The sequence below is a fragment of the Elephantulus edwardii genome, unplaced genomic scaffold, assembly GCF_000299155.1.
Source record: "Elephantulus edwardii isolate Elephantulus edwardi_28Jun2011 unplaced genomic scaffold, EleEdw1.0 scaffold00048, whole genome shotgun sequence".
Classification (NCBI taxonomy): Eukaryota; Metazoa; Chordata; class Mammalia; order Macroscelidea; family Macroscelididae; genus Elephantulus; species Elephantulus edwardii.
Genome location: NW_006399798.1, coordinates 17,680,045 through 17,795,035, shown reverse-complemented (window position 1 = coordinate 17,795,035; position 114,991 = coordinate 17,680,045). Strand labels below are relative to the sequence as shown.

The following is a 114,991-nucleotide window of genomic DNA, read 5'->3' as shown; positions in this document are numbered from 1 at the left end:
CCATCATCCCCTGAAAGGGAAGCTTGGCCACATGTCTTTAGAAGCAGAAGTGCTCTTGAGCACACACAGGAGAGGCAGTCATAAGAAGAGATGAGAATGAGTGGAAGCCCAAAATCTCTGTAAATGTTTATGAAAATTAATAAAATATAATTATAGAAAAAAAAATTAAAAAAAAATGTCAGACCCCCCCCAAGATCATCCCTACAGGGACACCAAGGCCTAGGGACCTTCCGTACTCTCCTTAACCGACAGAAGTTTGTGAATCTGTGTCACTTAGATCCTTGTTGACAAGGAACCAGATTCCTTGGTCATTTGTCTGGACTTCAGTCTCAACTCTTTGATTAGGAGCCAACTGGACAGATGGGGGCGAGGAACAGGGGCGAGGGGCAGAAGCTGCCCAGTGAGCCCAGTGAACCCAGGAGGTCCTGCACAGAGGCGCCACCTCGTGGTCAGGGAGTGCCGGGTCCTGACTCGAACCCTCATTCTCAATGCCCTTGAGTAAGAAGCTCACCCTCCAGGGAGCTTCTGAGGCTGTGGATCCCGGGGAAGAGATCTTCCTCCAAAGGAGCAGCTGGTAAATCCAAACCACTAGAGAGGCGTGACCTCAGGTTAGCAGCGCATTCTACAGACTAAACACAGGATCTCAAGCTGCAGGCTGGCTGGTCCCTTTATAGCTACAAGTAGTTTGCAACACAGTAGAAGCCTGAGAGAACGGATTTTTTGTTTGTTTTCAGGTTAAAAAAAGTGTTTATTGATGTAAACAAACATTAAAGATACATTGCTCTGATGATCAAAATTATAATCAAGTTGTAATTTGGTTTGTTAGTAGTCTTTACTTTACAGTTGTTCATTACACTGGGAGTCAAAAATAAGAGAACGGCCTCAGAGGGTCCTTAGGATATTTTCTCTTGCAGCAGGACATGGAAAATTCTGTAACTTTGAAGTAGTGATTCTGATGCCAGAATTACAGTCGTGAAAGCAATAGGAGTTGCTTCTCTTCGTATTCCTCAACAACTTAAATTTAGTAGCTAACCATCACTCTCTTTTGAACACATTGGTTGTCATTTGGGATAACAGAAAATAAGCAGAAATTCTCAACTATCTAGAAAAAATAATAACTAACCCTAGTTTTCAACAACAGTGCATTTTTTAATTTTTCAAAAATTATTATTAATTTTAATGAAAATTTACAGAGAATTTTTGTTTCCATTCATTGTTGCACTCTTCTCCCTGCCCACCCCTCCCCTCCAGTTCGCTCTTCTCTTTGAAAAGTAAAAGAAAAAATTCTTTCATTATTGTACTGTCCCTCTGCCCAAGACCACTCCACTATGCTGCCTTCATTCTGGACTCCTGTCATGCTAATAATACTTAATCATCTATCCCTTTTAAACAGTTTTCTCCCTTATCTGTCTCAATGCAGTATACATAATTTATCTCATCTTTCTCCTAACCCCGATGTCAGTCCTGTTTTAAAACAGTGGCATTATGCAGTATTTGTCCTTTTGTGACTGAGATATTTCATTCAGTATAATGTCCTCCAGGGTAGCCCATTTTGAATAATATTTCATGAGTTCCTTGTTTTTCAATGCAGAATAGTATTCCATTGTGTGACTATACCACAGCTTCTCTATCCATTCGTTTGTTGATGGGCACTTGGGTTGTTTCTGACTCTTTCCTATTGTGAACAAAGCCGTGATAAATATGGGTGTGCGTATATCTGCTTGGGTGGCGGTTATGGTTTCTTTGGGGTATATTCCCAGTAGTGGGATTGCTGGGTGAGAATGTTTTTAAGGAGGAGGATGATCTACGGAGATTCAGCAAATTAATTAAGAAATGAGAGGTTAAGAGAGTCTTTCTATAGAAGGGAGGGTGCCTTCTTTCCAGAAACAAGTAGAAGGATTTCCGAGGCACTCATCCCTTAGAACAATCATCAGCATCATTTACACAGGGATAAAGGTTAGACAGCAGGAATTGGTAGGACAGAAGGATTAATGAAAACAAGAATCACAGGGAGGAAGTTGGAAGAGTGCAATTAACATTGTATGTATTGTTATCAATGCCATCAGACAAAATGTTACATTTGAATATAAATGGTTGTGTAGAAAAGCAACTGACTTTGTAAACTTTCTCTCAAATCACAATTTAGAAAAATAAGGTGCAACAATGAATGAATGAAAATCCAAAGTCTCTGTAAGTGTTCATTAAAATTAATAAAATAAAATAAAAAAAATAATGTGCACACACAAAGACAAGGCATTTGGGAGGGAGAAAAATCCAAAGAAATGAAAAAAAAAAAAAAGGCTTCATAGCATTGGAAACCCGTCATACATTCCTCCTCTGCTCTGTAGGGTCATTATGGGTTGGGGTCCACTTGACAGCAAAGAATTTGGTTTTTGGTTCCCTGGACAAAGAGTAAGGATGACGTAAGAAGAACTGATGCATTTAACTGCGGTGTTGGAGAAGAACACTGGATAGCCCAAGAACTGACATGTCAGGGTGCAGTCAGAGCGCTCCTTGGAGGCAAGCATGGAGAAGCTTCATCTCACGTACTTTGGGCATGTTGCTAGGAGACGTTATTCCTTGGAGAAGAACATCACGCTTAGAAAGGTGAAGGGACGGCGAAATAGAGGAAGACCTTCAACCAAATAGATGGACACAGGGACTCCAGCAATGGGCCGGAGTGTGGTAGAGACTATGAAGATGGCACAGGAAAGGACAGAGTTCCGATCTGGTGTTCCTGGGTCACTATGACTCATACTGGAGCGCACCTTAGAAACAACGAGAACTCAGGAAAATGAGTCAACTGTTTCCGTGGGAAAATGTCAAAAGCAGCTTCTTGGCTTGTTAAAAAGAGCAAAGGCAAAACCCGAGAGGTGTTGTTAGGTACCGCTGACTTCGACTCATAAGTGAGCCTCTGAACAAAAGTCAGAACTTTACCGTCCTCAGTCTCCACCAGGCTCAAGTTCATTGTTGCAGTTGCTGTGTCAGTCCACTTCAGGGAGGGTTTTCCCCTCCCACACCGACTTCCTGCTTTTCCAAGAGTGGTGTCTTTCTCCAAAGACTGGTCCTTCCAGACCACACACCCGCAGGATGGGGGACATTTCATCATGCTTGCCTCTCTGGAGCACCCTGGCTACACCTACCCCAAGAAAGTCGTGCTTGTTCTTTTAGGCAGGCCCTGGGATATTCAAGATCTTTCTGCCAACACCACTACTCAAAAGCATCGATTCTTCTTCTGTCTTCCTCCTTCATTGCCCAACTTTCATATGCATAAGGAGCAACTCAAAAGACTATGGCTTGAATCGGGCACACTTTAGTCTTTAAACGGACATCCTTGTACATTAAAGCACTAGAGAAAGCCATTAGTTACCTGCTTTCTGTTCTTTGACTGTATCACTTGTCCTTATGGGCATGGATATTACTGTTGTGTGCTGTCGCGTTGGAGCCGACCCCTAACTGACCGTCCAGCGGGTTTTTAGAGGCGGTCCATCAGACGGGAGGAGATTGCCCATCCTTCTCCCACATGGCAGCTGGCAGAACTCTTTGTTCTTTTATGGTGAAACTTGTCATCCTTAAGAGCATGGATGTTTACAAAGGAGGGGACAAAGCACAGATAACAGATTAAGAAATATTTTAGTCTCGTTCAAATCTACCAGTGGCTTCAAAGGATGGACATTCTCCTTCCATGCCATTTACAGCCCTGGAAAACCAGTGGAAGGCCAGCTATGACATATCTTTAAGAACTGAAGATTACTTTTAAAAAATCAATCGCAACAACAAGAATTATACTTTTTAAAAACAAAACAAAACACACAACACCCAACTAATTGTGTATCTAGTTGTGTCCTGAATAGTAATCAAGACTGAAGGACGACAAATTAAGAAACCTTTAATATGCAGATGACACACCCATGCTTTGAAAAATATCCTCACCACTGGGGCCAATAAATAAATACATGAGAAAAGCAGACGAACTTGAAGCTGTTAATGAGTTCCTTCTCCTTGGATCCCAGTCAGGTGTCCCTGGAAGCAGCAGACACAGGCAGGGGGCGTGACTGTGCGGCTGGCCTGACTGTAACCTCTATGGAAGTGGATTGCCAGATTCTTGTGCACAGCCAGACGGGGCCATGCTCGAGTTTTAAATCTGTTCATTTCCGTATCCCCTGTTGTGAATCTGCATTTCTACCCCAGAAACAACACTGAATCACCAAGGGATCTTGTTAAAATACAGATTCTGACTTACTGTTTCTAGGGTCAAAATGCAAATTCTCATTAGAAGACCTAACCAGGAGCCCTAGTTTTTAAATTCAACCCACTAATCTTTAGATTCAAACCAAAGAACCAAACCCACTGCTGTTGGGTCAGCTGTGACTCATGGTGATGGCCCATCTTCCAAGGAACCACTGGTGAGTTTGAACTGCTGACCTTTCTGTTTGCACCTGGGAACCTTAGCCACTAAGCCATCAAGATTCCAGCTATTAGAAGTTGTCTAATGAGCTCTGGGGTGGGCTGCTCACAGAAAGGTTAACAGTTCAAACCCACCCAGGGGCTCTATGAGAGACAAGCGTTCATAAATATCAAGAAAACTTTACGGAGTGGTTCCACTCACGTCATGTGCGGGTGCTATGATTCAACAACTGAGTCAAGGACACCCAGTGACGTTAGAGGCTGCCGGCATCCCTCGGCTCATGACGCCCTGATGCTCCATCAGCACACCAACCACCTCTCTGACCCTGACTCCCCTGCCTCCCTTTTAGGGAGACCTTTGAGGTTACATGAATACTTCAGGTTAATCTCTCCATCTTTCAAACCTAACTGCAAAATCCCTTTTGTTTTGTAATATTTCACAGATTTCAGGGGTTAGGATGGGGTTATTATTCTGTCTCCCACATCTTTTTTTTTCCTTCCTTTCCCTCCATCTTTGCTTTTCTGTGAATTCTGGGAGGCATTTCCCACTTGGACTTCCAGATCCCGATTCCTTCTTCAGCTGTGTCTACCCTATACTCCTCTCCAAGTGTCCTGATTGTAATACTTTTATTTTTCAGCTCCAAAAATAGCGGCTTTGTTCTTTTTTTGTTGTTTCATGAATGTGACACTCTCTCTTCTCCTAGAAGGCTTTAATTCTACTTATGAGGTCCCATTTCCTTGTATCAGTGCTTTCGTGAGGTCTCCTTGGAGTTGGCTCTTCTCATCCGCATGGAGATGACCTGGGCTCCTGGTTGCGGTCTCTGCCTGTCAGCTCCCTGCGTGAGGTAACCACCTGGATGTGGGGAGTAGGAGTTGCTGTGGGGGCCACGCTCCACAGCTGTTCAGAAAGAACAGGAGGCGGTGGGCTGTGTGAACTGCGAGGTACCCGGGTGTGGGGAGCACTTGCTCAGAAAGAACGGTAGGAGGTGGGATGTGCGCCCTGCCAGGTACCCGAGTGCCTATGCTTCTTGCTTTCTGTGCAGGGTCTCATATCTCTCTGGCTCCCAAGCTTCCACATGTCCCTTACAACCCCCCCTCAAAAAAACCCCTAACAACAAGGAAACCCCCAAACCCAGACCACACACACTGCCATTGAGTTGATCCTGAGTCATGGCAACCCTGTGTACCACAGGGTAGAGGGGCTCCACAGGGTTTTATCAGGAGCAATCTTAATGGACTGCTAGGAGAACAAACAGGTTAGTCCTGGAGAAGGTGAAGCCGGAATGTTCCCTGGAGTCAAGGATTCTGAAGCTTCGTCTGACATACTTTGGGCATGTTGCAAGGAGGGACTGGCCCTTGGAGAGGGACATCATGTTTGGCAGAGTGGAGGGGCGGTGAAGGAGAGGAAGACCTTCGATGAGATGGATCAATTCTGTGACTGGAATGGTGGGAATGAGTGCATTTGAGATGGGTAGGTTGGCACAGTATAGAATCGTGTTTAGGGCTCTTGTACATAGGGTCGCTATGAGTCACAAGCAACTCGATGGCACATAACAACAACAACAATCTTAGTAGAAGGAGATCACTGCTGCTCTTGCATGGTGTGGCTGGATGGATTCAAACCACCAACCTTGAGGTTATTAGTGTACATTGTGCCATGCAGGGACTCACCTAGGCAGCCTCACGGGCAGGAGAGGAGGATGTCCTGGGAAACACCGCGAGCTTTCTCCACTTCTGCAGTCAGAGGGGGGCAGGACTCCAACTTCTGCTTCCAGGGCTTTGCACCTGCACCACCACCACCATAGCCCCTCTGCAATCTGATCACATCTGCTTGGACTTTTTCAGAAATTCTTCCTTTTTCTGCCCCAAACCACCCCCCTACCCCCCGCCCCCCGCTGACAGTGTAGAACAGGGTAACGTCACCCTGCTTGGTCCCCAAGGCTCTAAATCTTGAAAGGGCTCTGGTGACCTAGTGGCAAGAAGCTGCACTGCAATCCCAGAGGTATGTGGTTTGAATCCATCAGATGCTCTGTTGGAGAAGGAGGGACAATCTCCTTCTGTACAAGTCAGATCTGATTTGATGGTGGTTGTTGTTGTTAAGTGCCGTCGAGTCGCAGGCGACTCATAGAGACCCTATGAAGGAGAGTCCTTAACGCCTGGGTGCCTTTCATTCTCTCTCCAGGTTCATAGGGTTTCCGGAGGCAAGCTATTATGGAAGTGGATGCCACTCCTCCTTCCACGCTTGTTTAATCAGGGAGCTCCACCCCACTCTCAGTCCGCATTGGGTAGCCAACCATTAACGCATTTGACACATCCGTGTCACAGTGTTCAGCCTCACAGCAACCACAAGTGATTTGATGGTACACACAGTAAAAGAAAATACTTAAAAAAAAAGAGAAAAAAAAAGACTGTAAATCTTTACAGCAGATTGTCTTCCCACAGAGCGTGGGTTTGAACCACCCTTAACTGTGGCCCCATGAGAGCTCCTCTGGTCCACACGGATCCTTCTTGCCGTTGCATGCAGCTACACAGAAAGTCTCGCCTCTGACTTGGTGTGGGCGAGGGGACGGCAGACTGAGGCTGGGAGCCATATTGCAGTGTTGAGCGTTTTAGGAAGAGCGTCTTGGTCCGGGGCTTGGGGTTTTCCAGGCCATGTTCTCAGCCAGCAAGCCTTCCCTTCCCTTCCACTGAGCGTGCTTTCTCCTCAGGCCACGACCCAGGAGAACAGCAGGAAGGAGGGCTGGGCCGCGGTGATCCTGGGCCAACGTGGGATTCTGGACCTGGTTCTCTCACCTTGTTCGCATCCTTCACCCCCTCATCCCGGGGGATCCTGGAAGCACAGCCCCATTTGCCCTCCCTGGGGTGCCGCCTCTGCCCACAGCTCCCTGTGCGCTGTGCTGGCAGTTAGCTCAGGTAGGAAGCTGCTCTCATTCAGAGACCTTCCTCCAACCTCACTCGGGGAGAATCTTTGCCCGCTCATTCAGTGTGAGGCCTATGGGTCAGGCCCATCCCGTGCAGGACTCCTCCTGAGACCTAGAACGCACTGCCTCTCACAGGCTCCTCCTATCTGCTGGGGAGCTCCCATGACCCCCCAAATGCCTCTTACCTCATTTAAATCTAGAAAAGGGGGGAGAAATGGTGGCTTACTGGTAAGGAGTTCTGCTGTCAATCTGCAGGCACAGGGTTCGAATCTACCAGCTGCTCTACGGGGTGGGGGGGGGGAAGAAAAGATAATCTCCTCCCGTGGGACTTATTGCCTCTGAAAGCCTGCTAGAGGGTCAGCTGAGTGGGTTCCGACTTGATGGAACACAACAGAACAAAACCGAACACCAACTCTTCACCCTCATGGCGGATGGCAGAGGATTCAGACCCTCTCTTCGAAACGTCTGCTAGTGTTAAAGTGAGTCCTTCACATGTCTCTCTGGAGCACAGACTCCCACTTCCTGCACACAGGCCCTCGGGCCCCCTAGTGCCAATTAAAGGGTCATTGTGGGTCAGTGGGAAACACCCTCACCCTCCTGCCTGACCTTTTCTTTCAAACCCTCCCCAAATCCTTTGGGTTATGACTCAGCATTCCAGTTTCTAGGATATTAATTTGGTCATTGCTCACATTAATGATCAGTATTTCCAGCTTTGTCAACTCTAAACTCAACGAGCACAGGTCTGTGGCCTCACCCCACTTCTTGAACCAAGCTAGGAATGGGCCAGTGGAGCCGGGCAGTATCAGGTGGGGCTGGGCAGGGTGGAGAGGCAGCCAGGAAGGGCCAGACAGGTGGTGCTGCCAAGGGTCAGGTGGGGCTGAGAAGGGTTAGCTGGCACTGGGCAGGGCCAGGCGGGGGGGGGGGCGCTACAGAGGCAGAGAGACTGGAAGATGAAGAGTCCGCACTCTCCTCTCAGAGGCCAGGTAGTCACTGTCCGGCGGCCGAGCCCTTTCCCATGCTCACTGGCTCTCACATAGCGTCCCAGGTGCTGACACTGAGGCCCCTGCTCTCCCGCCACTTTGCTGAGTCCTATAATGGTCTCCCTTCCCTCCTCTCCTGGACCAGTGACCAGGTGCATTGAGTTGACACTGGTTTATGCAACTCCCTGGGACAGTGTAGACTTGGCTCCCTGTGGCTTGCAACAGGTGACCTTCCAGAGTACATCACCAGGCCTTTCTTCTGAAGTGCTTCTCGGTGGACTTGAACCTCCATCCTTTCAGTTAGCAAACAAGCATCTCACTCATCTGAAAGGCCAGAGGCTTCATTTGTAGCACAGACGCCCTGAGGGGCTGGAGACGAACCCTGTCACGTCAGCAGTCTGTCCTGACCTGGCCACCTTACCTTCCAGAACTTCTTCAGTGTTTCAGACAACTTTTCCCGAGAAGCCCCTGCCCCTGGACAGGCCAGTGCCAAGCCTGCACTTTCACTTTCACCAGCTGAGCCAACAACTCAGACTTCGCCCTTCAGGATCCCGATCCAGGAGGACAGCTGAGGACCCCTGGTGGGAAAGCCCTGTCCACGTCTGTAAGAGGAGGAAACGGACTCCAAATCTAAAACTACCTTTATTTGTGATTGGCTCAACATGACGTCATCATCAATCAACAAAATTATAAAACTGTACAGGAGTACAAAAATATGTCATTTCACAACCCTCACATCATCCAGCTTGAAAAATACACATAAAAGTTATACAATCTGGCAGTTTATAAAATATAAAGCTAAAAAGAGGATTTCTGGCTCCACGGAGAGGATTGTACTACACAATTGACACATACAAAGTCAACAATCAACCGTCCACAGAGAAGACACAATGGCACAGGATTATTAAAAAATAAAGTCACTTAAAAATAATTAACACGGGCCTCGACCAAATGATTCCCCTTTGATGACGAGACTGCTGCGGGGCGCCCCCCTGTGGAAGGAGGCAGTACAGCTTTTCCTTTTCCAGCTTTCAGATGGTCGGTGTGTTTTACACAAGGACACTTGTCAGTGGAGACACTTCAGAGTCAGAATTAAATAAGTATAAATAGGTTCAATAAATAGGGCATTGCAGAAGGGACATGACACACAGTTTGCTCTGCGAATGCTGTGCAGTCGGTGGGTAATGCTTTCTAGGTTGGCGGGGGCTCCCCATCACAGCTTTTGGGACACTGGACAGGAATACGTATCCAGCAAATGTCAAGAGCACGCGCCGAGGGACGGGGTGGGACTTTGGCCGCAAGTGTGGGTTAAGGCTCCTCCAGGTGAGGCTCAAAGCGGGGGTTTCCACTGGACAGAGAGGGCTTCAGTGCCCAGTCAAGCTGCACAGCCAACGGCCGTGGGGGTAAGTCACTGTTTCTTCAAAAACAGAGAGGGAACAGGCAAAACTTTGGTTTAAATGACAAGGGTTCAACCTTGGGAGGCAGGACACCTGGTGCAGGTCAGCCTGGGAAAGGACTGAGCAGAGAGGAGGGAGCCGGGCCCAGAAACCTCGAGAAGAGCAGAGGGAGGGAGAGTGAGTGGAGCAGCTGACCAGTGTGCGGTGCTGCCTCTGGCCGGTGTCCACTACACACCACAACCTTCCGACCAGTGTCCACTACACACCACGACCTTCTGGCCGGTGTCCACGGCACACCATGACCTCCAGGACAGTGTACAGTGGTGCCTCTGGCCAGTGTCCACTACACAGCACGACCTCCTGGCCAGTGTTCACTACACACCAGGATCTCCTGGCCAGTGTCCACTACACACCAGGACCTCACAGGCAGAGTGCAGCGCTGCCTCCAGCCAGTGTCCACTACACACCATGACCTCCCGGCCTGTGTCCACTACAAAGCACAACCTCCCGGACAGTGTGCAGCACTTCCTCCAGGCTGGTGTCCAATATACACCACACTGGCTCCCAGCTGGTGTCCAGTCAATCCCGCTGGCTCCCAGCCGGTGTCCAGTTCACCCCCTGGCTCCCAGCTGGTGTGCACTGCTGCCGCCTGGCCAGTGCAGAGGAAGGCCTGCCCAGGCAATGCAGCCAGGCACATGGTATCCACCAGAGGAGCTGCTAGCTGCTCCTGAATCTGCCACTTGCAGCTCTTCCAAGACCATGTGTGACCACGGCAGCAAAGCACCCTTGACCACTGCTGACTACAGACCGAGGGAAACACTTCTGCTCTTGGGACTTTAGGGAGGAATACTGAGACTCTCAAGATGCAGCTGCATCCCGAGGGACTGAGACAAGGGGCTGGGCTCCTACATCCATGGACGAAAGCTGGACAGGAGACATGAATGGGATCATCTCATCTCCTCTCCCCCTCATTTCATTCTGTCTGCTGACCAGGGGCTGGGCTCCTACAGGCACGGACGGAAGCTGGACAGGAGACGGCTTGCCCAGGCGATGCTGGGGTCTAGTTTAAAGGCAGAAGTGAGGCAAACTCGACTGCATGCCCTACCCCCTCATCCTTCATTTTCTTCGCTGTGTGGCTATTTTACTGTTGGCTCTCTTATCACGCTCTTAGGGAGGCGGAGACGTTGCCTACTATGCCCCCAGGAACGTGCTAAATAAATGAGTTTGAGAAGTTTAGGTGTGTGGAACTAAGATGAGCAGAAAGGGCATTGGAGGGAAGCTGTCCCAAAGGGAGCTGACCAAACGGGGAGACTACAAACACTGAGCAGCTCGGATGCACCAGGAAGCGCCTGAGGGAAGCTTGGCAGTGAGGAGGCAGGTCTCCATGATGGGACAGAGTCCCCCTGATGGGACAGAGCCCCCCTGATGGGAGAGCTGGAGTGGGGACCAAAGACTGCCTGGCCGTGTCCTGAAGAACTAACTTAACTGACCGTGTGACAGAAGCAGCCCATTCTCCCGGGTCCCAAGGTCTAACTGAGGTGCTTCGTGAGGCTTGAACATGTGGGAGAAGATTAAGGGTGGGAAGTCATTTTTCGCATTCTGAAAGGAAAAAACTCTACAAAAGCCAGAAGTAAGGCTGATCCAACCACATGCCTTCCTCCCTCAGAAGAGCTTTTGAGTAAGCGCCCACATGAACACACGCAGGGGAACATCTGAGAAGAAACAGCGATTTCTGTCTGTCTGAGGAAACCTGACAGTGTCACCATCACCACTGAATGAGGCCTGAGGTCGAGGCCGGTGTCCAGCTGGGCCAGTGCATGGCAAGGGCGTGGCCCTGTTGTAATTTAACCTTTAAGGCTCTCGGTAGAGAAAAGAGAGGAATTTTTGACTGAAATGAGTCACAAATTAAACTAATTTTAGAAAAACCACCTGGCATCGACACAATTTAGAAAACAGTCCTCTAAAATGGTTGAATATCTCTCTATAGTGTTGCTGTTTCACTCTTCCAGCATTAGAGAATGTTCTAGATAGCACTCTTTCTTAAGGGAAGCAGGGATTTGTGGTATTTTAATCACGCAAAATAGAAGATGTATTACATCTCGCATCTCTTCTTCACCAGTAAGCTGGAAGTGAAGTTTAGCTTACTTACAGCTAAAGCTGTACTCGACATCTCGAACAAAGTATAAAGTTATTAAAATCTGCCAAGAAAACCATAAAACCCTAAGTGTGCAGTGACCATGACTCGCTGTGCATCCCTTTCCTGCTGGCTGCAGGAGCCCTCGCTGCAAAGCTGCTACCTCAAGGCTCCTGGGTGACCGTGAGGGTTCCACTCAGCCTGTCCCCTCCAGACCCAAAGGCCTGTCCCTGCCTGGCCGTGGCTTCCCTTCTCGATGGCCAGGGAGGGATCAGCACAAGCCTCCAGATGCCCCCGACGGAGCAAAGGACAGGCCCACCGAAGGTCACGCTTGTCAGCCAGAAGCTGTCACACTGGCCAGCATTCCACTGCCTCCAGAAGAGGGCATCCTCTTTGTGTCCAAGAGAAACCTACAGATGTGACCTCACCTTCTGGAACCTATCACCAAGGTGCCCCTATCATCGTGCATCCCTACACCAGACTGACTGCCTTTGAGAAACAGGCTCCAGGGGCCAGGCTCGTCTGTAATCGCTGTGGCACTGCCCAGCTGTAGGGACAAGGCCCCAAGTATTATCTTCCTCGGCACCCGCATAAGCTCGCTGCTAGGAGAGGCAAGCATGCCAGGCGTTCTCGGCCTCACTGGTCCAGGAGAGATGCTCTGGTCAGCGTGTGGACAAAACTTCTCTCTCTTCCTGGAAAGTGCTCTTTTGGTCTGCAGGGCGACAGCAAACAGGAACTGCAGAAAGAAACATGGGTCTGAAGCTAGTTCATGCAGCAGGTCGAGGAGGGCTCCTTCGGCTGCCCTGGGGTGCCTCCGTTGTGATGTCCTGATGGTGAAGTTCTCTTGGTCAGCATCCTGCCAGATGGGGGTCCGGAGGGGTCCCCTCACCCTCTGCCTGGGGTCAGCAGGCTCTGCTGGCGGCACTGCAGCGCCTCAAGGCACTTGGTTGGGAAGCCTGTTCTCCCTGCTAAGCCAGCGGCCTCCTGCCCCGACTGTGGCGACCAGGCTCAGTCCTGGCTGGGCTGCCCGGAACGGAGGCGCTGCCGGCTCAGAGGGCGTCGGGAGGCGGCAGCGGCTGGGGACCTGGGGGCTCGTGGCAGTAGTAGGGCTGGAAGAGTCTCTCATGGCTGCACAGCTCCATGGCCTGGTAGGTGTGGGACAGGAGGTGGGGGAAGCGTGACGTGAAGTAGCGCACAAAGTCGTCGGGGAGGGAGCCCAGCGTCTCACGCACCTCTGTGGGCAGCTCCCGGTAATGGTGCTTCTGCAGATAGGATGGACACACAGACAGGGCTCAGCAGTGAGAATCCCCCATAAGTGCTGGCCAAAGAGCCCTTGCTAATGCAAGAAAGACAGAGCACTAGGGATTTCCATAAAAATGGACACGTCTGCAGGTCTGAGAGAGACTGGCGGAACCCGAGACCGAGACCTGGAAGTGAACTCACCCCAACGGCACAGCTTTCAGATCACTAAGGGGAGCGCTGACACCAGGGAAGACCTAGTCCGTGGAACATCAATCAGATACAATCAGAGAGAAGCCTCTGTCCAGGATAACATTCAGATGACAGAAAGTCAGAGGAGAAGGACAAACGGAAACAAGAGGCACAAGGAGGGACTGGGCCAAGTGCTGACAGCGTGAGGGTAAGAGATGGCATCAACAAATATGCATGCCTGGCTGAATGGGGTACCAATCTGCATTTAAACTCACTTAAATCTCAATAAAAAGTTAAAAAAAGTGGTTTTGGTTCTTTCTAAAGAAAAATAAAGGAGCTTTATGCAACTCCACATTCATCCCAATATCCTGGCCTGGGTGTCCTTTTTCAGGAAGGGCCACAAAGGGGCCTCAGAGCCTGGTCAGGGGTACAGTGCCCAGTCCCTCTGAGTGATCAGGCAGACAGCAGACAAGCTCTCTGGTGCTGACGGGATTGCCTGCAGCCTCGAGCTGCTCCAAATTGGAGTGTGTGTCCTTCAGGGCTTGGGGCCTCACCTGTGTTGGGGTGGGGCCATGTGAAGTTGTCAGGTGACAGCACAGGCTAGACAGTGGGGCCCCTGCCCTGCAGGTCCTCAACCCGGCTGTGCTTACGTGGTGGCCATAGTGGGCACGTAGTGCTGGTTACTGTCCTCACAATCTGGCTTATGGCGCCCCCACAGTGCAGAGTAGGACCCCCTGACAAGATTTCAAGGCTGTGATCTTGCAGAAGCAGGTCACCAGGCCTGTCTTTCGAGGTGCCAGGGGCAGTTCAAACTGCCAACCCTTCGGGCAGCAGTCAAGTGCTTCACTATCTTGTGCCACCTGGGTACAGGTGGAGGTGCCGTAACAGCCAGCAGAGAGGGACCATGAGGGACAGAGGGACCAGAGAGGGGGTTTCACAAGGCTTAATGCTGAACCTCAGCATCCTTAGAGAGCAAATCATCTCAAGAGAAGAAACAGCTGGTGTGTGTCAAGGCGGCTAAAGCCTCCGAGCCTCAGAGACTTGAGAAGACAGTGGGGACAGCAGAAGTGTGTCTAGCCATGGCCACCAGGGTTCCCACCAACTCTTTACCTTATTTCTCATGGCGCGGAGGAGATCCCTGACGGAGCCGCCCTTGTAGGTCCTGAATTTACGAAGATCTGGGGGGAATAGGTAAGAACCCAAGAGTTAACAAATGACAAATAACCAAGCCAACGTTGTAAAAGAAAACAAAGCCTATCGCTGATGCGGATTAAACAAGTGGACTGAAAGGCACCTGGATGTCACATGGGACCAGAGGGAAGCTAGGGGGCGGGTGCTACCCCAGATCCCACTTCTCAGCCTCACCTGGGGACAGCTATCCTCTAACCCCAACATGCCACCCCTTACGAGCCTGTCCCCTAAGAAACGAAGGTGAGATACATGAAGGGAGGCCCGGTCTGTATCCAGGGCCCTTGCTCCAAGATCAGCTCAAACCCTGCACGTGACACATGGCCCTGAGTGCCTGACTCCTCCTGGGAACCGATGCTGCTTTGAAACGAGTCTGCACTTGCTCCGAGTGTGGGGCTTCAGTGCGGGCACCTGTCTGGAGCGGGACGGTGATGTTCTCCCTCCAGTCCAGCTTCACCACGGCTCTCCCGCCTCTCTCCAACTGCTTCACGATTGGGCCATCCAGAGACTCCTTCTCGATGCGGTCACTCACGTCCTGTGTGGGGGACAAGGGTACACGTGGAGTTCCAGCAGGGCCAGGAGGTCATGGCACTTGGCAGCATGGGTCCCAGGTCCCTCTCCTCACCACTTCCCTGGGCAGCAGCCTGTGTGCATGGACCCTCACAGAAACAGAGGCCCTGTCACATACACACCAAAAGTGTCTGTCAGACTCAGAGCAACACTTGCAATCTTTGTCCGTTAGTGAACTGAAGTCACGAAACAGTGCAGCACTGACTGAGCTCTGAGCACTGACGGCGCTGAGCTCTGACTACTGGGAATATGTGCTCAACAATGCAGGTGCCAGGGAGTTGTCCCTCCTCACATGCACATCAGAGAAACCTGGGGAAGCTAAGTCTTCTTTTAGGAAAGGTGGGTGGTGGCATGAACATGGGCTCTGCAGACTCTGGCTTCACATTGTGCCCCCACTGTGTGCCCTGAGGACCGGACCTGCTAATGGCCCATCAGACGGCTGATCACTCAGTGACTCCAGACATGTTAATGCAAAGCAGCCTTTTCTGTCTTGGATAAAGCCAAAGCCGGACTAACTGACCCTCTAACTTGTAACCACTAGAGAAAGCCTCGGGCGTGCTGAGTGCCCTGGGGACAGACGGTTCTGAGCTGGAAAGCTATGACAATTAGTTGATCAGGGTGGAAGTCAGTTGTATCCACAGGACAGACTTGGCGATGCTTTGAATTTAAGGCCTAACCCAAGCTGTAGTGACGTTCCTTCTGTTTAAGTTTATTCCTGTTCTCTCTTTTGTCATCACTGCTATTTTCAGCAGTCTCCTGGAGACATCTAGACTTCAGAATTTGATGTTGTCTTATTTCCCAATTAATAATCTAATGTTGTACCAATTAGTCACCATGGAAACTAGCACTGAATCCTTTCCTCCTACTGTCACATTCTGGGGCTTTTGCTACAGCCAAGCCTCCGGTCTGACCTCAGGGCAGCGTGTCGGGCACGTGGTTCATGGTGCCCACCCTGCTCTGCTTGGGCACAGCCCCTTCTGGGGGAACACTGCCCCCTCCCTGCCCTACAGCCTGCATTTCCAAGCAGCAAGGACGGGCAGAGGGTGTCCTGGATGAGCCATGCCAGTTCAAGAAGCACAGTATCTTTCCACAAAGCCGCCTGATGATGCCACAAAGCCACCGCTGATCTTAGGATTATCTTCTCAGACTCAATATTAAGCATAAAGAGATCTGGTGAGTGGGAGGAGCCGGCTTTCTATGCAAATCTCAGTGGCGCACGCAAGCGAGGGGGCGTGACTTGCTAGCAAAACGAGGCCCGCCTTCCGGGCCAAGAGGGGGCGGGCTCTCCAGCTCGCCGCCTTCTTTTCGCGTGTCTCTGACGTCGCAGACGTCCCGTTTAAAAGCGGCCGCGCAGGCGCACTGAGGCGAAATGCGAACTTAGGCTGTTACACAACTGGCAGGGGTCTACTCTTAGCGCCCGCCCGCCCGGCAGACAGTCAGTCCGCGTCGCTGCCGCCGCCGCCGCCGCCGCTCCGCTCGTCCCTGGAGCCTCCTCGGGCCCGCCGCCGCCGCCGCTTTCCCCGCGCCTCCGCGAGCCTCCGGGAAGCCTCCCGCGAGGCGCCGACAGGCAGCCAAGCCCGGCCTGAACGTCCGCGTCTCCTCCGCCCGCCACGCTGGCTGCTCCCACCGACATGAGCGGGGACCATCTCCACAACGACTCCCAGATCGAGGTGGATTTCCGATTGAACGCTCCTTGCTCGAGCTGCCCAGAACCAGCTCGGGGCCCCGCGGGGCCGTGGACACCCCAAGCTCGCCTGCCAGTACCGCCTGCGAGTGGGGCGCCCCATCCTGACGATGATGAGGATTCTCACAAACACAAAGATAAACATCAAGACCGAGAACACCGGCACAGAGAACACAAGGAGGACAAGGAGAAAGACCGAGAGAAGTCCAAGCACAGCAACAGTGAACATAAAGATTCTGAAAAGAAACACAAAGATAAGGAGAAAACCAAACACAAGGATGGAAGCTCAGAAAGGCACAAAGACAAACATAAAGACAAGGAAAAACGAAAGGAGGAAAAGATTAAAGCTTCTGGGGATGCAAAAATAAAGAAGGAGAAGGAAAATGGGTTCTCCAGTCCACCACGAATTAAAGATGAGCCTGACGATGATGGGTTTTTTGCGCCTCCTAAAGAAGATATAAAGCCATTGAAGAGACCTCGAGAGGAGGACGATGCTGAGTATAAACCTAAGAAAATTAAAACAGAAGATAACAAGAAGGAGAAGAAACAAAAGCTAGAGGAAGAAGAGGATGGTAAATTGAAAAAACCCAAGGATAAAGATAAAGTTCCGGAATCAGATAAGAAAGGGGAATCAGATAAGAAAGGGAAGCCGAAGAAAGAAGAGGAGCAAAAGTGGAAATGGTGGGAAGAAGAGCGCTATCCTGAAGGCATTAAGTGGAAATTCCTGGAACATAAAGGTCCCGTATTTGCTCCACCATATGAGCCTCTTCCAGAAAATGTCAAATTTTACTATGATGGTAAAGTTGTGAAGCTGAGCCCCAAAGCAGAAGAAGTAGCAACATTCTTTGCAAAAATGCTAGACCATGAATATACAACTAAGGAAGTATTTAGGAAAAACTTCTTTAAAGACTGGAGAAAGGAAATGACCAATGAAGAAAAGAATACTATCACCAACCTAAGCAAATGTGATTTCACTCAGATGAGCCAGTATTTCAAAGCCCAGTCAGAAGCAAGAAAACAGATGAGCAAAGAAGAGAAATTGAAAATCAAAGAAGAGAATGAAAAATTACTGAAAGAATATGGCTTCTGTATTATGGATAATCATAAAGAGAGAATTGCCAACTTCAAAATAGAGCCGCCTGGGCTTTTCCGTGGCCGTGGCAATCACCCCAAGATGGGCATGCTGAAGAGACGGATCATGCCTGAGGACATAATCATCAACTGTAGCAAAGATGCCAAGGTTCCTTCTCCTCCTCCAGGACATAAATGGAAAGAAGTCCGACACGACAACAAGGTTACTTGGCTTGTCTCATGGACAGAGAACATTCAAGGTTCCATTAAATACATCATGCTGAACCCCAGTTCACGAATCAAAGGTGAAAAAGACTGGCAGAAATACGAAACTGCTCGGCGGCTGAAGAAGTGTGTAGATAAGATCCGGAACCAGTATCGAGAAGACTGGAAGTCCAAAGAGATGAAAGTGCGACAGAGAGCTGTAGCTCTTTACTTCATTGACAAGCTTGCTCTGAGAGCAGGAAACGAGAAGGAGGAAGGAGAGACGGCAGACACTGTAGGCTGCTGCTCGCTTCGCGTGGAGCACATCAACCTGCATCCAGAACTGGACGGCCAAGAGTATGTGGTAGAGTTTGACTTCCTTGGGAAGGACTCAATCAGATATTATAACAAGGTCCCTGTGGAAAAGCGAGTTTTTAAGAACCTACAGTTATTTATGGAGAACAAGCAGCCTGAGGATGATCTTTTTGATAGACTCAATACTGGTATTCTAAATAAGCATCTTCAGGATCTTATGGAGGGCTTGACAGCGAAGGTGTTCCGAACATACAATGCCTCCATCACGCTACAGCAGCAGTTAAAAGAACTCACGGCCCCGGATGAGAACATCCCCGCAAAGATCCTTTCTTACAACCGTGCCAATCGAGCTGTTGCTGTCCTTTGTAACCATCAGCGGGCACCACCAAAAACATTTGAGAAGTCTATGATGAATTTGCAGTCTAAGATTGATGCCAAGAACGATCAGCTAGCAGATGCCCGGAGAGATCTGAAGAGTGCCAAGGCTGATGCCAAGGTCATGAAGGATGCAAAGACCAAGAAGGTGGTAGAGTCAAAGAAAAAGGCTGTGCAGAGACTAGAGGAACAGTTGATGAAGTTAGAAGTTCAGGCTACAGACCGAGAGGAGAATAAACAAATTGCCTTGGGAACCTCTAAACTCAATTATCTGGACCCACGGATCTCAGTGGCTTGGTGCAAGAAGTGGGGAGTCCCGATTGAGAAAATTTACAACAAAACTCAGCGGGAGAAGTTTGCCTGGGCCATCGACATGGCTGATGAGAACTACGAGTTTTAGCCATTCTCAAGAGGCAGGGTTCTCTTACAAGGAACAGTGTGGTTTGGGGAAGATGGAAAAACTGTGAGCCTCATTTGCCCTCGCACATGAGGGAGAGAGGCAGCAAGTCTTAACAAACCAACATCTTTGCGAAAAAGATAAACCTGGAGATATTATTTTTTTTTCCTGCCTTAAGGATTTATTTGTACAAATAAACCTGGAGATATTATAAGGGAGAGCTGAGCCAGTTGTCCTATGGACAACTTATTTAAAAATATTTCAGATATCAAAATTAAAAAAAAAAGAGATCTGGTGAAAGATAACAGATAAGCCAGAGCTGGGTTAGTCATGGCTGATGCTGGCGAGGGGTACCTGCCAGTTCCTTAGGTTCTCTCTACTTCCGAAGGAGCTCTGGTGGTGCAATGGTTAAGTGCAAAGCTGCAGACGGAAAAGCTAGGGGGTTCAGCTCGGTGGCTCTACGCCAGAAACAGACTTGGCGATCTGCTTCCGGTCATGACTGTGGCCAAGGAAACCACAGGCAGTCAAACCGGGACACTGTAAGTTGGAATCAACTCAGTGACAAACTCCATTTTTACATATATGTGAAAATTCCTAAGATAGCAAGTTTTAAAAAGTCATGCCATATCCAAACGATAGAATGCTTGTGATTATGGAAATACAAAGGCTATGGGTTAAAATTCTGAAAACTTTTAACATAAAAAAGTTCTTAAAATATGTATAGTAAAATAAAGACTCAAAAGTGTATATATTGTTTAATCACAAATGCATTTTTTCTTTCTTGTTAAATCAAGCTATATTGATAAAATGGGATTCAGAATATTTTCCTAGGAACCTCGGGAGGTTCAGCCAATCATTAGAACGATCAAGTGTTCAGGGATTCCCATTCTTCTTAGAGTCAGCCACAGTTTGTTGTGATCCACACAGTCAAACGCCTTTGCATAGTCAACGAAACACAGACATTCCTTTGGTATTTCCTGCTTTCAGCTAAGATCCATCCAACATCAGCTACAATATCCCTAGTACCACGACCCCTTCTAAACCCAGCCTGGACTTCTGGCAGTTCTCTGCTGATGTGCTGTTCTAATCGTTTTTGGATAATCTTCAGTAGAATCTTGGTTGCATGTGAAATTGATGATATTGTTTTATAGTTTCCACACTCTGTTGGGTCACCTTTCTTTGGGATGGGAACAAATATATATCTCTTCCAGTCAGTTGGCCAGATTTCTTGGCACAACTTGGTGAGCACGTCCAGGGCAGCATCTTTTAGCTGAAATATGTCAATTGGTATACCATCTATTCCTGGGGCCTTATTTTTTGCCATTTCCTTCAAAGCAGCCTGAACTTCTTCTTTCATCACCACAGGCTCTTGCTCATATGATTATTATTAGTTTCCTTTAATAAAAATGGTGACGGTACAGAGAATGCAAAGTGTCCTTGTCCGTGGACCAGATTCCTGTGCAAGACAGAACAAGGCCGAGATGAGATCCAGCAGCGGCCCAGCGGCAGAGGTGGTGGACACCCAGCCACGGGTGTGAGACGGAACAGATCTGCTGCCCCACAGAGTCGGAGCGCAGTGTCTTGCCTAGCCTCCAGGCAGAGGGAGCCGGGGCTGGGCTGGACGGGGTGAGGACATAACTGACAGAACTAAAGAGCTGAGAGGCAGGCCTGGGACCACAAGGCTGAAGGTCAGAGGGAGGATGTGTGTGAACACAGCTGAGAAGAAGCTGTCCTCATGGAAGATTTGTATCCAGAGTGCTTCCAACCTTAACTATATAACCTTTACTTCCATAATAAACCCTGAATTGGGAGTACTGTCTGTGACTACAGTGGATTAGCAAACCTCATAGAACAATGAGAGAGCGGGGAGGCACAGTTGTTAGAAGTGACAGAGGGAGGTGAGGTGCAGGTCTGACCTCACAGGGACTGACTTTGGGCTGGTTTTGCTGTTGATGGGAATTCTGCCCCCTTGTGGAGTTAGGGAGGTAAGACTCGATTGCCCCCACACTGACCACAATGTTTTTACAAGGAAACGGGCATCTTTACCTGGAAGAACTGGAGCTGCTTTTCCAGGCCCCAGAAGAAGGGATGTTTGAGCACGTGTTTCGCTGAGGGGCGTTTCTGAGGGTCCATTGCAATCATCTTCTCTATTAACTCACGGGCAATGACGTCTTCTGTAAAGGAGGAGAATGAACAGGTAACCCATTATTAGCAACTGAATGTTACAATAAAATACCAAGTCCCTCAGAAATCCTACCGAGAGGCACTTGTCCACTAACAAGCTTACCAATGTGCCAAAACCCCGGCTACAAAGAGCAGCCCTAAACGCCGTGAAGAGGCCTGAAATGCCCCATCGTGGAGGCTCAGCTCAACACCTGGCTGCCCTCCCTCTCCTGACCGTGAGTCACTAAGAAGACATCTCGGCTGAAGTGTACAGACACTGAGGGTCAAATCAGTTAAAAGAGCCCCTTGTAAACCAGCGTTCTTCAATGCTGAGGTCTAGAAAAAGCTGTCCCGACAGATGCTTGGAGTATTAGCAGAGGCACCAACAATCATCGCTGCATAATGGGATTATGGGCCTTTCTGCTAATCTGGTTTCTTGCAAGAAATCAGGAAAGTAAACGGATTTTTTAGGAAGGCAAACAATATGTCAGGTTTGATTTTTCAGAAGGTGACAGTGGGATGTCATAACCCAGGAAGTCACAGCTGGGAAGACTGGCTTGTTGGCCCACCTTCACAGTGAGGCCCAATGTTTCTGCCCCCAGTCCAGGGCTACCTGCGCCATCTCTCACACCAGAGTCTGATTCATGGATAATGTGCCCTCCTCAAGGTCAGTGCAGGAAGAGACCTCAGATTATCTCACACTCAGGGCAAAGCTAGAAAATGGAAGTCCCCAAAGTCCCCTTCTCAGGTTATATGGGTATCTGAGTCACTACAGGGATCTGAGAGCTCCTACTGCCAGCTGGACACCTGGACTTAGGAAGTGAGCCCCAGTGACCGACCACCCTGCCCAACCCTCCGGCAGCTTGGAGGACGTGTGTCCTAAGACCATCAGAGTGTGTGCAGCAAGTTAAAGGTCCTACGCCCCAAGCCTGCAGGGGCTCCGGGGTAGGGAGAGAGGGTCCTCTACCTGAAGCCTGCAGGGGCTCCTGGGGCAGTGAGGCGTCTCCCTGGGCCCCAGCCTACGGCTCACCGTGCTTCTCCGGGTGTAAGTAGTCGAGGTTGTAGGCGCCCAGGAGGATGTTGGCTTGCCGTTGCAGGGACTTGCCGAAAGGGTGGCTGCCTTCAGATATCACATAGTAGAAGACACAGCCCGCAGAGAAGATGTCCACCGTGTAGGTCTGCAGACAAACACAGTGTGAGCGGCCCCGTCCTCCAGCAGCCAGGAGCACAGGGGAGCGCAGCTGCAGGTCTCGGGAGAATCCACGAACATGTCTAGAGAGCTCAGAGTGGGCTCAGAGATGGTGGTGGTCCCAGACATCCCCGGGGCCAGCCCCTCCCACCACAGTGCACTGAGGAAAAACGTGCTGTGGCCTCAGGGGTTGGTTGTGAAGGTGATGAATGAATGATGGATGAATACATGAAAATGGTCAGCTGAAACTGAGCTTGGTGCACAGCCATGCTCACCAGGACCAGAGCTCCAGGCTGCCTGACCCCTTGCCGGCAGGGAGCCCTGTGTTTGCGTCCCTGAGGGCTCCCCAGAGCTCACCCCAGCTGTGCCTGCACTGTCAGCATCAAACTTGGCTTAGATGAATAAGTAACATCGTGTCTGGTCCAAAAATAGCCACAGAAAAGAGTGATCTGACACGCTTCCAGAGGAGTTGTTTGGAGGACCTCTCTCTTACCCCTTAAAGCCATTCCGTGTCCCCGAATGAGTGCCCCTTAAAGATTATGTGCCCTCATTCACAGGATAAGGATTAGGGAGCAAAGCCTTGGGTAGACCCCAGTGCTAGTCTCCCCCTCAATGTTCCCTCAGACGCCAAGGACTTCTTGTCCTTCACCCTGGAGAAAACCCATCTTTAACAATGCCGGTTTTCCTATTAACCTTAAACCAACCATGAAGGGAAAGCTGGAAATGTCACCATCCTCAGAGGGCTGGAAAGGTTCAAGGGCATGTTCAAGGTCACTGCTGAAGTGACAAACCAGGACAAGACTCAAGTCATGCCCTCTATTAGAATTTTCTTTGGGGAGGTGACAGAATTGGGACAAGAGGAACACAGTGTCCATAGCTGAAGGTGAGACCCAAATGCCCCTGGTCACTCTAGACCCTTGTTTTTGGCAGCTGGTGCTTCCAGAGGGCACAGGTAGGGGGTGCTTTCCTCACCTGCCTGGGCCTCTCTGGCCCTGAGAGTTCAACTCTATGCTCAGCTGTGTTCTTACCCATTTCTTGGTTATTGATGCCATCTGTCCTTGTTATAAGGAGCCCTGGTGGTATAGTGTGTTACGCTAACTAACAGGTGTGTGATCTGAATCTACCAGTCAACTTTGCAGAACGAAGACGGGCACCATGCTCTCATAAAGATTCACAGCCTTGGAAATCTGATGGAGGGTCCCCTGAGTCAGAATTGCTCTGAGACCACCAGTGGCCCTGCGTCCTTGTTATGATGATGTTGTTGTGTGCCACCGGCCCATAGCTGATCCTCCAGCGGGTTATCAGAGGCAGTAAATCACACAGGAGGAGATGTCTCGCTCCCTGTTATTATAATACTATAACTTAAAGGAGCTCTGGTGGCCTGATGGTAAGAAGCTGTGCTGCAATCCAAAGGCATGCAGTTCGAATCCTCCAGCTGCTCTGTGGGAGAAGGATGGCAGTCTCCTCCTGAGTGATTCAGAGCCTCTGAAAGCCTGCTGAAGGGTCTGCCAGGAGTCACTTCTCACCGCCAGTACACTACAACCTAATAGTCGACAGGGTGGCAAAATCTGAGTGCCACAAAGCCTGTGAAAAGCTGAAGCTTTGGAAAAACGAAATAAAAAGCGTATCAGAAAAACTGCCGTGGAATCAAGCTTGGGAAACTGAACTGTCAGGTACTGGGAGAGAAAGAGTTAAATCTAAGGTTGGCCCAGTAAATGTTAGAAGACATCAAGGTGGTAAAGTGAGCAAGCTTTATGTGTCAGAGAAAGTGTACAAGCCCCATCAGGGTACTCCAGTGTGAAGAAAAGACTTTGACCTTACACCAAAAGAGTTCTATCACCTAAAGACTTCTATGACCAGCTTTAGCTTAGAGCTAAACGTTTAAAATGTGCTTTTTATTAGGATTCTCACTGCAGCTGACTTTTTTTTATGAAACTGACAGCTGATCCTCAATGAACAGATTGAGAGGGCCGTTAATGCACTCCCAGGTTTGAGGACGCGAGTCTGTTCAGGCCCGGATCAGGGCAAGTACTAAGTGAGCCTACAGCATCTCGTTCTAGAAAGCCAAGTTCAAACAGGAATGGGGCTCAGCCAAAGGATTTGCTCTCGAAAGGATTAGTAAATGTCCAGCAGCCTGGAGGAATGCCCACATTTAGAACAATCTGAGAATTGAAAAGACTAAGGAGAAGTACACTGTCTACAGCTTCTAATTGGTGCTAACACTGTTTTTCTATGCCCGATGGAATAGTAGGTTAGGTATCAGGCTTCTAATGGAAAGGTGGGCAGTATGAACTCACTAAACGACACAAAGGTAGGAAGGCTCCTCCTGCCAATGTTTCTGGCCCTGGAAACTAAAGGGTCATCATGCATCAGAACCAACTTGAAAGATGTGGGGGATGGGGTTTCTATGAGTCAACAGTGGTTTTAGAAAAAGGAAGAAAAAAAATACCAGGGTGAAAAAGAAAAACTCTAAAAAAAAAAAAAGAAAAAGAAAAACTCTTCTTTACAGAAAAATCTCCACTATTCAACAAAGACGCAATGCCCACTGAATTGATTTAGACAAGACCCACTGAGAGAAGGACAGTCACACTGTGCCCAAGTGCCCTCCACATACTACCACCCACCAAGAGAAAAGGCGCCTTTCCAGTGGAGAGACCTAGGGATCTCTCTGAGCCAGGCGAGCAGAGGTGGGGTCACCAGCCCTCGGAGGGCCGTGCCCAGTACTCACAGGGTTCTCCTTGCAGTCTTCACTTAGCATTTCAGGAGCAATCCAGCCCTCTGTGCCAGGAACCCCGGACCGGCGGCTGAAGCTGTGCCTGCCAACTGCCAACTTCTTACAGAGGCCAAAATCGGAGATCATGGCCTTGATCTTGCCATGTGCATTGGGCATGGAAAGGAGAATGTTGTGGGGCTTCAGGTCTCTGTGAACTAATACAAAACTCAAAATCAACTGGAAGTCCATCACGAGCCACACCCAGCCTCCTCTACAGCGGGCGTGCAACACCATCAGACGCCCACCACCTGCTGCCACCTCTGTCGTTGTTCTGTGTTGTTGAGTTGACTGCGCCTTATAGTGACCCTATTAATAACTGCCCTGAACCCTGCCCTATCATAAGCCAATCTCACTGTCTCTGACACACCTGCACCCATTGCCACAGTCACTGTGTCAATCCCTCTTATCCAGGGTCTTCCTCTCCTGCACTGATCTTTCAAGAATGATGTCCTTCTCCAAGGACTGGTCCCTCCTGGCAACACACCCAAAGTATGTGAGATGGAGTTTCAAAATCCTTGCCTCCAAGGGGCAACTGGTTTCACCCTCTCTAGGACAGACTGTTCTCTTGGTGGTCCGTGGTATGTTCAATACTTTTCCAGCAGGTCACTTCTAGGGGCCATTCTTCCTATGCACCATTCTTCCTACGATTCTATTACTCGTAAAAAGATCACCCTCAGCCCCACCTGCATTAGCAATGTAGCTGAGCATTTACATAGAGACAAGTTACGCCCAAGCCAGCCAGCCCCCTGCCCAGGCCCGCCAGGTGCCACGGGTCACTGCTCACCAATGTTGAGGGAGTGGAGGTGAGCCAGGCCCGAGGTGGTCTGCTGCAGCAAGGTGATGGGTTCTAGGCCCAGGTGGGCGAAGTCCCTCTGCTCCACATACTGCAAGAGACAGACAACGTGGTCACCACATGCAGCCCCTGGGCAGCCCTCAGGACCCGGCCCTTCAGCTCGTCTTCTCTTGTCACATTGTGAGAGAGACACGGGAAACCACTGGGACGTCTTCTCGACAACATTCTCTGCCTGATACCGTTTTCCAGCTAAGCGTCCCCTGCAGTCAGAGCTGACATGCAAACAGAGCTCCAACTCACTGATTTACCACGAGAAAGGGGGAAGGTAACCCTGAGCTGCCTCTTGTAAGTCAGGGTATTCAGAGGGTTTACGGCGAGTCAGGGTACCCAGGGGAAGGAGAGGCCTGCCTCCCCCAGCCTATGCCGGTCACGCCGGGCACGAAGAACACACCTGGCCTCCTGGAGGTCAGGAGGGAGACACCAATCTAACCAGAGACGACCCAGACATGCCGAGGGGACCACGCCGGAGGTGGCGACACTTCAGCAGGGAACTTTTGGGGTGACAAAAATGTCTAGTTTCTGACTGTATCTATGGTTACATGGATATATGTTTGTAAAAATGCAACAAATTATACTTTTAGAACGAATACCTCTTACTATATGTATAGTAAACATTAATACATAAATAAAATAAAAGTCAATAAACCAGCAGTCCCTAAAGCCCCGACCCCCGGCTGTCTGGAGAAGGCGGCTCTGGCAGCAGCAGCCCAGGCGTCAGGCCAGCCGGCGGAGCGCACCTCCTGCAGCGTGGCCGCGCACAGCTCGATGGCGATGTACTGGAACTGCCGGTCACGCTCTGTGCAGAAATAGCGGATCACGTTGGGGTGCTCGTCCGATTCTCGCAGCAGCTGGACCTCGCGGTCTGCGAAGCTGAAGCACTCAGGGAGGATCCTCTTCACGGCCACATCGCGGCTGTCGAACATGCCCCTGCCAAACACGGGGAGGAGGGTGGTGAGGGCAGCCCAGGCTGGGCCCCTGGGATGGGCTCTGGGGCTCGTGGGTCTCCCCCCGCTGCTGGGCAGTGGCTACCCTATAGCTTTGAGCCCCATAGTCCCCAGCCAAGCACCAGGCGGCCATAGGGTCCTCACTCCTCTCCACAGGGTAGCCATGGGCGCTGTGGAGGAGGGACTCCTGTCCTGGCCACTACTCTGTCCCCGCGGCTCCCCAGCCACTCACCGGTACACAATTGTGCCCTCAGCTCCATGGCCCAGTACGTCCTTGGGACAAAAGGAAATTTTCCCAACAAACACCATGCTGGTTTCCTCATCTGGAACAAAATGAGAAAAGGAAGAGGGTCTTTTACACAAACATCATCTAAAACACATCAAAGCTAACTGGTTACTGGCTTTCAGGCTTTAGATTAAGAGAAGGGACCAAGGAGGTTCTGTGCCCCACGTCCCCCGAGAGCCTGAGCTGGCTGGCTGCAGCCCCTACTCACACGCGGGGGGCGTGTGCTGCTATCAGAGGTGAGTCCCACAACCTTCCCCAAGACAGAGCACGTCTCCTGGCTCCCGGTGTTCTCTAGGGTTTATCCACTTCTAGTGTTCCATCCACTGAACTATCACGGAGCTCTGGTGGCGTCATCTGCAGGGAGCTGAGCTGCTAACTCAATCACTGGGTCTCTCGAGTGGTTCAAACCCAGCAGCTGCTCCTCAGGAGGAAGAGGAGCATCTCCTTCCACGCAATTTACAGCCTCAGAAACCGCCCCCCCCCCGGGGGTCAGCGATGAGCTGGTTCCGACTGAACAGCAATGAGTTGAGTTTCCACTTCTGTGGTGGCACAGTGGTTAAGCGCTCAGCTGCTATCAGAACAATCAGTGGTTCAGACGCCCCAGACACTGTGAGGGACAGAGATCCGCAGCACAAAGCTTACAGCACCGGACACTCCGCAGAAGTGCTAGTCTGTCCTACAGGGTCCCTCTCGGTCGGAATTTGGTTTCTGGTATTTATTTGCACACACACTCTGAACACGTTTGATTTTGGTTTTGCATCTCTCTACGCACACCGTCTTGGAGGAAGTGAAACCAAAGTGCTCCTTAGAGGCGAGGAGGGTGGAATACTGCCTCGTATGCTTTTGCATGTTGTCGGGAAAGGTTAGTCCTCGGGAAAAAGACATCATGCTGAGAAAGTCAGAGGATCAGAGAAAGAGGCGCAGTAAGATGGAGGACAGAGTGACCAGCACCATGGGCTTGGGCTTGACAGACGTGAGGACGGTGCGGGCCAGGGCGAGGTTCGGATCTGGTGCTCGTAGGGGGGCTGTGAGTCCTAGTCAGCTTGATGGCACCTAACATACACAGTACACAGTTATAACTAATTAGCAGGTGTCAACGACACAATTTCAGAGTGAAACATTTACACCCAGAGGCATCCAGGTAAGCAGGTGGATGTGAGAAATGATGAGACCAGCAGCCGAGGCCCTGGACCCTCGCACCCAGCTCACTTCCTCAGACTAGCCTGAGCCCATCTCTCCAAGAGGAAGGCCCAGCAGCAGCTACATGTCTCTGCTTGACTGCTGCCTGGCTTCAGAAGAATTCAGGCCAAGGTGGCCTGTGCACCTCTGGTCAGCAGATTCTCACTGTGCAAGATGAAGGGGGGTGGGAAGGGACGTCTGAAGACCCTCTGTAGAAGGTGGCAGAGAGGCCAAGAAATGGAGGGAGTGCGGGGAGGGCACAGAGAAGCTCTGGGAGTGAGGACCCATGCTTTGTGGTTCTCAGATGGAGTTCCAGAAAAGACAAACAAACAGTAGCAAATGCCACTGGCTTTACCCTCCTCATCCTGGTCCAGGAAGGCGCCTGTGCCGGCCCTGGACGCGGAGCCGCTGGAGTGCAGGGAGTGGTTGGAGGCTCTGGGGGACGTGCTGGGGCTGCTGGTGCCCGAGCTCTCCGAGTATGGGCCAGAGGTGTCCAGCATCTCCGAGTCTGGCGCTGTGTCCACAGTGGGGTGGAAGGGTACCTGCTGCTGCTGCAGGAGCTGGATTTTCTCCAGTTCTCTCTGGAACTGCTGGTGCTGGAGTTGCTGCTGCTGGTGCATGCTCTGGGGAGAGAGATGCCATCAGACCATGGCGGCTCCCTTCGCAGAGGGAAGATGTCATCAGACCAGGGCAGCCCACACCGAGGTGAAAGGCCCCAGCATGGCATGACCCCAGGGAACAGAGTGAGAACAGCAAGGACCTGGAGTCAGAATGGCTCCATGAATGGAGACCATCCTTTCCAGAACAGTCCACCTTCTACCACCCAGCAGCCTGCATGGCTCACTGCCACAAGCAAGAGCACCAGAGAGGAAGTCTGCCCCGGTGGACCATCGGGCCAGATGGAGGGCATCCCAGCCAACCCCAAAATTCTGATTTGGGTGGGAATTTGTGAGTTATTGCAAAAGTGAAATCAAACGGAGGTCAGCTGGCTGAGCACGCGGAGGACTCAGAGAAGTCCAGGCTTGCTGCCTGCATGGCTGTGTGCACAGGGGCTCAGGCCACTAGGACCTGGTGAGGCAGGTGAGGAAGCTGGGCTCAGACGCCACAGGTACCTGGCCTTGCCACACGGCCGGGAAGTGGCAGAGGTAGGCTGACAATGGGGTCAGGCTAGTGTCCTGCCTTCTCCATGTCACCATGCTGCCTCCCCACTCCCGGTCTACGTGGCTCTGACACTGAAGAGCTGATCAAATCACATCACCAACTGACATACCAGGATCTCTGATTATTACTACTGTGTACAAATGTGATTACAGGGACCCACTTGGAAGTGTCCTGGGGCTCTCCCTGACCTGGGCTTGAAGCCCTGAAATACCACCCTCCAGCCGATAACCCTGGGAATATCCTCCCAGAGCCTCCTTTTCTCATTTGTGGTGAGGGGACAAATAACGACTTCACAGGCCTGCTGTGTGGGGTTAAGGAAATGACGCAGCTGTGTACACTCTGACAGTACACTGCTGGATGGGGTGGGCCATTCCCATACAGAACACATACTTCCTGAGAGCTCCAGTTCCCAGGGGACAGCATTCCAGTGCTTTGAGCAGCCTGGGGAAGTAATTCCTATAGAGTATCTTCTCAATGCACTCCTATGGAATTCAGCTCACTCATTTCCAACCAGAAAGCTGAAGTGTCACCATTCTGTCTTTCTAAAACCAGTTGGTTATTTCTAGAAAGCAACTTCTAAGGAGGAAATTGGATTTTCAACTGATAGCCCTATTCTTTCTTTCATTTACATAAATAAGAAAATGCAGTACATTACTCTAGTTAGCTTATGTTAAGTTCCAAGTTACACGTCTATTTGCCAGGTTCTGTGTGGGAGTCTGGAGGCTTGGCCTGCAGTAAACGTGTCCAATGGGACGATGACAGACCCGTACTATGACCCCAAGTTCCTTTTTGGCTGTAGGCTATTTGCGTGGATAGCAAGATTGGAATAGAAAACACAGACACTGTTACCTGACACAGATGAAAACTAGGCACACTTCATCTAGTAGCCACTGATACCCTATCCTTAAAAGGAAAATATGGCTGACTGCTCAAGATGACTTTCAAACAAGGCTTATAGAAAAGAGCTTTTACCGAGATACAGATTTGTGCTTTCTGGAGAAGCTGCTGATTTTGGGTGCTGTTCAGGAGGCTCGATCACAGCGACCCAGGAGCAAGAGGCAAACCCTCACTGCCAGGTCCTGCCAGCCTCAGTCTGCCGTGCTTGCGCTCACCCGCGCAGCCACTGTCAATGCATCCTGTGGAGAGACTGCCTTTCTTTTGCTGAGCCTCTTTCAGGAGAGAGACAACTAGTGATTCGCAGTGTAGGAAGGCGCTGGTTTGCTTGCTTGCTGTCTCTGTGTGGCCCTCCGTGATGGCAAGCACAGATGTTCAGAAGCACGGGGAGGGCCGAGGGGAGAGCGGGGCTTACCATGGGGTAGGTGATGATGAAGGCCAGCCAGCCGATCAGCAGGAAGGTGCTCAGGATGATGGTGGCCATGTCCTTGAGCACGGAGTCCACGGGGGCCTCGGGCTTGGCGGGGGCATGCGAAAACTTCTCCTCTACGTCCTGAGTCACACGGCTGGGTGCGTTTTCTGAAGTCTGGTCAACCAGGTTGATGACCTGCGTGGGAGAGCTACATCACTGCACAACTCGTAAATCAGGGGAACTGTTTACAAAGCCCAGCCAGGCTGCAATGGTTTGGCTCCAGGGCGGTCTCCACAGAGCCCGTGAGGGTGGGCGCACCAAGGCTTTACCTCACCAGGCCTTACTTACGCTGCTCTCTTCTCTCCTCCTCCTGTCCCTCCAAACAAACACAAATCCCACTGCCACTGATTTCAACCTACGGCAACCCGTTAAGACAGAGCAGTAAAGCTTTATGGAAGCCGACTGCCACGTCTGTCTTTACTGAGCAGTTCTTACATTTTTAACTGCTGACCTTTTGCTTAGTAATCAGCACTTAACCCCTGTGTCACCAGGTTTCCTGCCTCTTCCCCCAGGACCCTCACATTTCTTCTCTGAGGCATACTTCCCCCCTTCCTCAGTCTTCCTGCTGTTCCCACAGCCCTGCCCCTCCCTCCTCCTGCATCCCCTCCGACTCTAACAGTTTCTGCGGTTGCTATGGATTCTCACACCCTCCTTGATGAGGCAGCGGGGCAGAGGTGCAGCTCCCCACCACCTGGCATACAAAGCCCCCGATTGGCCCTTCCCCCACTCACCTCCTCAAAGCTCTTCTTCTCAGAATCGGCAGGAATCACGTTTTCCCGATGTTTGGGCAGGTTGTTGGGAAACCTCTCCAGCATCTTGGTTGAGGCAGACAATGGCGTTTCGTGGTGTCCTAGAGAGGAAAGAAAAGACTTCAATGAGAAGTTTTCCCAATGGGTGGTCACATGCAGTACACTTAAGTCACTGCCTTCTGAAGTGTAAACCCTTACATGTATAAAATCGGAGGAAATTAGAGGTCACTTGGGGAACAATTACATTCGAACTGAAATTTTATTACTTGCTGGCATGGATATCGTATCCATGATCTCATAAAAAGGAACAAAGAAGTGTGTCTTTGTCACAAGAAGGACGAGTTCTTCAAGATGTTACATGCATGTAGCTAACTCTGAATTGTGGGTCATGAGCAATGTGATTCACTCAGCGTCCCAGTCACAACTGAAGCGCTTTAAAGCTTCGTGAACAGCTCCGGGCGTGCTCCCTCAGTGCTGACACTCACTACAAAGGCTACCAGGTTCCCACCCAGGCTCTAAACTGCATGGGTTGATTTCTAGTCCTCCTCGCATCTCAGTGCTCCACATGGGGGCCAAGGCTCCGGCCGGCTCTCCACATTCACTCACTCTCTCCCCCTGACCACTGCATGACGACCTAGTATTCGGTACACACTTACAAAGCATGGATTGTGTGTAAATTGTCACAAGAGAGACAGAGTTGCGTGAAACAAGGGACTGGCATGGTTAGCTCTAAATCAGGGTGACTCCTCCTGCTCCAGTCATCTGGGACACCTGCCAGGACACAGCTCCTCTCAGTTCTGTGTGGCTGTCACAGTCGCTGTCTTCTGTCCCCAGCACACACATGCCCAACCCTACTGCCTTGGTGTCATAACAATCTTATCTCTCCTGCTGACAGGGCCTCTACTTCAGACCCCACACCTACTTCAGGGCCAGCAAGGGCGAGAGCAACAACAGGAAGGGAGACAGGACAGGAATCTCTCACATCCCGCCCCAGACAATACTGCCTTGGCCTCTTCCCGGGCCCAGCCTCCCGCTCATCACCTCCCTCAATGTCTTTCTCCCAGGTTCCACCCTCTCCTCCCACAGTTGCTCCATCCTCAAGTCCAAGTGAAATCTGCCATGGCCATTTCCTGTTTCCTTATCTACAAAATGGAACTAGCAAGGGCACCTAGCTGCCATGGAGGGTATAAGGCAATTGCGAAATAAGGAAATTGTTTTCCCGGGTACTTGGGTTGCTCCTTGATTACACCAGATGCTCAGGGTATGTCACATCCAAGTACATTACATTACTTCACACTTGACTTTGAGGACATTAAGGGTTGAACAATTTTAAGAATTGGTAACAACAATCCTGCCTGTTTTCCCTAGCAGGTAACTGAGCACACTGCGTTCGGAGTTGGCTGACTCTAAATGCGCAGTGGTGGCCTTTGCCCACCAGGAGGCAGTGCGTGACCATCCACAGCTCAGAGCGTGCCGCTCTCATCTCTCTCCGTCACCACTTGCTGCAGAAGTCTAACTCACGTGCATCAGAGTAGAACTGTGCACACGGGTTTTCAATGGCGAATAGTTTCCCCAGGTCTAGATCGCCAGGCTCTTCTCCTGACGCACCCTGGGTGGCCTTGAACCGCTTACCTATCAGAAGCCAGTAATTCCTCAAGTAGTTGAGCTTATTCTTCCCTTTGAGTCCAGGGTCAAACTTGAGGTCCGTGCTGGGTGTGATCACACATTCCCCTTTGTCCCCAATGGTGACACCGTCAGTCTGGGGACCTTCCAGCAAAGGAAGAGTGCTGCCTCGGGGCTGTGAGGATGGAACTGGAGGTGAGGCCAGGGGAGCCTTGCTGGGGAGCAGGTCCCACCAGGATCCTCCCAGTGACTGTCCTGAGGTGCAAGGACCTGCCATCCTCCAGATGAGCAAGATGGCTAGAGTGGGGCTGGCGCCAGACAGGGTAAGGTGAGAGGGACCCTTCCCTAGAGTACAGTGCAAGGGCCCAACACTGTGGGAGACCCTTCCCTGAGGATGCAAGCCTGCTGTTGTGTCTCATGTCTGGGTACTGGGAACAGGAAGGAGAAGGGGGCATGTGTGGACGTGTGTGTGTGTTCTCAAGAAGACTGTGGGTGAAAAGGATGATGATACCACCCACCACAGTGGGTAAAGCGCTTGTCTGTTAACCTAAATGTCAGCAGTTTGAATCCACCAGCTACTCAACAGGCATTTTGTTCCTGTCAAAATTCCCACCTGAGGAACCCTATGGGCGGTTCTGCTCTGTCCTATAGTGGCACTAGGATTTGGCAAGGACTCAGTGGCAGGTTTGGACACTCCGTGAAGCTCATGTAAGCACCGGAGGACTGAGTGGGCACTGGCTAGTCCACGCCATATCCCAGAAGCGCAGACTGAAGCACTTCACAAGTGGCTCTGGCACTGCCGGGGCTATAACTGTGGCAGGGACTGCACTGTCCACGGGGCAGCCGACCAGCTCACTGGGAAGACAAGAGATGCCAGTCAGACAGCTCAAGCACCACACAGGTCAAAGTGGAGCCAGGATCCCAATGCTTCAGTCCTTCAGGCCGAGAGCTCCCAGCGGCCTGGGCAGATCAGGAAGGAAAGGACTCAAGCAGGAAACATGAAGCACATCTCGAGATAGAGGCTTCATTGGAACAAAGGCTCAGAAGTGAAGATGAATGGGGACCCTCTAGAAACTGGGGAGAAGACACATCTGGCTGCACAGTACACGTGCCACAGAGAAAGTAACAATGTGGCTGATGGCCCAGGAGGGACTGGGCTGAGGGCCTTGAACACCAGCCTGCTGGGTCAACTTTGAACATGGAAGCGAAGGGGAACAGCGGCCGGGGGTTCCGGGGCCTGAGGACGCTCTCTGTTGGCCTCTGTCCTCACAAAGTAGCATGTACTCAGTGCACAAGTTGGCTTTGAGGCTGAAAAATCTGGGCTTTATGTTTATCAACAAGTTGGTCACCTGCTGCTCGTGAGAGGCAATGTGGGTACAATGTGGAAGCACTCCCCACCCTGCATGTGGACTCACCACGACAGCGACACCCTCATGTACCATGGAGGGGGAGGCATACAGGCTGCTGGAGTATTTCCCAACATACAAGGTGGGCCTGTGAGGAAAACACAAACACACATTACAAAGTCATTTAATTTGCAGAACCCACAAAAGGCAGCTGTTTAGAGAAATCACTCCCAATGTCACCCACAGGCACAGCAAAATTAACCTGAGCTCTGGGCCCCACTGTCACTCACTGCCTGCTCACTGTAAGCTGTGGTGTCTTATCTGCAAGATGCCAGCTCTGGGTTGGACCATGCCTGGCGTGGGCTGCAGGAAGGGCTAGTGTGCTGGCCACATGAGAGAGAGAGACCACAGCCATGGCCGAGACCTTGAGGGTGACCCGGACCAGCACTATTAAACAGTCTAATACCAACATCACCATTTTGTCTTTTTTTAAGGGTTCTATATGTTCTATAAAGAGCCCTGATGGTGCCATGGTGTAAGCGCTGGACTGCTAAGTGAGTGGTTGATAGTTTGAATCCACCATCCTCTCTGTGGGAGAGAGAAAAGGCGGTCTGCTCCCATGAAAGTTTATAGCCTCAGTAATCCAACGGGCAGTTCCACTGTGTCGCAGGGGGTCACCGTGAGCTGGAATTCGCACGACAGCAGTGGCTTTGGTTTTAGCTCAGGTCTGACAGGAAGTGGGAGGAACAGGAAACTGGTCTTTCTGGATGCCAGGAAAAGACTATGGGACGCCCAAGAAATTCCACAGCAGGAGAGACCTGGTCCCCAGCCGGGCAGTCCGCTAGCTGGGACATCAAGGAGGGGATGATAGTCCGGCTTTGGTTCTGGGTCCATTTGCAAACGACAGAAGCAGAAACCTTCTGGTTACTACAATAGCCCGTTTGGGATTGACGAGCTATTAACGCACCTAACATTCCCAAGAAGTATCTTGGTTTTGAACGGGCTTTCACAATTTGGAGAATAATTTAGTGCATGCTATCTGTCTCATTTGGCTTCCCCACAGCTCTGCGAGGTGGGAGACTGAGAAGGCTCAGTGCGGTGAAGGGGCTTATGGTGGAAATGGTGAAGCTACGTCTGCCAGGCCGCAGGATGCAAAAGGACCCTGACGACACTTGCTTCTGGTTTCTAAAACTGAAGACAGCTTACAATAAAAATGTGTACAACGTGGACAATAGACTCTTGTGTAGAACACGGTGGTTATGTGCAACCTCTCTCCTCTGCTCATCCACACCGTGAACTGACTCACGTTTACACTGGCTGGACTCTAAGTGTGGAACAACATAAAGAGAAATTGGGAAACACAGTGAAAATGACCAAAATGTGCCAAGAAGTGAGCATGTGCTTTTGCAAAAAACGGCGCCAACAGAATTGCCCAATGCAGGGTCGCCACAAACCTCCAGTTTGTAAAACACGCAAACCTTGTGGGGCACGAGAAAGCGAAGAGCACCAAAGTGAGGTAGGCCTACGCTCTGAGGTTTCGGAACCAGCCTCTGCCTGACCCCTGACCTCTAGCGGACGCCATGCCACACGCAGCAGTACCAGAGCCCTGCCCACCGCTACCCTCATCTGCCCTGGGCTCCCCAGACTCACATCAGCTTGCTCTTGGCCTCCGTCTCCTTGGGGAAGGGGTACTTCCACTTGGTGATGCGCCCTACCTCCCCCGACATGAAGGTCAGATAGCGCAGGGTCTCCACAGCGACGTTGATGTGCATCACCTTCCTCAGACCCTCCCGCTGCCAGACATAGAAGGACACCACGGGAGACGCGTAGTTTTGGATCCACAGGACGTCCCCAGACTCACTGTCCACAGTCACCACCAGCCCGTCGCCGTTGGACACAAAATGGGACATCTCTGCAGATCAGACAGACAAAGCACGTCGGGTCTTAGGCCATCTGGTGGTCACAATCTCTGCTCCCCTGGCTTCTTGTGGTCACTCAGCTAGAGGCAGCGGGCTTCAGGAGCATTCTTAGATCTCCTCAGAAGTGATCCATTTGCCTCCAGTGAATTCGCTGAGGCTCTGCTGTGTCAAGACACTCAAACTAAGACAGGATTGTGCTCCCAAGGAGACCTGCTAGGTGGTGGTCATTGCTGTTCTAGTCAAGAAAGAGGAAATGCTGAGGGGGAAGGGGCCAGGAGAGATGGCTGTTAACTGGCCACTTTGCAGCCATCAAATGAAGCGAAGAACTGCTGACGCTGTCCACGTCTGATTCAGAAAGGGGGCGCTCACTCTGGGGCCTAAAGAGTTCCACCAGCCTTTCAGAAATCAGCGCTAAGATGGTAAAACTCCTGTGCTAGCTTTCACTCAAGCTGGGGCACAGCTAACTAGAGAAATAACTAGGTGGAGAGCCACACTTAGAATGGCCTCCTTGCCAGGGTTGTTCACACTGTGCGCTGATTTTTCATTCAACTTTGTGAGCTGATAGGAAATTCCTTCGACACAGAGGGACTCACGGGAGTGTCCCCCTCTCAGTCACCCTCCAGACTGTGCACATCGGATCATACCACCCCGACTGCTCCAAGTATTTTCTACAAGCCCAGGAAAAGGTCAGATTCTAGTGGAGAAGGCTCTCTTTAATGAAGAGCCTACTTTCTGCAGTGATGGCCAATCTTCTGCACACGGGGCCCGGAAGCACTTACTGTAGTCCATGTCGTCCTCAGGCAGGGAGGCTGCATAGTCAAAGTAGGTGGCGTTCCACCGGAGCTCGCGGGTTTTGGTATCATACATGGTGATGGTGTACTCTGGGGGAATAAACACCGACCCGTTATCACGGGTGGGCCAGGGACCCACTGAGGTGTCGACTCTCCCTATATGATAACCAACAAATCTCCGCTGAAGCACGTGGAGGAAAGTCCAGGCTATCCACGTGCAGAGAAAGGCCACATGGAGGTGAACTGAAGCCCCAGCACAGAAGAGCCAGTGGAAGGTGGGCATGTGGAGTGGAGACAAGCCACCCCCTTACATCTTCTCCAGAGTCACAGCTCACAGGATCCTGAGCGATGCGTGACTACTGTTACAAGTCACTTAAGTTTTAGAGTGGTCCATTTATGTAGCAACAGATAAATGAGACAGGAATTGGGATAAGAAGGATAGTGTCTTATCAAAAACCTAAAATGTGTGGCATTGACTTTGGGGTTAGGGAGGGGAGGTGCCAACAGCTCACACAGTGATGACACAGTCAGACTGCTCCTTGCAATAGTGTGAGAGACAGACACTTAGTACCGAGCAGGCATGTGAACGTGGCTAAGGAGATTTCCATGCAGAAGGCAGAGAGTGCCCAACACTTTCTCTTAGCTGTGTATGATAGAGTAAAGCCTGCGAAAGCCAGGACCTGTGTGAGATGGAAACCTGCCAGAGAAGGAAAACACAAATACTTTAAGAGGGAGCACTGGTGGTCTAATGCTAAGAAGCTCCGCTGCAATCTGAAAGGCGTATGGTTCACACCCACCAGCTGCTTCACAGGAGAAGGGCAATCTTCTCTAGTGTGATTAACTGCCTCTGAAGACCCACTGGAGGGGCAGGTCTAGGTCACTTCTGACTCAATGGCACACAACAACAACAACAGGAGTGAAGGGCATTAGAAAGATGAGGCAGCTGATTTCTTTAATGGTAACTCTGTCCTAACGGGTTGCTGTCATTGTCCTTGTTAGGTGCCACTGAGTGGAGGACGGCTCAGAGACACACTATGCACGTCAGATCTGAACCCTGTCCTATCCCGGGCCATCCCTGCCATCCCTGCCACAACCTGAGCCCACTGGTGTGCCATCACTGGGTCAATCCATATTGCTGAGGATTTTCCTTCCTCTCTTTTGCTGACTCTCCACCTTTCCAAGCATGATGTCCCTTTCCAAGGAAGAGCCCCTCCTAGCAACATGCCCAAAATATGTGAGATGAAGCCTAGTCATCCTTGCCTCCGAGGAACACTCTGGGTGCACTGTCTGCAAGACATGAGTCAAATCAACCCACTGGATAGAGAGCTCAAGACTATCTCTTCATTTTCCAAAGAGCTCAACATAAAAAATAGCCTTGGGGAAAAAAATAAAATCCAGGGTGCTGCCACTGAAAAATAGCTTCAGAGTCCAGATTAAATTGAGAGCGAGGCTGTACGACTCCCTCATAAACTCTGTTAGCTAGATATGAAGAGCTGTAAGAAATGTAAAAGTATTATTATACACTCAACCCAAAGTAGAGAGAAAGGAACCTGTAGCAAAGACATGTGAAGGACAACTGTTACCTAGTGGTGGTGGCTGTTGGGTGCTAAAGAGACTATGACTCATAGCAACCCTGTGAACAATGGCTCTGAGCCCTGCCCTAACCTGCACCGTCCTCACATCTCTGACACGCTCCAGCCCACTGTTACAGCCGCTGAGCTGATGCATCTTGTTGAGAGTCTTCCTCACTTGTGCGGACCTTTCCCAGAGTGACGTCTTTTCCCATGGACTTCCTGACAACATGCCCAAAGTATGTGAGATGAAGTTTCCCCATCCTTGCCTCTAAGGCACAGCCTGGTTGCGCTTTCTCCAAGACAGACTTGTCTGTTCTCTTGGCAGACTATGGGATATTCTGCACTCTTTGGAAACATCACAAAGAGTCAGTCAAAATGGGGGTGGAGCACAACCCCCCAAAAAGGCCCTCACAGACTGAGAAAGCTATACAACACTAGTCATATTTAAAAGAAAATAAGTCTCAATGAGCAGAACCAAGGACCTCTAAGACAATATACTGGGTAACCGATTCCATGGACAAAACTGGGCCCTTGTCAAGCTGGGTTTCAGGGTATCCTGGGCCAGCCTGCTACATGCCTCTCCTTTCTTCCCTTTTAGAATGAGAATGTTTCCTGCAGCTGTCTTCTCCCCCTGACTGTTGTATGTTGGGCTGGGGGGGATATATAAGGGATATAGAGGTTTCTCACTTTTAGACCTGAGGCAGATCACAGGGTGCCGAGCCTGGTGTTCCAACTGGGCTTTGGGAGTTTGTGGAGAGGTGAGTATATTCTGCCTGTGGGAGGGCTATGTGTTATTAGAGCCAGAAAAGGTAATCACAGCAGTTCAAATCCACAAGCTGCTCCTCAGAAGATGGGCAATCTCTTCCTGGGCTAACAGCCTCTGAGAACCCACTGGAGGGTCAGCTGTGCATCAGTTCCAATTCTACAGCAATGATGAAGATCCTGGGTGGTATTCTCCTAATTCCTAGAGAAACTGACTTTATAAAACCTGGAGCATTTTTACTAATGTTTTATAAAATGAAAAAGAATGAACTGGCATAGGACTAGGAGACGTACATGAAAGAGATTGGTTTCCGGACAATCTAGAAGGAAGTCAAGCATCCTTGTAAGGTTCAAGCAGTTTTTCCCATCAGGAGACTATTTCTCCACCCCCTTGATTCTGGGCTGGCTTTGTGATGTGCTCTGACTAACAGATCCCAGAGGAAATAAAATCCTGGGACTTCTGAGCCCAGGTACTTGGAGGCACCGCAGCTTCTACTTTTAGCCAACAGAGGAAACCCACAGCCACGTTAAATTGCCTACTCTTTGTGCATGGAGGAAGGCCTCCTGCAGGTGAACCAAGGTCCCGGGCATGTGTGAGTACAGCCAATGGCACATGAAGTAGAGTGGAATCACCCTTGCTAAGCCCTTCCTGAAGGGTTTATTCTTATGCCAGAGTCACAAATAATAAAATGCTGCCTATTTTAGCCACTAAGCCAGGGTGGGTTTTTAGTGCAGCAACAGAAAATGGAAATGAATTTACACATCTGCACACAAACACATCCCATCTAAGGCCAGAGAGTCTTCTAACTCCCTGAGCATCACCACTCTGAGAACCATGCCTTTTTTTCCCAGGGGGAAGCTAGACCCACTGGCAGTCTTCAGTCAATAGAAAAAAAGGATGCAAGCAAATTTCGAGCAGTGACAATTGCTGGGATACTAGATTTTTATGGGGTGGAGGTGAGGGTGTGGGTCTTATGATTTAAGTACAGACCTTCCTTCTAGTTTTGAAGAGTTTGGCCAGCTGCTACAGAGGCTGAGATTGGTTTCACAGATACCGAGAAAGGCACAGTTTTCCACAGCCACCAAAGAAAGGATCTCTCACAAAGTCTGGTTACCTGGATGGCTGGACCTAAATTTAGTGCTCAAATATGATTTCATCCTAGGTTTCCGATAACATTTTCTCCACATGTTTTCCTGTTTCCCTTTACCTTTATTTTATCTGTCACTCAATAGTTTTTGCTGAGTATCCTATCAGATGCTGGACACATGAGTCAGGCCAATTCCTGTGGTCAGGAATGTACTCTGTCGCATGCCCAGGCACCTACTGTGTGCTGCGCATGAGGGGGCAGCAGGAGAGCCAATCCAAGCCCCTGACCACAGGAAGCAGGCAGTCTAGCGAGGAAGCAGTCTGGAGCAAGAGGCATTAAGAATGGAATGGAGAAGAGATGCGGGAAGCAGCAGTGTGTAAAAGAACAATGATGGGCGGCCAGATGGCTGCTGCACAAGGGTTAGAGTTACAGTCAAGTTCAAGATCAGGCTGTGTCTTCAGAGAACAGCAGAGTGAGTGCTCCTGGGTAAAGAGCTGGGAGGCTGGCAAAGAGGTTTCATAGAATTTTAATGGGAAGGAGGGTAAAAATATGCACATGTGGTAGAATGGATACACAACTAACATTTTTAAAAACAGTACTTTCACCTGAGGAGCTGCTAGGTGCCTGTCCTGATTGTATGATGTGTAAGTGAGGGAAACACAGGGGCTGACGGGGTAGAGCCATGATCCAGGGCCTTGGGTAGCGGAGGTACAGAGTTTAGCCAGTATCCAGTATCCCAAGGATCTTTCAAAAGGGAGTGGTGTGTGCAGGTCTATGTAGGAAAAGGCAGTTCTGGCCATTTAGTGCCCCTGAAGGAAGAGATTACAGAGCCTAGTGGACCTAGGTGGATTGTACCCCATCCCAGGCTCCCTTGTTACCTGTTCGCCCTAGATACAGAAGCGAGGTGGATGGACAGAGACTTTCTGCGTAGGTCGAAGACAAAGTCTGCTGCTTCTCCCCAGTCAGGAGGTCGATGACATACCAAATGTCCTGCTTTTTACCTGGAAGTCACAGGAGACTGCTGTTTACACACTGCTGCTGTTCTCTATCACCGCCAAACCTGATGGTCACTGTCAGAAGCCTGAGATGCTCTCTGCACTTGAGAGAGAGTCTTGAAATTCACATGATGTCTAAGAGACTTCTATGATGCCGCAGAGGGGACTGTGCAAATGGTGATGTGGAAATACGACTTTGGGAACCACTGGGGCTTATTAATTATGGCATCAGAAAGTTCCCCAAAGCAAACAGCCTAATAATCATAAACCCAAACCAAACCCACGGCCATCAAGCTGACTACAGCTCAGAGCGACCCTGTGGGACGGGGCCGAACTGCCCACTGGGTTTGCAAAATGCCACTTATTCCTCCTGAGAAGCAGACGGTGGGTTTATATCACTGACCTTCCAGCTAGAGCCGAATGTTTAATTATAGGTTGTTTTGTTAAAAAAAGGATCCCCACGTTTCCAGGTTGCATTTTATTGCTTTGATTAGTGGCCTTAAATATGAAAGTCACTGTCTGTAAAGGACAATCCTTTTCCCATGCATGGAGATCTACACAAATATGGAAATTCACCCAGGGGCTCATCTCTCTGGTAACCATCATTCATAGTTCTCAACATGCTACTAATTAGCCTGGAAGTAGAGGGAATCTGGTTACTGTTTAGAACAATAATTAGCTGATGCTCGTGACTGGCCAGTGGAGCTGGTTGCACCCTCGTACTAATGAGGCCAAATGCCTCAGCTCATCCCCGGCTCAGAGGCCAGACCTCTCCCCTTGGCCAGGTGACCAATAGAATGAACAAGTGGACAGCCAAACCCCACAATTAGGAACGTGCAAACTCTACGTATCCATGGTGCATCCCTCAGAGTGCCCGGAGGCTGTGAGGCGTTTGGCTTTGATGTATCGCCTCTTGTCTTGTGAGGTATGGTCATGGCCATATTTCTAGCTCCTGGAAGCAGAGTAGTGAGACTCTGGGGACGACTACAGGACATGAAAATGTGCTAAAGGTCCACTCACTTGGCTCTAGAAAATGCTGGTGGTGTAGTGGTTACGTGCTCAGCTCCTAACCAAATGGCAGGCAATTCAAGCTCACCCACAGCTCTATGAGGAGAAAGACCCGGCAGCCTTGCTCCCTAGAGGCTACAGCCTAGAAAGCCTAATGATGCAATCTTCCTCTGTCACTGGGTCACTAGGAGTTGAAAGTTGACTAAATGGTACTTAACTCGGTTCCAACACTTGGTTGACAGAGGTAGCACAATATATATTTCTACCATATGTGTGGAACTTATCCTGGGAGCTAAACTTTCTGTTCTCAATGCCAAAATCTTATTAAAAAAAAAACTCTGAAGATGGAGTGAAACCTCACCAAAAAGTTGTGACCATGAACTCTCTCTATCCAGAATGACACCATCTGGTTCCTGCAAGGGCCTGGGTAGCCTGTGTAAACCAGCTACAGCTTTTGTGGACAAACTGGGCAACCATGCCCAGACAGCGGGGAGGCCTGTGCAGATCACTCCTGGCCAAGCCCTCATACTGAAGGTGTGGGGAGAAGCAAAGGCCCTGGAGTCCTCAGCAAACACTTAAAATCCTGCTGGCACTTGAGATCCAGAAATACACATTTTCAGCTCTCAAGGTATGAATAGCAATAAGCACTTTCAGTTCCTCAGAAAGCAAGCTGCTATATAAATACAGGGTATGATTACTACTACAATTTCAAGATAAAGACAGATCTCCTTTGTGTTACAAATGCATTTCTATTGACATTTCGGCAGCAACAATGGCAAAGAAAAACAGGTGATCTGATGCAGTAAAGATGTGACCCTAGCAGGTATGGAGGCAGCTTATCTAGGCAAGCTGCTAAGTGCTGTTTTTATCAAAAATTCTGATAGCAGGAAATGCGAGGCAAGCTCTGTTTTTAATAGGCAGAGCCCGGCTTTCCAATGGCTCAGAGGCCTGTACTCACTTTAAATTTCATCCAATTGCTCCTGGGTATGTTGCAATCTTCAAATCACTAGGGTAGGTCAACACAGCAGCTAAAAGCTTGTTAAATGAGTAACTCTATTAATGGTGTCAATTCAGCTCCCAAGGGGGGAGGACCCTCTCTTAATTGGTCAGCTGATCCTGGCGTCCACAGCACGGCCCAGGCAAGGAAGCGGCTTCCCAGAAGGGCGGACCCGGGAGGGGAGTGAACACACCTCTTCACCTCTTCACAGCCACCTGGACTGATCCTCAAAGATAAGAGTGTGGGTGCTGAAAATCAAATGCTTACCCATGTAGAGAATTCCATCCGAACTCCTGCATGGGGAGGCCTGCACCAACTCTGGGATGGTAAAGGGAAGTTTCTTTAGAGGGAAAAGAAAAAGAAAAAGAAGTTAACCGAATCTTGTGCAATATTATAATTTTGCTGGGCTATCTGTTATTCAGTTTTGCTAAAGAGAGAAGCACTATGGGTGGGAGTTGTCCTAACTGGAAGCCAAAGAGAAGGAGGTGTCCCGGATGCCCACACTGTCCAGGACCCAGAGTTCTAGAACCCCTAGCATCTTTAACACGAGGGGGTGGCCCTATGAAGGTCTTCTGCCCACAAGAGTTTCAGGGGCAATACAAGTCTTTCTTGAAAAGTTACATAAAGAGTTACACAATCCTCAAAATTCTCAGGTTGGGAGAGAGTTGTCCAGTCTTGGAAAACTGACTCAGAGATGGTTAGCCTAGGTACAGAGGCAATACTTTGCAGAAAGGGCGTGAAACGTGGGCTTAACTCTGAAGATAAGCAATCCCATAACTCACTTAGACTTGGAGGGAAAAGAGAAATCATTACACAAGACAACAAAGGAGTCTGAGATGGAAGAGAAATTGTGCTGTTTTCTTCAAGTAAATCATTCTTTATTAAAAAACAAGAAAGCTGAGCCTTCTGGTATTAAGAAGGAAGCTATGGTTAAGTGTCAGGAAGAGAAACTCAAGGAATAGAAATGTTTCAACTGCATTTCATCATAAACGATTATCCTGCGTCTACAGCTGACATCTGACTGGTTCTTTTGGTTAATGCCCGTTTCAGTATGTGTTATTTTTGGAACATTCTGGGTTCTTGAAACGCTTCTGCAGACATCTGCTTCTGTCGAAACTCCAGGCTTCTACCACACTGTCACCTTTTTTTCTGAGAAAGAGAAGGTTTTTCTCGAGCTTTGATAAACAGGACTTGAAAAGAAAAAAGTCAATAATGTGGCTCTCCCTACCATCGCAGCATTCAAACTAAGCCTTAGAATAGGAAAATGCCACAGAGAACCAGGAACAGCCGTAATGTGGCTGAGAACCACAGTTTCTGAGAACTGGGAGGCAGCTGCCAGTCTGCTGGTCTCGAGTCCCAGGGTCTCTGCAGAGCACTGTGAGGGGTCTCTCCATGCAAAGCCTACCTTGGGAAGTACGCTTTTTCCAGAGGTGCTAAACTCCTGATTAAGAAGGTATGCAGGAGAAGAGGATTTCCTCGGGGATGAGGCGAGGTGACAACAGTTGCCACTGAGTCAGGTGTGACCCATGGTGACCTCATGTGTGCAGGATACAACCGTGTTCCATAGGGTCTTCATGGCTGCGATGTTTCGACAGGTCACCAAGCCTTTCTTCTGAGGCACCTCTGAGTGGGATCAAACCAAATGCTCCACCCTTTGGAAGTTTGTTGTGTTGTTATGTTACGTGCCATCGAGTTGAGTGTGACTCAACAGCAACACTATGAATGACAGATCTGAGTCCTGTCCTATCCCACACCATCTTCACCATCTCCTAGGCTCCTAACTGCGGCACCTACAGCTTTGTCCTTGGGCGTGGGTCTGCTATCTGAAAGGGGAGGAGTTCAAATCCATCTCCTCCCAGAAAGACTTTATAGCCTTGGCAACCTGTAGGGGGGTGTTTCTGGGGAGTCAAAATAGAGTTAACAGCAGCAGTTTGTTGTTTGTTTTTTTTGTGGTTTTTTTGTTTGTTTTTTGGTAATATGGGAACAGTCCTCATAGTCTAGAGAGCTCTCTCTGGTGGCACAGGGGGTTGCACGCTAACTCAAAGGCTATGCCTTTCTGTTGTTCAAATCCACAAGTGGCTTCTTGGGGAAAGAAAGCCACCCTTCCCTGTGCGATTTACAGCCTTAGAAACACAATGAAGATCAATGACACGAGGTTCCGACTTGACAGCAATCAGCAGATTATCCCAGAGAGCAGCTAAGACATTAAACAACACCTGGCAAACTCAAAGTGCTGGAAAAATGGAGACCATGGTAATATAAAGGAGTCCTGGTGGTGTAGTGGTTAATCATTTGGCTACTAACTGTGAGGTCTGCAATTCAAACCCACCGGCCACCTCCTGGGGCAAAGCTGTGGGGGTCTACTGCTGTAGATTACGGTTTGGGAAACCTTGTGGGGACTTCTACTGTCACAAGGTCTCTATGAGCTGCAATGACTCAATGGCAATGGATTTCAGCTGGTTTCTTAAAAAACAATGATTTGGAGAGAAACCAAGGAGAGAGATAACGAGATAAAGATGATAAAGAGATATACCAAGGGAAGGCCAGAGAGTTCTGCAGAAACTTGCCCTTCTTCCCCCATTTCTTTTGGACACAAGTATTTCTAAAAATCACCCAAGCTAGAGTCCATAAGCCTTTTACATCCTAGATTAATGATTCCAGCATTATGCAAATCAGAAGCCCTTGGAGATTTTACAATTTTCTGCTGAATGAAGCACAGTACACAATTAGAAGACCATACATAATCCATTTCCAGATGAAGAAATAAAACATTCCTAGCACTCCAAAAGCCCCCTTTCCCTCGGAATCTCCCAGACTAGCCATTGTCTTGACTCTGAAATAGCATAGACCAGTTTTTCCTGTTTTCTGAACTTTATATAAAGGAATCATTCAGTGTGTCGCTGTTTTGTTGGCTTTGGCTTAAAGTGGCCTTTGGAAGATTCACCTGTGCTGCCCGTGACAGCTGTGGACTGCTGGTTTGCACTGCTGTATTCTATTGTAGGACCATGCCAGAATTTATGCACCAATTCTGCTGCTGCTAGGCGTCTGGGGAGCTTCCACTTTCTAGTTATTCTAGCTAGCACTGCAATGCAGTCTAGGGCATGCTTTTTGTGAGCACATACAAGCCAGGAGGGATAGTTGTTGTGAGGTGTTGATGAGCTGACTCCCACTATTCCCACTTAAACCAGCTTGAGACATCTATCCATCCCCTCTGTACTGTCACCTCTGTCATAAGCAAGCAACCTTAAATGTCAATCTAACTCTCTTATCTGAGAAGTTTAAAAATCCTCACAATCTAGGGTAATTAAATGGTGACCTCTGAGACCGGATGAATATTTTAGAGGTTATTTCAAGTTATTTCAGTTGGGAATTATGGGACTTTTGCATGAAGGTTCTCACTTGAAGGTGATGGTGGAAGGTCACATGCCTCCCTCCCAATGAGACATATTTCAAATGTCCCTCTACCACCTTCCCCGAGACTCACTGGTCACAGTGAACCCTGTTACTAGAGGGGGTGTGAAAGCATGTTCCAGCACACTGGCTGGGCCACAAGGACCTCACAGTCTCAATCAGTGTTTCTGAACTCTAGCTCATTATCTGAAAGCTCATCTAGAAAGCTTTGAAAAGATACTGGAGCCCAAGCCCTTCTCTCTAGACTCCCTAGTCAGAATCTCCAGAATTTTTTTTTCCTCATTTCCCAAATGGCCTCCATGTGTGGACACCACTGAGGACTGCTGGCTTAGACCCTCCAGAACAGGCAAGGCAGCTAAACACACCTACCGTGAGGCCTTCATTATTCTTGCCCCCAAGTGTATACAGGCTGCCATCATTGGGATCTGGGAGGAAAGCAGGCCTAGAAAGTAAGAAATAGATATCAATGATAAATTACAGCCCAGGGTGTGGGACAAAGTGTCAAAGCCATGGGCAGTTGTAGAGGGGAGGCGTGTGAAAGAGGTTGGAGGGCTACAGATTGCTCACTCTCTCCTCTCAGCTACAGACAAGCAGGCCATCCCGGGGGATGCAGGGGGAAACCACACAAAACCATAGGAGAGCTTCTCACTGGTCAAAGCACTCGGAGGAGAGAGAACAAGGGAAAAGGACCTAGTGAGGCAACTCTGCTGTGTCCACATCGACCGTCTAGAACTTGCACGGTTACTAGCAGGGCACGGTATATAAGCCGGTGCAGCAAAGCCACCTTTAGAGCTCAGTGAATTTGTATTTTCAAGCTGAAGGCAACAGAAGACAGGCTCTGCCTGGAGACAGTCGGGTGGTAGCTGACTTAGTATAGTTCATCTGCCGAGGACCGCACTATCTCTAGAGTCACCCAGAAACCCCCTGCTGAACTTCTTCTTTACTAAGGACACCCCATGATGTGAGTCTCCTAAAGGTGACACCCCACTTGTACTCTAACACACACATTCTAGTCTTCTCTCCATGCTGTAATACAGTAAGAGGGAGCAGAGCCAAAGATCAAGAGCCCTCCGAAAAGTTTTGGAAGTTTAATTTCAAAGCTCAACTTATGCTTCATCTAAAATAAGCTTTTTCCATATTGTCGTCCCCTCTGCCCCTCAAGAAGTGACCCCCCCCCTTCCTCCCTCACTGGCTCCTATCACAACAACCATAAGACTTCACATAGCTCACTCACCACATTATACCTTAAACTCACACATATATGTACTTCCAGCGGTCAACTTCATAAATATCGACTGAGTCAGTAGGAAAATTATTACTTACAGGGAAATACTGAGGAAATGAGAAAACTTACTCTTCAACATGTGTTGGAACCTGCAGGACTGGATCTGTGCAAAAACACAACAAAAACATCATCAGACAAACTTTAAAACACACAATTCTTAGAGGTTCCCAGGGCCAAGTCACAAGGGGACTGATAGTTCAGTGACCTCTATGGGGTAACAGAAGTAAAGGTACTTAGAAAATGCATACCCGTACACACACGCACTAACATTCATATAAGTTCTCATAACGATGGAGAACAAACAGTGAATTGGGAGCAGAATGGAACTATTATCGAGACACTTGCAGATAGTGAAAAGGCAGTCACAGCGCACAGTGGGTAAGGTGTGTCAAATGTGGATCCCAGTCTCAGTATTTGACTCATGACATACTTTTAAAACCTAAACTACCTTGTTAGATACCTGGAGTGACACCAGTCTTCCCAAGAGGAAGAGTAAAAGTATGGCTCATGAATTAATTCTGTGATTGATGAGAATGGATACATCCCTTTGGGGCAGCAATACAGTGATTTTAAAGACTTCAAGCAGTAATTTCCACAGATTCCTTTGGCTCTATTAATTCTATTTCAATAAAATCTCATTTGAAAATAAGGCAAGATACAGAAAATGATGTTTGTACAAAGATGCTAACAGCACCATTAGAAAAGTGTTTGTTGTTAAGTGCCATGGAGTCGGAATCAACTCACAGTTAACCGACTCCCCCCACCCCCCATGGGTTTTTAAATAGCACAGAGGAGACAGCTCATCTTTCTCCCGCGAAGCATCTGGTAGATCTGAACCGCATGCATCTACACTGGCAGCACAGTTCTTTACCACTAGGCCACCAAAGCTCATATACTCTATGAGTACTATATGCACAGTTGGCAAAAAAGCACGGCTTCTAAAAGGGTTTATACAGTGTGAAAACAGTAAATCTTGGAGCTGTTATACTTAGGAAATAAAAACCCCACCACTACTAAAGCAATTATATAAAAATGTTTTCATTTACTAGGAGGTAATTCTCCAGTACACACAGAAGAAACCAGATGGAAAGACACGGTTTACTGGACACTCTCTCTGCTGGAAAAGAAAATATTCTTTTCTGCATTTCTCAAAATTTTTCTAAGAGCAGGCATTGCTGTTTTAAACTGGGGGGAGGGAGGGTTAGGGTTTTTTCTCAAAGTCAGTTTTCTATTTGCAACAGTAAAAGAGTGGTAGCATTTCTGCCTCCCTAGGTCCTCCTGGACACAAATCCAAAGGAGGCACCAGAAGTGCTGGGCGTGTGGCTCAAGGGCATGTGCGCGTGCACACACCTGTACTTGTGAGCACTGCCACAGCAACCCTGCGCTATACATTTAAAATCTACAGGTATGTGACTGCACAGTAACGAGGTATTTCCAATAACCAAAGCCCCGTGGCTATGCATCCACGCTGTGTCAAAGCTGGGGACAAGCTAGCAAACGCTGCCACGCTGTTTTCAGAAGGCCAGGGTCCACAGGCTCCACTTATGACAAAAGCCAGCTGCCAGCACTCCAAGTCGACTGGGATCCTCAGATAAAGGAAAATCTCCCAAGCTTTATTGTATGTCGGCTTTGCTTTAACAGCCCAGCCCCCGTGTGACAGCACACAGTGTTCACAACAGAAGAAGGACATGTACCGTATGTGGTCTGTGGGTAGCAAACAAACAATTCACTGAACCAAAAACACTTTAGAAAGCAGAGAAGGAAGTGGCAGGCTGTGAGCATGTGCTTTCGCGCCCATTAGTCACCTCTCAGTAAGTGCTCACAGACTGATGCAAGAGACAGGAAAGACAGGCACATGGCGTGCGTCCAACCAGGACGGGCGAGGCGAGGTGCGATTGCCACCCGTTACCTCAGCGCAGCCCTGCAGCACACAAGTCTGGAAAGCAAGAATCAGGCTTTCAGAGAAAGCAGCAGGGACAACGCCATCTTTTTACTTGCTTCAGCCACTCTGAAAGGCATCATAGGTAAAGACGGATGAAGAGGACACTGCCAAATTCTAGGAGTTCACCGGAAAGGAGACTCAGAGGTCAACGTGAGTCAGAATCCTGTTCTTCAGCTTACCTTGGCAGGACTGTGCAGGCTTGCTGGCACGGGCTCATCACCAGACTTTACGCCTCAGGTCCAAAAATGTGCCCTGCACCACAGAGGTTATGACGCAGAGCACTGCCACAGGCAGGGAGGTTCTGGAATACCCCATATCGTGTCTAAGAACCATGATCTTTTAGGCTTTGGAAGGGACAAACCCTTCTGACATCTTGTCGTGCCCAGGTACTCTGTAAATTAAGATACCTGGAGTGAGCTTCTGCCGACCTATGGCCAGGTGAAACAGCTCTGACAGGGCCTGCTCGGCGCTGCTGTGCTAACTGTAACCAACGGCTATTGTGCAGATGACTTTTTTTTCCTTAAGGCATCACTGGAACCTGAGATGCTCTTTAGCAGGTGGCTGAGGGAGGTGGGGCAGGGGAAGAAGGAGAAAAAACGGTGTGAGACAGAAAACAGGAGATGGCAGGCGCTGGAGAACTGCTCAAACTGAGAAATGAGAGGTGGGGAGTCATTTTATTGCTACTTTACGTATGCTGGGAATCTGCATTAATAAAAAGGTTCAAGAGAAAAGTATCTAGGAGGCCACAAAATAAAAACTAAGCAACACTGGGATACAAGCAGTGGAAGCCCAACAAAAAAGGCATGATTGATGCTGGCACAATAATGAGAACTGCGAGCAGACAGGGTCCTTGCTTTTTAAAAACATTTTCAGACTGTGAAAAGAAAACATTGTAAAGCTACAAACAAAGGTTGCTACAAACAACAAGCCATCTCCATCGATATACAGGGAGACTGGGAAGGATAAAAGTCCATCTTATGAAGCTGTTTCACTTCCAGGAAAAAGAGAGGATTTCTTCCTAGGTGTATTATTCAAGGTAAAGGTAAGGACTGCAGATGAAGGTAATAGATAGGAGAAGCTGCAGGGGTTGGGAGGAGACTCCATGTTTGATCTCTCCAAGATTAACAAGGGTCAAGAAGCAAGCCTGCTTGCTGAGCCCCATCAGGGCTGCTGGCTCTCCCCATTCCCCACACAGCCCAGCCTTCCACCTTGGAGAAACCAGTCAGAACACCTAGACTGAGCAGGGTAACAGGGCGTTCACTGGTGCTGCTCTGTGCTCACCTAACCCTCCTTTCCAGCCGGAGACAAAAATGACTCAAAATAGATTCCCTCATCTTTACTCAGTCCAGGTTCAGACAGGTAAAAATCTTAAACACCTCTCCCTCCAAACCAGGAAGACTCAGATGTTCTGACCATGTAGCTGCTACAGTGGGTTCAAACAGCAACAGTGGCAAGGATGGCATGGACGAGACAGTGCTCTCGCGCTGTTGTCCACAGGACTGCCATGAGTCCACTGACTCTGATGGCACTTAACATCACCTCCAAATGAGGAAAAAAGAGCAATGTTTTCCTTTCCAAGGGTGGCTTTTTACGTTGAGTCGAGCCCAACGCACAGCGGCCCTGTGTGACAGCTGTGCTCCACGGACTCATCAGAGTCTGGTTTCTCAGAAGGAGACCACAAGATCTTTCTTCTGAGGTGCCTCTGGGCAGACTTGAACCATCAGTCTTTCTTAGCAGCCAAGCATGGTAACCACTGTACCACCACCCAGTGATATCCTTCTGCTCCTTTCTAGAGCTGGGGGCCTAGCGTTTCAGTCCATGGGCACCACTAGCTCTGTCCCTCCTGCTCCCTCACATCCACCTGGCCTTGACCCTGTGAGCCCAGATCACTCACAGCTGCCCCAAACCCCTCTCAGGCGCAGCCTCTCTGCACTATTCCGCATGCTATGGGTTGCCCCCATCCCTTTACTCTCTCCACCTCTGAGTGACCAGGGCCCACACTACTTAGTCTCTCCTCTCTCTAGAGTCCCTTCTTTCTCCAATTACTGAGTATATTGCCAGGCTCCCCTATAGCTTCCCGTTCTCTCTCAGAGAGCACATCAATCTCTGTTTTAATCACAGCAGGAGACTTCAGGTCTTTATCTCCCAAGCTCTTTTCTCGAAACCAAAAAGACTCCTCCGCTGACTTTCCACCTCATCCTGCACTTGTCCAAAGCCTTGCCTGCCCTCTTCACCCTAGTCTACCTGTGATGGCCCTTTCCCGTCAGCAGTGCCCCATTCTCCCAGACATAACTGAGCCTCAATCCACAGAGCTGACACTCCAACTCTTGCCTGTGGACTATTTTTAGAATTAACATCATTCTTCCTACTCCCAGTCCTCCCTCAGCCGCATCACTGGAACCGTTTTAGGTCGTCCCTTTTGTCCTGGTCTGTGCAGTCTTTAGGAAGCTCCGGTGGCCTAGAGGGTAAGGAATTGCTGTGGCAACCCAAAGGCCGATGGCTCGAATCCACCAGTTCCTCCTCAGGATAAAGACGGTCAATCTCTTCCCGTGTGATTTTACAGTCTCTTAAAACCTGCCGAAGGTCAGCTATGAGTTGCTTTTGACTCGACAGCACATAACAACAATGTATATTTTTTTGGAATCAGGAAAAATCCTAGCTCTGCTGATGACCGGTTAGGTGACCTTGGCAGAGTTACTTAAATCTCTCTGGGCCTTAATTTCCTCATCAATAAAGGGAGTGGGGGAAGATGGCATCACCTCATGAGGCATCTCTGTGAATTAAATAAGGATTACGTATTCGTCAAGACTTGTAAAATGAGTGTCTTGAACACCAAGAGTGACCCTTACAAAGACATAAAAGTCAAGGTATGCTTCTCTGACACTTAAAATCTTTTCCTGGCTCCCTATCTCAGCCATGGTCTTTGCAATCACTTGTTATGCATCAGAGAGTTGGACAATGACCAAGGAGGATAGAAGGAGAATTGATGCCTTTGAGCTGTGGTGCTGGAGAAGAGTATTGAGAATACCATGGACTGCTAGGAAAACAAACAGATTTGTCCTGGAAAGGGTTAAACCGGGTGGCTCCTTGGAGGCAAGGATTCTGAGGCTCCGTCTAACATACTTTGGACATGTTGTGAGGAGAGACCGGTCCTTGGAGAGGGACATCATGCTTGGGAGGGTGGAGGGACAGTGCAGGAGAGGAAGGCCCTCTATGAGGTGGATTGATTCAGTGACTGGGGTAATTGGGATGGGAGTGTCAGAGGCAGTGAAATTGGCACAGGACAGAGCGGAGTTTAGGGCTGTTGTACATAGGGTCGCTATGAGTCACAAGCGACTCGACGGCACATAACAACAAACAACGTCTCAGTCAGGAAAGATTGAAGCTCTTAGTCTACAAATCCCATCCCATTCTGCCCTCCCATCGCTCATCCTCCCCAAGACCTTCTACCATCTCCCCTCGCTCTATCCGAGCCAAGCCCACTTGTTCCTTGATTACGTGCATTGGTTGTTCCTTCTGTCAGGAATACTCCTCCCCGAGACGTCTGTCCACAAGGTTCATTCTCTCATCTCCCCTAGGCCTTTGGTCAAATATCACCATCATTTCATACAAGTCTTCCCTGATCATCTCCTACTCCCCAGCATTTTCTAACTCTCTTCTGTATTAATCTTCTCAGAAGTACTCTGCATTTTACTTACTTAATGTCTAGCTTTAACCACTGTATGCTCCATGAGGAAGGACCTTCTCTTTGCGGTCTGCTATAATCCCAGATCTAAAACAGTTTCTGGTGTATTGTCATTGTTGTTATATGCTCATCAAATTGGAACTGACTCATTGCTGACCTTCCAGCAGGTTTTCAGAGACAGCAAATCTCATGAGAAGAGACTGTCCATCTTTCTCCCATGCAGCAGTGGGTAGATTTGAACCTCATACCTTTGCATTAGCAGCATGACTCCTTACCACTAGGCCACCAGTGCTCCCTTTCCTGGTATATGTTGTTGTTGTGTGCCATCGAGTGGCTTGTGACTCATAGTGACTCTATATACAACAGCCCTAAACCCTGCTCTATCCTGGGCCAATCTCATTGTCTCTAACACACCTACCCCTATTACCCAGTCACTGAGTCAATCCATCTCATCCTGGTTCTCCTTCTCTTGTGTTGTCCCTCTGTCCCTCCACTTTCCCAAGCATGATGTCCCTTTCCAAGGACTGGTCTCTCCTTGCAGCATGCCCACAGTATTGTCAGACGAAGCCTCAAAATCCTTGCCTCCAAGGAGCAGTCTGGTTTCACCTTCTCCAGGATGAACCCGCTTCTTCTCCTATCAGTCCATGGTATATTCAATACTCTTCTCCCGCATCACAGCTCAAAGGCTTCAATTCTTTTATCTTCCTACTGTATAGTAGGTGCTTAATATATTTGTCAAAGGAAATAAATGTCCATTTCCTTCCCACTTCTACATTCGTCCAGGATGGCTATCCCTTGCTCATCACTTCTAATAACCCAGCAGATAGGCTCTGCCAACTGTCTACCCAGGATCTAGCAACTCCCTTTCTTCCACCCAAGTTGCTGAAGTGAATAGCTATGGACAGTTGGGCCTGATTCCTTAGGAGACATCTACTTCCTGGTTGGCCTCTTCCCTATTCCCCACAGCAAGTACTTCACACCATAGCCTAGAGCACCTTTTTCTTGGCAAATGACTTTGTCTCCTGTGACCCAAGGGAAATAAAAGAGGACAGAGTGATTTCTCTGAAACTTCCTGCCCTTTAACCTTCAAGTTTAACCAATCCCACTCTGCCTGTTAAATCTCTATAAAATGACAATGCTTTCATCTTCTATTCTATTTCCATCTACAGCCACTCTCTCCTAGGATCTTCAAGAATTCCCTTCTGGTTGGCTAGCTCCTCTGAACTACCTGTTGTTGTTATGTGCCATTGAGTTGCTTGCAACTCATAATTACCCTAAACTCTGTTCTCCTTGCCTTCAAAGAGCAGCCTGATTTCACTCTCGCCAGGAACAATCTGCTTGTTCTTCTAGCAGTCCATGGTATATTCAATACTCTTCTCTAGCACCACAGCTCAAAGGCACCAATTCTTCTTCTATCATCCTTGGTCACTGTCCAGCTCTCTGATGCATAGCAAGTAACTACAAAGACTATGACTTGGATCTGGTGCACCTCAGTCTCCAGAATGACATTGTTACTCTTCAGTATTCTGGGGAGGTCCTTGACAGCAGATTTCCCTAATGTAATTTGTCTTTTGATTTCTTGGCTGCTGGTACCAATCAAGCTGAAGCTGTTAACAATCTCAATCTCTTTACCACCTATCATGGTGGTGACAACTGGCTCAGTGATGAAAATCTTTATTTTCTTTATGTTGAGCTTCAATACTTTTTAAAATTTTTTTTTGAGCTTCAATACATTTTGAAGGCTGCAGGCCTTGACCTTCTGCAGCAAATGCCTCAGGTCCTCCTCAGTTTCAGCAAGCATGGTTGCGTCATCTACATAATATAGGTTATTGATGAGTCTCCAATCCCAATGCCACATTCATCCTCATCTGAACTGCCCAGAAACACACAAAGCCTGAGCTCTCCTCCTCTCTTGCTTGCTTTGCTCTCCTACATGCATCGATTTTAAGCATACAATCTTGGCAAACACACACACCCATGTAGTCACCCTCCCAATCAAGAAACAGAACATGGACATCACCCCAATATGGTCTCCAATGCCCCCGCAGAGTTAACACACTTCATCTCTACCCAGGCACCCACTAACACATTTGTTTTGTTCTAAAGTCTCACAAACGGAATAGCAGGTGCTCTTGTTGTGTCTGTCTTTCATCTCTGTGTAACATTTTCTGAAATGCATCCCTATTGTTATGTGAATCACTTCTATCAGTGATTTCATCAGTCTGAGTAGCATCTGAGTGTATGGATATAGCATAATTTGTTTATCCTTTTACCTGCTGATGGACATTTGGAGTTGTTTCCAGCTTTGGGTTATTGGGGGTGGGGAGAAGCTGCTATAAATATTCATGTACAAGTCATTATGTAGATCAATGTTTTTATTTCTCTTGGGAAAATTCCTAGATGTGGAAAGACTTAGTCATATTTTTTACACTTGACTTTACAAGAAACTGCCAAACCGTCTCCAAAGTGGATATAATATATAACGTTATGTGTAGATTCCTAGTCCGTCTCCCATGACCTGATTCTGTGCACATACCAGGGCATTTGCTTTTAAGCACATGGTTCTGGAGTAGAGCCATCTGGAGAGCCATCGCTCTACACTCTGGGTTCATTACCTCTATGCTGCCTTCCAATCCCTTCCCTCTGGCTTCCACCTTTAGAACAAGATCGAAACTTCCCTTGTCTGGTTGTGGTGATCAAATCTAACCAACCTTTCTTATTAGATATCTCCAAGGCATTTGATAATATTCTTCCTTCAAGTCTATGTTGCTGGTTCCCTTTCCAACCACTTAAGGGGTATCTCATCCTCTGAAACCAATCCTCTAGAGCTTGCTCCTCCTTTTACCGTCCCCAAGTGGCTGGCCCCACATCCACTAAGTCACACAATATGGAAACTCATAGTTGTCTGTGACTGTTCCTCTCTCTAACTCTCTCTTCCCTTGCAGAGCTCCAGTGCCATTCATGTAAGGCTGACATGTGTGATGGATTGGCCTGCTAATTGAGAGATCATTAGTGAAAATCCACAAGCTACTCCATGGGAGACAGGTGGGCAAACAATCTCTTCCCTTAAAGATTTACAGCCTCGAAAACCCAGTGGGCAATTGCTACAAGTTGAAGCTTTCTCAATGGTGGTGGGGAGTGGTGGAACCTTTAAGACTTGACCTCCTAAACAGTCAACATTTATGTTCCCCTTTCCATCTCTTGACCACTACCAAAATTTGGCAGTTACCGCTGGTTTACCCAACTCGCTGACTCAACTCCTTGTCGTTGAGTCAGAATCACCTTTTGATTGACCCTTGAGCGTGCGTTCAGGAGGTCGTAAATTGCACAGGAGGTGACTGCTCAGCTTTCTCCCTAGCAGTTGGTGGATCTGAACTGCCACAAAGGCACCACCTTTGTATTATCAGCCCAACTCCACAGACACTGGAGCGTCCCTGGTTTATAAGCCAATCTCTCGGATCTCTGCCCCCTTAGATACAACCTCTACCCCGTGTTTGAGGTGACTGAATAAAAAGACATCTGTTCATGGCTTTCCCCCCACATACAACCCTACAATGGCTTCTCTCTGTCTCCTGAATACCTCCTTTCTCTGTAGTCTTTAATCTGAAGTTCTCAGATTATCTTGGTTATGTCACCTGTAAGGCCTCTGTACTTTTTTCATAGAACACATGCCCAAAAAGTACCCAACGGTTCCATTTATTAAATGGATAGTCCAAACAACGTAAGAAGTAAGTCCTAAGAGTATAGTTGCTGTGTACTGTCAAGTTGGAACCAACCCACAGCTGACCCTCCAGCGGGTTTTCAGAGGCACTTAACTGCACGAGAGGAGAGTGCCATTTCTTCTCCTATGGAGCATCTGGTGGATTTGAACTGTATGTCTTTGGGATTGCTGCGCAGCTTATCACTAGGTTACCAGAGCTCTTTAACAGTATAGTAGCAAGCTTTAAACACAACAAAACTACAAATAAATAGAAAAAAATGATTTCATTCTTAAATAACCCAAATCACTTAACTAATGGGATATGTGTACCTTCTGGGTGCCACACCATTTCTAAACTTTATAATCAGACTGGATACACTACTCTTATTAACGTTCCACAAAGATTTTCACATGGTATTTGAATACAGTATCAGCCAATAAAGTCCAGCTTTGTAAGGAGATGATACTATCAAAAGTAATGCAGCTCAGTCTAGTGTGGAAACAGTAGCTAGCTTGAGCTAAGAGTTCACATGGTATTTGTCACTTGCTGAGTATCACCATATTTTCCTCGAAATTTAGAAACAAATGGCAGTGTCCCTGTGAATTTGCAGTCAACCCCCTAGAAGGGCTTTACCGGCCTGAGTATTTAGGTGCTCCATAACCTGGCTTGTTTCTTCACTATGTTTTAGATTGGGTTGCAGACAGTAATTTGTTTATATTGTTTTTCATTCATGTGCACTGTGTTTTGTACAATCTTTCATTTACATTGTGTTTCATGTAATCATTCAGATATATTGTATTTTATTCATGTACAATGTGTTTTATACAACCTTTTATTTACATTGTGTTTCATACAATCATCAGTACACACTATACTGTATAAAATTAGTTACTATTGATCTACACCAATTATTACTCTGTGTTTTTCGGTCCCCACTGAATCTTTCCTTTTCCTTCACACTCCCCTCCCTCATCTGCCCACTAAGCTCTGCTATCCTCCTAATTTCCACCCTTCTCCTTTTCCCGCCCCCTTCCCCTCTTGGATATTTATACACAATTTTACTAGTTAACATTCTATTTTTACAATAATGGTCTTACGCAGTGTTTGTCCTTTAGAGGATGAGTTAGTAGCAAATGCTCTCTAGATTCTTCCATGTTAGTATTTTACAAAATTGTTCCTTAGTGTTGTATAGTATTCCACTGTGTGAATGTACCATAATTCCCCAATCCATTCGTCTGCTGATGGGTATTTGGCTGTTTCTATTTTTTTGCTATTGTGAATAACACTGCTATCAACTTTGGTGTGCATGATTCTTCATTATTAACTCTCAATCATACCTCTTCCTAATTTATCTCAAGCTTTCATATTGGTCTCTGTGCTTACCATGAGCTGTCTCACTTCCCCTCTATCTTAACCATTTGGGCCAGCTCAAAGGTCCCGTTCTCCACAAAATCAAAAGGCTAACTACCCACAGCGCTTGGCATGTACTTAAGAGGCCCTGGTCTCAGTTCTCAAGGGACAAGCACTTAATTGCCTGTATCATCTAGAGTTCTCAATGTCTGGGGAACTGGATCAAATGTTAAGCCCTCTGAAGGGACAAGGACCATGTATTCTGTCGACTGGAAACTATACACAGAGGTAATGAGAGTGCTGGCCAGGTCTGTACTCCTGCATACTTAGTAAGTGATCCTGTTTGCAAAAGGAAAGCAAGTCAATAATTTAAAGTCAATATTGATTACAGAAGAGTCATCCAAGGAAATCTTTCCTAATGGAAAAGCTATTCCCCTGCAGAACCCTCCATGATGAAAGCTAACAAGAACTGCGCAGGCATGGGGCTTCTGTTCACCCTTGAAGGTCCTTTTGGAAGCTTCTTTTGTACATGGCAACATTTTCTAAAATGCAAAGTTAAAAAGAGCAACAGCAACTTAACATAAAATATTTAAGGGGAACTTTCTACTAGGTTGGAATGAAAAGTTTGTTCTGCTAACAACTGTAGTACAGATCTGGAAGTTCCTGCCCCAACCAGTTTGCAAAGGTAGTGGAGAAAATGCAACAAAGAACGTGAGCCCCCACCCTCACGCCCTCCCTACACACGCCATGACAAGCTTTATTAAACATCAGACTATCAGAAACGAAAAGGGCAGGGGGAGGAGTGCTGAGACAGGAGAGGAGGGGGAAAGCAGGACGCTCAGTGAGACAAAGTGACTGCAGGAATGTGCTCCAGCATATCAGAGACCCTACGGATGGTGCAGAACAAGGCAAGGTTCAGATGTGTTGTTCACAGGGCTGCTATGAGTCAGTTAACTCAACGGCACCTCAGAACAAGTCAGCCAAAGCCCAAAACAAGGTCTTTGATGAAATCAACCAGAATTTAAACAACTGTTACCAAACAGAGCTCGGGGCCAACAGCCTTCTCTCCAGAGGTAGCTCTGGGCAGATTATCTTCCATGCAGGAAGAAATAAGAGCCCTTTGATTACAGAAGCCACAAGAACAGGTTGCTCATTTGACTGCTGCTCAAGGAACCTTAACCAGGTCGTTCTCTTTCCTAGATGAGCACAGATATTTCTGGAACATACCCTTCTCAGCGGTATCTAGATTAATACTGGCTTCCTTGCCCTCCTCCACCTCAGTCTTCTTTCTAAAGCACACCCACCCATCCAACCCCCATACCTGGGGAGGGACTGATGTGCTGGGATGAGTGTGAAGTCATGGTGTGGCCAGGCCTTCTCCAAACTAGCCCCTTCCATGTGCTCCCGATGCACATGCTTGAACACATGTGTCTCCTTCACACAACATCCCTAGTAACACTTAGGAATGTTCTGAGTTAGCCTTTCAAAAGGTGACCGCTAACAGCATGAATCTCCCTTGAACAACCAACGACACAAGGTCAAAAGAGCAGCACTCATACGGGGATAAAACATGGAAAGCAGGAAGAGGGTACAGAGATGGATTAAGGGAAAGGAGAATTACAAGGAGAAAGCAGGAAAAGTGTGATCACATGTGGGTATTATAGTTAACGTCAGAAAGCAAAATGCCTATGAATGACTGAAGGAAAAACACAGTGTTTTGTATTTTTTGCTGCTGTTGTTAGGTGCAGTCAAGTTGATTATGGTTCACAGTAACAGCGCTGAAGCTAGTCCTGTCCTGTGCCATCCTCATCATCTCTGATTCACACTTTCATTCAAATCACAATAAAACAACTGGAAAAGGTATTTAAGGATCAACTACAAATGAAGTCTCAGCCTGAATGATAAATGTTCAAGGGCTTATTTCTTTCATTTTCACTTTTTTTTAAGGAGGTTGTAAACTACTAGCAATTACACATCTCAAATACACATATCAGGCATTCGCTGTCAGCACAGCTCTCTGTTAAGTGGTATGGCGGATACACAAAGGAGCTTGTGATTTGACTCACACAGCTAAACACAAATGAAACAGTACATAATGAACTGCTGTAATGCACGCTTCACACCGCGACAACCACAGGATTTCCCAGGCTCAACAATCTGTGAGGCCTGGCACACTCGGGAGGAACGAGTTCACGAGGACGGCTGACGCAGTGTGGGGACAAGACAACACAGGCAAGGGATCACTGCCTTGTGTGTGGGAACGAAGACACGGGCTGCACAGTGGCGCGTGCTGGGGGGCGAGCAGGACAAATAAGCTCAGACAACAGGCAGCGAGGTCGTGTAGAAGAAAAGTCTTACAAACTTTACCATGTGGTGTGGTGGGCACTGAGGACGCTCGGGTGGCTGTGACAAAGAGAAATCCTGTGGAATGGAAGTTAGACAAGGAGGGTTCAGAATACAAAGCGATCTAGAAAAGAGACCAGAGGAGCTGAGCTGCACAGGGTTGCAAGCAATGTGAAGCAGTAACCCAAGCAGGATGGGCCTGAGCCAGAGAAGGGGCAGAAGTGGGGACGGGGTAGTCAGTAATCAGGAAGAGGGGAGAAATCAGAAAGACTTATTCTCAATCAGATAAAGATGATTTAAAAAACAAAAACAAGGCAAAGATAACATGGAGATTTTCATTCTAGATGACAGATAACAGTGAAACCAGAAAGGTATTCATAATGCTTCCAACAGCCATTTCCTCAAGAATATGCTTAGATGGGGGGAAGGGTGGGCAGGGAGGAAAATGTGCAACAACGAATGAATGGAAATCCAAGTTCTCGGTAAACTTTCATTAAAATCCCAATTAAATAAATAAAATAAAAAAGAATATGCTTGGGGGGCTTCTAATATAGAGTTTTATAGAATTTATTGGCAGACATGAAGTCATCCAACCTCCCTTACCTTAAAACTCAAGGCTTTCAGGAATGTTTCCTGAACTGAAGTGGCCCAGTTAGGAAATGCTGCTGTGTCCTCAAAGCTCATTCTTTCTCTCAAAACTAAAGATGCTTCTTTATCTAAATCTTAAACTTACATTCAAACTGTTAAGTCCAAAGTCTATGACAGAAAATCTCAGATATTCCTCAAAGTTCACTTTCATAAGTAGAACTTTTTTCAAACCGAAACCTAACCAAAAGCTCCTCAAATTCTAAATCTCATCAGAAGTGAGAAGGGATGTTCAGTGGATGTAACCTTTGCAGTTCACAAAATGCCATGTTTGACAAAGATGACAAAGTAAAAATAGGAAAGTAATCGGGAAAATGGTCTACAAAAGCCTACTGAGTTCTACTCTTCCTCTTACCGTCATTTCGGCAGTAGAGATTCAGAACTGAAAATGCACGTTGAATGTGCAAGTAAAAAATGAAGGAAATAAAGTGGGGCAACAGCACAGTTAAATGATATGCCCTCAGCCCGCGTGCCTCTCGGATGGAAGAGCTTCACTGCATTTGTTCTCAGGTCACGGAAATGCCATCAAACCACAGAGACACCCAAAGATGAACAAGGATGAACAAAGATGAACCACAGAGACACCCAAAGATAACTAAGTCATAGGGTGGGAGGTAGGTGCTATATCAGGTACTGTAACAATGACAACAAACAACACTGCAAAGAACACCCTTCAGAGCTCAAGTCTACACTGTAACATGGCAACTGCTAGCTAAGATGTGGCCATACCTAGCGTTGTTCAGGCACACCTTAGTCTCTAGACTGATACTGTTACTCTTTAGCACACTGGAGAAGACCTTGACAGCAGATTTTCCCCACTACACCTCGTCTTTTGATTTCCTGACTACTGCTGGCAAAGGTGTTGACTGTGGAAGACCCTGGATGATATGGATTGACACAGTGACTCTGGCAATGGGGTCTGGTGTGTCAGGGACAGTGAGGTTGGTGAGGACAGGGCAAGGATCAGAGCATTTTTTCACAGGGTCACTATGAGTAGTAGTCAACTTGACAGCACATTAAAGCAACCACTTAAAACATTGTTGTCCAAAACGGTGGAGGCATTGCTTGGAAGCAAATTCTATCAATGAAGAGGGAAACGCGTGAGGCTAAAGGTGAACCGGAGTGGGCATGAGTTGGTACTTCAAGCTGAGTTATAGAACAGGGGTTTGTTATACTATTTTCTCTACATTTAGGTATGTTAGACATTTTTCATGATAAGCCGTAGGATATATTAAATTGTAATATTGCTGTTGTTAGGTGCCGTTGAGTCGCCATCCTCACACTTCCTGATACACAAGCCCATTGCAGCAGTCACCATGTCAGTCCACCTGGTGGAGGGTCATTCTCTCCTTCACTGGCCCCTTTCTGATCATCATATCCTTCTCATAGCGCCTGCTAGCAATATGCCCAAAGTATGTGAGGTGAAACCTCATCATTCTTGCCTTCAAAGAGCACTCCAACTGCACCCTCTCTAAGACAAACTCTCCAAGTTTGTTCTCTTGGCCGTCCATGGGATGTTCAGTGCTCTTCAACACCACAGCTCAAGGGCGTCAAATTCTTTTCCTGTCATCCTTATTAACCGTCCAGCTCTTGGATACATAGCTAGTAATCAGAAATACTCTGGCCTAAATCAGATACACCGTAGTCTTCACACTGACGTCACTACTCCTCCATAATTTGGAAAGTTACCTAACTGCAGATTTTTCCAGTGGAATGCATCTCCTTATTTCCTGACTGCTGGCACCAACGGTGTTAACTGTGGATCCAAGCAAGATGAAGCTGTTGGCAATTTCAATTTCTCCATCCATCATGATGCTGTCTATTGGTCCAGTGGTGAGAATCTTTGTTTTTCTGACATTGAGATGCCATCCGTACTGAAGGTTGTATTCCTGGATCTTCTGCAACAAGTGCTTCAAGTCCTCCTCACTTTCAGCAAGCAAGGTTGGAGGTGTGAAAAGGGAATTACCTTTTTTATGTTAATGTGTACCAAAAAAAGATAAAAAACAAGCATGTATGTGGCATATTTCTATCTACCAATAAATAAGAAAATCAGCTAAATGCTAATATGAACAGAGTATTTCTGGAAAGAAATTAAATTATAATGGTGGTTAGTGCATTATGCAGATGACACAACCCAGCTTGCTGAAACTCAGGAGGATCTGAAGCCGTTGCTGAAGAAGGTCAAGTAATGCAACCTTCAATATGGATTGAAGATCAACATCAAGAGAACAAAGATTCCACTGGGCAGATTGGCAGCATCATAACAGACAGTGAAGAGATTGAGATTGTTAACAGCTTAAGTTTGCTTTGTTCCACTATCAACACTCCTGGTACCAGCAGCCAGGAGATCAAAAGATGAGTTGCACTGGAAAGTCAACTGTCAGGGACCTCTTCAGAGTACTGCAGAGCAATGATGTCAGTTTGAAGACTAAGGTGTGCCGGATCCAGGCCATAGTCTTTGCAATTACTTGTTATGCATCAGAAAGCTGGACAATGACTATGGTCGATAGAAGGAGAATTGATGCCTCTGAGCTGTGGTGCTGGAGACAAGTATTGAATATACCATGAACTGCTAGGAGAACAAACAAGTTCATCCTGGAGAGGGTGAGACGAGGTTGCTCCTTGGAGACAGTAATTCTGAGGCTTCATCTGACATATTTTAGGCATGTTGCAAGGAATGACCAGTCCTTAGAGAGGGACATCATGTTTGGAAGGAGGGAGGGACAGCACAAGAGAGAAAGACCCTCAATGAGATGGACTGATTCAGTGACTGAGGTAATGGAGGTAGATGCATCAAAGAAATAAGGTTGGCACAGGGTAGGGCAGGGTTTAGCACTGTTGTACAGAGGGTCTCTGAGTTCCAAGTGACTCAACGGCACATAACAACGACTCCATAGATGAAAACTTTTCTAACCTTTATGTTATTTAAGTCTTTTTTTTAAGTGTGTTTATATTACTTTTTCAACAATAAAGACTAATTAAAATAATAAATTCACTACAAAACAAAATATGTAAAGTGGAAAGAAAGTAAAATATAAGAGAAGCCATGTTTATGATACTCTCAAAAGCAGAAATGAACCTCATTCATAAACTTACTTTTCTCTTTTTTAAATTTTATTTTAATTGAAATTTTAACCAAAGTTTATAGAAAACTTGGATTTCCATTCATTCGTTGTTGCACATTTTCCTCCCTACTCACCCCCCCAGTTCACTTTTCTAAAACTTATTTTTCAGTGCTCCAAAACAATGGTGAGGAAATGAACACTGTTCTAGACAGTGAAGTGCAAAGGTAGATGATGAACATCCTCAGCCTAGAAAACACCTCAAGAGAAACAAAAGAAAAGGATTACCAAATGTCATCCCTCTTCTCAACTTCTCTTGTGCTTCTATCTCACCTCTGAAGACAAGCCCTGCCTCTTCCAGAGCAAAGAACACAGTGCCAGGAGCCGAGAACAAGGGCAGAGAGAACTCAAGCGCAAGAACTGGAACCGGAGCCAGTGGTGGCCTTGACTCAGGAGACAAGCAATCCAGAGTCGAGGAGCAGGGCCTCCCAAAGAGGCTCAAAGAGAAGGCTCACTGGGAAGGAAGACATAAATGAAAACTCACAGTATAAGCAGGGAATGTCATAACAGAGATTTCACCAGGGAGCTCTAGACCCAGCGCGGTGGGCCCTCGCTGCCTTAGGAAGCTGAGCAGGTGACCTGTGAGGAGTCTTAAAGGAACCAAAGCTTAGCCAGTACAGCAGGTCTCTGAGGCCTGGAAAGGAACTGTATGGAGGTGGGAAGGAGGAAAAGGACTTGAGGCTGGAGAGGTGGGTGAGAGCCAGACTGAGGCCAGTCTCGCACACCACACTTAGCTCTGACCCTGTGTGCTGCTTACACGAGCCAAAGTCAAGGGCAGCTGTATAAAATTTCTAATCCACAGTAGAGGTAACAAGGGTGTGCAGGCAGGCAAGCCCTCCCTGGGAGCAGCACTGCTGTAGACAACACTGAAGCAACACGAGAGTGTTTACCAAGGCTGCAGGGGCCTGACTAGTCTTTGCAGGCGAATTCTCTGATGACAGTGTGTCATGGGTGAGCTGGAGGACGAGACAAGTAGTCAGGTGGGGAGGATGGTGGTCAGGCAGGAGGGTGGTCAGGTGGAGGATGGTAGTCAGGCGGAGGATAGAGGTCAGGCGGGGCGGTGGTCAGGTGGGGAGGATGGTGGTCTGGTGCGGAGGATGGTGGACAGGTGCGGGTCATTAGATGGGACGGCAATCAGGCAACATGGTGGAAAGGAGGCTGTCGCAATTGTCTAGGAAACAGATGTGAAGCCAGAATCACTGCTGAGGCTGCCCATATACAACCAAACACCTCATGGGATTTGGTTCCTTGGTTTAGGATCATCGTTTCATGGTAGTAACAGATTTTCATGTTTTTGTTCTAGCTCAGTTGATGGTGTAGTGCTGAAGGTCTGAAAAGTTTGTAAACAACCATTCAAGTCATGACAATGGTCTGTGTGTCTGGAGTAACTGGGGAAAGAGGAGACGCACTGTTCATAGCTCACTGCTTCCAGGAACAACTGTCTCCTTTGCCAAGAGATCAGAAGAACTGAATAGTGCCCAGTAGCCAGTGCTAAACATTTTCATTTAAGATGCCATAAAAGAATTCTGACAAAACAGGGAAATTGAAACAGAATTTGAGTATAAAGATCCAAGAGGGGTGGGAGAGTCTGGAAGCAAAGGGTTGTGGATGTACAGGGTGAAGAGGGGATTAATCATTGGGCTGTACAATTTGATGGAGGGAGTGATGGAAATTGAAAGAATTTGTTTGCATTTGTATTAGAATTCTGTAAATAAACTAGGGAGGGGGAAGAATGGTAAAAAAAAAAAAAACAACGCCACACCAGAATTTGAAATTCTCATGGACTTCCAACTTTCTTAAGCTATAGAGGCTAGATGAACCCCTAAGATAACCCTTAACCTTAAAATAACAATATCCCCTGAAGTCTTCTAAGAAATAAAAAACTGTTTACCTTAACACCAAATATCTGCCTTGCACATTCTTTCTCTTCCTACCTATCTATATGGATCAAACTGCCAACAGCAACTCAAGAGATTGGAACGAAACTTTAGGGGGCAGTGAGTTTATTTTACAAGAGGAGCAAGAACTCAGAGCAGGAGGAGGAGAATGGGTACAACTTGAAGAACGTAAGCAGTGCCACTAAAAGGTACGCATAGACACTGCTCAGATGGTGGATGCTCTGCTGTGGATACTCTTAACAAAAACCTGCCCGGGACAGTAGCAATGGTGCAGGGAGGAGTTGGATTTGAGAGATTCCTTTTAAGTCTACCAGGCAGGACTTAATGACCAACTGGCCATAAACAGGAAAGGGGAGGAAAACATCATATTCCACTCTGGAGGAACAAGAAGGACTCTTGTTGGCACAGAGAAGAAAGTACAGCAGGTAGCTGCCATTCAGAAAGGGAAACTAATTTTGGTTTAAGGAGCTCTAAGGGCACAATGGTTAAGTGCTTACCTATTAAATGAAAAGTGGTTCAAACCCACCCATTGCTCCAAGAGAGGAAAAAAATCTGGTGAAGTACTCATGCAAAGATTACAGCCTTGGAAACCCTACAAGGCAGTTCAATTCGGTTCTATAGGGTTTTTATGCATCAAAAAGGGCTCAGTAGCAAGAATTTTGTTAGGAAACACCCCTCATCATAAATCTCTGATACTGACCATTCAAAGGACATCTCAAGAGTCTGAGTCTATTTAGGAAAGAAGCTAGTAGCTATATTACATATTAGTGTTAGAGTGGCATCTGAAAGTTTGACAAATAAGTATGACAGAAGAAGAATCAATGCTTTTGAGCTGTGCTGTTGGAGAAGAGTACTGAATATCCCATAGATGGACAAACAACCTCCAGAAAGTGCAACCATTTTGCTCCTTAGAAGCAAGAATGGTGGGTGGAAGTTTGTCTCATATAGTCTGGGCACGCTGCTAGGAAGGGCCATTCTTTGGAAAAAGACATCAAGCTTGGAAAGGTAGAGAATCATCAAGAGAGGGAAACTCTCGACAAGACAGACTGACACAATGACTGTGACTGTAATGACTTAAACACATCAGAGATGATGCAGATGGCTTAGACTAGAGAAAGGTTCAGATCTGTTGTTCACAGGGTCACTATGAGTCATAGTCGACAGCATCTAACAACTACAACCACAAAAAAGAGACAGCAGGGAATGGGTACAGGGTTGCTAAGGAAAAGCTGTCATTTGATGAAAACTTGAGTGATCCGAGTATAACATTAATTAGTATTTCAAGGTTGAGTGCAGAAACTACAAACCATTATTCTTGTTAAAAATCCTTTAAACTCCATTAAGCCAAAGGAAGCTCTGTAAAGGTAATTTCAAAGAAACCACGATCTCAACATTCTCATTTGAACTAAAAGTGCAGAAATAAAACATAACCGACCATGTTGACAAGTGAAATCATAGAGAGACAGACAGTGACGCTGCTACAATTACAAAATTACAGCTCAGAAAGATCACACCTAAAGTGTCAAAACTCAAATTAGTTTCTGAAAAGAAATAAAACCTGCCTTCTCTACTCAGTTTGCAGTGTGCAGCCATGCTGTAGGAAACCTCTGCTTCTGGGAACACCACCACATGTTTTGTTGAGGAACAAAAGCACCTGCCAAAACTATTCGGGGGCTGAGGAGGGTGGGGGAAGAAGAGGAGGGGAAAAAACCAACAATACATCGGCTCCTGAAAAAAAGTCAACTGTTAAGAAACCGTGAAGTGGACTAACAGGTATATGTGCCGAAGAGCCTGTTTGATCGGGACAAAAGAGCCAAAGCTCTCCTTGTTAGGAGTTCACATGCTTGGCTGCCAACTGAAATGCTGGGGGCCTGGGTTCGCTCAGAGGTGTGTAGGAAGAAAGGCCGGCTGGTCTCCCTGTGACGAATCAGCCACAGAAGCCTCTACTGAGCACAGTTCCACTTTGACACACATGAGGTTCCAGGAATCGGAGTCAAGCCGATGGCATCTAGGTTTTGGTTCATGAGTAAACCAAAACCGGCAGCAATGAGTGGGTTCCTTCCATTCCGCTCTGGTGCCCGTGGGCCCCCGGGCCCCCACCAGCATCCTCCTTGTCTAGACGGCTGCAGTGGATTCCTGACTGGTCTCTCGGCTTCCTCCGTTCTCCATCAGTTTATTCTTGGCCCAGCACTTGCAAGTAAGACCATTTCCCTCCTCTGCTTGGCTTCCCCTGATGGCTTCAATAGAGCCAGTGTCCTCCCTAATAGCAAACGCTGCCCCAGTGTTCTCCTGGTGCGGGCACAGATCGCTGAGGAGTGTTCAAGAAGCCACGGAATACTCAGTGCTCTTTTCCAACACCACAACTCAGACATATCAATTCTCTCATCATTGTCCAGTTCTCAGATGCATAGCAAGTGATTGAAAAGACCATAGTCTGAATCAGGTGCACTTTAGGCTTCAAACTTGCATCATTGCTCATCAGTAATGTGAAGAGGGCCCTGACTGCAGACTTTCCCAGAGCAATATGTCTCCTGATCACCTAACTGCTGGCACCAAGGGGGTTAACTGAGGATCGAAGTTAGACAAAACCATTGATCATTTCAATCTTTTCTCCATCTAGCATGATGTTGCTTATTGATCCAGTGGTGAGGATTTCTGTCTTCTTGATGTTGAGATGCAATCCATATTGAAAGCTGTAGTCTTTGATCTTCTGTAGCAAGTGTTTTAAATCCTCCTCATCTTCAGTAAGCAAAGTTGTATTGTCTGCATAATACAGGTTGTTGACTAGTCTTCCAATCCTGATCCCACATTCTTCATGCAATCCATTTCCTTTTTTTTTACACGACTCCCAGTTTTCCTGTATTCCACATTTCCTGTATATTCCACATTCCAATTATTAAAGGAGACCTGCAGCTATCTCCCCTCATTTTGAGTGACTTCTAATCTGGGACCTACCTCTTAGTACTGTATTTCTCTATTGCTCATAGGGTTTTCAGAGGCTTGTTCTTTTAGAATATCATATTGGATGACCAATCCTGCTCGCTAGTCTGTCTTAATCTGGGAGGTCTGCTGAAATCTGTCCACTCTGGGTGACTGTCCTGCATTGGATATATCAATAGAATAGCTTCCAGCATTACAACTACCCATACATTAGCCTAGTACAGCAAACTGACAGATAAGTGCTATACTAATAATAAGAGCAAACAATAAATAAATAAATAAGTAAATATGTATACATGATAGCTATAAAGCAACTGTCATGTTGTTGTGTGCCACTGAGTTGGAAATGACCTATTGCTGACCCTCCAGCAGGTTTCACGTTGCTGCACACTTTTAAATTGACGACTGTGCTTAGAAACATGTACAGGATGGCTATAGCTGTCATTTGCAGCAACATGATAATTACATTCTTTTCCCCCAGAGCAGCTGGTGGATTTGAACCACACGCCTTTGAGATTGCAGTGCAGCTTCTTACCATTAGACCACCAGCCCTTCCTATTAAGCAATTAGCAACATGCAAATCATTCCCCCAATACAATGAACTAACAGGTTAAGTGTTGTATCTCTAACTGAAAACTGGCAAGACAAGCAGCACATGCATAACACGGTGCAGGACAGCCTTCGCTGGCCCTAACTGAGGCCCAGGCACAGGCTGGAGTCCCAGATGGGGGTATCTTACGGCACAGATGGTGGCTCAGCTGGATCGTTAGTGCTGATGCTTGGCACAAGATGCCCTCTCGCTGCAGGATGTCAGAATGGTCTGCTTCAAGGTCCAAAGTGAGAAGGGTGCGGATCGACTGTCTAGCTCCTTTCAGAATGTCTAATATGTCTGCTTGTGGTGGAATGTCTGAGCTTTACAGACAAGTACATATTTTGGGGGGCAGAATTTCACACAGTGAAATGCTCCTACTGTACAAGTCCAGTAAGACTGTACTTTTTTGTGTGAAATGTCACTAAGACTAATTCACTATCTTGGACCATAGGTGCCCATGGTAATGCTGCCATGGTCACCATACTCTGCATTGGTTCTATGTCAGTGGGCCCTGTATCCAGTGACTCCACTCACAGGCAGTGTCACCGTGCATCTGATCATTCACATATCAAACCACCAGTATGGAATTAAAACTGGCTTTCCTTGTATTCCATTTTAGATTAACACGTGGATAATTTTGTTGTTGTTGTTGTTTGTATTAAGTATGTTACTAGTCTATAAATTTCATTACAGGGTAATACTGGAAACTTTTTTACACTAACAGCTCATGTAAGAGGGGTCTTGGACTTTCCTGTCCTACAGAACTGGCCCCATTATAGCTCTGTGCTCATCTCCTTTGGCTCGCTCTTCTCTCCCACTTACTCGACACCAAACTCTCAGAAGTCGCATGCTCTTCCTTGGAACACTCCCAGCTCTGGGTTTTGCCTTTGTTATGTCTTCTATCTGGCCCCTGGGTGGTGTAAATATGCTCAGCTAGCAGTCAAAGGGTTAGAGGTTTGACTCTACTAATAGGCATCTTGGAAGAAAGGCCTGGGGATCAATTTGGAGAAAACAAAACAAAAAAACACCCCAACCATTAAAAACTCTATGGTGCACAGTTGTACTTTGGCATGTATGAGGTCACCATAAATCGGTACCATTATAACAGCAACTGGTTTACTGGCTTGCTTGTTTTGAAACTGCTTACTACCAGAACATTAACAGTCCCATATGAGATCAAGGCCAGAACTGAAAACACCTCCATGGCTCAACTTTGAGCTAAATGACAGACAGGCCTACAAGGTGAACAGTAATACCAGAGGGGTATATACCCTCATGAGATTGAAAGGGAAGCAACTTTCAGGGCTAAAGCTCAGAAAACAGGAAGGGAAAGAAAAATGAATGAATGGAAACTGAAAACACAGGGAGGGGGTGGTCAGAATCCTATCACGTCGTGCGGATTGCCATCAATGCCACAAACAAAATGTACAAGAACTGTTGTACGGAAAACCAACTTGCTCTGTAAACCTGCATGCAAATAACAACAAAAAGCTAAATAAAACGTGATCATGCTATTTAATAAAGTGAATTTAAAGAGAGAGAAAGAAGATAATGTGGGGGATACATAAGGAAGAAGGTGACATGAAGCAGTCAGATTATAGGATATGTCCACAGCGAGGAACGGCAGGGACTGGCAGCAGCCTCAGAAGACTGGAGGGGTGAGGCCTGGGACAGAAGGGGGTCTCCTGCAAGCCTCCAGAAGGGGCCACGCCCAACAGTATGGTGATTTGGAGTTCTGGCTTTCAGAATTGGGAGAGAATTAGTCCTGCTGTATTAAGACACGAGGTTCATGGTCATTTGTTATGGTAGCTCTAGGGAACCAATACCACTCAAACCATCCAACCTACAAACATTCACTTCTCTGCTTACAACATCACTGCTCAGCATGAATTAAATCAGCTCACAAACACACCACAGTAACATAACAAATATGGCAGCCTCAACACAATGGAGAACTGATACAAAACATCAAGACCATTCTGTGCATTGCCACTGTGATGGAGTCCTGGTATGGGATCACAATACTTCCATTATCTGATTCTAGACACAGCACAGGGATGTCACTGGGATCAGAGGATAACGTGAACAGTCAGTAGCTGCTTGAACAGATAAGACCCAAGCATGTTCATCCACTGAGTCTCACAGCAGCCTGAATGAGGTCCTTGTGAATCTGTGCCCAGGACTCCACCAAAAGACCATTCCTCCCAGTGTCCAAGACTGCTCCAAGGTTGTCGCCATCCTACCCACTACTGGCGACTGCCTACGATGCCCCAAAACCTCGCTTCCGTCTCCAATACCGCCTTTGGGCATCCTGTGGTCATATGATATGAGCTCAGAAAAACTGGTTTTATGGCACCTTTACGTCTGTGTTCAAAGGAGGCTTTCTTGTGGGTCTTTCATACCTAAAACTGCAGCTCCCTCCCAAGCTAGTGCGCACCACTGCACTTTCCTGGTTTGTTCACTCTATAGCTCGTCTCACCATTCATTTCTTTCTTTGTCTGGTTACCTTCTCTGGAAGGAAATCTCTGTATGTGCAAGGGTTTTGTCTATTTTGTTCCTTTGCTGTATCCTTGGGACCTATAACAGCATCTGGAAACCTTTATAATCTACTTCTATTAATAGCTTAAAAAGAAATTTTAAAATATATTACAGTGGCATCAATCTTGACTCAAAGTGACTACAAATTTAGAAATAGCAATTTTGAAATCTTTAAGTATTGCTGTCAGATTATGAAATTGAAAAATCAGGTTCTCTGTTACTATCTACACTATATCGTTTCTAGGCTTGCGTAGAAACATAAATTGAGGCTACTGGTATCCATGGCCAATTTAACTAATATACTCAACTCACAGCTCTCAAGTCAGAACTGAGTCACAGCTGATCCTCCACTGTGTTTCTGAGGCTGTAAATCGCACAGAGAAAGACTTCTCATCCTTCTCCTGAGCCACCCTGGTGCATCTGAACTGTGAGAGATGAGTAGCCACTGCGTTAGTAGCTCAAAAGGACTACACCACCCGAGTTCCATAACGTTACTAAGAGTTTATTCTTAGATAAACAATATGTATTAGAACATACTGATTGTTACTTGAAGTCATTAGACTTTAATCTGATTTCTCTAATTCTTCCTTTAAGTGTCTTTTAAGTCCTCCTCCCTGCCCCACCCCCTTAATCAGTTGCTGGCTCTACCAATTCTATTTCTGGCACATCTCACGTCCTTCCCACCCTCCTCACCTCCCCTCTGAAGGCTGGCCTTCCTGTCTCTAGCCATCCCACACATTTAATCTCCTGAAAGCAGAGCACCTGTTGGGCCACCTCCAAGTTCAATCATGCCGATAGCTCCCAACCTCTTGTTCAATCAAGAGAAAAAAATGCCTCAGTGCTCAGCATACCCTGCTGAAGCATCCTACACTCCTGGTAAATGGGACCAGTCAATGGACCAATCCCTGGACATCCCAGATGTTCTGGCCTCCTTGCTTACCCTGAGTTACCCTTTGGGATGCTCCCTTCTCAGCCTCACTCCCAAGCAAAACCCCATTCATTCACACAAGCCCACCTCCAGACAGATGTGTGCTCACAGCTCCTTACCTACTCCAGGCTGAAGTTCCGAGTCCCCATTTTTAGCTCCCTCAGACAGCAAGCTCCATGAGGGCAACAACTATCTTTTTCATCTTTGTGTCTCTAAACTATCCTACACAGACCACATCCTCTAACTTCTTATCAAAGTAGTACAAAAAAATGCAAATTCCTTAAATTCTAAGTTAGAAGCAAAAACACTGATTGGGCAAGCAACAAATGCTTGCGAGGTTGTGGAGAAACTGGAACCCTTATGCACTTTTGGGAGTGTAAAATGGTGCAACCACTGTGGAAGGCAGTATGGCACTTTCTCAAAAAGTTGCAAACAAACAAACAAAAAAAAAAAGTTGCAAACAGAGATACCATTTGACACAGCAATTCCACTATTGGGAATATATCCCAAAGAGACCATAACTGACATCCAAGCAGATATATGCACACTCATGTTTATCGCGGCTTTGTTCACAATAGCAAAGAGCTGGAAACAACCCAGGTGCCCATCAACAAACGAATGGATAGAGAAGCTGTGGTATATTCACACAATGGAATACTATGCTGCATTGAAAAACAAGGAACTCATGCAATATTATTCAAAATGGGTGAGCCTGGAGGACATTATGCTGAGTGAAATATCTCAGTCACAAAAGGACAAATACTGCATGGTGCCACTGCTGTAAAATGGGACTGATATCAGGGTGGGGGTAAGACTGAGAAAAACTGGATAATTTGGGTATACTACATTGAAACAGAGGAGGGAAAGAATAATTTAAAAGCGATGTATGATAGGGTATTATGGTTATCACAAGAGTCCACAATTATGGTTGCATAGTGGAGTGTACTTGGGGCGGTGGGAGGGGTGCAGGGGGATTGTATATCCAGGAAAGATTTTTTTTCCTTTTACTTATCAAAGAGAGGAGTGAACAGGGGCAGGGGGCAGGGGGAGAGCTGGGCAGGAAGAAAAGTGCAACAATGAATGAATGGAAATCCAAAATCTCTGTAAATGTTCATTAAAATTATTAAAATAAAATCTAAAAAAAGAAAACAAAACCACATTGATCGGTTCTTTGTCTGGCTAAGTGACAAACAAAGCAGGATACAGTCATGTCACAGGCAGCTGAGGTGACCTGTGGACATTAAGCCTTAAAGAAAATCAGCTTAAAGCAACATGTGCAGGAAAATAAAAGATCAGAACAGGGCGGTCTATCCCACCTGAGAACATAGCCCCTGCGGGATGAGCGCCCAAAATTCAACAGCATAATGTTTCTCTCAGTCCTTTTGCGGCTTATTGATGTTCATATTTGGACATGTTTTTCATCTCCAGACAAAATGGTAAATGCTGAAAAGGGAAGAACTCCTCTTTCGGGTAAAAACTGTAAAAAGGCATGAAGGAGAGAACCTTCTTGAGACCAGAAGCCGGCAGTCCACGTCTCCCCTTGGAGGGCAGATCCTTTCCACTGCTTCATTTGCGCTGGTCTGAACTGGGCCCACACAGGTGAAGCAGGAAGGCCTGGGGTCCCCAGCTTCCAACGTCAACAGACAACAACGAGACTTGTTGATGAAATGCTAAGATTATGCAGAGCCTTCAGACACATGCCAATATTTTCCCATCTAGAAGAGTGTTTGGGAACATTTTATTAAGGAGAGAAAAACATCTGCTGTGCTTCTGAAAAGAATGAGTCACAGACAAGTGATGGAAGAGCACAGGCTGGTCCCACGCTCACCCGGGACACCAAATGAGAGTTATTACCGGACAGAGTGACAGCGATGACTCTGAAAGTCGCAAATGCAGGCACCTGAATGGCTTTATCTGGGAAGATGACATTAGCAATCAAGGCCAATTTCCTAGCTGCAGGACTCGGCTCTGCTAACCACAGCCAGGAAGACATGATTTAAGACGGAAGCATGCAGGTGCAACAAAAAACAAGCTCAGCCTTCCAATTCTCTCCCTATAAAGACCCAATAAAATGAGTAACTTGGATAGCTATCAAACCTAGCAACCCACAATTACTTAAGCCTCTTTATGAAAACAAATGAGCAATTTGGGGTGTTGTTACTTGTAATTATGATTACAAGATTCTAATCATTAGAACTTAAGAAAAAAATGAAATGTAACCTATCTCCTTAAAGACCAGCCAGAGCTATTAATAGACAAAGCCTAGAGCCATTTAAACATGAAGACTTGACAGAATCAAAATCAGGGAAAAGAGCACACCACAGTAAGAAAATGGGCCCCTCCAGCACATTCGTTTAGCAGATAATCACAATTTGAGTCACAAACACATACTTCCAGCATAATCCCCTCGCCTCTCCTTGACCTCATTCTCCCTTTAGATTCTGTTAAAGAATACAGACCTGTTTTTCTCTTTTTCTGGAGCATGTTTACCCAGACGCAGCTGAGCAAATGCCCACGTCACCCAAGGCCCAAATCCAAATTACCTTCTTTTAAAGTCCATTTGATTGAGCCTGTCCTCTTGCTTACAGCGTGCAAGCTTCCATCTAGGGTTGACACAAACAGCAAAGTTTCAGGGAGCGTCACTGTGCTGGTACTTCCAGAAACCTGCAATGAGATAAACGTACAAGATTCTTCATGGTCCATCTGAATCTCCACCTCGGGAAGGTACAGCCACAATACCCTAGCCTGTGGTGTTGTCTTTCTAATACCCTCCTACTTACAGATGAAGACACTGTGGTTGAACCCTCACTCCCATGCAGAACACGGAGCAGACAGTGTCAGGACTAGAAGGTCTTTTTCTACCTCCGCAGGAATCCAACCTGCAGAAAAGCATGACCCTAACATGACAAAACAGGGGAATTTGGAAACAATCTACCGGTGGCCTCCACTGCAAAAGTGACATTCACTTCTCATCCACTGTTGGTGACGTTAGAAATTACAAATCAATGAGATCTTTCTGGAAAATGTTAGGTGTGATCACACTCTTTGATCCTGTAATTCCACTTCTTTCTATACATGAAGGAAACAATTCTAGGTATGGAAAAAGCTCTGTGTACAAAGATACTGATTACATCTCATTTTTAAAGAAAAACTTGAAACAAAGTTGCAATAATATCGAATGATGAAATGAATCATGATACAAGCACTCAAGGGAATCTAATCATTAAAGCAGCACTTGGGGAAACCCACAATGTAGAAGAATGCTTATACTATGCTCTTGAGTATGAATGGGTGGCCTGGTGATGCAGAGCCTGGAGAGTTGTGCTGCTTCCCGAAAGGCTACCCTTTGCTGGAGGTTTGAACCAACCAGCAGTCACACAGGAGAGAAAGGGGCAATCTCCTCAAATGTGACCTGCAGCTGTGGAAACCCAGTGAAGGTCAGTGTCAAAGCTGGTTCCAATTGGAGAGCAACAGAGTTTCAGTTTGAGTTACTGGGTATGAAATACAGACTCTAAGAATGTATGAATTCTGTAATTATAATTTTAAGACAAATCTGCCCATCTTTTTGTTCTCCTGGAAAAGCAAACTGACCATGAAATCTTTCATGAATTTTTCATATACTATAAAGAAAGTTGATGGACAAGCTAGTGAGACGAGCAGCTGGAATAGAAGGCGTTTCATTCAGGAAGCTCCCACATTCCAGGTGGAGTGCTTTCCATCCTAGGAAATGAGGCAACTTGACCACCTTTGATTTACAAAATCTACCAAAGGACAAAAGTCTAAAAAGCACAGTGTGTGTGCATCCAAGAATGGAGTATGTTGTTATTAAAGCCTACAGTGTAACTATAATGACTTGTCACTGTTGTGTGCCATTGAGTCGAATCCCATCCATAGCAACCCTACAAAGACAGAGAACTGCCCCGTAGGCTTTCCAAGGCTGTAATGTCCTTAGAGGAAGGGGCCCTGATGGTGCATTGGTTAAGTGCTCAGCTTCCAACTAAAAGGTTAGCATACAAACCCACCAGCTGCTCTGGAGGCAAAAAATAGTTGGCTTCCATAAAGGTTAGACCTCCAAAAAAAAAATCTAAGCCCAGTGCTCTACGGAGTTGTTTCCAACCCTCATTTCCAACCCGTGACCCTTCATCCAGTTTCCGAGGCTGTGTGGGGTAACTTGGCTCCGCCCTATAGAGTCGCTATGAGTCAGTTTGGAGTTTTAAGTATTTATGGGACTAGATTACCATGTCTTTCTCCTGCGGTGCTGCTTCTGGGTTCAATGCACCAATCGTTGTGGCTAGTAGGTAAGTGCTTACCCACTGTGTCACCAGGGCTCCTCATTCATGTCCCTACAGAGACCTTGTGAAGGTTGAGAGTAAAGAAGTTCAACATTTACTAAAGTCTATCAAGGCTGCTAACTCTGAAGTAGAAACAAAACCACCTGTCTTTTCTAAGCATCTTTGAAACAAACCACAGGAAGGCCAATTGTCTATGGTTGGCTGGTGAAGGAAAATAAAACACTAATCACATTACTAAGTCTTCTAAAGTCTTGCAAACACTAGGCTGAGACCAGAATTCAATTTAGCAGCTGAGAGCTCTGCATTTATCATGCCCTCCATGGTGATATCTACACTGACCTCCTCTTTTCAGGCTCTTGCCTGTCTCAAGGTAGAATACCTGGGCAGTCACTCTGAATTTAATATCACATAAATTCTTCAGCATTTTTTTTAAAGCATGAAGATGCCTGCCTTCAAATATTGTTGCTGTGCCTAATATGAACTGAACAAGCTCCTAGATACCTAGTGCTATGCCGAACATAGTGGAGAACTCTTTGTACTGAAGATCTGGAAACACAGCTCCACATAATGAACATGTGTGCTACCCCCCGCCTGGCCACTTCAGCCTAGATGCTCGCTCCTGGGGATCAGATACAGATCTCCACAGAGCTGCAGCCTGAAACTTCTGCAAACTTGGAGATAATGAACAGCAGGAAAGAAAATGCTGACTGTGCTATCGCCACGTCACACTGCCTATCTACAATCTGTAAAACAAGTGGGACATGCACTCGATGGTGGCTACAAAGAAGTAACCATGAAACACTGTCAGGCATGAGCATCGAGGCGGTAGGTAATCTGGTCTAGCCTAAAACTAGACACCCACACCTGTCCCTGCCCTGGTGGCTGTGCCCACTCTCCCTCTGCCACCTGAATCAACAGGAAAGGGAGAAGCACTACATGTGCCAATAAAATTCACGAACTTGGAAAGCTGAAAGGCGGTGGTGCAATGGTTAAGTGCTTGGCGGCCAACCAAACGGCTGGCAGTGGAAGCCTGCTCAGAGGCTCTGCTCCCGTAAAGGTTACAGCCACGGAGACCCTCCAGGGCAGTTCTATTCTGTCACATAATGCCGCTGTGAGTTGAAATTGACTCAATGTCATCTAACCACAACAACAGCAAAGTCAAATGTCCCTTAACCAAGAGATTTTCAAAAATAGTGCATTTTTTTAAAAAAAGTAATTCAGACATAATTCCTAGGTTAACACGTTGCCGCAATGACGGCAAATGTGTTTCTAAGCACGGTCATAATTTAAAAAGTGGGCGGCAACGTGTTAACTGCCTACCCAATAACTGTTGTTGATTGCCTTCGAGTTGAGCACAACTCATAGCGACCCTATGAACAAAAGGCCCGAAGCCCCTCTACACCTACTGACATTTATCAACGTTTCCAGAGGTATATAAGAGCCAGAAATATGAAAAACAGTGGATCCAGTGGGAAGAACTGGCACCAGGCACACAGGGTGTCTCATACTCGGAGTTTGCCAACATGATCTGTAACTGATGAGTCTCAAAACAAAGTAGTTATAAAGCCGGCGCTTGCCACCCCCAAATAGAAGGCTCATAGACATACAGAAGACCTGCCACTGTGAGGGAGCAAGTCATTAATTTCCCTCGTGGCATAAAAATCAAGCAAATCTAACCCACATGTAGAGCTCTAAAGGCTAACTTCAGATGGTAACACTGTAAGTGAAATTACTGAAAATAGTTTAAAGATTTTTCTATGAATTTTTTCCCCTCCACTGTAACAACCACAATCTTGGTAACAATATGAAATTTGACAAGAAGGGACCAGTCCTTGGAGAAGAACATCATGCTCGGTAGAGTGAAGGGACAGCTCAAGAAAGGAAGACCCTTGATGAGATGGACTGACTCACTGACTGGGGTAATGGGTGTAGGTGTGTCAGAGACAATAAGGTTGCCTCAATACAGAGCAGGGTCTGATGCTGGGGGGAAAAAGAAAAGACAGAGCAGGGTTCAGAGCTGTTGTACATAGGGTCATCAGGAGGCACAAGCGACTTGATGGCACACAACAACAACAACAACAAAATAGTGTTGGGTTTTCTCCCTCTTAGGGGTATCACACTGGCTTCTAGGATTTTGTTCAGAAGCTAATTTCCCCTTCTGTCTTCACTGGATTGCTGTTATACTGCATAATCCTAACTTAAGCTTTATTTAAAAGGAAAGAAAACCATTCCTCTTAGCTAAAAATGCAGTACCTGTAGAATGCCAGCAAGGATATTGGGATGTGTTTCCAACAGAATATCATTACACAATACAGCACAGCCCCAAGTTCCTGGGACTACCACCTTCCATCCACAACCAGTCTGCACTGTCAGGGCACAAGCCCACAGGAGGGGCTGGCCATGGAGATAAAGGCAAGATAAGCCAACTGAGGGGCTCATTTTTGCTGGTTCACAAATATACACTGCAGTATCACATGTAAAACTTGGAACAAGTATGCATATGAAAAAACTCAGGACAACTTCCAAGATACCAAGTTACTTCTCAACAAGGTAACTGGGGATAGAAGCAACTACATGTATGCCAGAGAGGCACTGTGGTTTTCAAGAACTAGCTTCTCAGAAGCAAGTAAGTAGCCAGGCCTTTCTTCTGAGGCATCCCTGAGTGGACTTGTGTCTCCAGTATTTGTTAATTGATCAAGGTGACTGCATGCACTACCTGGGAACTCTTCCATTACTTAGCTGCTGTCATTGCTGATCAACGTCACTGCATCAGTTCTGACCCCCAGCGACCCCCTATACAACCATATGGAATACTGACCAGTCCTGCAAGGATCTTCACAATCACTGTGAGGCTTAAACTGGACAGTGGTGTTAAATCTCATTGAGGTCTTTCTTTTTTGATATATGAAGCCTTGAGAATAATTAAAGCTACCTGTCACCTAATACAAACTAATATATTTTGAATTAATTAGAATGGGCTAAGGAATCACAGTTCATAATTAGTAATCTTAGCAAGAATGCCTTGAAGGCAGGAAGCACACGTGCTGCATGGAGATTTTACTCTGCTGAGGGAAGAATATATGACTGTGTGAGCATGTATGTGTATATGGGGTGAGCATGCTGGAACCAGACTGATGAGACAGCAGAGGTGAGGAGCCCTGGAAGAAGACTGGATTTGCCCACTTGATTTCCCACTTGATTACAGCTGGCTGACAGCCAAAAGCTGGATCAGCTGATTTTTAAGAGATACTGTTAAGCTATTTTGTGGTATGCTGAAAGAGGGCACCAGTTCTAGGAGACTTTTCAAAAATAAGCGGGCAAAAAAAAAAAATCAAGTCAGCCTTGTGAAGAAATGTAAATGCCAAAGCAGCAGGAAGAAGCACCTCAAAAGAGTATTCCAGACCAGTCCACTGGCAAGCACTGACCAGAATTAAAAGGATTTTCTGTTTGTGGCAATAATACCATCTACTTCAGACTAGAAGGAGGAAGTCCTGGTGGTGCAGTGGTTAAGTGCTCAGCTGCTACCTAGAAGGCTGGTAGTCTGAACCCACCAGCTGCTCCACGGGAGAAAGATGTGGCAGTCTCCTCCTGTGAAAACCCACGGCTGTGTGGAAACCCTACAGCACAACCTGTAACTCCTCTGTCCTATGGTGTCACTGTAAGTCAGAATCAACTCAAGGACAATGGGACTGGTTCAGAGCACAGGCTCTTAACAACACCCCCTGCTACTGAATTGATTCCAAGTCCTAGGGATGCTGGAGGCCAGAGTGGAACTGCCTCATAGGTTCCCCAGGCTGTAAACCTCCCCGCGAGCCAACTGCTTCATCTTTCTTCCACAAAGGAAACCAGAGGTTTGAATTTCTGATTAGCAAATGAATGCTTTAACCACAGAGCCACCAAGGGCTCCTCATAAACTCTAACGAGGCCTGGCTACTTGTGATTCTGTTTGTTTTACAAAATGATCCAGCAGACTGCTAGTCCTCTAAAGCCATTTGATCATGATGACAGATGGCTGCGCAATGAGGGCCCCAAACACCAATCCACCAGAACAGCGTGACACCGAAATCACTGGTAAATCATAGATTGGTTACATCACCATCGCCTGTTGATAAACAAAACCCACATGCATATCCAAAGGATGAGCTAAACACTATGCTCCCCGAAGGCCTACCTATGAAAGCACCTGTGCAAAGGCCAAGTAAGACGCTCTTTTTATTGTCTGACGTCATTTTGCCATATTGTCTGCCCACTGGCTCAGGATAAAGAACAGAGTTAAACCACTGCCCATTTTAGGAGACTTTCCTGGTTTTGTTGAGAGTTTCAAGCCAATATAAACCTGTTCCAAATTCAGTTGTACTTCATTTATCTGCATGTAAGTGTCAGCAATATCCCATCAGCCATGTAGTCCCTGCTCCCCAGCCTCCTGACAGGTAGTCAGTAAAGGCAGCCATGGCGTTTGTTTTGGACTGGAGTCAAGTGTCGACCTGGGAGAAAGCAGAGGACAAGGTCTAACTGAGCAAACACACTGTGTGGTTTCCAAACTAAGTGGCCGACAGAGTTCAACTAGTATTTGTGGCAATTCTGGTGTGTGGTGTAATTAACCACCACCCAAGACAGTTACAATTCTTCAGTTTAAATTACTCTTCGTTGACGGATTCAATGAAAGCTTCCGTCTTAGTCCACTCACTCCATCCCTTAATGCAAAGGTATACCAATTTCACAATGGGTTGACTGTATTTCCCCCAAACTAGTTCTGGGCCCCCAGGCTAAGAGTATAAGTAGCTGCAGTTCTGTTTGTCTTCACAGTCCCTTTCCCATCAGCTTACACTGTCATCACAGGATGAGGAAATCCATATGGACATTAAAAAGTGAAGCCCTTTACTGCGCTAGAACCCAGAAAATAAGCCCTTTTCCTTGGGCAGTGCTGAATCCCCAGAGTTTCCTGGGCTCATGGTCAAACCCTACATTTTATAGATATGAAAATGTAAAGTCAAGGTTACACAAATAATTTAGTGGCTGGGTTTCAGCACAGGAAGACAGCTTCAATTTCAATCTTGTAATAACTGAGCAATCATCATGAGCTGGAACCGACCTGACAACAATACCAGAGAAGCAATTCAAACTAACAGTGGGCTCTGCTGGCCTCGTGGGTGAGGAGCTGTGCTAGCAAGCCAAAGCCAGCTGGGCTCAAATCTACCAGCTGCTCCTACAAAGAAAGACGGACAATCATCTCTCAGGCAGTTTACAGCCTCTGAAAACCTGCTGGCAGGCCAGCCACCTAGGAGTCGGGTCCAACTAGATAGCAACAAGAAACACAGGCTAAGGTTTTTTATTTAGATTAGGTTCTAAATTCACATGCTAATCACTATACTTAAAAAAAGTATAAGTTTATCCAATTAAGTATGTTTATTTATGGGCAGACAAACCTATGAAGAAGTCCTTTTATAGAAATCCCAAAGGAAAAAGTAATCAGATCTTAAACTTTTCAGTGGTTGTAACAGTAATTAATCTGACACTGGCAATTTTGCTCTTATTTGATTAAGGTACTTCCCCCTTTTTTTTGCAGGGGGTGGGGTGGGGACAATTTATAGGAGTAAAGTAGAAAGTAGATAAATGGTTAAGCTAAATAATAGCATCTACAAACTATATTTATGACATAATTGCTACTTTCACTTGCCAGATGTTGCCAAACTTTATTATAAAAGTTAAACACTATGAAATAGGGCTCGAGTGGGGATACCTGGCTTTCCCCAGGTAGAAACCACATGGTTTGAAGTTCATTCGAGAATAATGATCTATGTCCCTGCTGACTCAGTCGGCCAGACCACCTTCCTCTCCAATTAGCTGGACAGTCATTCAAGTCCACATGGCTCTAATGTTTTCTCACACAACAGAGACCAAACAGTGGGGGCTGTTGATGTCTTCTGGAATATGTGATTCTGGAAAGAAAAGGGCAAAAACTCACCCTCTTATTTTTACCAGAGGGAAACTGAGGCCCAGAGAGGTGGAGTGACTTGCCCAAGGTACCACAGACAGTCACCCAGAGGCTCAGAATTAGAATCAAAGTCTCCACCTCCCTGCCCGCCTGCTTCTTTTTGGCCCCTGTCCCACACTGTAATTTCACAACCTTCAATCATGGTTCTCTGGAAAACGTAAGCTGAAATTACTTCAGGCCTGAGCTCCCCCCTGAATCCTTGTACGGGAGCTGAAGATCAGCACTGTGCTCTGACAGGATGGTTGGGTCTTTTGGATGAGGCCAAAATGTAATTTGGAGATTTTCCTTACACATTCACTATCCCAAAAGGCACTATCAATTATACAGGGTGGGGTCTTTAAAAAAATTGTTTGGGATGAAAATTCCTGAGATGCCACTATCTAAGTGGGTGGGAACTACACCACAAAAGCGTTAGTTATCATAAAAAAAAAAAAAAACAACCCTACAAAACACATTCATCCAACTTGGTTTTAATTGTTTACAAAAGTTTTGCTCTTTGATGATGATGATGATGATGCAGTAGCCACTGCTATTCCCTTTGATGAACTAGTCATTCTTTTCATGCCGGGGCCAAGGAAACACACATTACTGATTAGCACAGCACAAATCCTTTGAACTGCAAGACTCATTTTAATGACTGACCATAAAATGCTGGGGTTTGCCCAGCAGATGATAGCTGCCTCTCAGGAGGAATGAGATGTTCACAGAAAGGAAGAAAATGCACATCTAAACATGGATTCCCCCACCCCCACCCCCCAGGCCATTAGGTGTCTAATTTGGGCACAGGTTTCTATTTCCTGGGCTCTTCTGAGAGGCAAATAGCTCTATCACACATCAAGAGAGAGAGAGGAAAGCATAAGAAAGTGCTTGGAAGACTGTGCTGAACAACTGAATCCAGAGTGTGGTGTGAAAACTGAAGACTCCCAGAAACAGAGGAACTGGCCAAGACAGAGTGTGCTGCTGTCTCCAGCTTATCAAACAGGAGACAGGAAACAGACGCAGGAAAGTATCACCAACACAGAGATAGCAAGTTCAAGAACGAGGCCCATCCAGACACTGAAGAGAACAAAAGTCTTTCACTAGAAAAGAAAACAGGTGGTTCGAGGGAGGGAAAGGAGGGGGCAAACTTTTGGGACACAGCTCACTGTCAACAGTCTCAATATCCCCAGGGATCTTTCTTCCTCAAGTCACCATTCCGGTCAGGGCTCTGCCACTGCATCAAGTGTGACAGCAAATGCCTTCCCCCCCCCCCCCCAAGTTTCCAAGGTTGCTAATATTTACAGGAAAAGACTGCCCACCTTTCTTCCATGGAGATGGCTTTGAACTACCGACCTTCTGGTCCACAGCTTGGCACTGTATGCCCACCTAGTCTAGAAATAATTTAATTTAATCTTATGGCCAACTTCTCTGGATCTGAGACATGGATTATTACACGGGCATCTCAATCATGGGTCCAGGTGGACAAGCTTCAAAATTTTATTTTTCTTTTGAAAACTGGGAAATAGTAGAATCTCTCTAGATGCTAACAAACCAAAGTAAATATCAAGGATCTCAAAAACAAGAGTTATACAAATATTGTTGCTGATGTTCACCATCAGCCAGCTGATTCCTACTGTAGGGCAGAGTAGAACCACCCCATTTGGTTTTCTTGGCTTCAATCTTTATACATTGTCAAGCCTTCTTCCTGTGGAGCCACTGAGTGGGTCTGAATTGACAACCTTTTGGTTAGAAGTCAAGCACCACTTAACTGTCAAACCACCAGGGTTATATTTATATATTTATATTTATGTTTATATTTATAAATGTGTATGTATATGTATATATATATTTTGTGTGTGTGTGTGTGAGAGAGAGAGAGCGAGCGAGCGAGCAAGCGAGCAAGTGAGGAGGTGGGGAGAGAGAGATCGCTATCAAGTCAGAATGACTCACAGCTGACCCTCCAGCAGGTTTTTGGAGGCAGGAAATCACAATGAAGGAGACTGCTCATCTTTCTTCCACAGAGCAGCTGGTGGACTGGAACAGCCACCTTTGGCTTGGTAGTGAAATTCTCCACCCACTAGGCCATGGAAGACAATTTAAATGAAAAGCCTGGCAGTAACCAAAGATCTTAAAGATCCTCACAAATGTAATGAATTATTTAAATAAATACCCCATAAGTATATGAATTGCATTGGGAAAGTCTACTGTCAGAGATCTCTCCAAAGTACTGAGAAGCAACGATGTCAGTCTGGAGACTAAAGTGCACCTGATACAGGCCGTGGTCTTTATAATCACTTGCTATGCATCAGAGAGCTGGACAATGACTAGGGATGATAGAAGGAGAATCGATGCCTTTAAGCTGTGGTGTTAGAGAAGAGTATTGGATATACCAAGGACTGCTAGAAGAATAAACAAGTTGGTCCTGGAGAGGATGAAGCCAGGCTGCTCCTTGGAGGCAAGGATTCTGAGCTTCGTCTGACATACTTTGGACATGTTGCAAGGAAGGACCAGTACTTGCAGAGGGATGTCATGCTTGGGAGGGTGGAGGGTCAGCACTGGAGAGGAAGACCCTTGATGAGTTGGATTGATTCAGTCACTGGGGTAATGGGGATGGGTGTGTCAGAGGAAGTGCAATTGGCACGGGATAGAACAGGGTTTAGGGCTATTGTGCATAGGGTCGCTATGTGTTGCAGGCAACTTGATGGCACATAACAACAACAAACAACAAGTATAGAGTCATTCAAATATAAAACACAAAAGTTTTAAAACTTTAAAGTTACAGAATCATAATGCCATATTCCATTCCTTAATCATAATAAAAACAGACACGCACTGCTCCTAAGTTGGTTCCAGCTCAGAGCGCCCTGAGGCTGTGAGTCAAAACAGAAGGATGCGGCCCACCACACTCTCTCAAGCCACCGGTGGATTCCAATCTCCAAGGATGTCCAACCTTGGACCAGCACTGCAACTTGCTACAGATTATGCCACCAGAGCTCCCGCATATTACATCATGAAGGTTATTACCAACTCAGGGATGGTAGTTGGGGGAGGGGGTTAAAGGTGAGCAAGGAAGAAAAATTAATAAAGATCTAGTATTGATTTGGAAGGGGGGGGGGTCTGGTGGCCTAGTGGTGAGAAGTTGCGCTTCTAATCCACCAGCTGCTTCAAGCTAAAAAGATGGGCAATCTTCCCTGTGATTTACTGCCTCTGAAAAGCCACTGGAGGGTCAAACTATGAGTTAGTTCTGACTTGACAGCAAACAACAGCAACAACATTGATTTGGAAAGCCTTGTTGTTGCTGTTTTGTTGTTAGGTGCTGTTGAGTCAAGTATGACTCATAGTGAGCCTATGAAGAGCCAACCTGAAAGCTGCCCTATTCTGTGCCATTTTCACCATCTCTGAGACAGTAGAGCCCACTGCTAAAGTCACAATGTCAATCCATTTCGTTGGGGGTCTTCCTCTCCTTAATTTACCCTCCATCGTTCTAAGCAATAGCCTCCTCTACTCACAAGTCCAAAGTATGAAAGATGAAGTTTCCTCATCCTTAACTCCAAGGAGCTCTCTGGCCGCACCCTTTCCAGGACGTATCTGTAAGCCCCAGAATCCTCAAAATTTGATAGTTAACATCTCTACACATTACACCTTCTCAAATCTTTAAACACTTCAGATACTCAAACCAAATGTTTCAATTTGTTGTCATTAAACCCACTATCTATTAAGTAACTACATATTTCCTTTTTTGTTCCGTTTGTCTACAAAACATTCCCACATTCATATTATGTTTCAAACAATCACTCATGTACGTTGTATTTTATAAAATAAATCCTATTATCCTGTCTTTTCAGGTGTCATCCACTTTTTTTTAAAAGGAAGAGTTTGTTAACAAATATTTTATATTTTTTTAAAAGAAGACAGTAAGTACACTGTATTATATGACACATTTTCCATTTGAAACTGATGCTGTTAAACATTTTTTTAAAAAAAAACACAAACAACAACCCTAATCTATTTAAATAGAATAAGGGATAGCATAACCTGCTAATAAAATTTCCACCAACATATACTACGCTTTATGTTCCAGAATTGTATTTCTGGACACTTGCTTATGTTGAAAACTCATTTCTTAATGATGCCGAACAAGTGAACAAGCATCTGGCCACTGGAGCAGTTTGTTGTGTGCTGGTTAAAACTCTGGAGCCAGACCTGACCACGTCCTCACTGTGTGGCTCCAGGCAACCATTGACTTCTCTCTGCCTTGGCTTTCTTAACTGTGATATGGTGGTAATAAGCACACCTACCTCAAAAGGTCATTAAAAAACAAAACCAAACCCACCAATGTAGAGTCAGTTCTGAGTCACTGACACCCTACAGGACAGAGTCGAACAGCCCTATTGGGATTCGTAAGCTCTCATCCTTACCAAAGCAGAATGACCTATCTTCCTCCCGTGGAGCAGCGCTGGGTTCAAACCAGCAAACTTTCTAGCAGCTCAGCACTCACCTACTACATCACCAGGCTCCTCTCACCACAGGGTTACTGGGGGGTTTAAATTATTTCATATACAAAAAGCATAAAACTTCAGGGACAAGTATGTCAGTCAGTCATCGCCATGGAGCCGGAACCAATCCCCAGCTGATTCTCCAGCAGGTTTTCAGAGGCAGTAAATCGCTCAGGAGGAGATCAGCCATCATCCACCCACAGAGCAGCTGGTAGATAGATTCCAACCACATGCCTTTGGGTTGGCAGCACAATTCCTTCCTCACCACTAAGCCATCTGAGCTCCCTGCCAGTGGTAAGCACCGTCTACTGTTGTGAGGTGCCATCAAGCTGATTCTCACTCACAGCAACTCCATGTCTGATGGACCGACAGAATGCTCCCGAAGGTTCTCATGGCTTTAATCTCTGCAGAAACAGACACTCAAGTCTTTCTCTCATGGAGCCATGGGGTGGTTCTGGACTGTCAACCTTTCAGTTATCAGCTGAGGGCTCAATCATTGTAGCACCAGGGCTCCAAGCCCAAGTTCCGTTATGGTTATTAATATTAAATCACTGTGTGAGACAGTAGGATTTGATCCTCAAAGACCTGATTCCCACCCTCATGGCATGTGCAGTCTAATGGCTGTTGTTGGTGTCACGGAAAAGGCTATGACTCATAACAACCCTACCAAACAACAGAGCCAAACCTTGTCCTACCCCACGCCATCTTCACAATCTCCGCCAGGCTCAAGCCCACAGCTACCACCACTGCGTCAATCCACCTCACTAGGTGTCATCTTCTCCTTCACTGACCCTTCACCTTTCCAAGAATGATGTCTTCTTCCAAGGACTGGCATCTCCTGACAACATGTTCAAAGTATGTGAAATGAAGTTTCACCACCTTTGTCATAAAGGAGCAGCTGGGTTGCAATTCCTCCAAGACAGACATGCTTGTTCCTTCGGCAGTCGATGGTACATTCTCTTTGCTAGTATAAAAATCCAAAGTCTCAATTCTTCATTGGTCTTCCTTATTCACTGTCCAACTTTCACATGCATATGAAGCCATCGAAAATACTACTGTGCTTGGATTAGAAGCACTTAAGTTTTCAAAAATACACCTTTGCTCTTTAATTCTTTAAAGGGGTCTTTGATAGCAGATTTGTCCAATGCACTATGCTTCTTGATTTCTTCTGGGTGTTGACTGTGGATCCAAGTAAAATATAATCATTGCCACTGTCAATCTCTTCTTCATTTATCATGGAGGATCATGTTGCTGTTACTTGTTGTGTGTCAATGAGTCAGAAACAACACACGGCTGACCTTCCAGTGGGTTTTCAGAGGTAAACTGCACAGGAGAAGGCCTATCCTTCTCCGGTGGAACAGCTGGTCGACCACAGTAATGAAATAATCACATAAACACAGAACAAGAAATGGCGTAAGTGAAAGAGAACCATGGAGCCATAAAGTCACAGTAGCAGAAGATGATCTGGTCTGTGAATGGGCTACAGGTGGGGTGGGCCTCAGTGTCAGAGAAATTTTTCCTAAAGAAGTAATACTTGAGTAACAGAAAGAGAACTGCCTGGGTTAAGGGGAACTGCCTGTGCAAAGGCCCTGTGACAGAAGACAAAGTGCTGTGTGTTTGAGGACCTGGCAGGCCAGTGTGGAAGCAAGCAGAGCCCGAGTGTACATTCACACAGACTGGGCCACAAAACTGGAGTAAATGGAAAAACATATTTGTTAGCTTTGCAATTATAGAAAGAGAAAGCGTGCTGCTGATATTGTTGTAAGCAAATGTAGAGGAGAAAACAAAATTGCTCTGTAAAGCGAACCAGCAGATACACTAGCCCCAAACAGGCAGCCATGGTCACACGTCGAGTGTGTCTTCTCTAACACTACACCGATGTCACACAGCTGGTTTACAGTTTAATGTGAACACAGCGCACCAAATACAAACATAACACATCCTGGGAGAGGTTAGTGAGGAATAGCATAAGACAGTCTCTGGGATGTGATGTGACCTCTCAAATAAACCCTAACACAAAATCTCTTGCTTTCTGGCTGAGGAACTTCTCTGTGAAGACAGCACACATGGCACTAAAAAGTGTTCTGTGAAGGCCCACGGAGCTAAACCTGCTGCCCAACTTCTAATCTCCCAGGGCGTGCCACCTCTCCAGCGCCTGCAGTCAGTTCCAGGCTGTTTTCACTATAGCAGCCAGGAGCTTACAGAATGGGGCAGGTCACCGGACCACAGGGTCATGTTGCTCAAGATGACTGGCAAGGTTTGAGCATATTTATCAATCCCTTCCCGGCACTCCCTGTTTCACTTTCTTCCTGTTGGCTGGCTCTTCCATTCCCAAATTACTTCTGCTCACTTTTTCCAAACCTAGCCCAGGCTGGACTCTCCCTTTTATCCTCTCGATATACAAAAGGAAGCCTCCTATTAGGGACAAGGCACTAGAGCTCTAAGAACCACACCCCCTGTCTTCCATGAGTTCACATGTAGCAGAGGAGCAGGGCCACACGAGGAAAATGATGGCAAATCCCATAACTGCCTCCTGAAGGCAAACTCAGCCGCAACCCTGGTCCCAGCCCAGAGTAATTCCCTGAAACAACCTCTTCTGGATTCTGAGCATACACTCTCTGCTCAGGCAGAGGTATTTCACTTCTTGACCTATCTTGTATCCATAGAACTCCCAAACTTGTTAAGTATCCTGCAGAGATTCCAAGTTTGTTGGTGGGTTTTTGTTTTGTTTTGGGTTGTTGGGGTTTTTTTTTAAAAGAAAAAGGTATCTAATGTACCATGAACTGCTAAAAGAATGAGGAGGTTAAACCAGGCTGCTCCTTGAAGGCAAGGATTCTGAAACTTCGTCTGACATATTTCAGACACGATGCAAGGAGGGACCAGTCCTTGGAGAGGAACGTCATGCTTGGGAGGGTGGAGGGACAGCGCAGGAGGGGAAGACCCTCAATGAGATGGATGGACTGATTCAATCACTGGCATAACGGGGGCATAATCACTTGTCAGAGACAAGTAAGATAGAGCAAGGTTTAGGACTGTCGAAAATAAGGTCGCTATGAGTCGCAGACAACTTGACGGCACATAACAACAACAAGAAGTTATCCATGAGCCTGACGCACTCTCAGTAGTAAATGAAGCTGAAGACAACGAGATGGGACACAGAGGTAGGAGTTAAGCTCTGAGCTCTGGGCCAGTCATTACCTTTCTCTGGGCATCAGTTTTCAAGTCTATAAAGCCAAGAATTGGATAGTATTTTTCAGCCCTGAAGCTCAAGAACTCATGATTTATCAGGCCCTTGGCTATCTGCAGGCTTGTTGCAGATTCTTCTAGCGTTCATCAATCAGAACATGCCCAAAATCCACATAAGAATTTGAGAATTAAAAAAAAAAAAGGAATGTGAGAGTTTAGAAGTCTTGATGCCTTTGAATATAGTCATTCCCAGGCCTAGTCTTGCAACATCCCAGTGTCTCCAATTATCTTGAAATATTGCAACATCTGAAATTAATAATAATCTGACTCACTTTAAGGTTAAAGAAGGGGAGGACCATGACAGAAACCAACCCCTTTACGGGTGACTTCCGATTGATTACACATATATGTTACAGACTTTAAAACCAAGTGAGGTGGAAAACCAGAGAAACCTAATCCATTATCACTTAATGAATTCCAACCCACAGCACCCCTCCCTTACTGGTCTCCCAAGGAGTGCCTAGTGGGCTTGACCCACTGACATTTCAGTTAGCAATCCAACTAGTAACACACTTCACCTCTGGGACTCCTCCTAAACTGAAAGGAGGCTCCCTATCCTTTTCTGAACCACAATCAGATAAGCATGTGACGTGCACCTATTCATTGTATGCTTGGTATTTCCAAGTACTGAGCCATCATCAGATCAAGTTGCCTTAGAGTTGATTTTAGAAGTGACTAGGGTTTGGGTCCCCTCAGCTGGGTACCAAGACTAAAGATAAAGTTGTTAATCTCTATATAAAGGAAACTATCTCCCTATGCAAAATCAGACCATAGCAAGCAGGGAGAGAGGGGGAACACCAACAGAATTACAGGCAAAGGTCATAGGACTGTCCAAAGCCTGGTAGGACCTTCCAGCCCGGAGTGTCCTCCAACCTGATTTTGCAACATTCCTGCAGTTATGTGGATTTATCTAGAGATACTATAAACACCAAAAACATAAAAAAGGGCAAAAGAAACTATTTATTATTAAAATACACATCAACCAAAAACCCCCAATCCACTATCCTCACATCGATTTTGACTTTACATGAGCCTGGAGGACAGAGAGGAACTCCCCCACAGGGGCTTCCAAGGCTGGACTTCTTACTGAAACAGACCGTTCTCCTCTCCACCTTGCAGTGCTCTGCTCAGTTCAATGGCAGACCTTCCAGTCAGCAGTCAAGTGCTTTAACCCCAGTGTTATCAGAGTTCCTTAGGGAGTTTTTCTTTTGCTTTTCAAGGAGAGGAGCAAATGGGGTGGGGGGGGAGGGGTTTGTGCGGGGAGAAGGGTGCAACAATGAATGAATGGAATTCCAAAATCTCTGTAGATGTTTATTGAAATGAAAAATAAACAACCTAAATTTAAAAAAAAAATGCAGCTATCCCATACCACCCCTGGAGTATCTGGGAGCAGAATCGCCAAACAATCAAAGAAATGTTACCTCTGTTCCCCGAGTCATTGGGGGTTTCTGAGGTTTCCCTGAAAGACTTTTCAGCATTTTCTTGGCACATTATTATGAAAAGCAGCAGGAGCCACACTTAATACCCCATATTTGCTAGAGATTCTCAGACATGCAGGAGAGCCCCCCACACCAGCCCTCCAGAAGATTGGATAAGGAACAAACCAGAGTGCCTCCCTTCATATGAACCCCAGCACCAAGAGGAATGCCTCCCTCAAACGCACGAGGGTCTTTCAGGGCAGGGAGTTCCACCCAACAAACACCCAGCCTGATGCTACAGCAAATGTACAAGGCTCCGACCTCCCGTGCCCTGCTGCTTCTCCGCTGTAGTATGTATAACCTTCACACAGTCTACATAACTTGTGTCTTGTTATGTTATTGTTCCTTGGCTCTTTCCTCCAAATACAGGTAGTCCTGACCTTACAACATATTTATAACAAGTTGCATTTACAATTGCTCTTTGAGGGAGCAGTGCAGGAGCTCTGATGGCCTAGGCCACGGGGGATTGTGCTGCTCACCCAAAGGCCCCACGTCTCTGTGGCAGTTCAGATTCACCAGCAGCTCTACAGGAGAAAGGTGAGCACTCTCCTCTCGTGAGCTTTACAGGCTCAGGAAACCCTGTGGGGCGTGAGTTATGGGACTATCTGGACTTGCACCAATGAGTCTGAGAGTCTGACATCTTCATGTTAGAAACATGCACTGCATAAAATGTTGCAACATGCAATTTGCTGATGTTACCATTTTCAGATGTTTAATTGTATGATGGTTCAAAACATTGCCAGATCACAAGGTGGTCATGCTGGGGTTGGGGGTGACAATGACTAGAATGGGCAACGTTGGGCGAAGTACAATTCTAAGGACACGTAACAAGCAAACTGCAGGTGAGCCTGACAGCCATTACAACTGACCTCACTGCAGATCAAGTCTACAGTGTGATCTTGCTTAGCGCTTTGTGCCATTAGAAGTTATCAGAGGTAAATAAATCTGAAGCTGAGATGTTCAAGTTCCTCTAACTGCAACAAACAGCACTGCTTATATCCCCAAACATGTGCTGAAAGTTTGGACTTCCAAAGATACTATTCATGAAAGGGAACTCTGGTGGCCTAGTGGTAAGAAGTCATACTGCAATCCCAAAGGCACACAGTTTCAATCTACCAGCTTGCTCTGTGGTAGAAACGATGGGTAATCTCCTCCTGTGTGATTTTTTTTTTTTTGCCTCTGAAAACCTGCTGGAGAGTCAACCCCTACTTGACAGCACAGAACATTATCATTTATAAAAAGCAGTAAAAATGAAAATGTCTAAAAAGTATTCAATTTATATCAGAACTGATGACAGAGTTGTTGGGAAGGAGTCCCTTCATTTATCTGGGACTACTTTGGGCATGCTGTCAAACAAGACCAGCCCTTGGAAAAAGAATCATGCTGAGAAGAAAGGTGGAGGGTCTGAAAAAGAGGAAACCCCTCAATAAGATGGGTTAACACAGTGGCCATAACAGTAGGATCAAGGACATCAGGGATCATCACGAGGATGGCTAAGGACGAGGCAAGATTCAGACCTGTTGTTCCTAGGGTTACTAGGAGTTGCAGTCGATGCAAAAGCACCTTACAACAACAAAAACCTGTACAAGAAAGCTATTAGAGGAAAGCAGGCGTGTTTATTCTTCACCGAAACTCTTTGGTCAGTGCCTGATGTATAATATCCACTTAGCATAACTGCCGAATGGATGCAGAAACAGATGGAAAGGTGGCTCCATGCTCCTAGGTACCTGGAAGCTGGGCCACTCACAGCAAAGCAAGCCTCCCTTCTTTAACCTCCCCAGGTGACAGTGTGAAGTTGGAACAGAAAGGCAAGCAGCGAGGAAGCGTGTTGCTTCACCCTCAATGGCATTCTCATCTTGGAAAGTCCGCTGGGAGTATGTCTACTGAGAGATCTTCCAGTCCTACTGCCTTGTTTTCCAGAGAAGAGAATAGGAAAGTAAGTTATTTTGCCCAAGACCTCACCGTCATTTCTCAATTCCCCTTTCACTGGAAAAACATTTCCGTGGTATGTGTGGGTCACAACACATACTAAAATAAAAAGTCCTGTGCCTGACATGGTAAAACAGCGAAAATGTTGCTCTGCTTCTATGTAATGAAGCTATCTTACTGCAGGAGGGCAAGCGTGGCTGGAGCTGGCCTCATGGTCTTCTTTCAGCACTGCACTCTGCCCTGGCCTCAGGGGTGACACAGTCTTGTTAGAAAAGATACAGGGTTCCAATAAGAGGTTCCGTTCAAAGAGTCATCTCCTAGTTCTACTTAAAGTTATCGAGTTCTGTGATCTGCTCTAGCTCGGTCCGTACGATTCTGGGGCAGATTCTTCCCTTAGTGTCTAAACCGGCTCCTATAGTTCTTTGAGTAACAGCTCAGATTTGTCCTGAGACCTGAGCTGTGATCATTTTATACTCAGTCTTTCAACTAGCACCTTCTGTAAGAAGCCATCAGGGGGAAAAACCGGACTCAGACCCTCAGATCGACAATGACCTTGATCCACAGCTCTAATGCTGAAAGAGTCTGTCACAACCCTCCTAAGATTTCCTTCCAACCTCCATATTCTCGCCTTGATTTGTACTTTAACTTGTTCCTTCCATAGATTCTTCCCATTCTTCGATCCACTATTCCTTAGCTTTTTCAGTCTTGCTACAGATGCCCATTTTGTTTTGAATAGAAGGTTCTTGTACAACTTACAAGGTTGATTTTACCTATAAAGAAGTTAACTGGTGAACAGCATCACCTGGGTTTCTTAGGACTCTCTTAATACCTTGTTGTTGTTATGTGTCATCTAGTCATCTGCAACCAAGCGACCCTATGTACAACACCTCCTGTCCTATCCTGAGCCAATCTCACTGACCTTGACACACCTATTATCCCCACTGCCCCAGTTATCATGTCAGTCCATCTCATCTGGTATCTTCCTCTCCTGTGCTGACCCTTTACCATTCAAAGTATGATGTCCTTCTCCAAGTACTGGTCTGTTGCAGACCAAGGGTCCCAAAGAATGAAATAATTTTATAATTATTAATAATGAGACAGACTACCAGGAATGATATAGAACAGAGAGTGTGAAAAACAGGGGGCCAACAGTTCCCATGACTGAAGGCCCCAAGCGATGCTTCTCTGAGTATTTATTTAGAATCATAAGGATGGGGGAGCTCTGGTGGCCTAGTGGCAAGAAGCTGCAACTACAATCCCAGAGGTGCATGGTTCGAATCCACCAGATGCTCTGCCGGGGAAGAAGGGGCAATCTCCTCCTGTACCAGTCAGATCTGATTTGACGGTACACGCACACAAAAATAATAAAATAAAATTTAAAAAAAAAAAAAAGAATCATAAGGATGGTAAACAAAGTAAAATCATAAGGAAGTACAAAACAAAAACAAAAGATAATGGTGAAGTCTTTTACAGATAAGGCCAAGTTCCTCTTTAAGCTAATCTCAGGAGGGAGGGATTCAGTTAATACAAACTAAGAACAATGTTGACTCTTAGGGAACACCTTAGTGCCACAAGGTGACCTTCAGCTTGTATTAAGCATCCCTCATTTCCTGATATAGCATTTGGTCTACTATTAGTAAATTTGATATTCGGCTTCCCTCACTGGTCCCTCCTGGCCATGGGACCAAAATATATGAGAAAGAGCTTCAAAATCCTAGCCTCCAAGAAGAGACTTGGTTTCTCTTCTCTGGAGCAGCAGATGGGTTGGAACCACTGGCCCTTTGCTTGTCAGCTAAGTGCTCTGACCACTGCACCACCAGGACTCTTAGGACTTAAAAAGGGGACTTTGCCTAGAGGCAGGAAGCTGCACTGCAATCCCAGAGGTGCGAGGTTCAAATCCACCAGAGATGCTCTTCTGGAGAAGGAGGGACAATCTCCCCCTGTACCAGTCAGATCCAATTTGTCAGTACACATACAAAAACAATAAAATTAAATTTAAAAAGAAAAAAATGGGACTTCCACTCCCTGAAGCTGACAGGATTCAAGCACAGGTGTTTCGGAGGCCCTGGGGTGACAGGCTGGAACAGGACCAGAAAACATAGTCTGGAGAATATGTGGACACACATTTGCTGCTGTGGCCTTCAGACAGGTGTCTCTCTCACTCATAAGCCCCCTTAGGAGTCATGGTCCATTTGTTTCGTGAAGCGAGATCTGATTCAGTGCAGCCAACCAACTCCTCTGACCCCTCTGATCTGGGAGATCAATGACTACGTCACATTCTAGAGAGCTGACAACACTGTTTGTTCAGAAAAATGTCTGAAAAAAATTCAGTTTCCATGGCAAACACTCCTGTAGCCCAGACACACAATTATTTCCTCCTCTGAAGTGGGGATGGATGGGGTAATTCACTGGAGGAAAGGGTGGTTTTGAATTATAATTTTACATTAGTCAACTAACTAGGAAAATCAGGCTTAATACATAAATGACAACTCCGGATCAAGGTTCATTTTTTAAAAAGTGAAACATCATGCTGGGCGAAAAATGAAACTGACATAAAACACTCAAGCCATTTATCCCGAGGTTTGTTGTTGTAGTGGCTGTTGATTGCTTTTGAGTCGAGCATAACTGAGAGAAGAAAAATCATTTCCTTACTGACCTGAGGAGTCATCATGAGGGCAGACCATGCTCATGTCCATCCCAGCAAGGACCCCAGAAGCCCCTCTACTTCTGGAGAAACAAACATTACTCATGAAATTCCAGTAAAGGAAACAGAACTCCACTAAAGTAACACTCTTCCTAAAAAACAACAACAAAAAGTCCACACCCAATAGCTTGATGGCAAAGGAGCCCCTTGTTGTCATTGTCTTAATAAGCCCCAGGAGGAATCAAAACCATATTTGCTGAGGGCCTGTGACAATGACTACTGCCAACTCTGAATGGATGCAAAGATTAGTAAGACAGAATCTCGACCTCTAGGACCAACCTAAGAAGGGGAGTGAGGCACAGGCCTCCGGGTCCTCTTCCAGTCCTGTCCTCCTCCTAGCCGCCCTCATCATACTCCTTCTCAGCTAGTCTCGGTCCAGGGGCTATGGCCAATCTTGTTCCCCTCTGTACAGACCCACTCCCAGATACTAGATCTGCTTAAAAGATGGTGACCTGTGCAGAGGCGGATTCCCTGGGCCAACCCACCAATCAGAGAGCTCCTGATCTGTTGGATTACTTGGCAAACTACACTAGAGAAGAGTAACTCTAGTTAAAGTCTTCTAAAACACAAACTTTCAGTTTTGCTATTTCAGAAAGACTACTGGATGAAATGACTGGAGGCTTTGCACCTGCTCAGATATTATTAGCCCTCAAGTAAAGAAACAAGCTTAAACTGTGAGTTAGGTATAAGGGCCTCTTCTGATGGCCAACCTCTCTCCATAGACAGTGGTTGTGGCTGTGGCTCCAGAGTTGAAAGGGGTCTCAGAGGGCAGCCTTCCTCTCCATCCCACAACCTTGCATCTGCCCACGCTAAGGACAAAAGGACAAGCGGTCACGATGTTTGTGGGCAAGAGGACAGATCCCTTCAGCCTGATGTTGAGGCTGACTAGAAAGCCCACCAGTCCCAGAGCTTTTTCAGCCCCCAGGCTGGACTGCAACGTGGCTGTGTCACCTCCTCAGGTGAGACTGAGGGAGCAGGACCGACCCTAATAAACATCAGAGCATCTTAAACATGTCTGAGCACTGCAGGGGCTCTCTTCAACAGGAAGCAGGAGGCTTAGGTTCAAGGCTCAGATTCCCCAGTGACACAAGGCCCTGGACGGGTCACCAGCCCACTCCGGCCTCAACTTCTGCACTTAACTGCTCTGAGGGAAAGCACAAGTCATGGATTTTTCAATCTGGATGGGAAAAGTGGAAGCCAGTGCCTGAGAGAGGGCACAGTATGCCTGGTGTCAGACTACCCAATAAGCAAGGTAAATTGGGGATTTCTGGCATTTACTTATTAGTCTCTACAGAATAATTTCACTTTTTTTTGTTTTGTTTTGTTTGGCTGGAATCTGGCTCTCTCCCAATCCCGCAGTACTTTCCTACAGAATCGAAGCCTCTTTTCCGATTCACGAGCCCTGGCAGAACACCGAGGAAGCAAGGTGAGCAGGGGCCTACTTGTCATGAACAGTTTCATATGTTCTTCACCACATCAAAGACATGGTGAAACCAGTGCGAAACTGCTGATGTGGTGAAATGGATCGCAACGGATATGTAAACAAGCATAAGAAAGCCCGTGTTTATCTTCAGTTTGGGATCATCTGCCCGTCTCACTCCCAGCACCGGCCTCCAAGACTCTGCTGCTCTCAGTTACTGAGGGCCCACCCTCTGAGAACAATCCTCTGCGCTCCCACTGGTACAGAGCTGGCACAGTACCGCTCAAGTGCAGCTCGGTCAGAAAAACTACCGCCTATCAATGCACCTAACTCCAAACCACGGTCTTGTCCATCACTTCAAAGTTGGATGATGACTAAGGATGTCAGAATAAGAACTGATGCCTCTGAATGTGGTGTTATAGAACAAATAAAGAAAGTGCAGCCAGAATGTTCCTAAGAGGCAAGGATGGCAACACTTCGTTTCATATACTCTGGGTATGTTGTTAGGAGGGACTAGTTCTTGGAAAAGGACATCATTCTCAAAAAGGGAGAAGGTCAGCAAAGGAGGGAAAGACCCTTAACGAGATAGACTGACACAGTGACTGTAATAATAAACTCAAATATATTAGAGATGATGAGAATGGCACAGGATAGGGCAGGGGACAGATATGTTGTTCACAGGATCACTACAAGTCGTAGTCAACTCAATGACACCTAAAAACATCATTGGACAGACCACTAAGATCCCTTCTAGCAGTCTCCAATTCTAGTTACCTGGGAGGATGACAAAGTTACTCATGTTATATGCTCAAATATTCCTGCAATTTTCATAGCTATTCCTTTCAAAGAACATACTTTTGAATCCCCTAAATGATTATAAAAAAAAGTTCTGCTCATTTGAGGACCCAACTGCTTCAAACAAACTGCCAACAACTTCATCTTACTTGGATCCACAATTAACACCACTGGTACCAGCAGTCAGGAAATCAGATGTATTGCACTGGGAAAGTCTGCAGTTAAGAACCTCTCCAAATTATTGAGAAGGAATGATGTCAGTTTGAGGATTAAGGTGTGTCTGATTCAGGTCATGGTTTTCCAATGACTTGCTATGCATCTGAGAGTTGGACAATGTAAAAGGATGAGAGAAGAATTGATGCCTTTGAGCTGTGGTGTTGGAGAAGCACACTGAACATCCCACGGATGGCCAAAAGACAAATCTGTCTTGGAGAAGATGCAGCCAGAGTGCTCCTTGAAGGCAAAGATGATTGAGCCTTCGTCTCACATACATCAGGCTATTCCTTGGAGAGGGACGTGATGCTCGTAAAGGTGGAGGGTCGGCGTAGGAGAGGAAGACTCTTGACCAGGTAGACTGACATGGTGACTGCTGCAAAGGGCTGTATTATGGTAGAAGATGTGAGGATGGCACAGGACAGGACAGGGTTCAACATCTGTTGTACATAGGGTCGCCAAGGATTGTAATCAACTCAATGACACCTAATAACAAAATTTCCTCACCACCACCACCTAACAACATTTGAGGATCCTTCTGAATTCTGCAAATAACTGAAGATTACAACTGAGTGTCCTCAAAAAATCGTGGAACCTAACTGAATAGTAACAATGTTGGCCACAACAGGAATGTGAATCACCAGAAAATTATATTCAACCAAAGGCTGGAAAAATTGGGAAGTATTTTAAGTTGTCAGAACAGAGCAGGGCAACACTGCATGGTTCAAAATTGGGAAGGGTGTACACCAGGGATGTGTCCTATCTCCATACCTTTTCAACCTGTATGCAGAGCAGATTATCCGAGAGGCTGGGCTCTATGAGGAGAAGCGTAGCGTTAGGACTGGTGGACGATATATCAACAATCTGCATTATGCAGATGACACAACCCTGCTCGCTGAAACTGAGGAGGACCTCATGCACTTACTGCAGAGGGTCAAGGACTGCAGCCTTCAGTATGGACTGAGGCTCAGTGTCAAGAAGACAAAGATTCTCACCACTGGACCAATCGGCAGCATCAGGATGGATGGCGAAGAGATTGAGATTGTTCACAGCTTCAGTTTGCTTGGCTCCATGGTCAACACTCTTGGCACCAGTAGCCAGGAAATAAAAAAATGTATTGCGATGGGAAAGTCTGCTGTTAGGGACCTCTCTAAAGTACTCAAGAGCAACAGTGTCTCTCTGGAGACTACGGTCTGCCTGATACAGGCAATGGTTTTTGCAATCACTTGTTATGCATCAGAGAGCTGGACAATGACTAGGGAGGATAGAAGGAGAATTGACGCCTTTGAGCTGTGGTGCTGGAGATGAGTATTGAATGTTCCATGGACTGCCAAGAAAACAAACAGATTCATCCTAGAGAGGGTTAAACCAGGCTACTCCTTGGAGGCAAGGATTCTGGGGCTTCGTATGACATACTTTGGACATGTATGGAGAGACAGGTCTTTAGAGAGGGACATCATGCTGGGTAGAGTGGAGGGACAGCGCAGGAGGGGAAGACCCTCTATGAGGTGGGTTGATTCAGTGACTGGGGTAATCAGGATGGGTGTGTCAGAGGCAATGCGATTGGCACAGGATAGAGCAGGGTTTAGGGCTGTTGTACATAGGGTCGCTATGAGTCACAAATGACTCGACGGCACATAACAACAACAACAACAACAAAAGATAGTGGGCTTAAAACTAAGTATCTGCTTTTTAAAGGGTTCCTTTTTTTAAGTTGAATTATTAAATGAATTAAATAAGAATTTCTTTAAAAGCAGGTTTGTCTGATGTGCTAACTGACCCCCGAAAAATCCCACTGCTAAGAGGTTGATTGTGACTTGCTGTGACCATACGGAACTGAGGAGAACTGCCTGAAAGGGTTATGGAAGCAAACTGTCACATCTTTTTCTCACAGGACAGTGGATTTAAACCACTGGCCTTTTGATTAGCAGCCAAGTGCCTAATCCACTGCACCATGAGGACTTCTTACTGACTCCTGAAAGCGTAATTTTGTTGGTTTTTTTAAAATTATGTACTATTGTATTTATGAACCACATTTTGTTTGGGTTTTTTTACATTTTTAAAATTTTATCTTGTTTTGCTTACAAAGTTTATATACATTTTGCTTCACAATATCCTTTATTCACATTGTGTTTCATACAATCATTCCCATAATCACCACTGAACTATACTATTATCCTGTCTTTCCAGATCCCAACCAGATCTTGCCCATTTCCTTTCCCTTCCACCTCTACACACCAAATTGTGCGACCCTATGATTTCTCCTCTGCCCATCCTCACCCTTTACTCTCACCCTCCCCCCCCACCTGGGTCTTCATTCCCATTTTACTAGTTATCTATTTCTGCAATAATGGTCTTACGCAGTATTTGTCCTTATGAGACTGAGTTAGTTCATTCAGCATAATGATCTCCAGTCTCTCCCAAGTTATGTAATTTTCAAAATCATTCCTCCTGAGTGCTGTGTAAGTATTCAATTGAGTGACTGCAGTACAATTTCTCAATCCATTTTATAATGATTGGACATTTGGGTTGTTTCCATGTTCTTGCAATTGTGAATAATGCTGTTATGAACACTGGTGTACAAATCTCCATTTGTGTCTCAGTCCTAATTTCCTTGGGGTATATTCCTAGCAGTGGAATAAGGGTGGTTATTTTGAAAGGGAACAACAATCATTGGATGAAAAAGTTCAGGTAAATTTGGGGGGGGGGGGACCAAAATCAATGGTGTTATTTTAATGATAAAAAATGGTACTGTAATCTTTTGAGGAAAAACAGCTGTATGACAAGCCAGATGTTTAAGAAATGAGTTCTTAAAAACAGATAATGAATCAACCCTTGGTTTATTCAAAATTTTAATAAGAAGTTGATGGCGGGGGGGCGGGGGGGAGAGGGTTGCAACAATGAATGAATGGAATTCCAAAATCTCTGTAGATGTTCATTGAAATGAAAAATAAAGAAACTAAAAAAAAAAGTTGATGGCAAAATTTTACATGGCCTCATATTTGACTCGAGAAAAAATCTTGGGATTCTTTGGGAGTGGGCTAGCCTCAAAACCAAACTCACAGAACACCCTCTGGGTATTTCAGGGTGCTCATGGATGTTATGTATGCTAGAAATTCAATCTAGAATCACTGTAGACCCAAGGACCCTGCAAACAACATTTTTAAGTAATCAGAGTGACGTTTGTCCTCATCTGGTGTCCAAATCGTCAAGAAAATGCCATGGTTGTGTATCCAAATTATCAATAAAATCTAAATATACCATTTTTACCTGCCTTAAAAACCTATATCGCTTAGGAGAAAACAGTTAAAACTAATTTAAGGTTAGTTTTGTGCTTTTATAGGAGCCGCAGGGGCATAATGGCTAAATGTTCAGAACCTGACCAACCAATTGGCAGTTCAAACCCATCAGCTGCTCCACAGGAAAAGGCGTGGCAGCCTGCTGCCCCCGAGATCCAAGCCCAGGAGGACAGCCTGCTGCCCCCGAGATCCAAGCCTCGGAGCCCTCATGCCACAGTTCTACCAGTCCTTTAGGGTCCCTCTGAACAGACACTGACTCAACAACAATAGGTTTATGAGCTGCAATAGATTTAAGGGCAATGGATTTGTGCTTTTAGAAAACATCTTCCCAGAACTGCTTAGAGATTGGGACCAGAGACTGTAAAAAAAAAAAGAACAAATTAACCAGAAAATTACAGATCTGGAAATTTACCTCAAGAAAATAATTAAGCAGTTAAGACATGTATATGAGTTTAGAAGGCACAGGGATTCATCATATTGTTTATGGTTGTTACTGTTGGTTGCAATGCCAAGTTCGCTTGGATTCCTGTTGACGTTAATGTTTAACTGAACAAAGCCCTGCCTTTTCCTGCATCACTCTAACAATCGTGGGGATGCTGGAGCCCACAGCTGTGCACCACCCTCACAATTGTGGGGATGCGGCAGCCCACTGTCGTGGTACAAACCCTCACAATCATGGGGATGCCAGAGCCCACTGTCACGGTACCACCCTCACAATCGTGGGGATGCTAGAGCCCACTGTCACGGTACCACCCTCACAATCGTGGGGATGCCAGAGCCCAGTGCCCTCACAATCATGGGGATACAGCACCACCTTCACAACCGTGGGTTCACAGTCCCCACAGGTCAGTCTATCTCATGCAGGGTCTTCTCATTCTCACTTATCCCCCACCTTTACCAAACAATTGTATTCAGTCTCACTCACTCATTGCTGAGTTGGAATCAACTCATAGCTCCAACAGGTTTTTAGAAGCTGTAAATCTCGTGGGAGGAGACAGTCCATCTTTCTCCATCACACTGGTGGATTCAAACTCCCTGTCTTTGGGTTGGCAGTGCAATTCCTTACAAATGGCTGAACGGTTCAATTATGGTGCATTTAATCAGAGAAGTGCTATGCATCAGTAAGAATGATGTTGCAGAATCAAACTTTTTGAAACACAAGAGATCTAGGAAATCTTCTAGTATGGGAAAGAAAAACATAATCCATATAAATACATGCACAGGGAAAAAATGTCTAAATTGATATGTATCAAAATGTTAACTGGTGAGCCAGCTGAGAAATGCAAATCACAACCACAAGAAGAGACAACTTCACACCTACTTCTTGTTGTGTACCACAGAGTAGGAACAGACCTACAGGTGACTTTTTAAGGGTTTTCAGAGGCAGTTAATTGCACTGAAGGACACTGTCCATCCTTCTCCCATGGAGCACCTGGTGTTCTTGAACCACCCACCTTCAAGACTGGAGCACAGCTTCTAGCTACTAGGCCACCAGAGCTCCCTTCACACCCACTAACCCAAGCCAAAACCACTGCCTTCAAGCTGATCTGACTCAGCGCAGCCCTATTAGGATGAATAATAAAAAAGACAGATCATAACAAGAACTGGGAAGAATCTAGGCAAACTGGAACTTTCCAGCACTGCTGATGAGAATGTAAAGGATACTGTCTTTGGAAAACCTTGGAACAGTCTTTTGGTTTCCAAAAAAGGTTAGAGAGCTGTATGATAAAACAGTCATTCGCAGGTATATGCTCAAGGCAAATGAAAGAGCACAGTCACAGAAACACTTGTACATGGATGTTCACAGAAGCATTATATAAAATAACCAAATGTACATCAACTGCTGAATGAGCAAATAAAGTGTTCTTGTTGTTATGTACCATCATGTTGTCTGTGACTCATAGTGACCCCACGTACAACAACAGCTCTGAACCCTGATCTATCCTGTGTCAACATCATTGTTTCTGACACACCTACCCCATTATTCCAGTCACAGTCAATCCATCTCATCCAGAGTCTTCCTTTCCTGCACTGTCCCTCTACCTTCCCAAGCATGATGTCCCTCTCCAAGTCCTTCCTTGCAACATGCTCAAATTATATTAGATAGAGCTTCCGAATCCTTGCCTCCAAGGGGCAGCCTGGTGTCACCCTCTACAGGATGAATTCGTTTGTTCTCCTAGCAGTCTATGGTATACTCAATGTCCATATAAGGGATATTGTTGTTGCTATTAGGTGCTGGCCAGTCAAGTACAACCACAGTGACCCTATGAACAATAGATCTGAACGCTGTCCTATCCTGCACTGTCGTCACATCTAACACATTAGCGTCCACTGCAGCAGTCACCATGTGAATCCACCTAGTCGAGGGTCTTCCTCTCCTTTGGCAACCCTCCATCTTTCTGAGCATCTAATCCTTCTCCAGGAATTGCCCCTCCTAGCAACATGCATGAAATATGTGAGGTGAAGCCTCATCACCCTTGTCTCCAAAGAGCACTCCTGCTGCACCCTCTCCAAGACATCACGGTTTGTTCTTTTGGCCGTCCACAGGATGTTCAGTGCTCTTCTCCAAAACCACAGCTCAAAGGTATCAATTCTTCTTCTGTTATCCTCATTCATTGTTCAGTTCTCAGATGCACAGCAAGTGATCAGAAAGACGAAGGCCTGAATCAGATGAATCTTAGTCCTCAAACTGACCCCTCAATAATTTGGAGAGGTCTCTAACTGCAGACTTTCCCACTGCAGTACTTGTAATTTCCCCAATGCTGGTACCAAGGGTGTTAACTGTGAATCCAAGTAAGATGAAGTTGACAGTTTTAATCTTTTCTCAATCTAGCATGATGAGGTCTATCATCAGTTCAGTGGTAAGAATCTCTGTTTTCACGACACTGAGACGTAATCCATACTGAAGGCTGTATTCTTTGATCTTCTACAATAAGTACTTCCAGTCCTCCTCACTTTTAGCAAGGCTGTTATCCGTGTAACGTGGGTTACTGATGAGTCTCCCTCCGATCTTGACGCCGCATTCCTCTTCAGCTTGAATAAGTATGGGCAGAGAATAAACACAACCCTGATGCACTGCCTTCTTAATTTTAAAGTATGTAGTATTCCCTTGCTCTGTTCACACAATAGCTTCCAGGTTTCATATGAGCACAGTATAGTATTATTCAGCCATTAAAAAGGTACTATTGATACTACAACATAGATGAATCATGAAAAAATTATGCTAAATGAAAGATGTTAGTAATTGAAAGATGCTGATTATAAGAGATTTATAGGATTCCATGTGTACTGGCTCTTCACTTATCAACTATCTTATTACCCAAGATTTTGTATTTATGACAAGAGCAAAAATTATCAACTATTTTGCAGGTTAATAATTTCTGGCAATGTAAAGGACAGAGGAACAAACAGGAAGGTACAAGGCAAGTGGAACACCGCTGTGTTAGTTAAGGTTATGTGTCAACTTAGCTGAGCCATGGTTCACATTAGTTGGGTAGTTAGAGCTGATCTGATAACAGACTACTGAGTGACTAATGAGTGGGCAGCATGTACAGGACAGATATTGTGGATGAAGGAATGATTCACAACTCTACCCAGGAAGAGTAAGATAGTGTGTGATTTCACCACAAAGCAAACCGAAATGCTAATGAACTGTTTATTTCTGGGACTTTCCAGGTCATATCTTCAGATACCCACAGAAAGCCAAATTTTGGGTAAGGGGAAAACTCTGGCAGCCCCATAGTGAGAAGCTGCACTGCAATCCTGAAGGCACACAGTTCGAGGTCACCAGCTGCTGCACAGGAAAAGGATGGGCCATCTCCTCCCATCTGATTAACTGCCTCTGAAAACCTGCAGGAGTGTCAGGAATGGATCGGTTCTTACTTAACTGGTACACAACAACTACATATAAAAAGCCACTGAATTGTATACTTCCAAATGGATTGACTGTATGATAGCTGTTAATAGGGGAGCTCGGGTGGCCTAGTTGCAAGAAGCTGCAACTACAGTCCCAGAGGTGCATGGTTCGAATCCACCAGATGCTCTGCCGGGGAAGGAGGGGCAATCTCCTCCTGTACCAGTCAGATCTGATTTGATGGTACATGCACACAAAACTAATAAAATTTAAAAAAAAAATATATAGCTGTTAAAATGTTAACAGTTAAGGAGTAAGATTATCTAAATTTTTAGTAGTTTGGTTTGGTGTTTTCTCGTTTTGTGTTTCGTTTGTTTGTTTGTTTACCTTAAGCTTATTTAATTTTAAACTTTACTAGGATGATTATAATTACCTTGAGGAATGTTCTAAATCTTCCCTAAATATGCTAAATTTTAAATTCTATATCTGTTATCATTCAGATAGCACCATACACCAAAAAAAATCTGACACATAAGAACATAAAACTTTCCTTATAATAGCATGAAAAATGGAAACAACTAAAAATGACCTGGGCAGGCTGAGCAAAGGGCAGTTTATGACCAGCAACAACTCTGATAATTTATGACCTGAGTCATGACTGGGCTCAGATGTTTGTTACATGGAAACACTGTGGCATCCTTATAACATTTCCTAGCAGATTACAGGAAACATCCTATTAAAAAAATGCAGCAAAAATACAGAGCACACATTTTCACACTCCTTTATGTGCTAGCTTATGGACAACGATCATGAGAAGCGGAACCAATAGTGTCTAAAAGCAACTTAAAACAAGGTACTTGCGGTACCTATTAGATTTTTAGGTTCTACTTTGCTCAGTCAGGATCTGATCTGTTGTACTCAATTAAGTATCGATGTGTTGCTCTGAAACAAGGAAGCCTGAAACCAAACAAGCGATACAGGTAAAGACAAAGACGGGAAAACATTGCCCAGCTTCTGGAGACCACATCCAGCTGGCATGTTTATTATTCATGGACTATGATTCACTGTCCCTATTTTTTTAAGCCAGCATCACACTCTAATCATATTGCTAGGTTACAAGCCCCAAGTTATTTGTGCATAATGAAAAGCAGATCCATTAAAATGACACGTTAGGATTTTCTCCCTTAAATCATCTCTTTAGCGGGAACATTATAAGATACTGGATAGAAAGACTACTCAGGATCCCAAAGCCGGAGGTTTTAAAGAAAAATTAAGCATTTGTCCACTGACAGCTCCATTTCTGAAATCACGTAGGTGGTACCACTCTATCCAGACAGGAAGACACGTTCAGTTCATTGGTTTGCTAGTCAGGATTATCTCACCTGTATTCTCTCTTGTTCCGAGAAGAAGCCCACTGCTATAGAGTTTAGTAGGCAGCCAAGTAAATGAGATAATACAAATCCACATGTGAGTAACTACAATCTGATTTCCTGATGATCAACGGCACTGAGAGTAACAGCTTATGAAACAGTATAGTCATGGCCTTATTACAAATGCCTTAATATCTCTCAGTCGGATAATTCATGCAGGTGATAAATGATAAACAAGGACAATGTTTCCAGGTATGACTCTATCTCGGGGCATATTTTGAGTGTGTTTCTGTTACAAGGTGGTGGAGCAGTTAAATGCTCAGTTGCTAACAAAAAGGTCAGTGACACAAAGATTAAATGAATCAGCTGCACCAGGAAGATGCGGCAGTCTGCACCTGTAAAGACTCCCCCATTTGCTTGTCAACTCAATTCTGATGTACTGTGTCCCTCCTTAAGGTCTCCGAGGTTGTAAATCCTCACAGGAGACTGTCCAGCTTTCTCCCATGGAGCCCCTGGTGGATTTGAACCCTCAGAGATGCAAGACCTTGGGGTTAGCAGCACAGCATGCCATGGACTGCTCCACCAGTGTCCGATTGTAAGGATCCCCGCCTTGGAAACCCAATAAGGCAGGTCTACTCTGACCACAGTGTTCCTATAAATTCAAATTGAGTCAACAGCAGTGGTTTGATTTTGATTTTTTGTTACACATATTATTCCTGCTTCTCCTGTTATTCTACCTTCTTCTAAAATAAACATACTTGCTGATTAAAAGCAACTTTAAGTTTTCTAAGAAGTCCTTTTTGCCACATGCACCAGATTGCTCTGGCAATTGTCAGAAGTGGTGTCTGAATACCATATAGTAGCAACTATGTAGCAGCACTGATGTAGCACACACAGACCTGAAGCTAGCAACTCACTCACAGCGAACCAGGATTAACAGACCACCTCCAGTGCTCACCACCACCTGCATCTGGAATCTGGTGGCTCAGAGTCTCAGCTCATAATGAGTCAACGTCTGGCTAAATCAGACATATACTAGGTGGAGGAGGGAGTGCATCACAGCACTGACTTCTTCAACTTAAAAAAAATAGCATTTATAAAATATCTCTTGCAGAGGCATGGTGTTATATTAAAAACATGACAGTTGAAACTGGAAAAGATCTTAACCAGGGTGGAGGGGCTGCACTAATCCAAAAGCAGTGCTGCTCTGGCAGTTCGAACCCACAAGCAGCTCCACGGGAGAAAGATGGGCAATCTCCTCCCTAACAGTTTATAACCTCCTGAAAGCTGGAGTCAACCACCAGTTGGTTCTGACTTGATGGCAATGAGTGAGCAAATGTTGATGACTAATTATGTGAAAGACAATTTCATACTTGTCAGTTGTTGCCTTGTCTCATATCAGAAATCAGTCTCTAAGAGTAAACACAGTAGCTTGCCTGAGGGCATAGACACCAAGTGACTAGTTAGAACTTGCTGTTGTTGTTGTTGTTAGATGCCATTAACCCCATGAACAATAGATGTGAACCTGTCCTATTCTGTGTCATCCTCATCATTTCTGACAGTCACAGAGTCAATTCATCTAGTTGAGGGTCTTCATTTCTTTTGCCAACCCTCCATCTTTCCAAGCATGACAACCCTCTCCATGGAATAGCCTTTCCTAAAAACATGCGTTAAGGTACATGAGATAAAGTTTTGTCATTTTTGTTCCCAAGAAACGACTATTTGTTCTTTTGGTCATCCATGGGATATTCAGTACTCTTCTCCAACACCACAGCTCAAAGGCATCAATTCTTTTTCTATCATCCTTATTCATTCATTATCCAGCTCTCAGGTGCATAGCAAGTGCTTGAAAAACCATGGCCTGAATGAGACACACCTCCGTCCTTAAACTGACGTCATTGATCCTCTCCTCAGTACTCTGGAGAGGTCCCTGACTGTAGACTTTTCCAGTGCAACTTATCTCCTAACTGATGGTACTAAGTGTGTTGGTTATAGACCCTAGTAAGATGAAGTTGTAGGCGGTTACAATCTTTTCTCCGTCTATCATGATGTTGCCTGTTGGCCCAATGGTGAGAATTTTGTTTTCTTGATGTTGACATAAATCTATATAGAAAACTGTAGTCTTTGATCTTTTGTAGCAAGTGCTTCAAATCCTCCTCACTTTCAGCAAGCAAGGTTGCATCACCTGCATGCTGCAGATTGTTAAATCTTCTTCTGATCCTGCTGTCACCTTCGTCTTCCTAAGAGTCTGGCTTCTCAAATGATTTGCTCAGCATAGAGATTAAATAGGAATGAAGAGAGGATACAACCCTGACGCACACCTTTCCTGATTTTTTTAAAAATTAATTTTAATGAAAAAAAAAAAATAAAAAAAATTAATTTTAATGAAAGTTTAGAGACTTAGGGTTTCCATTCATTCATTGCTGCACTTTTCTCCCTGCCCACTCCCTCCTCCCAAGTTTACTCTCCTCCTTGAAATGTAAAACTCTTTCAATGTCATGCAATCCCTCCCCCTAAGACCACTCCACTGTGCAGCCTTCATTCTGGACTCCTGTCATGACAATAATACCCAATCATATATCCCTTTTAAACAGTTCTCTCCCTCATCTGTTTCAGTGCAATGTACATCATTCATCCCCTCCTTCTCTACTTTCCCTCAACCCCAATGTCAGTCCCCCTTTTACAACAGTGGACCTATGCAATATTTGTCCTTTTGTGACTGAGATATTTCACTCAGCATAATGTCCTCCAAGGTCACCCATTTTGTAAAATATTTCATGAGCTCCTTGTTTTTCAATGCTCCATAGTATTCCATTGTGTGAATATACCAGAGCTTCTCTATCCATTTGTTTGTTGATGGGCCCTTAGGTTGTTTCCAGCTCTTTGCTATTGCAAACAAAGCCACAATAAACATGGGTGTGCATATATCCTCTTGGATGGCAGTTATGGTTTCTTTAGGGTAAATTCTCAGTAGTGGAATTGCTGGATCAATTGGTATTTCTATTTGCAACTTTTTGAGAAAGTGCCAGACTGTTCCCTAATGGTTGCACCAACCTTTCCTGATTTTAAACAATGTACTGTTCTCTTGCTCTGTTCGGACAACAGCCTCTTGACCTAGATCTAGGTTTCACGTGAGTAGTTAAGTGTTCTGGAGTTCCCATTTTTCTCAATGTTAGCCATAATCTGTTATTGTCTATAAAAGGATGAGTCAAATACCTTTGCACTTCAATAAAGCATGAACAGACATTCTGCCAGTATTCTCTGCTTTCAGTCAGGATCCCTCTCACATAAGCAGTGTTATCCCTGGTGCTACAGCCTCTTTTAAATGCACATTGAAATTCTGGCAGTTCTGTCAATGTGCTGTTCTAAAATCACAAAAGTTAAAACTTGAGTTGGTCTCTTCACCATCATCGCCAATGCATCCTGTAGGACACCAATGTTGCCTAGTTTAACTGTAAACTCTGTAATGAGTTTCATTCAGTTTTAAAATAGCAATTCCTATTGCGTTGTTAGTGTGTAATGTGTTAAGCTGCGGACCAAAAGGTTAGAGGTTTGAATTCACCCGCTGCTTTTCAGGAGAAAGAGGGGAAGCCTCCCCACCTTAAGCATTGAAATCCGATGGAGAGTCTCCAGGAGTCAGAATCGACAGGGTGCCAATGGGTGGTGGTTTACCATGTCTAAGGGGGGGTAAAGAGATTGAGATTGTTCACAGCTTTAGTCGGCTTGGCTTCACAATCAACACTCTTGGCACCAGCAGCCAGGAAATTAAAAGACGTATTGCAATGGGAAAGTCTGCTGTTAGGGACCTCTCTAAAGTACTGAAGAGCAACGGTGTGTCTCTGGAGACTAAGGTGCATCTGGTACAGGCCATGGTCTTTGCAATCACTTGTTATGCATCAGTGAGCTGGACAATGACCAGGGAGGATAGAAGGAGAATTGATGCTTCTGAGCTTTGGTGTTGGAAAAGAGTGTTGAGGGTACCATGGACTGCTAAGAAAACAATTAGATTCATCCTGGAAAGAGTTAAACCAGGCTGCTCCTTGGAGGCAAGGATTCTGAGACTTCGTCTGACATACTTTGGTCATGTTGTAAGGAGAAACCGGTCCTTAGAGAAGGACATCATGCTTGGGAGAGTGAAGGGCAGACGCAGGAGGGGAAGGCCCTCTGGGAGGTGGATTGATTTGGTGACTGGGGCAATTGGGATGGATGAGTGTTTCGGAGACAATGAGATTGGCACAGGACAGAGCAGAGTTTAGAGCTGTCGTACGCGATGAGTTGCAAGTGACTCGACGGCACATAATAACAACAACAACAACAACAAGGGGGGTGGGCATAATGGTTTTTATTATTCTGACCTTTCCCCTAAAAAGCAGTTGCAATAACCTTTCAACAAGGATCTGAAATATTTTACTATAAACTCTCAGAAGTTTGGAATACTATATACAGTTTGAAAATATTTACAAGAATTGAAACTATAGTCCCCACTAAAGCTAAATAATTCTTTTTTACTCTTTAGCATAAGTTGTGCCCTGACTTAAAACACTAGAATCCAGTGAAAGAGGAGTAAATGGAAAGATATGGAAAGGAAACCAAAAAAAAATGTAGGCCCACGATTTCCATGTATACATCTGGTCACTTTGTTTACACTACTTGTGAACAGATGCCAGGCTGCAATTAACCAAACCAAGGTGAAGTTCAAAGCCTGATTCTAAGCATATAAGTAGATTTTTATTTAAAAAAAAAAATACAAAAAAACTCACAAAACATTGGGACTGCACAAAATCAATCATAAAAGTGTGTGTACAAACCTTACTTTAACAAATCTGAAGGTAGGGAGGAAATGGCCTTTACCACCTGAACAGTTCAAAATTCTTGTTCTTCCAAGAGAACAGGCTATTATTTGCCTAAAAGGCATCAACTCCAAAGAGGTTCCGCTTAGGCACACACATGTCCATTCCCCACCTGGACACCTGGCACATGATATACCGCATTAAACAGCACACAGTGGAGGTCATTAAACAGAACCTGCAGCAAATGTACCATACCCACATCCTGAACAGCCCTTAAAAAAGAAAACACTCGCTAATTTAGGTTTTTTCAACCAAGGTGGGGGGGAACCCAATAGGCAATGTCCTCTCAAATTCGGTCCCCAAATCCTACAGCCCGAGGGCAGGCCGTCGACAGTGAAGTAAATGTGAAAAGAAAAAAAAAATGTGACCCAGAAAAGACACTCCTGGCAGCCCCATGTCCTCCCACCTGGGAGGGTCTTTCGCGTAAAATTCTCAAACAGGTTCGCCTCTGATCCATATGGGCTGCCTCCCCTAAAGAATCTGGTTCCCACAGTTTGTAAGTAGCTCGAGGAAGCCCTGTTGCAGGACAGGGAGCCGGGAGCCTCCTCGCTCCGGACCCAGAGACACCTGTGGAGCAGGTAAGCCGAATCAAGGCCCTGGCTAAAAATGCTTACCATCTGGGGCACTCGTTTTCCAAAGTTTTCGCATTTTTTTTAAAGTTCAAACAAGAATTAGGAACGCCAAGCCTCCCGGAGATGAGCCTCTCTAAGTCCCCCCGCGGCCACCCAGGTGCCCACCCGTGGGGAGGGGCTGGCAGGGGCCCCGGGCCTTCAGGCAGCACCGAGAGGCCGCAGGGCGCCCACACAACCGCGCCACGGCCGCCAACCCTGGCCGCCCCGCTCGCCGGCCCCG

The 114,991-nt window shown here is 46.3% G+C and overlaps 2 protein-coding genes across 2 annotated transcripts; one reads left to right on the top strand and one right to left on the bottom strand.

The window, feature by feature from the left end:
• Positions 1–12,866: 12,866 nt before the first annotated feature.
• ERN1 (endoplasmic reticulum to nucleus signaling 1) lies at positions 12,867–76,877 on the bottom strand. The gene is made up of 21 exons (XM_006886281.1): positions 76,764–76,877; positions 48,606–48,639; positions 47,621–47,693; positions 44,108–44,180; positions 41,719–41,841; positions 37,405–37,506; positions 36,357–36,618; positions 34,776–34,854; positions 33,370–33,535; positions 31,720–31,838; positions 30,932–31,123; positions 28,817–29,084; positions 27,229–27,319; positions 26,790–26,979; positions 25,984–26,083; positions 25,155–25,354; positions 22,268–22,415; positions 21,121–21,248; positions 14,870–14,993; positions 14,381–14,448; positions 12,867–13,101 (listed from the first exon to the last, which is right to left on the bottom strand). The coding sequence occupies exons 4-21, from the start codon at positions 44,109–44,111 to the stop codon at positions 12,889–12,891; spliced, it is 2,577 nt and encodes an 858-aa protein (XP_006886343.1). The 5' UTR covers positions 44,112–44,180; positions 47,621–47,693; positions 48,606–48,639; positions 76,764–76,877; the 3' UTR covers positions 12,867–12,888.
• Positions 16,660–19,077, top strand: LOC102874694 (DNA topoisomerase 1-like). The gene is made up of 2 exons (XM_006886280.1): positions 16,660–16,716; positions 16,831–19,077. The coding sequence occupies exons 1-2, from the start codon at positions 16,660–16,662 to the stop codon at positions 19,075–19,077; spliced, it is 2,304 nt and encodes a 767-aa protein (XP_006886342.1).
• Positions 76,878–114,991: the final 38,114 nt, after the last annotated feature.

What these genes read in the sequence shown, in the direction of transcription:
- LOC102874694 (XM_006886280.1), top strand. Translation starts at nt 16,660, where the DNA reads ATGAGCGGGGACCATCTCCACAACGACTCCCAGATCGAGGTGGATTTC. An exon ending in AGGTGGATTTCCGATTGAAC is followed by an intron (nt 16,717 to 16,830) that starts GCTCCTTGCTCG and finishes GACGATGATGAG; the next exon opens with GATTCTCACAAACACAAAGA.
- ERN1 (XM_006886281.1), bottom strand. An exon ending in AGAAGAAGAGCTTTGAGGAG is followed by an intron (nt 31,124 to 31,719) that starts GTGAGTGGGGGA and finishes TCTCCCACGCAG; the next exon opens with GTCATCAACCTGGTTGACCA. An exon ending in TCCGCGCCATGAGAAATAAG is followed by an intron (nt 13,102 to 14,380) that starts GTAAAGAGTTGG and finishes TCCTATCTGCAG; the next exon opens with AAGCACCATTACCGGGAGCT.